The sequence below is a fragment of the Periplaneta americana genome, chromosome 5, assembly GCF_040183065.1.
Source record: "Periplaneta americana isolate PAMFEO1 chromosome 5, P.americana_PAMFEO1_priV1, whole genome shotgun sequence".
Taxonomy (NCBI): domain Eukaryota; kingdom Metazoa; phylum Arthropoda; class Insecta; order Blattodea; family Blattidae; genus Periplaneta; species Periplaneta americana.
Window position 1 is genome coordinate 97,719,795 of NC_091121.1, and position 144,179 is coordinate 97,863,973.

Genomic DNA, 144,179 nt, shown 5'->3' on the forward strand with positions numbered 1-144,179 from the left:
CTGTATTGAATGAAATGTGTTTGGTAATACCAGGGAAAGGATTTATATGTAAATACATATTTACTTATAAAGCTAATATAATTTATATTTTGCATTATCTTTATGTTTCACAATGTGTAGGGTTGAAAAATCCTACTTTTATTTTCCATATTTTTCCATATTTTAGAGTTTAGTACATATTTTCGTTAATTTCCATATATTTTCCATATTTCATATAAAACAGTCCATATTATATTAGGTTTAACAATAAAACAAAACAAAATTCCATTAACTTTTAAAAATACATTTCAACAATAGAGATTTAAACACATGTTCAGTAATCCCTTTAACATCAGAGTTATTTGAAAATTAGCAGTCCTATCAACAATGGGAAAGTAAGTTACAAAACTGTATTAATTTAATTTAAAATTTTTAACAGACTTCAGTTGTGCAGCTCAACAGTTAAATGCCAGTCAGAGTACACATAGGTTCAGTTTTGTAAATCATACTATAAAGACGGTAAATATGCCAAAAGTACGTCATTCAGTCAATTTAAAATCAAAACTAACAAGTTACATTTCAGAATTTAAAGAAGATGGTTTATCAACTGACAATAAAATATTATTTTGTAATTTGTGTCAGTGTGCAGTATCATCTACACAAAAGTTCCTGGTGCAACAACACATTACAACTAGTAAACATCAGGCCAACAAACAACTAAATTCCAAGCAGAGACAATTGTTTTTAACACAACCAACAACATCGAATGTAAGATCTGAGTTTAACATCGACCTGTGCCGTTCTCTCATCTCTGCTGATATTCCTCTCTACAAACTAAAGAATAAGGTCTTCAGGGAATTCCTTGAAAAATATACTCAACATACAATCCCGGATGAGTCAACACTTAGGAAGACGTATGCTCCATCCATCTACGATGAGACAATACAGAAGATAAGAGATGAAATTAAAGATAGTTCAATTTGGGTTTCCATTGATGAGACTCCCGACAAAGAAGGTAGACTTGTTGGTAATGTAGTTATCGGTTTGTTAAGTGAACAATATTCTGAACGAATTCTTTTACATTGTGATGTTCTAGAAAAGTGCAATAACAAAACTATAGTTAAACTGTTCAACGAAGCTATGGGTATCCTGTGGCCAAAGGGTATTATGTACGATAATGTGTTATTCTTTATTAGCGATGCTGCCCCTTATATGGTCAAAGCTGGACAAGCATTATCTGTTGTATATCCTAAATTGACTCATTTTACTTGTGTGGCGCATGCATTTCATCGTGTGGCAGAAGTGGTCAGAGACAATTTCCCTAAAGTAGATTTGTTGATTTCATCAGTGAAAAAAGTATTTCTCAAAGCTCCCAGTAGAGTTAACGTGTTGAAAGAAATGTACCCTGAAATTCCATTGCCACCAAAGCCAATTTTAACTAGATGGGGTACATGGCTAGAAGCAGTTGAATATTATGCCGAACATATAGACTCTATTAACAATGTTCTCCTTGCATTGGACTCTGAAGATGCAGTCTCAATTGATACTGCGAAAACAGTTACCTGTGACATAAGTGTGAAGAATGACTTAGCTCACATTCAGCATACATTTTCATGCATCATAAAAACGCTCAAAAGTCTCCAAAATAGGCACCTTTCACTATCTGAAAGTTTTCAAATTATAAATAGTACTGTGGAACAACTGAATCGTGGTAGAGGTAAAGTTGCAGATGCAGTAAGAGCTAAGGTGGACACTGTACTTTCAAAAAACCCTGGATATGAAGAACTACAAAAGGTTGTTGCTGTGATGAGTGGTGAATCAACAGTGAAGATTAACTTGGACTTATCCCCAGCAGACATTGTGAAATTGAATTATGTACCAGTTACTTCTTGTGACGTCGAACGCTCTTTTAGTCAGTATAAATCTATCCTCAGAGACAATAGAAGAAGATTCACTTTTCAGCACTTGAAAGAAATGTTTGTAACCTATTGTTATGGTAACAGACAATAAAAATTGTGTTTTGTTGAAACTACATTGGAAGATAAGGTACGTCCATTATATTTTTTGTTTAGTTTGATTAAAATGTACCAATATTTAACGTACATAGTCATTTTTTTATAATTTTAAGTCCATATTTAATTCCATATTTTGGTAAAAATCCATATTTAATTCCATATTTTGGTAAAAATAACTACATATATATTTACATATTTAATATATTTTTAGTCCATATAAATCCGTTCCCTGGGTAATACCAGCAATGGATACAATGGATACAATGGATACAACAAATAACGAGTTACCAACAAACGACTTTTTCGCGCGTCTCAGCTTTCATGGGCATAAGATACACCTACACGGTTCAATTTTCTATGCGTTTACCCATGAAATCTGGGGAGAATATTGAAAGTATCAAGTTGAAAACGAACGTTCAACTAATATGCTTGCATATTTTGTGTTATACATGGTGCGCCGTGTTGAACGTCAACCACGTCATCTTCACTACACACACACACACACACACACACACACACACACATATATATATATATATATATATATATATATATATATATATATATATATATATATTTATTTATTTATTTATTTATTTATGACCGCTAAACTTTACCATTGCCATTTATTTATTTATTAATAAGCGTAAATATTAAATATCAATCCAATATTTAGACCTACTTGATTCGCAAAATTGTGGTTGAACACTCCATAGACACTCGTATTTGCATCTTGCGATAATCTTCAATAAAGCTAATCGTAGGTACTTTTCGCCATTTTCAGCTTACTAGGTCCACCATCACCAAACAAAAGAATTTTCAGTTTATTCACGGCCACCTAAAATAATCAGCTGCTCGCTACATGGACATTGTTGAACGAATTATGCACAATACCCACCGCTGGTAGGTCAGCGAATAGGGATTATAAAGAATGGACACTGAGCGAATTTTCCTGTGTTTTGTTTCTCTGTGTGCCAGCGGCTAGTTCCACTTTCAAGCGCTAGAGGTAGTGTAATCGAGCATACGCTAAGATAATAATTGAGAATAGAATTAAGGCACAGGATCTGAACATAGCCTACCTTATTGCTTAATCCAGTAACGCTTTGCTTCAAATAAATTCAAGTTATCAGCTTTTCCTTATTTCTCAGTGACAAACTAGTTGTAACTTAATAATAATATTTTATATTTCAGATATCATAAATTATATTATAAAATAATATAATACATTATAAAATTAAGTATCGAATTCGTTTAATATTTGTATATAATATAATATAGGTATATGGTTTTACTTCTCGTAAGAGTTTTGTTTTTCCATTTTCAGCGCTATCAAATCATTACATATTTTAATTGTTGTTGGGGTCAACGTCTGAACTCTCATTATAAAGGAACTCTAGAGTCTAGACATTACAGTTAAAGAAGGATTTATTATTTTATGGATCCAATTTATTTTATTTGAGTACATAATGTACCTAGATGTATTAATTGTATGTGTTATATTTCCGCTGTGTCGACTGCTAGTTGGTGTGATGTCAGCGCCAACTCTAGGGAGAAAGCAGAATCTGACGTTCTAGCTGGCTTGAAGGTAATTGAAATCGGTCCGGCTACATCAAAGGTACCGACGCGAAGTGTCCATTCTTTATAATCCCTATTCGCTGGGTAGGTAGCTTTCAATTGCCGCATGCGCTCTCAATTTTAGTGGAAAAAAGCATGCACAATTGAATGCGTTTCGTTTACTCTTGAATGCTTAAAGTTGAAAGGAAAGTTGAACCGTGTACATGCACCTTTATGGTGTAAGAAACCCAAGAATAACACTTGTTCTTGATTACTGCGTGGAATCGTTTATAACTATGCTGTGTGTAGTAGTACCGGTAGTAGGCCTAGTAGTTTTTTTAATTAGTTATTTTTCGACGCTTTTTTAACTGCTATGGTTATAATTATAACGTTTGAATGAGATAAAGGTGATAATGCCAGCGAAATGAGTCCAGGGTCAAACGCCGAAAATTACCCAGCATCTGCTCTTATAGGGTTGAGGGAAACCTCCGGGAAAAGCGTCAGCCAGATAATTCGTCCCAATCATTATGATTCCAACCAGGATTTTAACCCGGGCCCGCTAGTTGCACGATCAGGCATGCTAACCGTTACTCCACAACGGTGGATTAGTAGCAAGAGGCCTATATATATGAAAAGTATTGGAAATGTTCAGAAGCAAATGTTGATTAATTGAGGAAGCTTATACGGTAATTAATACATTTTTAGTTTGGATAGTAAGCCAAACGGCAGGTTACAGAGAAACAACTTTAGAAAATTAATACGTCGAGAAACGGTCTGTAAATTTTCTCAAGGTTATCCACAAGCATGCACTTTCTATTCGAACTGGAATTAATGTCTAGTCGTCTAGATTGTACGAAAAATTATACAAATCAAGTAACACATGCTTGTGAGGCATTCTGTTGATATTTTAAACAGTTTCAATGGGTTAGAAATAAGTCTGTTATAATATTTAATCCAAATTCTACAGTAACTCAGTGGTTGTGAGGGTACAGTGGTAGTAGCATGTTACACACGTGAGTTGACACTGCTTCTTTGATTATAGTTATCGATGTTTGTGAACACTTCATATGTAATATCAAGAAAGCAGTGGTGTGAAAAGAAATATGGATTCTGTGTGTAGGGTGTCTGGTGTAATGAGTGCTGTTAATTGCATTACAATTCTTAAAATTTACAGTGATCCTTTGTGAAAGAGTATAAGAAGTTAAGAGAATCGTTTAAGCTTATGTATTGTAAGCAATAGTTTGTTCTGCTGTACAACGTTATGCCAAAAGTCGAGCCAGAATGCGAAGGTTTGGACGACCCACGATTTCGAATTACTATGACCCAACAAATGGCAGCATCATGTACCGGGGCCCTAATAACATCATTATTAAGTAAGTAGTATATGCATAATGTCATTATGGTTGCTATTATTCATTGTGTAACATTTTAAAATGCGGATGAGAACTGGCAACGATTTGTGTTAATGGTGGTAGATGAACAAATTAAGATTTTAAAATGGTTTGTTCGATTTTCAGTGACACCATTTGACGTTGTAAAAATTCGGCTACAAACTCAGCAGAAATCACTACTTTCAAACAAATGTTTCCTATACTGTAATGGACTTATGGATCACCTCTGCCCGTGTATAAATCCTAATGGACCAGCCCAGCCATCTCCCCAGGTGTCTCAATTTTGGTATCAGCGGAATGGTCACTTTACCGGGACCGTTGTAAGTTAAGGATTTTAGAAATATAAAATATAAATATGAAAAGAGATTTTGGCATTTATATGTCTGTAATGGTGTGGTCTTAATCTGATATCTATTAATATTGAGTGGTAGCCCTGTACCGGTAAAGCACGTGTTCGTTTAGAAGAATATATATTTAGGTATTTATTTACAATTGCATTACCAAATAAAGAAAGAATTTACTAATATGAACTACTTGGCTTCTAGTCGAGGGAAAGTAGCTGGATACAAGGTAGGTGTGGTGGGGGTAAAGGGAAAGAAAGGTATCCGTATTCTGAAATTTATCCCTGAATTTATCCCTGAATTTGTTCCGATGATTTCCCTTCCACACCTTCAGCTGTATCCTCTGTAATACCAACATAACTTTGGTGACATTCCGAAAGTTTCACGCTAGTGTTGTATATACGAATCTGTGATAGATTAGGTTAGGTTAGTTTAGGCTTTTATTATGCCTTGCATATACGCTAAACAAAGACTGGTGATTTTTTATTTTCTTATGTTGTCAGTAATAACGTAGTGCAATGGCAGGTTTTTGCTTCCGAAATCATCAGAACAAACTCAGCACTAGTTTCTCTGGTTTGGTTTCATTAGTCTTTGGTAACACAATTATAAAGAATTACCGATATTTAATACTACGTAAATATATATAATTCCATGTCATATTATTACACTGAAGTGCTATTTTCAACTCTACCTTCTTAAGTTTTAATGAAATTTGGTGAACACGTTACTTTATATATGAAATTAAGGTTCAGACCCAGAAACAAAATTTGAGAGAAAATTCAAGTGACCCAAATTTTGTTTCTGTTTCTGTATATAACAATATCTGGTGCCACTTTCCCTATCGCGCCTTATCATCACTCTCGCTACTACTGCTGCTGGTTCCCCGCACATATCCAATGACTGGCCACCCTCTTGAGAATATTATTAAATAAAATAAAGACTAGTAGGCCTAATGTGCATTCGACACATTCACACTTCGTAATATAAAGAGATACACATAGCCTAGGTTAAAATTAAGGCATAAGTAGAAATGTGCATTTGAAACATCCACAGTAAAATAACGACACAAATAGGGGGATTTTATTGGATACCCTACTAAAATAATACTTCATAAAATAAAATGAATTTAGTAATTTAGTAAATACAGTGTGTACAGATTAGTATATGAGGTTTCATTCTTTGCATAATGTGAAATCGGCAGAGTTCTTAGTGTGCACTCGAATATGTAATATTATGAACACTGGAGACCACAAATTCCACACGCACAGTTTCTGGATACCTGATGAAATACTTTCCTGGTGCAGATGTGATGATGAAAACCATGGATTGCCCCTCTCGTGTAGAGGTGGCGTAGATCATAGTTGGCTGCTTTCCATTCCTTGCTGGTCATGGCTGGAGTGTGGAAGAATTTTGGGTCTACTTCCGAGTTTTTCTGGAGTCGTTCGTCTAGGAACTTTATACTGGCTTGGGTTGGTGTTAAATTGTGGGTTAGCATCAGGTCTTCTATGAAAGATGTTCTGGCCAACTAGTATAAAAGTCTGGTTGGAGCAAACTTTGACATGCATAAAGTTCTTTTTGTGTATTTAGCCTTAACTCAGTCTAGAGTTTTGAGATTTTTGTGACTCAAGTATGGCCATATTATCTCAATGGCATATGATGCCACTGGAGTGACTTTCAGTTTGAACAGCGACATTGCGGTTCTGAGTGAGAGGGATTTAAAGTTTCCATTATGGCCTTTACCGCAGCAACTGTTCTGTCCTCGATATGTCTTGTGAATAACCTATGAGTTGAGTAACCTGTAATGTCACTCCTAAATACTTCTATGACTTGACTATTTCAAGTGTTCTGTTTCCGCAAGTAAATGTTTCTTTTAAAGATAGTTTTTCACCTTTGTGAAATTTCATTATCTTCGTTGTATTCTGGTTGATGTGCGTCTCATTCATCAGGGACCATTCTTTAGTTTATTAAGTGCCTCTTGTAGTGACACCCTGTTGCTTAATATGACTATGTCTGCATATAAGTACAGTTTTGTGTCTTCTGTTGTTACCTTCATGCATACTGTCTTCCTCCGACGAGTTTAGCGCTGGGACCTGAGGTATTCTTGCCATCGTTGCAGCGGGGGTTGCAGGTAGATTCTTTTGTTGCTACAGCCAAGCTGAGCCGAGCGGAGTGGGAAGTATTAATCGTCCAAAAATATGCAGTCTTCAGTTTGTAGTAGTGTGTGAATATTTCATATACATATTGTTTACCTAGGCCTATATGGTTTTGTTATTAATATATTAAATATATTGTTGCAATTTTTGCTCAGACATCTTCCTGATATTAGCTATGTTAATATTATATGAATTACTCGTATTAAATATTTCACCGTTACAAGTCATTTTTAAGGAAACATGCTGTGGAAAGGTTTTTGGTTTTATTCTATTGGAATTTTAGAATATGTGTGATTGGTATAGTGAAAAACAGATTGCTATAATGTCGTGCGAAAATCATTTGTTGGTGGTATCTTAAAATGCAAATCAAGTAATTTTACTTCTCAAGTGAGTTCAGCAGTACAGTATATTTAAATTGATTACTTTACAAATTTAATTCAATTCTACTAATCATTAAATTTTATAGTATGATTCTTCTTTTCATTTATATTATTGTAGTTGTATTATGATTTTTCTTTTTATTTATTTTATTGTATTTGTATTTCTGGTGGTGTGATGGCCTTAACTTCACCAGAATAAATAAATAAATAAATAAATAAAATTTTCTACAATACTTTCCTTCTCTGAACATGTAAGTACGAATGGTTGTATCTCTATCTCGCCAAAAATACGTTAGAAAACTAATAGGCATACTGTTCTCATAAATTGGGAGAATGTTTTCAGTATTCAGTACTTCCTTCCAGACTGCTGCTGTCACTGTTCCCTCCCACTCCAGTACCGCGCTAGATTAGTCAGAACCGCATTTCTCTCAGCACTAAACTCCTCAGAGGATGACAGGTCATGTTGAACAGGATCAGGCTCAGGGGCTTACCATGTAAAACGCCATTTGTTTGTATGATGTCTGCTGAGTCTAGGAAACTATCCCTGACGTTAATTATATTCCTTTCCATGAAGTTGATTATCAGGCTGAGAAAATGATCTTCTAATTCGAGAGCTGCTTCGAGTTTCGTAAAATAAATACACAATTAGTAATCGTTAGTTCGGAATTACTGAACCATGCCAATTGCACAAACAATGAGAAACTGGGATGTTGCATGTGGTGTGCAGTTCCTTTCTCTTTTCACCCCCACCCTTACAAACCAACAGACAATGGAAGACACCCCTGCCATTTCTCGTCATTCCATAGTGAACTTAAGTAGAATAATTTTCCCTCATCACACATCTCTTTTCATTAGCTCAAACGTTTAGCGCGTAGTTAGTTTACAGTTAGAATCTTCAATAGACAGGTTAACAGAAAAAAGTGAAATTTTACACGCATTTCTAACAAAAGCCATCATAACCAGTGAACATACAAAAATGGTTTATGATTACCTAAAAGAATATAAAACTAGCCTTCTTTCAATATATAAATACAACATAATATTCTTAAAAATGCTCATGAAAAATAAATAAAAATTTTCACTTACGATTTAAAAAAAAAGAGGCACAAGTACATAGTTAAAAAATTATATTTTAATGGATAGCTACAATTATGTAGATGTAAATACAGCCAAGCAACAACACACTCTAACCGTAGACATGGGAACTAGGTGTATACGTTAATGCTCTACCGATGCATGTTTAACATATATAAGTTTGATTTTAGAACTCTCAATATTTTTGGAATTAGGCTATTATTTTATAGGCCTACATTAAAAATGACAAGTTCTTAAATTATTCGTATGACACGTTTTCTTTTCTCACATTCTGCAGGTAGGAGACTTGTAAGTTCTTCCCATAAATTGTTGTTCAGTCACCTATTCGAAGACAGGTCTGATCCTCATAAGTGACACCAATAAGGCATTACTCATGAGGCAATTAAACAAGGAGATAATGGGGTAGGATGGTCATTTCCTTTCCCCCTCCATTGCATACGAGGAGGGACCCAAAAATAACTGGAATGTTTTTTTTTTTAATTTTTAATTTTTTATTTATTTATTTATTTTTTTTTTTTGCATTTTTATTGAACTCTACATTCACATTACTTTAGTCCCCTTCAAAGTGTTGTCCATGTGCATTAATGCACTTGTCCCAATGCTTTTGCCACTGCTGAAAACAGTGCTGGAACTCTTGAGGCAGGATACTGTTCAAAGCTGTTAGCGTGTTTTCTTTGACGTCATCCACATCACTGAATCGCTTTCCTTTCAAACATTTCTTCATCCGTGGAAACAAAAAAAAGTCCGACTGAGACAGATTAGGTGAGTAGTGTGGATGAGGCACAAGCACCATGTTGTTGTTTATCAAAACTTGTTGGACCATCAGAGCTGTGTGGGCTGGAGCATTGTCATGGTGAAGCAACCAGTTCCCATTTCTCCACATTTCAGGCCGTTTTCGTCGCACACTCCCTCGTAATCTTCGTAACACATCCAAATAGAAATGTTGGTTCACTGTTTGCCCTGGCGGAATTAACTCTTTGTGGACAATGCCATTCACATCAACAAAACAAATCAACATTGTTTTCACATTGGATCGCACTTGACGTGCTTTCTTGGGTCGTGGTGAATTTGGAGTTTTCCACTAGCTCGATGCTTGCTTTGATTCTGGCTCATTCCCATAACACCAAGACTCATTCCTATCACAATTCTTTTAAGAAAATTTGGATCGTTCTGCACTTCACTCTTCAAGTCACTGCAAACTGTCACGCAGTTTTCTCTTTGGTCATCTGTGAGCAAGCGAGGAACAAATTTTTCATACACCTGTCTCATGTGCAAATCTTCGGTTAAAATTCGCTGGACCATGCTCCATGACAGGTTCATTTGCTCAGAAACTTCGTCAATGGTCTTTCAACGATCTTCATCAATTGCACGTTTGATTTTGGCAATGTTTTCGTCATTTCTTACTGTCAAAGGATGCCTGGGACGTGGCATATCTTCAGTTGACATGTTGCCAGATTTGAAATGGGAAAACCACTCGTAGACCTGTGATTTCCCCAAAGCATCATCATTAAAGGCTTGCCGAAGCATCCCAGCAGTCTTGGCTACAGTTTTCCTTAACAGAAAACAAAATTTGACACACACTCTTTGTTCCTTGTGGTCGGCCATCTCACTAATTGCCAAACTGTTGAAACAGGAACCCAAACAGCACAGCACCACAAACAAACCACTTAACTCAGACTGACGCCAGCTCACTAACGGTCGCAGGAGACCCCAAACTAACAGTACAACTCGTAACTACAAAGCATGCGCGCGCAACAGTTCGGTTCCGGTTACTTTTGGGTCCACCCTCGTACATCGCTGACTGGTTACATATATTTCACTAATCAGACAACTGTTTTTCCTTTGACACATAGGCCTATCATCAAGTCAGATGTACTTCCTGATAATATATGTACATAGTTAGCCAGAATCTCAGAAATTAGCTTTGCAAATCAACTTGCATCAATACTGACTACCTAGGTAATATACCTGATGTCAGGGTATGCATAAGATGGTGATGGTCTTCTGGTGTGTAGAAATATAATCTTCACTTGGTCTGATTTTACTTCTTCTGTATGTAGCATATATTTCAATCCACCAGTTGCCCCTGTCACTAGAGGCCATAAATTCACTTATGTTGTCACAATCAAGGTTATCATTGAGGACATTATTTTCTTCTTTAAACTGTTAAGAATTTGAATAAATTTTAGTTCCCAATCTGTTTGCATTGATGGAAATGAAAACATGAAGCCCTTGAGTTCTTATATTGTATGAAATATACACTTATTTTAATTAAATTTTCAACATTTTCTTATGATTGACATATTGTCAACCTCTTCACACATTACGGGAAAGTAAGTGCCCTGGACATCTACTGTGGGAAAATGGTAGCCTGGCCAAAGCTTACAACTGTACATAATTACTGAATATTCAAAATTACATGATTTTACATTTTCTAGACGCCAGGTATATAGAGTCATAATTTGATCACTCTATGGTCTGGTCTATATAGATTAGCTCGTGCTGTTAAACATTCTGTTGTTGCAGGAAGACTGTCACAAAGATCTTTCCAAGGGCTGTAGCATAAAAATGTCATTCAGCATGCATTCCAAAATCTTTCTGATGATAGATAAAGTTCACGCAATTCTTTTATTTTTATATTGTGCTGCACAACCATCTGAAAAATTACAGTATGTGTTTAGGTTTGACTTGGAACTTTCTGGTCATGTATAGCATTAAATGTCTCTCATAAATTTGCACAGATGGAATATCATGATTTAGATTGTCTGATATGACTACTTATAGCTAATATGATTTGAAGTGGCAACTGGACATCTGAAATAGATGACAAAGAGATGAATTGTAGCATCTGCAAAATCAGACAACACACTATACTCAGAGAATTAAGAATTAAGAACACTGAACAACATGAAATTTTCCAAAACATAAAACATTGACATGTTCATGGTTTTATGTCCACTGAATGTGAAAATGTATTAAGTACTTTTCCTTGTACTACCTAAGATTTTACTATTATTATTATTATTATTATTATTATTATTATTATTACTACTACTACTACTACTACTACTACTACTACTACTACTACTACTACTACTACTACTACTACAATATCACATTTTTCTGCAATCACAGCACAGAAAGGGTAGGGCCTATTGTTTGACTGTGGGCAAGACTCTGGCTTGTAAGGATTTATTCACAAAGGACATCCAGCAGTGAACCTGCTGATATACAGGAAGGTCTTTTAACCATTAGGGAAATGCCAGACTGTAAACATAGATAAGTGTTAGCCTCGATGTCTCATAAATATGTTTTGTTGTGTGTGGAAAATTTACTACTATACCTCAAAGAGAAAATATTACTCCTTTGATTAAGAAAACAAACAATTGTATTTTGATTTTAAGTTGGGTGATGATGGTAATGATAAAAGTTTCGCACCTAATGTGTGTTGTGGTGGATGTTCACAAAATTTGAGAGGTTGATTAAATGGTGGGCTACTTGTTCTTCTATACCGTTTGGCTTCCAATGATATAGTCAGAACCGAAGGATCATGTCTTGGACTGTTATAAACAAACATTCCATAATCTATTCTGATTTCCCTTTAGCCAAAAGGCCTATTTAGTACAGTGATTTCCTTCTGATACCAACATCACCTTAAAAATGATCTCACTTGAGGAAGCCTCATACTCTTCCTCTGAGGCTGGAATTTCATTCCTGATTTTGATTTTGAATTTATAGAATCTAAAAACCCCTGTTTTATTTTACATTCAATGCTAAATGATCCTGAACAAAATCATCCACAGAACAAGAGTGGTAAGAACAGTAAGCCTCAGGCTGCAATGCAAGCCTTCGGGCCCTACCTCCATAAAAAGGAAAATGTATTTTGTATAACAGCTGATAAGCCTCAACGTACCAAATAAACACACACACAAAATCTAACTTTAGTCTTAATAACAGGGAGAAAGAAAATAACACCAATAGCAACTATGAAAACTATGACAAGCAGTAACCTGATACATTACAGAGTTGAAGAAAAAGATCTTCTTTATGAGAAATTAAGACCTTCTCCTATAAAAATCAATGACTGAGGTTTAATTAAAAGAACACAAGGTCTCTGAAAAGAATCCAAGTTTGATATCAATTGCCATTCTCGAGTTAAACATGTGCCTTATTCAGCACAGCTGGGAGTGGTGACGCCACGTCCACCAATCAACCTCATAGTTGGCCATGCAGCACTGTATATGAGCCGTTCAGAGCAGAAGTGGTGTAAGTCAATTTTTACTTACACCACTTTTGCTCTGAACGGCTCATATAAACTAGGTTAATGATTCCGTCGTTATTATACAAATTTAAATGACATGAATATATATTTTGCCTGTAAATGTATATACGAAGAACAGATAGATTGAGAGAGAGAAAAAAACAAAGAGAAAGTAGGAATTGTATTTTGTATATTATTTATTTGAGCCGTTCGGAGCAAAAGTAGTGTAAGCCAAAATTGACTTACACCACTTCTGCTCTGAACGGCTCATATAGCAGTAAGAGAAACACGTCTCAGCAACTAACATCATGCCTTGTTGTTGCTTTCTCGGTTGTAATAGTCACAGTGAGCTCGAGAGACCATGACACGAGAGAGAGAGAGAGAGAGAGAGAGAGAGAGAGAGAGACCAGGGCACAATAGTGAGAGAAAGGAAGAATATGAACGAAATTGAGACAAAGACCAAAATCAGAACGTCAGAAAGCGAGAGCGAGAGACTCGAAGACCAGGACAGGAGAGAAAGAGAGAAAAGCCGAGACATGAGAGAGAGAGAGAGACGACATATAGAGAAAGGAAGAATATGACAGGAATGAAAATGAGAGAGACAAATACCAAGACACGTCAGAGAGAGAGAAAGACCAGTATGCGATACACAGAGAGAGAGAGAGAAACTGAGAGATCAGGACACGACAAAAGGGACAGGGAGAAAAGACCAAGACACGACTGAAAGGGAGAGACCACTACATTAGAGAGAAAGAGAGAATATGTTATGAAATTGAGAGAGATACTAGAACACGTCAGAGAGAGAAAAAGGATATGACAGAAATAGGGAGAAAGACCAAAAAGACCAGACACGACTGAGAGAAAGACGAAGATGGGCAGAGAGAGAGAGAGAGAGAGAGAGAGACAGGCCAGGACATGACACACAGAGAGAGCAGAGAGAGAGAAAGATGAGCACACGTGGAGGGACAATATAATGGACACAATAATTATGATCCCTTTGATTGAGGTTCTGGCTGACATATATAATATCTATTATCAGGCAGTACATCTCATTTGACGATATGTGTCAGAAGAAGAACAATTGTTTGTAGCATCTGATGTCTGATTAGTGAAATATATAGCTAATCGGCGATGTATGCATTGGAGGGGAAAAGGAACTGGTCACCCTACCCCATTATCTCCTGACTTAGTTGCCTAATGAGTGATGCCTTATTGGTATTACTTTTGAGGTTCAAACCTGTCTTCGGACAGTTCACTAAACAACAATAATTATGAAGACTGTAAAAGACGAGGTATCATTGTCTTTTGAGGAGAACCCTTATGAGGTTAACATTCCAAAATGTATTTTGCCTATAGTTCAACCAGAATCAATTCAGGAATTGAGCCATCTTCAATGTTCTAGATTCGAAGAGCTTTAAATCATATTGTACGTAAAATAATAAAATATGATGTTCAGTCATAAATTTGTTTTAATTTTTCTGTCTGTCTGTCTGTCTGTCTCTCTCTCTCTCTCTAAATATATATATATATATATATATATATATATATATATATATATATATATAAGTATATTAAAGCTGTTGAAAGCAGAAGTTGTGTGAGTAATTTCTTTAACAGTCTGGGTGTACATGATAAAAAGTCCACCACTATGGAGTAACGGTTAGCATGTCTGACCATGAAAGAAATGAGCAGGCCAAGGTTCAAATCCTAGCTGGGACAAGTTACCTGATTGAGATTTTTTCTGGGATTTTCACTTAACCCATTGAGAACAAATTCTGGGTAACTTTCGGTACTGGATCCTGGACTCATATTGCTAGCATTATCACCCTCATCTCACTCAGACGTTAGATAACCACAGCTGTTGATAAAGTGTCGTAAAATATACCAAGTAATAAAATAATGTAGACCTAACATGATAAAAATATTTTTTCATATTTTATTGAAATAGTCTATTTTAATTGAACACGTTAATACTCAGTGGATAGTATGAAGGAGGTACAAATTGCTACTTTCTGCTATATTTTACAGAACTTTTACTTCAACACTTATTTACAATTTTTGACTTACACTCCTGCTTTCAGCTGTTCATTTATCCGTATTTATACTTTTTAACACCAGTATTGTGTTCCTCTTCATATTTTGATGTCTAGCTTTTGAACTGGTAGGGCTTAATTTTAGAAATATAAAAATCTATGCATTTATGCAATAACAATTGAATTATTAGCTACGACACGCCCTTACAATATGAACTCATACTGCACAGCAAGAGATTTGTGGTAGATGTGATGTCAGCAGTAAATTAGCTAATAACTTGCAACTCGACTCTTAGTCATTGCAGAAGAGTGCAGTTTTTTTTTCTTCTTTCCAATGCTTATAGCAGACAGGTAACTATAATCTAATATAACCCCAACATGTGATTTTTGGTCAGAGTGGGCCTTTAAGATTTCCACTTAGGATTTATTGGAACAGTTACTCAAATCCAACAAGGGATTGAACTACTCAAGAAGGATTTGTTAAAAAAATACACTAATTAAAACGTAGGCTAAATACTACATCCCTAAAACATAGAATCACTTCTACTTTCCATTAACTCAATTAGAATTTGAATATATTCATTGTATCTAACCTAAAATTAAATTAAATGAGTCATTCACAGATGAAATGAAACAAACAGTCCTAGAGATAATACAATACAGTATAGAACTACCAGGATGGGGGTAAAACCACGTATTTACTAAGTTACACATAAAATAAAAAATGAAAGCAGCTATAACCGAAGATTTTCGCATTATTCTGGGCAGTATGAGTTTTTGATAACTGTTGTTATTGCAATGAATTGTTAATGTGTGTAATTAAGAGTTGATCAAATAATATTACGTCTTGACATCAACAATTATTGTTCTTTGGATTGTATGTGTGCCAATTTTCTGTGTTAAAATATATAATGTAAACTTTTGTGGGCATGATTATAAATTAATTATATGTTCATTACTTACTTTCCAAAAGTACCTACGTAATAACAAAGTTATGTTTACATCTAGAGACAATTAATATTAGGTACCCTCCACAAAACTGGCTTGATTTATACACCAACGGATCCTTGATCTCCAGAGAACAAGGTGCCGGTGCAGGTGTTACGTGCTGTCTCTTCTCACTTTATAGATCTCTTGGAACAACAAGTTTTTATGGAGAAATCATTGCAATAAGTGAAAGTCTCAGAATCTTCTATGCCACATCAATAAATTTAAGAATGCAATTATATTGTCAGACTCCAAAGCAGCTATTCTATCAATAGTCTCTAAACACACACCTTCATCTCAAACAGCAGAAATAACTAAAATGCTCTCTCAATTAATATCACTCAATAAAAGAATTGTTGTTGTTGTTGTATTCTAATGCCAGGCGTTTGACAATAAAGTCATTTGACCTCTTGCACTCCAATATTTTTCAAAGATATTATCATGACCAGCCACTGAAGCACAGATTTTGAGGTGTTCCGAATCCATTTCTTGGTTTGAGTTGCACAATGGACAGTTAGGGGACTGATATATTCCAATTCTATGCAGGTGTTTGGCCAAACAATCATAGCCTGTTGCCAATCTAAATGCAGCTACAGACGATTTTCGTGGTAAATCGGGAATTAACTGTGGATTTTGATGCAGAGAGATAAAAGAATTTTATTCCAATGGATACCATCCCATTGTGGAATCCTGGGAAACGAGAGTGCGGATGCTTTAGCAAAGAAGGGCAGCACTGCTGCTTACAAACCTGTTACTAAATCTACGTATTACTCTCTGAAAAGATTTATTAAATCTACATATTTAGACTTCAACAAACAAAATTTTATAACACAATCTCAAGGGAAAAAATGGAACTCTCTGCATCATAATCCACAGTTAATTCTCGATTTACCACGAAAATCGTCTGTAGCTGCATTTAGATTGGCAACAGGCCATGATTGTTTGGCCAAACACCTGCATAGAATTGGAATGTATCATTCCCCTTACTGCTCATTGTGCAACTCAAACCAAGAAATGGATTCGGAACACCTCAAAATCTGTGCTTCAGTGGCTGAACATGATAATATCTTTGAAAAATATTGGAGTGCAAGAGGTCAAATGACTTTATTGTCAACCGCCTGGCATTAGAAAACAACAACATGTTTACATCTAAACTGTCTGGTGAAAACATCGAACTTATAGTTATTAGCATTAAGTCATTTTCGTAGCTCTACATATTGAAATTACTATGCGCATATAAATAGTTATTGTTTCATATTTTGAATTGCAGGATGCTTTTATGAAGATAACTCGTAATGAGGGGATATTTTCTTTGTGGAGTGGGTTGAGTCCCACATTAGTATTGGCTGTACCTGCTACGGTTGTTTACTTTGTAACATATGAGAATCTGCGTCTCTTCATCAAGGATAGACATGGTGGATTTCAACCCCACTGGGGTCCATTTATGGCTGGGTCAATAGCCCGCTTTTGGGCTGTAACTTTAGTTAGTCCTCTGGAACTAATACGTACAAAAATGCAATCCAAAAAAGTGAGTTACCAAGGTAAGTATTTTTTTTGATTAGAAACAGTTAAACATTATAAAAAATACATTTTCTGTGCTTTTAGACATTTCGAAAGCAACTTTTCATTGTTACTTCAGACTGCATATCTTACAAATTACAACCTATGTTAGTGTACTCACTATTCAGTGCCTGTGCACAAAACACCTCATACCGAATAATATTGCTACATAAATCAACTGTGTCCTGCAAGTCTCTTCAATCAAATGTTTGTTTGTTCAGAGATGCAGCAAGCATTGAAGAGTATGTTGCACTATCATGGCTTCCGTGGTCTGTTCAAAGGCCTTGGTTCTACACTTCTCAGAGATGTTCCATTTTCAGGTATGTATGACTTTATACTGTTCTTGTAGGTTGTTCCATTATTTACACTTTAATCATCATTTTCATTTCATCAATTTCATCTGCTACTATCATTCTGCTCTCCCCCTCCCCCTCTATCCCCCCAAGACCATTAGCTACATTTCTCCCTGTAGAGATAGCAAGCCCATGAAGGCTACCACTAACCTAAGTCAAAGGATAGCATGTCATAATTTGTATATGTTACTTCTATATGCTATTTACTTTTTAGCATGTCAGGAATAATCATGGACTTAATAAAAAGATTAAAGAACTATTCTTTGAATTTTGAATCCTGTACAGTGTAGTAATACTTAACCTTTTTAGTGTCGTGAGGTCGATCTTTCAGTCCATTGATGTTATGCATATAATATTGCCTATCAGTCGAATTTTGATAGACTGTAGGCTTTATATAGATTTTTTTCCAGTGCATAAGTGTTATATGAAACATGAGTAAAAGAATTCTTTTGTGTGTGTGAAATTTATGTAATTGCCATATTATTTGATGAAATACTATCAAAATATGTTATATTGTTTCCAGATGAGTGCTCTTTAATGTGTGACTTGTAAATATTTTTAAGATTCAGGTTTAGCATATACAAAATTATGATACATTTGAAACTAAAATTTTGAAAAATATTAGCCTCTGAAATTAAATTTAAATATGGAGGCCCCTAGCCAGGGTTAAGGTGAAGACCTCAACGACAGCGAAGGTGGAGATGAAGATCATCGGTACAGCGGACCTGGCGGAAGAGGCAATCCAAGATGGTATGTCTGTTCTCAGATTGAGCGGTACCTACTTGGGAATGGGCAGATGAGGCTCAAAGGTGCAGAGAAACCAGCTCATCTAGGGGAGGATACCCCAAAATCAAATCAGGGGTAGACTGGACTCTATAGCCGTAGTGAAGGCAACCAGTCTAGGGGACGGAAACCCCGAAATCAAATGACCTGGTCCTCCAGGTTGGGGGTTGAAACGTGAGGCTGACAACCTCACTTTTGTAAAAAAATTTTACCGTTGAGAAACCTAAAGAATGCAGCCGGATGGATTTACGGAAACGACCTGGCATTCAGGATGATCTAGTTAAAGCAGGAATTAAGAGATGGAGACGGAGAGCCCTAGAGAGGGAAGATTGGGCGGCAATTCTTAAGGAGGTCAAGGCTAAACTAAAAGGGCTGTATGACCACAGATGATGATGATGATGATGATGAAATTAAATTTACCGGTACTGTAAAATGAAAAGTATAAGAAGTGTCTACAAGTTTGTTCAGCAAGAAAATATTTCTTAGTTTTGTCCTCAGAATTGTAGTGAGTACGATTTGTTAAAGGAACACTTGCAATTTCAGGAAATTGTTTGTGGCATTTTATCACATTCTGTATAAATATGGCTGGCACTAAAAGGGATAATTTCGGTGATTTCTACTAAAAAAGGAGGACTATGTAATAAGAGAACTTGTGTTGCTTATTGCAATTATAATGCAAAAATTCACTTGTTCTGCATTGAGAATTGTTGAAGTGACTTTGTGGGAGAACTTTATTGAATTTAAATTTATAAAAATTGTTCTCTAATTAATTGTTTATTAATATTGTATAAACATACATGTTGGCTGCGAACTCCATATATTTGCATTACGTGATGATGATTATGGCAGGGATAGACAAAATTCCAGAATTTCCAGACACCAGCCCTTTTTTTTTTTTCTGGAGCTATCACATTTTCCCATACATGCAATGAAAAACCATTCGAGCTGAGATAAAGATACATATTTTACTAAAATGTATTGCACAGTGTTATAATTAAGTAATAAAACAGATTACACACTCGAACTTTTTCCTGGGACTACTTGTTGCACCTAACATATGTGTTAGTCATAGCAAAATAAAGGAAATCGAAGTCTTGAAAAAAAAACATTATAGCTCAATAAAGAAACTCGGGTGCCACATAAAAATTATAGATGCCATGGCAACCTGCCACCTAGGATTCATCTATCCCTGATCTATGGTATAATATTTAATTTAAATGCCAAGCATACTTATTGCATTTAATGATGAACATTATGAGAAGTATAATTTTTATTTACTTTATGTCAGTAAATTTAGTTACTTTTTTCTCTCTCTGTCCCACTAGGAATTTACTGGTTCCATTACGAAAAGATAAAAGGCTTATTTACAACAGGTGTGCCTTCATTTGGTGTAAGTTTTCTTGCTGGAGCTACTGCAGGTTCAGTAAGTACTCTCTATAATTTTTTATACTTAGTTCACAGATATTATATCCCAGTAAGTCAACCCATTATTATATCAGGATAAATATTATCATGTTATATATATAGATAGGGCCATTTAAAATTTGCCAGCACTTTGACTGGTGCTGGGAAGATCCACGCTGCCTGTTCCGTTACATGTGGGGTGATGACACAGTAGTTGGCTGGTGGGCAGCATAGTGTGTATTAAGAAAAGTAAATGCACAAGTTTTAAGATGTGATGTATAGGGACCGGATTTTTATGTAATATCAAGGTCTGAAATATGTACTTATTTATGTAAGAAAAATCATGAAAATATTTAATATCAATATCTGGCAGGTATAGGGTATGTAAGACTCTCCAGTTGTGATTTCATAGAGCACCCGAGTTTTTTACCGCATACTTGACACATTACTCTTTTTTCATCTGTAGTGAAAGCTTCGTCCATCACAATCCATGATTTTATTTTTGTCGTTAGGGTTGAAGATACAGGGGCCTTTTTAGATAGTTAAAAGCAATAGATAAACTCACTTGCACTTTATACTGTAAGTACTAAATCTAGAGAACTGAGTGAAATGAATGACACAACAGTACTGCAAGCACTGTTTCGTTTTACTGGATTAGGAGAAAATAAGAGAAGATGTGGGACACACGCATTTTAGCTGCTCCCTGTAAGAAACAAAGTACCTACTAAAACCTCAAACTATAGGCATTGACAAACTGTTGTTTGAAAAGTGACATTCTTGTCTCATACAGAAGAGTAGGATTATTCCAGCCGAGAACCATACTTTCCAATTGCTCGGAAAATCACATTTTTGTATAGGTCTACTAAATTTAAAGTAAAGAGGTCAAGCAATAATCTGAAAAGCTATTTATTTTAATCTTTCAACATATTTCCAGTTTGTTCCTTTACTTCAGCTTCTTTTCAAAAGTTGGCTACTTTATTGCGGCTAATGCCAGACCTGACACGGGTTTTCCCTGATAGGATTAGGAAGAGGGTGGGTAAGGTTGCAAATTGCATGGGAACAGCTTGTTAAGACGTTTGCAGAACAATTATAGTTCGAGGCAAATCATGTTGTCCTCATCCCACTCCACCACATGAAGGCAACGCTACTTTCTGAGTGATTTTTACAATACAAGGTAGTTGTATGAGAAAGGTTGCCTTTTGTTCACTCATATTTACAGTGGGTGGTATGGGGTGAGTGCCTCTATTACTTCCTGGAAGTAAGAATGTTGTGTTTCGTCCCGAAATATATCCTTTCTTGGGTAGGTAAAAAGGCTTTTTAAATCTGTGTATTTCAAATTGTAAACTTTCCCAGCAGAAGTTCCCCCCCCCCCTTTTAGAGAAGTAAAAATGAATAAAACCCCTAAATATGTAGATTTATGTAATATCAAGCCACAATATGTAATGTGGGGTAAATATGTAAAAATATGTAGTATCAAATTTTAATATATTAATGGTAATTACAAGATTTGCAAAGAATTGTTATTTATATACGGTTAGGTTGAAAGGAATATAATATGTAATTACATAAAAATCCGGTCTCTAGTGATGTATAGTGTTCTTTAATAAAGTAAATATGGTAAGTAATAATGTTGAAAATTAGGTAGATTTTACCTTTGGTCAAAGCAGTTGTTGAAAATTATTTCCACTTCTGAATGAAAACATCACATCAGCTAAGAAGATTTTCATACACCCTCTGCACCTCATTTTCTTTAATTTCACTTATCACTTGTCTGATTTAATTTTCCAGAGCTTCAAGAGCACGTGGCTTTTTTCTGTACATATTCTGCTTTTCAATATAGGAAAGGCAAGGATGCTGGCAGTCTGCTTAATATTGAAAGAGGGGGTTGGTTTTCTCAGTTGTATTCCTGACTTCTTGTTGGAAGCAGGTTATCACTATGGTGGGGTACACTGCTGAACAAAGAGTGTACTTTTCGAGAGTTCTCTCTTAAAAAAGAAATCGTATGAAAGAAGTGCACACAAATTTTGTCGTATCCCTGGTGCTACAGTACCTTCAAAACAATATATAACATATTTGCTTAAAGAGGATTGAAAATTTTTAACTTTATTCATATAAAGTTTTAGTAATTCATTACTTCACACCAGTTGATCTAACTACTTGTGTGAATGTCTATTGGTGGATGTTGCTATGTGTTCTCATGACAGTATGGTTGATTCATCTATTTTAATCATGACAGACTAAGTTTGGTTCCATATAAGTGTGTACATGAACTCACAGAATACAACGCATTGAGACACTGAAAATCTACATTCAGTTCATGAAGTATCTCTTCATGATTAAAAGGTGGGTATGTGATGTGGCATTAGTGCACACAGGATAATTGGCCCAAGGCCTATTTTCCTTTATGACGCAGTTAACTCAACATACTGCAGTCGAAAGTTTGAGGAAGAAAAACAGAGCCACAGCATAACTCATTTGGCTAAGGCGCTTATCTTCTGATCTGGAGTTGTGCTCGGGCGTGGGTTCGACCCCCAGTTGAGCTGATTACCTGGTTGGGTTTTTCCGAGGTTTCCCCCAACCATAAGGCGAATATCAGGTAACCTATGGCGAATCCTTAGCCTCATCTCGCCAAATACCAACTCGCTATCATCAGTTCCAGTGATGCTAAATAACCTAGTAGTTGATACAACGTCGTTAAATAACTAAGTTAAGAAAAACAGCAAGCCTACTTCCAGCAGGATAACGCCACTGCATATACAGCCCATTACTTATTACGCATGATCAATTAATTAGTCATTGTCTTTGGGCACCTTGTTCTCTTGATTTAAGTGTGAATGATTTTTATTTGCATAGAAATTTAAAGCAGAATGTATATAGAAATAATCCACGAACTCTTGAAGCTCTGGAAAATTAAATCAGACAAGTGATAAGCTACAGAAAATGAGCTGCAGGAGTTGTACGAAAATCTTCTACTCAGATGTGGTATTAGCATTCAGAGAAGTGTAAATAATTTTCAACAGCTTTGTTAATCAAAGGTAAGATCTACATGATTTTGAACATTATTACTTACATATTTACGTCATTGAAGTGTATATTACATCTGAAACACGTGCATTCACTTTCCTTCACTGTGCATTTATTTAATCTCATGAAGCTCTTGCTAATATTTGACACTTGAAACAAATTGTACATCTCGTTACTGGATCTTATTTGCCTTTCGTTATTTACCTAATGAGATCAATGAATCTTTACAAGATCTCTTTTTAAGAATAAAATTCTAATCATCTTTCGTAAATATCATATAGGAAATATGAAACATTGGAACATTTCATTAATCATAAATCCGCTAAAATAGTAGTTTTTCTTTCTAAATACATGCATTTTCAAGTGTGTAAATATCTGACAAAATATTAGTAAAATCTTAAATGATATATGAAGTTAGAATATTTTCAATGACATCATTCATAACAGCTATGTTTGCCATTTATTGCACTATAATGAAAACTTTGTATTCAAGCAGTGACTCGAAAATGTATTTGCTTCGTAAAAAATGCAGTTATAGGAATAGCCTACCTGCACTTGTACAGTAATTTTTTAATATTTATTGTTTCAGAGATTAATTTATTATGAGTGTAATAGATAACATGCCTATAATAAAGTCGACGATTTTTTGGGTTCTAATGTAAACAATGAAATTGTATTAATCCGTCATAACTACGGCCTAACATTTGAGCTCATAGATGTGAACACATATGCTTTTTGAGAATTTAGATTGTGCCAAAAAGAACCAGAAGTTTTGAAATTGTAATAAGAGTAAACTAAACTTTTATTATCTTAAAGTGAAAGCATAGTTTTGAATAAGTCTGGTTACATTAGCGTATACATTGCTTTGTGAATAATAATAAATAATAATAAAAAAGTTCTTTAATTCCGTGTGGAACATAGGACCTCAATGAAACCTCGCCACTGATCTCATTCTTTTGTTTCCCTTCAGGTCTTGCTAACAGTTCTCTTTTTCTATTTTCCGTCTTTATATAGTCCAGGCTCGACCCCTCCTCCTGTTCTTTTTCCCTGGAGGTTCCAATCTAGTGCCTCTTATGGTGTTCTGTTTAAGATGTGTCTTATCCACCTCCATTTTCTTTTCTTATGTTGGTCCTTAACGGGAATCTGGTTTGTAGCCTTCAAGAGAGCTTTGTTGGAAATAATATTGCCACATTCTTCCCTTTATGCTTCTCAGACACCGATTAATAAAGGTTTGGATGCTTTGGTTGATGCTCTGGGTCATTTTTCATGTCTTGCTACAATATAACAGGACTGATTTAACATTGAAATAAATTGAAGATTCATAGTTTTATCTTTTGCAGGATTTGTCTAGATTGCCGAGTTGGTCACAGTTGAGCAAAAGCTTCTTTGGCCTTGTTTATTCACCTCTTCACACTGAATGCCCCTCCATCTTTGTTGTTGATACTTTCCAAATAACACAACTCTTTGGCCCACTCTATATCAACACCATCAAGTGTCAGCTTCGAATCATTACAATCATTTGTTCAATGGCCTTGGTCTTTTTTTTTATTATTAATTTTAAGTCCTATTTCCTTAACTTCTACTTTCAGGTCCCTCAGTTTTATCTCTATGGCCTTAAAACTCTCTGCTAGCAGGCATGGGTCATCTGCAAAGTCTAGTTCTAACTGGTAATAAAGCCCCCCCCTGGATGCCTCAATGTCAGTTTGATGCCACTCGCAGCATGCTGTCAAATGTGTTAATGAACAGTATAGAGGATAAAAGGTACCCTTCCTTCACTTTCAACACTCCAGTGATTGGTTGGGATAACTTTCCTTTGTGTCACACTTGGCAAGTGTACTCATTGTCTTCGTAAGTCAAATAATTTTTGTGGGATGCCAAATGTTGCCATTGCAGCCCACACATTTTCTCTGTTAAGAGAGTCAAAGACTTTCTCAAAGTCAGTGAAGATCGTAATGGAGTGCTGCCTGGTATTTGAAAAATTGTTCAATTATGATCTTTAATGTATTGATCTAGTCCATGGTAGATCATCATCCGTGAAATCCTGCCTACTTCTGTTTGAGCCTGCTGTTAACAGGTCTTTTGATTCTATTCAGAATTATTCTAGAAAACACTTTTCTGCAAAGAGGCAGTAGCGTGATGCCTCTCCAGTTACTGCATTTTGCGAAATCTCCTTTCTTGAGGAGTTTAATGAGAATCTCTTTCTTCCATTCCTCATGTAGTAATTTCTCCTCCTCCCATATGATCTTCAGTAGTAGTTCTAGCTACTGTGATGTTAATTTTAAGGATGGAGCTGTTGAGTATTATGTTACAGGGTAAATCAGTTTTGGGAGGGCACTAATTGACGCAGTTAAAAATTGTGAAATAATAACAAGATGATTACTATTTCAGATTGCAGCAATTGCAACTAATCCATTTGATGTAGTGAAGACACATCAGCAAATTGAGCTGGGCGAAAAAGAAATCTACTCAGGTAACTGATGTTCTGCAAGAACTATTAATTTTGTCTCAGATATTAATGTAGCCACCTAATGATGTTCATTATGGAGGTTATTATTTTCATCATCATCATCATCATCATCTTCAGCTTTTTTTTTTAGGATACCATCTAGCTGATCCTCTTTATGGGCTATGCCCTGTACATTCCATGTAGCTAATTTTATAATATTCTCTTCTTTCCTTACATGGGTATATAACTGTAAATCGACATCTACATTTAAATACATTAGTCTTTGCAGATGACGAGTAATTTTAGCCTCTAGAGAAGATGACCTACAATGATCTGTACATAATTTTAAATCAATAGCAGATAGGTATTCAATGGAAATTTCTGTAGATAAATCTGAAGTTACAAACCAATACTACCAAGCAAAATTTGTATCAGTAATCAAGTATTAGAAAGAATAAATGAATTCAGTTATCTTGGTTATAAAATATCATTTATGGAAAACATATTTAACCAATATTGCTTTGCAGTGTCTACCACGATTAAATCTCTTGAAGATAATAGGTAATAAGAAATGGGTATCAGGTATCACGACAATGCTTCTGTTTTATAATGCTTATGTTGTTGTTGTTGTTATACGATCAAAATTGACCTATGGATGTGAAATATGGGGAGGAGCATCAGCAACTCATTTACAAAAAATTTCTATTCTTCAAAATTCAGCCTTAAGATTATGCCTAGGAGTGCCAAAAACCACATCAACTGTTACCCTAGAAATTGAATGTAATATTCAACCAATCAGACACTATGTATTAAAAAAGGATCTAAAATACATTTAAAATTGCAAGCCTCCTCCATAGTCAGATGTTCTTCAAACTGTCAGATAATATCCTGTGTAATTTCTAAAAAATTAGCAAAGAAGAAATACCAGTCTATATCACAGACACATTCATTGCTAAAACTCCAATTGTGAACGAAATTCCTCCATGGAAATGGGTGATTCCAGAACATAGCATACAAATTCCAGGAAATCATTCCAAAAATGATCCTCCATACATTCTTAAGTTAGATGCCATGGAACTAATCTGCAGCACATATAAGGATCACCTTCAGATTTATACAGATGGATCTGTAAACCCTGATGATGGGACATCAGGAGCAGGGTATTATATTCCAAAATATCAACGAAGTTACTTCATACCATGTTCATCCTCCTCCAGTCTTGATACTGAATTGCTAGCTATTGATGCTGCTCTTCAGTGTGTTACTCAAATTTCTGAAAAATCTATTTGCATACTTTCCAGCTCCAAGGGAGCTATATTTCATATAATCAAATATGTACCAAACCTGTACGCACATAGAATTATTCCAATTCAGAAACAACTTAGTAAACTAAAAGAACACCAAAAGGAAATAACATTTCAATGGATACCTAGTCATTGTGGTATACCTGGAAACGAGAAAGTCGATAATATTGCAAAACAGGCAACATATTTGCAACCAAGACCTCTTCAAGTGATATCTCTATCCAATGCCTTTGCTTCAGTAAGGTGGCCATTTCATAAACTTATGGATCTTCTGACAAAGGAGAAATTTTACAGTCCGTTCAAAAGAAACCAAATGACCTGAAAATGTACAAAAACTTGACATGTTGAAACATTTTTAACAAGAGCCAGAATAAGTCACATTGTCACACAGTTGTACCAACACCGATTTCACCTTTCTGATACTCCTACTTGTTTGTGGTGTAATAATCATGATCAAGATCTGGAACACATTCTTCTATACTGTCCATCCATAAACCACAAAAGAAGTAAATTAAAATCATCAGTACCAGTTGCAGAAAAGACAGCCCTGCAGTATATATTGACTACACTCCAACTCTGGCTACTAGCAATAGGCATTTATAATGAACATCGATAAAAATACCCTTCCTTTCTCATGAAAAACAAGAACTGAAAAGACTACAGTGGACTTTATGTTGTCAGCAAACAGCTTGGTACATTAAGAAGATTGATTAGTATTTTATAGAAAAACATTTTCTTTCTATGCTTGCGGAGATAGAGTGGAAGAGCAGTGCACAGCGCAACTGTCCATATGCAAGCATGGAAAGATAAAATGTATGCATTATATAATCCCATTCACTGTGATAAAACTATTCATATTTCAAAGAACGTTTTGTGAAAACTGCTAATTGCTTAATAAAGGATTGCTGTATATTTCAAGTCAGCTTCAACCACAAAGCTACAGTAATGTTTAAAAAAAGACACGAGAATATTGATATGATTGATAGTATAAATGATTTAAGAAATAGACTCTCTGCAAGTATATATTAACCATTTGGTGTGTTGTTAGTCTGCACTATTTAATGTATTGCTTTGCATGTCGTCACTAATCAACCTATATGCCCTTTTCTCGGTTCCTGATTTGGCGTGCCTACAGGCAAGAAGGGCAGGCCGAAATTACAATCAGTATTTGGCCCTGGACCAATTGTGACAGGTATAGTACACTTACATTGACAGACTCACTCTTTTTAAATTTTCTCATTCTTTAAATATCAGTAGAAAATCTGTTCTATAACAGTTCGTGCATAATGATACAGTTGTAGGTTGTAGAGTAGATACCTGTAATAAAATTTAAGGCATTTTTCCTTAATAAAGATGTTGGAGTGTTTATAATATAAGAATTTTTTAATGCGTTTTTGTGTTTCCCTTGTAGTATCGAGCTCAATCTGATAACAGGACTTGTTTTCATTGTGAGTTTTTTGAAGAACATTTATGGATTCTACAAACATTCCGATGTGTACTCAATTAACATATTATGCTTGATCATAATTAATGTAGACTAGTTAGTTACATTATTGCCTAACATGACTATTTAATGAATGCTTTGGAAAGTTTTATATAATATCATACAATTTAATATATTTAAAATTTTGATAATACACTGATATAGAGAAATGTTTAGGTACCATTTTTTTTTCAACATTGTGTGTATGGTTGTGAAACTTGGACTCTCACTTTGAGAGAGGAACATAGGTTAAGGGTGTTTGAGAATAAGGTGGTTAGGAAAATATTTGGGGCTAAGAGGGATGAAGTTACAGGAGAATGGAGAAAGTTACACAACACAGAACTGCATGCATTGTATTCTTCACCTGACATAATTAGGAACATTAAATCCAGACGTTTTAGATGGGCAGGGCATGTAGCACGTATAAGCAAATCCAGAAATGCATATAGAGTGTTAGTTGGGAGGCCGGAGGGAAAAAGACGTTTGGGGAGGCCGAAATGTAGACGGGAAGATAATATTAAACTGGATTTGAGAGAGGTATGATATGATGATAGAGACTGGATTTATCTTGCTCACGATAGGGACCAATGGCAGGCTTATGTGAGGGCAGCAATGAACCACCGGGTTCCTTAAAAGCCAGTAAGTAAGTGTATTAGATACACCATATTAATTTCGTTTTATTTTAACATATTTCAATTTACCATGTTGATCAACCCTTCTGCTCTTGTTTGCCTGTCCTCGAATTTCGACTTGTGTTCCCATACTAATATACACGTGATTTTGTGTTAAAGTTGTAAGGCTTACATATTATTCTCATTATGTCATGCTTTGTCTTTTTGTGTGTCGTATTTAAGTTATTGGGTGTTTTTTTTTTTTTTTATTTCTTATAGTTCCAGTTCGTAAATAAAAAATGTATATTACTTCTTTGTAATTACTTTAGAAGTTATCAGTGGTTGAAGCTGTCTTGTGTTGCAGTTTATGTTGTTACATATCTTTAATTTCCTCCGAGTGCCTACATGTACAGTTATGGAAAGTATGGAAAGAAAAATTGGCCGGCTTAGAAACATCTTCAGAGCAGTCATGCAGTACAGCTGTGCCGAAATTTTACGTCATACTTACTTTTTTCCCTTCCACACCTTTAAAATGAACCTAACCCTAATCTGTGTTTATCTGTTTCTAATTTAGATAATGATGTTACGTAGCTGTGCTTCCAAAATCTGCTATGTGTTTTTAAAAAGATTTTGCATGAGAAAGAAAAAAAGCATTGTCTCTTCTAATTCCCTTGATTTTCAAAGCTACTTCCGGTATAATTTCATAATTTTTCTTGTAATGATTGAAATTATTTGAAAAATGAAGGAAATTAAATTACTTTTTCTTACCCCTGAAAAATATTTTTAAAAAGACAGAGCTGATTTTGGAGGCGCAGCGATGATAACTCACGAAACTTCCAAATACATATAGAACTTAACAAAAAATAACTTTCCAGGTACCCGTGATTTTCACCATACATATATGTGGAAAGAATAGTGGCAAAGGCTTGTTGTCTTAGTGTGTGATAGCTTATTGGTATAATGATTGACTACCTACAGAACAACAAGCCACCGATGTAGCTCAGTTGGCTAAGGTGCTTGCCTGCTGATCCATAGTTGCACTTGGGTGTGGGTTCGATTCCTGCTTGAGCTGATTACCTGGTTGGGTTATTTCCTAGGTTTTTCCCAACTGTAAGGCGAATGTTTTTATGCTGATTGCAGAAATTAATTCCCTTTTTATTCATCATGTCAGTGCCTGACCAGATTGATCAATAACTCTCTTAATTTTGAAGTGTTGTAAAAATAACATATTTCATATACATCTTGATCACACAACTTTTAACATTATATCACTTCGGAATATAAAGTTTATATTGCTTTCACATGTTAAATACTAGGTTATGGTACCTTGTTGACTAGTTTCAGCTTGTGAGCTATCTTCAGAACTGGGTGGTCTTCACGCATTCTGATTGTGTTTCCTGTGGGGGTGTGTTTGTGTACTGTAATGTGGAGTCAAAAAGTGTGTATGTTGAGGATTTGGTGCGGATGTGTTTTTGTGTGTATGTACCGTAACCTAGTATTTAACATCTGAAAGCAATATAAACTTTACATTCCGAAATAACATTTTCCTTCAGAAATATTTGTTTTGATAAGTGGAAACTAATTGAGGTAAATTATATAAATAGCAGCTAAAAAGCGTGTATTTAAAAAAAAAAAAAAAAAACTTCCCTGATAGAAATAGATACACTGAGTCTTGGTCTCTTGAATGCGGCTTCTTGAAACCTATATTTCCACAGTATTCTCCCCCCCCCCCCTCCCATTCCTTGTGTTTAAAATCTTCTTAGTGTTGTCGCCTGCCTCTAACTACTATCATCTCCTGAGTTTTTCTGTTGATTTGTTGCAGCTATTGATGTGACTTGACAACTTAAAAACAATACATTATTAAGAAATTACAGTTTTATTTTATGTTTAACAGTTTTGATATTGGAAAATGGGCATTAAAATATACTTCATACTGCCACAATATTATTGTAATTATTACAGATCCTCCAAGAAAAAGCAGTACAATGATGAAGACATTGAAAAACATCTACAGCCGCAATGGGGTCAGTGGACTTTTCACCGGTTTAACACCACGGCTAGTCAAGGTGGCACCGGCCTGTGCAATCATGATCTCTACCTTTGAATATGGCAAATACTTTTTCCACAGGTATAACACTCATAATCGTCTCAAGACTACCCGACTGACGTAGACTCTTAATTCATATTTTAAATTTCATAGGACAATATAGATGTATTGCCAGTGAAAAGACATACAGTGTAATCATGGACAAAACCATTGCTTCATAGTGAGTTACTGTAGTTTGCTCAAGTGCAAAGAATATTCAACAGGAATTAAAGAAATTCATTTTAAATCTGGTTGCAGATTGAAGAATTTTTAGGTATGCATGTTTAAGCCATATTAATTAAAGTCACTGTTCCCCAGAAACTTGGTTGTTGAGACTGAATCACGTAAGTCAGTTCTGAAGATGCTGCAAAAACAACACAGAGGCATCTCATCTATCTTATGCTGTTAAAAACTTTTTTTTTTTTTTTTCAGTTTACAAATCTTACTTATTTGCAGTTGTGTTGTAGGGGAGGATTGATACACTTTTTTTAAAAAAAAAATAACATAATGTTCGCTTGATAGACTTTTTTTTATATGTTACAATTTCCTCTTATGCTTTGGACACAATATTTGAACAATTTCAGTACAATTAGATTAACAGTTTTCTAAAAAATTGCAAATATGTCATTATCTGTAAAGTACATCAAACCTTCTCATGCTAGGGAGTTAAGATACTCTTCATATTAAAGTCAATAAAAGCAAATAAGATACACATAAAATGATTTTAATAATACACAAGTCAAATATTACATCAGACAGTGTTACTATAAATTATTTGTTCTAGTAAACCCTTCCTTAAAGATTGTCGCTATAATTCTTTTATGTTTGAAAACCATTTCTGGTTCACTCAACACTTTTTCCACTTGATCTTTATCAACCATATATTCATCTTCTGTATCTTGCCAGCTTCAAAGTTTCTTATGAGAGATCACGAATCGCTGTACAAATATCTTACGACTTCACTCTTCACCTCTCATCCTCATCTTGTTGCATGCCTGACACACTTTTTTATCGAAATAAAACCACCACCCAGTCTCCTGCTGTAATTGGATGATGACTTACGTCCTCATTTAAAGATATTTCCTCACTCCAATCAGATTCTGATTCTGAAGGCAATTCAACTTTCTCTTTGCTCTAAGTTTCAATAACAGGTTTTGTTTTTGCTTCCTTTGAGGGTTTCTTAATGTTTTTGGTAAATACAGAGTAGACCAAAAGAAGTAAAATAATTTGTTTAGGCACTGAATCAAAGAGGAACTCAAATCTTAATCTTTACGTAGATTATTTTTCAGTAGTGCATATACTGTGGAATCCTGGCCATCAGGTCACTCAGATGTGTGCTCCTTGTATGATGACAGTTGATTTAATATACGTGTCAACATAATATGTCGAACATGGAGTAAGGCCGCAGAGGAAAAATACTTCAGGAGAAAGATTCGATCCAGTGCTGTGAATTGAGCCTCGGCATAGCTCAATGGTTAGAGTGCTCGGTGCGTAGAACCGAGGACCCAGGTTCGATTCCCTGCGCCGGAGCGAATTTTTCTCCATTAATGACCGTTGATCTGAGAAGCAATCCCTATTGAATGGTCAGATTCCAGCTTTAGCGAATCCAGAGTTAATGTTTCTTTTTTTGGAATGAAGGCTTCTGGAAATGTTTTTCAGACCAACTCACCTACATCATAGTTTGTCATGAGAGCTCCAAGGTGATTAACTATCCACTGCTGGCCAGCAACATTGTATGCATGTTGAAAGGGATAAGACCCTGTCAAGTTGAGGTATTGAAGACTGTGGCTGATGTGAGGAGGTATTGTTAATAATATGATCTCATTGTCTTTTGCAACTTAATGGGACTGAAGAGAGAAGTAGCTTTCATGATTATCCATTATTATTATTATTATTATCATCATCATCGTCAGTGTTTCATTTTCCTTTGAGCACATAACATGTTTTATAAAATGATGCAGAAACTCAACAATATTGTCTGCAGTTATCCAACTACTGTGTTTTGGATGTCCTATAGCAACTGTTCTTGCTGGTATACCTTTGATAATGTAATTCTTCACATTAACATGTGGAAACACCATAAACAGTGGAATTTTGTTTCTTATTGCATTAATTGCATTACATACAGTTACTAAAGTGCCCTTTCTTGTGAGGTTGCTTGACCAATCTGTTTATCTCCCATGCTAGGCGTCTGCACAGTAATCACGCCTGTTTCATCTATATTCCAGATTTTTTCTGGACCTAGTGGTTTTTATAAGATGTACTTGCACAAGATTCTCATGAAACTCCTTATACTTGCACTAGCTTGTCATGAAACAACAGTAGCATTAAAAGCACATGAGCGGGTAATACTGATTGCTTCTGGGAGCCTAATTGGTAAGTCTTGAGTTCTGGTTCATGAAACCATTGAAACAGTTATATTCTTCATTGAGATTGGTGTCCCAAAAAGATGGATATTTTTTGTCTTTTGCTTTGGCAAACTCAAATGCAAGTCAACCTTCCTCTTTGGCAAATACCTGGCTAACATTATATCCTGGTTGGAATGTTGCAGGTTTCATCTTATCTTTTAACTTTACCAAAGTCATTTTATCGATGTCAGATTTTGCAGCACTAGCTCGAAGATCACGTCCATCACACACCACTTCATTACTGCAGCTTCAATTCGTGTGGGTGACACACATTTCCTTTGTTTGGTACCTTCCTTTTATATAACAGCGGCATCCTTGAAAATCAATGAATGGTGATCATTGTTAATGCTCTTGCAAAACCATGCAAGTTATTATTATAATGTGGGTTTTAATTTCCTATATTTTAACCTGTAGCTAGGGAGACTTGATACATGTATCAAAACTCCCCTAATTTACTATATCAAACCTCCCCTTCAGACAATGATCTTATACATGATTAAATTCTAACCTAGAGTAATCACATTGCTTAATCTGACTGGTCATATCATACTGAAATAGTAATAAATGCAATCTACATATTTATTTATAGAAAACTGTAATATATTTTACGAATTAAAATAGATAGTGAGATTGAAAAAACTTACTTTGACCACCGCAAAACAAATAAATTGCCTTTGTTTCTAAAGTTATGGCAGCAGCAAGCTTCAAGCAGTTTCACAAGATGGCTGCCAAGCATCAGAAAATCAGAGATTATAATACCAAAGACTGTATATAAAACATACACTATCAATCCTCCCTTACATGTAAATTGAATTGAAGTAGGTCTACTGCTTAGATGAGTTTCTGTATATTCATGATTTTAAATTACTTCGACCTATGTCACCATGGTAGTAACATGGAAACTGGAAAACACATGAATGTCTTACAGTACACTTCGCTGATATCTCTGCCATTGTTACATAGTTAATTACTTGTGTATAACTAGACGAAAACAAAAGACACGTTTCACACTCATATAGAAAAATATTACTCCGACATTGAAGTACAAATACCTTCTTAGTGGATTCGTTATGTTCACAAGTTTCATGGTCGTACTTTGTCACTATGATAACATATACATCCACTTAACTTTTGCAGGACAGGATATTTGTATTTACTTGCAGTATATGTATAAATACTTAACTTTTCAAGACAGGATATTTTTGTTTACTTGCAGTTACAGGTAAAAAACATTTTTATGTAAAATGTTAAAGATTAAAATGGAAAATCTTCAAATATTTTCTTTTATATATTCATGATTCCATTTATTAAACATGAGTGTATGGAGAAATGAAGTGCATGATGGAGAGAGTATGGTGAAATGAAGTGTATGGATTGAAATTATAAAGCTGTACATATGCTCTTATTCATTTTTCATTGATAGATTGGCATTGTACGAATGAAACATACCTTATTGAATAGCATTGTACATTAACAATATTTCGAGAACAGAAACAGAGGAATAGTATGTAATGCAGAAACTATATTAATTGTTTAGATATGGATGTGTTATGATGTATTGCTCAGTTTAATCCTGCATGTTATGCATAAAAGTAATTTCTGTTCTGCAACATATTCGGAAGTGTAAAAGAGTACTTCACGTATATGTGGAGGAAAAGTTTGCTGTAGTTTCCTTTGTCATGTTGTGAGTATGATTCATGGCCATTGCTAGAGACAATATAAAACAAACTACTGTTATGTTATAATATTAATTTACATTATTACATTCTTGGAACAAAGTATATTCTTTCCCTGAGTAATGATTATGCAACTGAACAAAACTGCACTTGTTGTTTAGTCAACTGTCCTAAGATAGATCTGAATCTCACAAGTAATACCAACAAGGCACCACTTACGAGGCAACTAGGCCAGGAGATAATGGGGTAGGATGGCCAGTTTCTTTCCCCTTCCATTGTATGCATCGTCGATTAGCTACATATTATACTAGTCAGACTCCAGATGGATACAAACAATTGTTTTTCCTCTGACACATATCGTCAAGTGAGATGTACTGCCTGATAATAGTTGTACATATCAGCCAGAAACTCATAAGAAATGTAATTTAAATAGCAAAAAAGTATTGTTTTACTATCCCTCCCTTTTTTTCCTCCCCCCTCTTCTCTCTCTCTCTCTGTAAAGCCAATTAATTGAGGCCAATCAGAAGTTGTCTAAATCTACTTTTTTTTATGTAGGACGGATTTTGCATGTAATAATTTAACCTTAGACTTCCCAGTGTTGTGAGGTGAACAGGGATGTCTGGTAGTGATGTACCCTCCTTATTTTCAGAATTGTTGGAGTAAACTTCATTTTCCTCAGATACAAATTCCACTTTCCTTCAACAGTTCTTTGTAGCCTCTAGTGTCACTATAGAAATCATATCACGGGCTTGTTTTGTATCAATAAAATGTGGGTTTGCCAAATTTCTTTCCAAGTTGTTGATCCTCTGAACTAGGTTGGACCTGTAACACCTTTTCAAGCACTTCATTACTGCTATGGCTAATGGCTGCAGAACATAAGTGTAGTTCAAAGGAAAATAGAGCACCTTCACATTTTACATAATTAGCAGTTATTCCTGAGTTGCACAGTTATTCAAAGAATTGCTGTGTTCCTTTTCTTCTGTATCATTTTCATCTCCAACATGTTCTCAGTCATCCACGCCATTCAATTTGAATTGGGTTGATGCAAAGTTCTTAGTGTTTTTTCGCTGTGACAAAAGTTTTTATTTGAGGTGAATAGGAGACAGAAATTAATCATTAATATATTCTCCTACATTATCTGTGACTCTCTGCCAATGCTGGAATAATTTTTCAGTTCTACATCTGAAGAATTCTGCTTGTTTGGCGTTAAAGAAGTCGTCAAGCCAAGTTTGTAAAGCATTTTCGTTATCAAAGGAGTTCCCTTGAAGATTGTTGGACAGGGAATGGAAAAGGTGGAAATCTGAGGGCACAAGTTCGGGAGAATATGGGGGCTGCAGAATCACCTTCCAACCAAGCTCCTAGACAGCTGTTTTCATCATGTTAGCAGAGTGCGTGCATGCATTATCGTGTTGCAGCAGCACTTGATATAGTCTTCTCAGTCGTTTTTTCTTCAATTGTGGCCGCAAGGGGTCTGAGTTTTTGGCAATAAATGTGAGTAGTTATGGTTATACTCCTGGAAAACAATTCGTCGTATATGACACCTTCTTTATCCCACCAGATGCATAACATTCTTATGTGGATAGATACTAACTTTTGTTTGGGGTGTTGTGTATTGAAATGACAGAACCATTTTCTGCATTGCTTTCTCCGATGACATTCTCTCTGTGTATGGCACAAATGTTTCGAGCTGCTTCTGCTGCCTTTGCTTCTGTATTAAACAGAAGAATATGTCGGAAGTGTTTTTTCTCCCCCCCCCCCCCACACTTTACACTCCATCTTCGTTAGCACACAAATTGCACTAACTTTCTTCAAATCTGCAATATGCAAGGCGTATTTACAAGCACAACACTCTAAATAACAAATGATAAACAATCTTCTAACAATGCAGTATTGTGATGACGAACAAAAATGCTACGAACTTATCCATCAACCTTGTAGTCTAATAAAATGAAAAATAAAGATACATATAGTAATTAGGTATTCATTTTAAATACAAATGGATCCAGAATGTTGGAAGTGTCGATTTTGAAGAATATGATCTTAAAAATCCTTACCTGGTAAATCGTTAACATTTTTAAGCATATAGTCATCACATTTTTTTTTCTCTCTATAATCAAGGGTCAGAGCATGTGTATTCCTACCAATTGATACAGAGAAAAACAGTGAAACATTTTGATTTTTTCCCTCCGCTACACATCTCTTTTTTAAATGATAAAGTCTTCTCAGAAGGAAGCTGGAAAATATCTTGTTTTTATCAGAATTGTAAATTTTCTGTATCACGTATTTCTATGTGATTTCTTTAATTTTATTATTATGCCACAGGTTAGCATCATCCATAGCATTTGAACTGAAAGTTTCCTCAATCTCTTTCCTTTTCTATACAAAAGTTGCTATCATACATTGCAAAATCCGTACCTTTTTGCTACTACAAATTGCTTCATTCCTGCATTGATTTCTGGTGAAGATTAATTTAATTTGCGTGTGAGGACCCAAAGTCATACCCATGAATTATAACAAACCATCTAAGAAATACTTGATACTTTGGTCTTATAAAGCACAACTGCCAGCAAACAAGCTCACTGCATACTGTTTATCGATTTTACTACACTTTGTAGTTAGTAGCTTGTGGTGATGGTAACATTGTCAAGGTCAAGGAGGACGAATTCACTCTTCTTGTGACAGAAATGCAAGGTGATTCATTTGGGAAGACAAAATAAAACTGCTGTAACATGAGAACAGTTGCTATTAATTTTTCAGTGATCTGTAAATACATTCCAGAAGGATGGGAATTCTATCCACATTAGACCTTATTGTTCTCACCATTGTGTACACAATACAATTCACATCAGGAGGCTAATCTCCTCTAGTCATGTGTGATCTTACAACTCAGAGTAATTTTTCCAAAAGCTGAGAGAATTTTTGCTTTGAGGTCATCAATATCCATGGGTTGCTGTGCATAGACATCTTTCTTTACGAAACCTCAAGCAAAGAAATCAAGTAGTGTCAAATCTGGAGAATATGGAGGCCACATAATTGGCCCACCATAATCATACCAGATGATGTCAAATGTTACTTAGAAAATCACGAACTTCTTTTCTTCAATGAAATGGTGCATTATTCTGTTGGAACACCAGGTCCATGTGGTTTTCCCTGCCTCAGCTGTAGTACGAAAAGAAAATATGATCCACTTCTGCAGACTGCATAATGCCTAAACACTTTCATGCAATAGGGGTAGAGTTTTAGATAATGCTGACAAGTTGTGTATGGCATAGCCATCTCTGCACACAGACGTCTAAGACTTTTTCTGGGACTTGCTGTTATAGCAATGCTAACAACAGCTTCACTTTCGAAAACATGCCTATGTCTACCAGTGTGTGGCATGTTAACAGATCTAATTTCTTTAAACATATGGCACCATAACATTATTGATTTATGATTCAAAGTTCTCTGAACTAGTGGTGGGTTGTGATTTGCAGACCTGTGATTTTATCACTGTGATAGGTTTGTCACTGGTTCCGACTGTGACTATAGTTCCACAATCACAACTCTGAGAAATCGCCATCTCAGACCGATAAGTGGTTCATAACGATGGTGACTGATGTACATATATATGACAGCTCCAGTGTTCAGACTGCAAATCCGAATATTAACTTGAAGGACAACATATATCTGGGATCCAATTAATTATCGTCACACTCTAGAATAGAGGTAAACGTCGGCAACTCTTTGATAATGAAGCTACAATGTGCTTGCTATAGTCTGCCATAAATGACTCATCTTCGTAAACATTCTTGTGTGAATATATGTGCCCACACATCAGTATAATACACGTCTGAGTACTCAAAATGTGTTCTGTTTTTAGTATACTCGCCAAGTTAATCATATTTGTGTATTAATTCAATCCACAGAAGAGCGATAAACATAAACATCTGTCTGATCATGATGGGAAACATTGAAATGTTTTGATTAAATACAGTGCTTAATTTATAGTCTATATTGCTGAAGGGATTCATTACATGAATTTAACAATTTAACCCTCATCACTGATTTCTATAAAATCTCAATAATCGAATGTTATGAAATATGTGAAAGAGAAGACTGATCACATCACTGGTCATCAGTTAGAAGTAATGATCTGAGTCTCAAAACGAAGATCTGTGTTTGGTACATTATGGGCTGTACTATGCCTTTTGATTGTAATGTTGGTATTCATTCCAGTTTTGTTCTGATAATGCAGATCCCTTGCAAAGAATAGTTCTATTCCATAATTTTGTAAAATGACCACGAATTGAAGACATGAAGAACCCAGGCAACCTCGGACTTGCAGCAACAAGAAACTTCTACATTACAACTGATGATATTATCCTTGGAATGTGGTATATATTGCCATCATCTTTAATAAATGACTTTGTGAATGCCAAGATGTTACAACATTGGCAATCGCCAAGAATCATTTAAACATACATCACACTGTGACAAAATCGCTATTATCTGTCACAGCGATTTTTCCAGAGCTATCACAGTCTGGAGCTGTGACGGCAAAACATTGTCATACCTAGAGTGACAAGATTTACATCGATAAAAATGAGGACACAAAGCTTCAAAAAAGGAGGACATTGTTCGAAAAAAGAGGACAGAAAATATGTACTTAGATTTAGACTTAGGCCTATATTATACTATAAATTACGTCAATATCTATTTTATTACAAAATATTTACAGTACAGATTTAGACTTATATCATACTTAAAAGTATGTTAATACAAAATAATTATGATAAAACTTAATAATAATGATTTTACAGGTAGTTACGTATGAAAATCAAGGGAACTATCAGAAAATATATATTTAGATTTAGGCTCAGGTCTGTATTATACTTAAAATTATGTCAATATCTATTTTATTACAGCATTACATGTGATAAAAGTTAATAATATAAAATGGTTTTACAATTAACTACATAGTAAAGCCAAGGGAACTATAATTGTTATCAAAATACATAAAAAGGCCGCACAAAGTGTGAATTTAATATTATTTTGTAAACAAAGAGATTTATGATCGTTGGCAAAGAATATATTCCTTCGATGCTGCTGCCACCTACAGGCAAATTACTTGAAAAAGGCGTCAAATCAGATAATTTCAAAATATCAGGCATACAAGTTACAAAAAAGGAGGACATTTCTTGATTTTTTTTTAAAATCCGACCAGGTCCTGGACAAAGGCCTAAAAAGGAGGACATGTCCGGATAAAAGAGGACATCTGGTGACTAGTCATACCCCAACTCTATTCTGAACACATACTCATGGCGAGAACTAAGCTGAACTGATGTTACACTTTCAAATTCTTTCATTGCCTTGCAGTAAATGGCATTTTTATTCAGTCACTGCTAAGAGATAATCTGATCTCTTTTGTTGTAAAAAAGAATGATACAAAATTCTTGTGTTTTAACATCATATTGAAACTGAAGTAACTTCTGTATAACTCCATATAATATTTATAACGATTGTAACAATTTTATTTCATGTCTTCTCAAATTGATCAGATTGTAGTTCATTTTGACTCTTTCACGACTTATTTTATCATTGTACTGGGAGAAAAGTATGTTATGGCACTGTGAAGGTAATCATAATGGAGAGGTATGTCAGTACTGAAGGAAATATGACATTACATTAATGGACTTAATGCTGGGACTATAAATACTTTAATATTGTAAAGGGTATTATCATTATATAAATAATAAAATTGTTGTATGGACATTTCACTGTATTACAATTTTTTTTTCGTGAATTTTTTGTACTATATAGAACAAACAGGCAGATGAGATGGTGAATTAATATTGACGAAGAAATTTTCTTCTAAGAGGAATTACGAGTAATTATTATGTATTGAATTATTTCTACTTTTCACTGTCCAAGTTCATCCAGATTGGGTACTGTATGGAAGGTGAGAGCTCCCCACTGTTCCATCCTTTCATGCTGTTAAACAATTTGTTATACGCGAGTTACTGAAGCAAGGTCAAATATTTTTAAACGCTGATTTTCGTAAATAAAAAAAAATTGACTGGGGATTTAAGGAAATTCTAAATATTACATGAAACGTCTGTATTTGAAATGAAGTAATAAAATACAGTATGTAATTTTTAACACTATCATGTATTTTGTTTGATATTCTTGTATGTGCATAGTTCATATACCCATTATTTCCGTGACTATGTGAAAACCACTTACACTTCTGCTCCCATGGTACTATGAGTGATTTTTCCTTTTTGCACCTCGAATGTACACATTTCACATCAAAATACTATTACGAATTAAAAGCTAATTTATATAAATTTGTTGAAGATTAATTGCATATTTCTACTTAAACCATAGAATTTATAAATGAAGTCAAATGTGATGGTGGCAGTGGTGGTGGTGTGGCAGTGGCGGTGGTGGTGAGGCAGTGGTAATGGTGGCATGACGTTTACAGTGGTGGTGATGGTGCTCTGAATATTGATGTTCTGTCATTCTCCGTCTTCCTTCCCAATAATATTTTGTAAGTTGTGATAATTCACTTCCTTCCACTTCAGTAATTGCTTGACATTTTGAAAGATGTACAGTGAAACCTCAGTAAGACACCCTTCAAGGGACCGCATATTAGTGAGAGTGCGTCATTTTTTAATTTTTTTAAATTTTAACATGAAGGTATGAATTAGTATAAACATGATTTTGAAGAAATTTAAGAATTTAATACTGTAATTATGCAGGATAAAAGGTTATTTTATTTTCTAACCTTTCAGAAAATGTCAGAACAAATATACTGTCTTATCAGTTAAAGTGCCCCTTTATTAAAAAAGTCAAAAATTGTTTTCTGTCTTGCACTTGATCCAGTACTAAGAATAACTGCATTTTCTACACGATTTAAATCGAAAATGACATTAGTAATTTGACTGCTAGAAACATTAATGAATCTATGAATCACAGACACCGCTGCAAGGGCTTTGTTGCAAGGATGATTTGAAATGTCTACTGCTTCCACTTCCTCTTCGTCAAGTCTTCACTGACAATGCGATTTAAAACTGCCAGCAAGAAGGACAAGCTCTGAATAGAGTACAGGGGTCGCATTCCATTTTATTTTATTCACCAAACAAAGATTTCTACAAATCCTTGAATATTTGGATGCTAGAAGTCCAGGAAAATTTTCTCAGTATTCTTTAAAGTACGATATTTTAGAATTTTCAGCAGATGAAAGAGTGTCTTAAATGGGAATATGAGCTTATTAAGTAGTGGATTTTACATGGTTTTATATAGGGACCGAACAAAAAGAGAGTATAATGCAGGATAGCATAACAAACGAGCATATATTATGAGGGTTTCAGTGTAGTTTGTTCATAGTATAGTTGGATCACTGAGTATATACCTATTCTAAACAGGTGTCTAGCCATATAATCGTGTCCTGTTGCCAGTCTGACAGCTGCTGTTGCTTCCTTTCGTGGGTCATCTGGTATTAGGTTCTTATCCCAAAATCTACCCTTGCTCTTTGTCAACTCATAAGTTCTGATGTCATTGATTTGTTGTTTAATAATTAATTTAGCTAAATGAAATGACAGTACATGTTGTTTATTCTGTAGTATTGAGTTTTTTTCTTTAGCAAGTTCATCAAAATTTTCATTTACTCTAATACCACAATGTGCAGGATTCATTGTAAAACTATAACCTTTCAAAATTTTCCAGGAGTAACAGTTCTTTTGCATTCTGTCACCTTTTTATTTGTGATACGGTAATCAGCTGAAATGTCCTTTAAAGCAGATATAAAATCATCACAGAGAATAACAACATTCTAAAAGTGTGTTACATGCCATGTTAGTTGTTGTAGAGCTATATTATTTGCTTGTACTTCACCGTCCAAGTGTATAGATAATTACCAGCTGAAAAATAGACCAAGCATAGTTCACATGAAATTCCATCTCCTGGTGGGCTTTAATGAGGGATCCATCTGTATGAATATATATTCCATTGTGGTTGAGGATATCTGATATAGATCGTTTCTAAAGCTGTTGAGTTCATTTCTGCCGGGAGGGTTAGTCTCCTTTTGATGATGAATTTAACGAGATTCACAGCACATTGCACTTCATAGTAATCAAGAGGGTTTTGTGGAAGCAACATTTTCCATTATCAAAATTTAGGCTATATTTTTTCTTTAAATTTGAATTTTTGGATGAATCCTTCTTGTGTTTTTAAATTTCTTGCCTGGCATTTGTAGTTATTCCACAAGTTAGTAAGTTTATCTGTCATACTGTAGTGGTTTGTTACTGGTTAGAATTCGCATTGCTGCAATTGGTGTGGTTTTTATTCCTCTAGTAATTAGTCTAAGTGCTTGGTTTTGAACTTTTTCCAGTTTCTCACAATGGGAAATGTTTGCTGTCTGGAGCACTTCGCTTGCATAATAATGTAGATTTCACATATATTTTGTAAGTGATATTTAAGGTAGACCTAGATCATGTCTACTGTGTGCTACTTAATAATCTCTTCAAAATGATTATCCTTTTCATTGCTACTTCTCTGTGTAGGCTTGCCATGATAACTTTGTCAAAATATACCCCAAGATATTTTGGAGCTTCATTATGAGCAATATAATTTCCATTTATGGTAAGTTTAATATTAGGGATAATATGACGAAGTGAAAATATGTGGTAAAAGGTTTTATCTGTGTTGGTCATTCTTTTTTTTAATGTATGATAGTATATACTGCGACTATTCATCCCAAACAATTTTTCACAATGTGAATTGGTCCCAGGTTTGTACCAAATAAGTCCCAGATTTTGGAGAAACATTTTATATCACAAATTTTAAGAACATACACCTTTAAATATGCTATGCAAACGTACTGTAGTTTTACATTACTCGCAGTTTTTATCTTTGTTGGTGTGTATAATAATTATTACATTATTGACATTACTTTTCATGTTGTACATTGTGATACACAATTTCATTTGGAAGATGAATGAAAATTTCTTCTTCTTCTTCTTCTTCTTCTTCTTCTTCTTCTTCTTCTTGAGATAATAGGAGTTTTGTTACATGAATCTTGCTAAAAAAATGTTATCATATTTATATTTTTCTTCGCAGGTAAAGCATGGCTGGAAAAATAAGTCTACAATAAATGGCAGTTTGTTATGCAAAGATGGTGATATCAACTTGGTCTGTATGTGACTCTTCATACAGAAGTCATCAACACTGCAATGTAAAATTGATTGTAATTTGTCTTTTTCATGGAGAAATTATGAATATATTACAATATTATTACATTCGTAGTTTTTTTGGTGGGCAGACTGCCGTATTCAATATCTTGATTCTCTTTCTTTCTCTGTCTCTCTCTCTCTCTGTCTCCAATTGTGCTACAGCCCAGAAGGACTTTGAATTTAACTGGTGCTTCCAGTGATTCCTAACATCCGCTCCTCTCCTGATTATTTCATTCTCAGGTCTTTCTGCTTATTATTTCTTCTAAGATCTGTTTAGGATTCTTGATATACTTTTATATATATTTTCCATTTGTGAGGAGGCTTGTACTAGATGACCACATCTGATTTATAGAACTGATGTCTTTACATATTATAGTGATTCCTTCACAGTTATTAATTGCTTAAGATCTGAAAATTCTTCACAACAGTAGCACAACACTACTTTTACAACTACTTCATACAAAGAAATATTTGCTTTTCTACTCACATCCATACTTTTTATCGTATCCTTCAGTGCATTATATGACTTACTGTCATAGGCTGAGTTATGGGGAGGCACTGCCCCCCCCCCCCAAACTTGTCTGAGAAAGTATTGAATTCAAAGGATTTTTCTTGCTTTTGTTTATGGTTAAGTTTCTGTGCTTAAATTGACGAATTCATGTCTTCAGATCATGTGTCTGGACTATAATATACATTTTAAATTTCTGATTATATAAGAATTTCTATACCTCATTTGAGGAATGGAAGCACTGTAATGTTTCTTTTGTAACAGCCTGTATTCATATGTTAGAAGTCTGCAGGTGTTCAGGCCGCCACTTGGAGAAATATGAATAACATACTGCACAACAATGCAGAAAAAAGAAAAGTAATCCCTGTATAATGTGTAAACTTAAAGATGAGATTAAATAAAATAATTAGAGTTTATATTTCATATATCTTCAGGAAGGTAAGCTTCATATGAAAAGTTTCTGTTAGCACTGACGCTACCATGTTCAAGCTATAATGGGGTGAGGAGGTAAATGATGTCACCCATAACCCTGTTATATTGGGATTCCTTGGTTTTGCCCCCCCCCCCCCCATGAAACTGTTCTCTCTTTGCCTATGCTTACTGTGGTTTACTGCTGCCGTTCCTAATTTTTTTTTGTAAGAAATGCATTAAATTTACAGTGGAGTCCCCAAACATACTGATGTTTTGATAGTGCCAATAACATGTAAGTGCGACATTGTTAAAATTACAGAGCGAATCAAACAAAAGTAACATAATTATATTTCACAAAACTCGTCTGTCAGGCAGCACATCCAATACTACAGGCTTTCTTTTCTTTTAAAGAAATACTCATATGGAAAATGTGTTCGTAAATTTCAACTGTGTTTTCCAGAAGCTATTCAACAAATCAGAACAAAGTTAATAGCCACACTCAGGTGTGGGTTCGATTCCTGCTTGGGTGTCTGAACTTTTTCCCAACTGTAAGGCGAATGTTAGGTGAAATTTTTAATGTGTTTTTCTTTGTGACTTCCTCTATTGCCTGGGACCAAACAAGTTTTCTTACATTATACTGATAGTGATAATACAGGAGCCTTATAACTTAAGTGCCCCCTTTCCAGTCAGTTTACCGAGTTCATATGCACAGCATGTTCAAATTTTAAGGTCTCCTAAATTTTTTGTCACGATTGAGAGTAGATATAAACATACGATTGAGCTTAAAAGATGTGGGTTCTTTTTGTGAATGTGTGACACAAATGATAGCACCGTATAGCGTACAGAACTCGAGTTGCTGGAGCGAAAGTGAGAAGCTGTTTTCGATACTTTAAATGGCTATATTCTCGTTACAAGATCAGCGTCTTATAATCTGATTTCTCCACTTGTGTGGTGTGACATCCATTGATATTCATCGTCAGTTGAGTGAGACATGGTGTGACGGCTGCACTTGTTCCACTTATGCAATCCTGTTGTCAGTCCAATTGGTGCAATGGCCGAGACTCTTTCAGTTCAATATCACTTTACGTTCGGCCTTTTTTTAACTGTCTCATCTACAAAAGCACATTTTTCACGTCCATGACACCATCAGTGCATGTCTCACTCAACTGATGATGAATGTTAGTAGGTGTCACGCCACGCAAGTGGAGAAATGGTATGATAGCACATTGGTGTCATAATGAGAACGTCGCCATTTGAAGTATCGGAAACACCTTCCAACTGTTGCTGCAACCACTCGAGCTATGTGTGCTGCATGGCACTGACATCTGTGTCACACACTCACAAAGAGTGCCTGCGTCTTTTAAGCTCAAGTGCATGTTTCTATCTGTTCTCAGTCCTGAGAAAAGAATTAGGAGACCTTAGAACTTGAATGCACCTTGTATTTTCCCACTACTTTTGAAAGTTAAACTGTGTAAAAATTCAGATTTTGATTCTGTGTGAGCGAAATTAACTCCTTTATGTTATAAGCACTCCATGATATCATAAAACGGGGTGACTTGTTCTGTTTCGAAACATCAACTTACAAAACGTATCAAGTCTCCCAGCGTATAAAATGGGGTGACTAGATATGCTGGGGGGACTTCATACGTTTCGGTTCTGTAACAACAACTTACAAAACGTATCAAGTCCCCCCAGCATATCAAGTCATCCTGTTTTACGGTATCATTTTTTTTTTCTGGTGGATATATTGGGTGTTTTGTTTATGAAACAGGATGCACACAACTCGCGAGAACAAAGCAAGTAAAGCAACCACTCTGTGAAACCAACATAAAGCAAGACCATAAGGAATGACGCCACCATATTATTATCAGTGATATGCACTATCAAACATGCTGGTACTACTGATTATTGAATGTCGAGTCAATATTTCAGACTCAGTAGTGGTTGGTGGTCAAAATAATGAGTGTGCTACAATCTCTATATCGGACTACTGTATACACTTATATGCATTTATCTTAATTTGAGACTCGCCCAGTGACGAAATATGGAGTTCCTTCCTACTGCAGAACTTGTCAATTACCCTGGTGTTAAACGTTAAATCCCTCGATCCTGAACATTATACTCTTTTCTATTGAAAGTATTGCAAGAGCAGTGAGGCGATCCTGGGACATAGTGTTCCTTAAAAACGTTTTTATGCGTTTCAAGCAACAAAAACATCTTTCTGGCTCAGCAGTGGTCATTGGTGTTGTAACCAAAATATTTAACAACTTCGTTATTTCACAGAATGGATCCTGTGAATTGTTGGAGACTATGTTTTGTAACAATTGAACAGCCATCTATATTTCGGAAGTCGGATCTTCCGTATAGAACTCCAAGTTGTGTCTTTAACATTCTTTTGTTCAGTACAGTATAGCTGTTGACAGCAACTTCAAGTTCGCGTTCAGGAAAATTATGCAAAAAATTGTCAAAAAATTCACTGTTTAACAATTTTGTTGTGTCTAGGTAGCTTAAAGATTGGAAACGATGAGTAGTTTCCTGAATTATGCGGTTACATACCTCTTTGGCATCAATTTTCTGGGATTCAATTTTCCGTCGCTTGCTGACTTGCTGACTGGTAGATGGCAGCAGCAGTCGAACATTTGAATTACCAAATATATTGTACGTAGTTCCGAGTTCCTCCACAAACAAGCATTCTTTCCTTATGCTTTACTTTTGCAATCTCCAAGCTGTATTGTGCTGAAGCTGACTACAGCACTTCCCCGCGTAAAAATAGCCAATCAGAGCAGTTATTTCAGCTTCGCACATGCGCATTAACTGTCTACATTCTCATGTAAGTTTTGAGTAGCACAACGAACCCCCTGAGGCACCAAAGAGCGAAGACTAAACACTCTATAACGCATCATGAACATAACCACGGGAAATTGTCAAATGGCAAATCAAATACTATGGTATTGCAAACACTTTATTTGAGCAAAAATTATCATTGTGCTGTAGCACTGTAGCACATAAGGACGGGCCGCCCCTGTTCAGACTTCATTATTACAGAATCCACCTGAAAAGTATTACTTAAAAGCAGGATTTTCTTAAATCGGGTTTTCTCAAAAGTGGAAATTAATTACATTATTCTTATGGCAATTTGCTGAAACTTAACAGACTGTTCCTTAAAAACAGAAATGTTAAAACGGGGTTTTACTGTAGTAACATTTTTTTTTCAAACTTACATTATTTCTTAATTATTATCATCATCAGCGTCAAGGATTTGGACCATGTTGGTCATTCAAACTCCATTCAAAAACTGGTAATTCCATCATCATCTAAGGCATGCAATTTGTCTGCGTCCATTTAGGTTTCTACAACTCTAGCATGATATGTAGAGTCCATTCTAGATAAGTGATCTTTCCAACGCTGTCTGTAACTTTTAATCTCATTTAATTCATCAACACTTAAACATAATTTTTTTGTGTTACAATTTTAAAATTCAGTGAGCCTGTTATTATTCGGTTGAGAAGTTTTTGTCATCTAGTCTGCTGTAAAAAAATCTGAAAGTTAGAATTTATAAAAGTTATATTACCGGTTCTGTATGGTTGTGAAACTTGGACTCTCACTTTGAGAGAGGAACAGAGATTAAGGGTGTTTGAGAATAAGATTCTTAGGAAAATATTTGGGGCTAAGAGGGATGAAATTACAGGAGAATGGAGAAAGTTACACAATGTAGACCTGCACGCATTGTATTCTTCATCTGACATAATTAGGAACATTAAATCCATACGTCTGAGATGGGCAGGGCATGTAGCACATAAGGGCGAATCCAAAAATGCATATAGAGTGTTAGTTGGGAGGCCGTAGGGAATAAGACCTTTGGGGAGACTGAGATGTAGATGGGAAGATATTAAAATGGATTTGAGAGAGTGGGATATGATGGTAGGGACTGGATTACTCTTGCTCAGGATAGGATGACGGGCTTATGTGAGGGCGGCAATGAACCTCCGGGTTCCTTAAAAGTAAGTAAGTAAGATAGGTATAATACTTGTAGTTCTGTATCTAGGCGTATTGAGTTTCTTGAGTTTATTGAATCTTACATGGACTGCAAACACAACTGCAGTAAATTTAAAGGTAAGATATGTTGTGGATGCATTATCTAATGTAGAATCGAAATAACTTGTTTCATTATAACGTATTTTCCAAAATAAAATAAATTTTTTATTTATATTATGCTGAGATTTCACTGCATTACTCATTTCTCGAGTTTGATTAGGATTTGTATTTATAATGTGAAATTATTATTTTCTAAGTTCTGTTTAGCAGAAATTTTATAAGCCTGATTAATATTTAATATATGTAGCAGTATTGGAGTTTTTAGATTTAGTTTCTTCTCTCTCATAGTATCTCCCCTAGAGATCCAGTGATGGATTTTTCTTCCATTGAGTCCTTGAGATAGTTTTTCGTATAAATAACATCCTGGATATCCATCATAAATCCTTTTGCCAAATAGATTCCTGAAGACAAGCATCTTGTTCCACAGTACTCTCTTGACAGAAGGTTATTCTAATTCGTAGGAGTGTTTTCCATGGAGCAGTTCTTGCTTCCATCTTTGCCACTTAAATTTTGTCGTAACAAATTTATTACCCAGAGAGAGGTTAAGTGGATCTTGTCAACCAGTACGCAAATCTTAAGCATTTTTGAGAGCTCCCATTTTAGAAAAAATAATATTTAATATTATTATATTTATTGAAAACTCTTTCTGCCATATCAGAGTGCCTAAACGACAAAGATTATTGTTGTTGTTATTATTATTATTATTATTATTATTATTATTATTATTATTATTATTATTATTATTAAACCCCTGCAGTGGCCAAGTTGTCAGACCACCTGCCTGTCACGCAACCAGCCCAGGTTCGAGTTCCAGTCAGGTCTGAGATTTTTCAATGAAAAATCCATAGTGACACTTGTGGCAGACAAGATCGCAATTGGGGCTTTTCTCGGGGTTCTCTCGTTTTTCCCCATCTTAGGTATCTACATCATTCCATCACCATTTCGTCTCACCCCTAGCATTCCCTGATTGCTGACTGGTGACACATAGAGGGGACTGCGTAGGGACAAGAGGGGTTGCCTGCTCGAAACCTGGCTATGCAGCAAACCTTAGTGTAGTCAACCGGTGTGGGTTTGGGAATGCGCCTAGCTTGAGGATTAGTGCAATAGATCGTAAAAGGTCGCAGTGCTGGGCCATAGTGCCCCCTTCCCGTAAATTCCATCCCATTATTATTATTATTATTATTATTATTATTATTATTATTATTATTATTATTATTTGTTATTATTATTGACTACTGTTTAGCCAGTTTGCAATTATACAATATGTATTTGGGCAAGTACCATATTAACATTCTACATAGTCAAAATTGGTTTAAAGTATTTTACAATTTATTTTCTTGGGCATTTCAGTCCTCTCATATCATTAAATTAGTAATATAAAATTCATATTATAAGCCATGAATATAGATAAAGGTATCAGTTTTATTATAATGGTGTCAAGTCAACATTTTGGAACATTCTATCTCTATTTGATTAATATAAATGGGATAGATATGTAGCTGCTAATACAAACTATTGCCCAACAGATGTGGATGCTGTCATATTAGTGTGAACAATCCTCCCACATGACCTTTCCTGATCCCTTGAAGAGATGGATTGAGTTCCTGCTTTCTGTGAGTGCTAAGATTAATATTTTGAGCTGAAATTAAGGAGAGTGGTTGTGCTTTCATATGTATAGTGAAGTGGTGCATGCATATTACAATGGACTATCAGTAAATTTGCTTAACATACATCCTTAATGTACCCTTTGTTGGAAAATATTTTTGAAATGCATAGTAATATTTTAATGAATTGTAAAATTATACAATGAATATTGCCTTGTTAAATGACACTAAGTTTCTTCCCAGAGACTACCATTTGGAAAACATTTGTAGTAGACTATCGTTAGAGAGCTAAATTTTGTATTGTTTGCATATATTATTTAAACCTGTTTGTGTAATAACTTCAGTGTTGAACAACGTGAGAAAGTGAAATAGGCCTAAATATTTTTTCTAGGATGAGGAATTTCGATATGGTTACAAATCAAGAATATAGGCTATTTGAGAGCATAATGTGAGAAGAAGATAATATTTTAGGTTTCCAAATGTAAGGCCATCAAACTTTGAATTTATGAAAGATGATACATATATTATTTCTTTTTTAACAATATGTTGAAATATCATACAATTTCATATCAGACATTCACTCTGTTAGTTTGCTTTGTATTTGAAAGTTGTACACAGTATTCGTAGTTTTGTACTCTTTGAGAACTGCCATAAAATGGGGTAATACAGATCACTTTGAATAGTTTTTTAAATAACTTTCTCAGAATTAGGTTTAAATGAATTTAAAAATGGGTTATCTAGGTTAATAGTTTCTTTACTTTAACATTTTACTACATATTTTAAGCAATATCTATACTAATAATAAATCTGTAGCCAAAATTTTTCTGGTAATTTTCGATTTTCCAAAAATAATTGGTGTTAACATGTATAATTAACCATCCTGAAACCGAAAATCGCTTTTTTGAAATTTTTGTTTGTATGTCTGTCTGTCTGCCTGGATGTTTGTTATCTTTTTACGTGATAATGGCTGAACCGATTTATATGAAAATTGGAATATAAATTAAGTTCATTGTAACTTAGATTTTAGGCTATATGGCATTCAAAATACTTTATTTAAAAGGAGGGTTATAAAGGGGCTTGAATTAAATAAATCGAAATACCTTCCTTATTAATTTTCATGAAAAATGTTACATAACAAAAGTTTCTTTAAACATAATTTCCGATAAGTTTTATTCTATACAAAATTTTGATAGGACTGATATTTAATGAGATAAATGAGTTTTAAAATTACAATAACGCCATCTAAGGCGCTGTACTGAAATAAAAACAAATGACTTCGTCTATAGGGGCCTTGGACAACAACAATCGAAAGCTATTAAACATAGCCTACAGGGAATGTTTCTGTGTTTGTATGAAGTAATATCGGAAGTTAATTAATTGTTTAATTATTATTTCACCATTGGAAAGTATAGTTTCTCTAGATGGACATAATTCTACAATGTTATTACAGTAACTTCTGAAACATATAGCAAGTAATATAAAGTATACACATTAAAACTAAAAGATATGTCAATCTTCATTAAACTATGGTTGCATGTAATAACAATTAAGAAATATGTTAAGGGAATTGTCATTGCACCAAATGATTGCTCTCTGGACCAAAATTACCGCATTTTAATTATTTACATACAATTTAAATTAAGTAACATATTAAATTATTTATCCTTCTATCAAACACGAATGTTCCCTGGATCAAACGTCCTATTTTAATTATGTAATTACTTTATATTTATTTCTAACAGGTGCAGCAGACCGCACGGGTACGGCTAGTAATATTATATATCTAGACATGTAACTAAACTTGTTTTCATTTTGTTATTATTATTAACTGTATATTGTTCCTGTACTTCTGCTATCTAATACTGGTTGAGTGGAAGAGAAGGCGGCACCCCCCCCCCCCTTCCCTATTCGAACATACAAGAATAAAGTCGTGCCATGAATTAAAAAAAGGATAAAATGGGACTAAAGTTAATGAAAAGAGACAATTAACATCCTTTTATAGTTTTATTGAGACAATGGGACCCAAGTCTAAAAGGGATGTCTGGTCACCCTAATCTATAAAATTAGCAATTATTGTAGATTAACTTCCTTTTATATATTGGTTTTACTATCAAGTATTTGAGTTTTTCTGGGGAAAATGATACATTGCATAAATAGTTTAAAGAAGACAATATTTTAGAACAGATTTTTAGAACTCTATTTGGTATTTCATCATATCCATGTAAATTGTTCGTTTTCAGGTGTTTTTTTTACATATACATAATTTCTGCTGCAGTAGTGGGAATATATCTACGTGAAGGATTTTTGTAATACGCCTATTTACAACAGATTGTAAAATAAAAAACTGACTTTGTTCCAACATTTATTTATCTCAAAGAATATTAAAACCTTTATGTCTGTGTATATAATTAAAACTATTACTTACAAAATATATAATACAGACTTTACGAAATATTCTAATTTCAGTTATTTCATGAAAGCTTATCTTTATTTGTTCCTCAATTTTCTTAAACTTAACTATTAGGTCTGTTAATACACTGAAACAAATCAAGCTGATTAAATGAATCAGTATTAATATCAGTCACAATTTTTGTGATATTCAAGTTTGTCATAATTTCGCAATATTTATAATTGGACGTACCGTTTGATTTTAAAATGATGTGATTTGTGGATTCACAATGGATCTGTAGAGAACTAATTTTGTTTAAAAAGTTTTTTTTTTTTTTAATTTCCTACAAGGTTGATTTTCATGACTAATTATGTTTTAACAAATACTGATTGAAATAATTTTCAATTTGATGCTTAGCAATTAGCTTAAAGGAAAAAAGAAATATGTCAGTACAACGTAATACATTTTATAAGACAACTCATATATAAATAGTTCCTTGTTGAATTACTGATATTAAGTTGCCCTCTTACCTGATGTATAGCACTGTTCCCACTGATAGGAATGTTTCCGTGTAGCAGTATAATGAAGTTTTGTTCACCTAATATATAATGATACCCCTAAAAGGAACACTTGTTCCCAAAACATCAGATACACTGGTTTAATTTGTTGCATAAAAAGTCAATATTTCACTGTTGTGAAAATGAATCCACTTGCTTCTTACAGAAGTCCCTTCTGTTCAAAATAAGGAAGTAACTTTTCGTATGCTCTCCTCATTAAAGGATCAGCATAAACAATTGACAGAGGATTAACTCCATTTGTTACATGTGAGAAATCTTCGATTTTGTCAACATCCTTAGGGTCCACCAATACAAACCAGAGCTTAGAACAAGCTGTGATTACTGCAAACGGTTCTGTGGCTTCTAGCTGCTGTTTTAGCTGTGGTAATGTGATTAAGTCTGGGTCACAGTTCAAACTTCTGAGGCAATCACTGAGTTGAACATGATACTCTTCCACCAGAGTATCCATATGTTGAAAGAGAACATCTTCACGTAAACTTAAATAAAAAAAGAAGTTCAATTCAATTGCAGGAAAAGTGAAGCGGGAGAGTTGAAAATCCACAAATGTCACATCAACAGGTTTTCCAGTTGAGCTATATTTGAAGAGAAGATTATTCACCCAAACGTCTCCATGGTTCAGAACAGACATGCACTGCTTACTTGGTTTATTTAGTTCTATCATACGAGTTGTTGCTGTGTCGGCCACTTTCTGTATTTTATCAGCAAAATGTTGGTATCCTTGCCATTTTCTAACTTCAGAAATAAGGGCAGAGAACTGAGTCTGAAAGTAATCATCAACAGATTCACGCTGTGATTCAATATAATGACCTTCTTTGTAAACATCCATGCTTTTGGGATCATGCATAAATAACACTATAGATAATGCATGAAACTGAGCCAAAGTTTTTACAACCAATAAGGAATGAGTGAGATCGAGTCGACATCGCCTATCAGCCAACATAAATCCTTTTTCCTTTAGGTCTTCAAGAACTAAGGTATTTGATCTTGGGCAACTGAAATAATGTGGAGCAAACATCTTTCTAGGCTTATCAGGCATTTTTTCTCTCATTATTTGGTACATAGCAGGTAGAGTTACCTGATACATAGATAATTCTTTAATAAATGCATTGGACTTTACTGAAAATTCTAACTGAGATTCTCTTAATGGTTGACTTTTAATAATTAGTGACAATTTTTTAGCTTCAGTATTTCCCTTTCTGTCACTTTTTGTGAATTCCACAATAATATTATTAAGAAGGCTTAAATAGCCACCACCTTTTATGCCAGTGTCTTTTTCATATATTCTTGTTATGGAGATCTCTGCATTAGGTGACTGCCTTTGGATTACTGACTCTACAAAGTTTTCGTCAAGCCATGCAGGATTGGATCTGAGTTCCATGTTTCAACTGAAAATAAATGATATGAGTATATATTAAGCATGTCTTGTAGAAAGAGTGGGCTGCGATTTCAAGGGGGGCTAAGGTTAAACTACAAGGGCTGTAAAGCTGATGGAGGAGAAGAAGAAAACACATTAAGCATTATATGATACATTTTGAGATATAGCTGTGCTGCGTAAAAGAAGAATGCTGGCTCAACTTTGTCATACACACATAACAAAAGAAAAATATAAAATTTGTGCATTTAAAAGTTTCTCTGTCAGATAATATTGAACTAATTAGTTTCAAAACAGAAATTGCATACTTTTTTTTAATAAAATACATATAACTGTATTTATAAGAAAGCAATCAACAGAGATCAAGAATGGACAAACACCACCTTATAGAATGCCAAAAGCTGAATAAGAGCTTACAACAAAATAAGAACTTCTGTGATTTATATTGGGAAATAAGATATCAAATGAGTTAAAATATCCAAGTGATGGAGCCTTTGGAAACCAAACAACCATATTTATAAGAAACAGGACAAAAGTCCTATTAATCTGGTTCATGATAATGATGACGCAAATGCAGTTTTAAATGAAGCAGCTTGTCCTAAAGAAATCAGTAAACAAGTTAATACCAGTAATTTATTTTCCCTAACCTGTTAATCATTTCATTGTCTTGTAGTAATCGACAATTGCTGTTATGAACTTTTGTCTAAGTTTCCTATAAATTTGTTAAAAGCAGTGCATAGGAGGATAATTTGCTTTTCTTACAAATTATAATTTTTTTGTTAATCTAGATATTTGATAACTGATATTGTATTAAAACTGGTTATAGCAAAATCCTAAGACAGCACTTTAAATAATCACTTTTAAGAATAGGTCCAGTTTTTTGTGTCTGAAAATCTGGTAACCCTACTGATATCACACTACAACAGCAAATAGTGAGATAGTCATGAGTATACTCAAGAGGGTTAAAGCCTGTTTAAGGAACTCCATGACGAATCATCACCTGCGTAACATTAAGTATTTTAGCAATAGGAAAATACTTCTGGAGAGCTGTTCTCTGATGCTGCCTTTCTTGAGGTCATTGACACATTCGCAACAAAGAACTAATGGATGGAGTTGGTTTACAAGACTGTTTCGGTGAGTGTCAACAATGTTTTAAAAAAATTGTTATTTTAACATTGATATTGATTTCATTATTTAAATTTAAACTTTATTTAAAAGAGACCCATTTTATAAAATGCAAGAGTTTCTCCCTCTGTGTTTTCTCTGACACTGAGGTATTTAAAATATAGTGTTCCCATTTTTTGTATCTCGTGCCACATTTCTGCAATCAGCACACAATAAAACACAATTATAGATATTTACCATGACTAATACGCAGAAAATTAACCCTGAAGCACTCTTGAATTCAGACTTGATCAGTGGTATCAGGTTTTCCCCCTCTACCACTTGAAGGAGAATTGCTGGATAATTTTCAAGCTTTGAACCTCGGATTCATTTTGCCTTCATTAATTTCAACTTCATCTATCATCTTCAATAGTTTCAGGTCAACCAGGATATCCAGCAGACGTGGTGCCATGATTCGTCTACAGATGTCATTTGTCTGGAGGACCTCATAGATCCCAGGGAGGTGGTGCTTTCACAAAGGACTACAGCAGACCAGGGAGCTACCGGAGTTTCCTACATCCTTTTCTGTTAATCCATCCTTTCCTCTATATTCTGTCTCTAGCCTCTGCACAAACTCACGCTCCTTTTTCCTTACATCACTTGTTATTGATGAAACAGCATCTTCTATGATAGGTTTTATCTCGCTTAAACTAGATTTTATGTTTCTGCTTTCAAGTTTTCTTTCACCAATCCCACACATACTTAATAGGACCAAGGTTGCAATGATATGGTGGCAATTGCATACTGTATGACCGTGTCTGGAGGATGCAGTCAACTATATAATTAAACTCCAGTTTATTCTTTTTCACAATTTCCAACAGCTCTGCTTTTGTTACATCTTCATTGCAGGGGCGTATTTTGCGGACTACCGGGGCTACCGGCGGTAGCCCAAGGAAATTACAAAAGAAAAAGTTTATAATATAACTTAATGTAATAATTTTGTATTATTAGTTTTACCATAGTAATTAAAATTAAAGTAATTGTTAGATTTATATGCGCTCTCTGCTCTCGAAAAGAAACAAGTTGTCAAGGCAGCATTGCTGGAGAAACCGCTTGCTACGTGAGGTAGCCTGTGACCGTACCGCGCACGCTGTCCGCACAACTGCCCGTCCTCCCGCTCTCTTCTGTTTCCATCATGCAATGTAGGCCGCTCTCGTGATCGGTTTCTTCGCAGGCGCGAAGCAACAGTACGCTTAGCACGCTAGCTCATGAATGTAATTGTGTTCTTGCAGTGCAGTATTTTAAATTTGTGATTTGTTCGAATGTCTAAGAGTTATATTAATTGTGAATTATTAAGTTTTTAATTTCCCAATTAAGTGATATTGTGAAAAATATGGCAGAACAAGTTTCTGGAGAGGTTTGTGTTGAAAATGACTGTGTAATAGAAGGTTTATTAAAAGTGCCTTTTAACCGTCGTAACATACAACGAGGAAGTTGAAATTGTGAAAATGGAAAGACCAACTCCTGAGTTAAATTTGTCCATGGACGTAAAAGAAAAACAGCGTGAGTACACACGCCATTTCACTTCAACATCATATGGTAAGTGGAATTGGTTGTGTGGTAGTTCTAAACTGTCTAAACTATTTTGCTGGCCATGTTTGTTATTTAGCCGCGAAACTAATGTGTGGTCAAAAGAGGGTTTTCTAATATCAACTCCCTTCGAACGGCAGTCCTAAAACACGACAAATCAAAAGCTCATATTTGTAGTAGCATGAACTTTGCAAACTTTGGGTAGACAAGAATTGATTTACAGCTAGATAAGCAAAAAGCTCTACATATCAACCAACACAATGCTCCTGTGGAAAAAAAATCGGGAGATTTTACTGCGTCTTATTAACGCAGTCTGCTTTCTAGGAAAACAAGAATTGGCTTTTCGGGATCATAATGAGAGTGTGGAATCAGACAATAGAGGAAATTATATTGAATATTTAAGTTCCTTAAGTGAATTTGACCATTTACTGGCCAATCATCTTGAGAGTTCAACAGTATTTCGTGGTACTTCTCCCGCAATTCATAATGACTTAATATTTGATATAAGTGGGGTTATGATAAAGAACATAAAATCTGAAATAGAAGAAGCACCTTTTGCGGCCATTGTTGTTGATGATACAAATGTCTGCTCTAATCAGAGTCAATTGTCCACTGTTTTAAGATACGTCGATAGTACTGCCAATGTTCAAGAACGGTTTATAGGATTCACAAATGTCAGTTCGGGCAGAACTGCTGCTGCTTGGTTTCAGAATGTGGAAGGTGTTATAGCAGAATACAATGTCGGCAATAAGTTAATTGCACAGACATACGATGGCGCTTCAGTTATGGCGGGAAATATTAATGGCTTAAAAACAAAAGTTCAAGGAAAGTATCCTCAAGCACTATTTGTCCATTGTTACAGCCATGTTCTCAATTTAGTTTTGCAACAAACTACTTCATCCATTCCAGAATGCCGCATTTTTTTCAAAACACTGTCGGGTTTAGCTGCATTTTTCTCATCATCTCCTAAAACTCAAGAATTTATGAAAAAGAAACTCCCAAAAGTAGCACCAACTAGATGCAATTTTACATCTCGGCTTGTAAATACAGTAAAGGAATACAGAGAACAACTGACTGCTTTCTTTGAAAATATCATTTGTAATGACTCTGAAGAAAACTGGGTTGATGATGTAATTGTGCAGGCTCAAGGATATTTGTATTTTTTTCACACTGTTTCAGAATATATTTCTTCTTGAAGTCTATGCTAGAGTGTTCGCACATACAGATGTGCTCTACAATATTCTTCAGACAAAAAGTCTAGACATAGCGTACTGCTTGCTAGAGGTATAGAAGTTAAAAAATACTATATTCGAGTTCAGACGTAGTGGGTTTCCGTCCATATGGAGTAATATGGAAAATGAAAATTCTTCAGCCTATACAATGGAACTACCATTAAAGCGAAGAAAAGGAGATGATGAATTGAAATACAGGCAGCTATACTACAGCATACTAGATCGTATGCACATGGACATTACTGACAGATTTTCTGATTATGGAAAGCTTCAGTTCACATATCTCCTAGATTCTCAAAAATTTTCTGCTTATAGAGAAAACTTCCCGAATGAGGCACTAAACAAATTATTTCAGTCCTATAACAGTCACTTTGATTAAGTACGTTTGAAAAATGAATTAAGTGTAATATATTCAGCAGAAGTCTTTGATTTTTCGAACAAACCTATCCATGAAATATTATCTCCCATATATGAAAACCAGCTGAACCAAGTTATTCCTGAAGTCCTTAAATTGGCAACATTAATTGTGACAATACCAGCTACGTCAGCATCGGTAGAAAGAACATTTTCTGCGTTGAAGAGACTAAAATCCTACTGTAGATCAACTCATACACAAGAACGTTTATCCGGCTTGGCACTGATGTCCATTGAAAAGTAATTTCTACAGAAACTTCGCAAGTGGCCCAACTGTAATTTCAATGACGAAGTCATCAAAGTATTTTCGTCCCAATCAAGACGTCTGGAATTCATATATAAATAGGTAAGGGACTTTAAAGTATATTTTGTGTAATAATAGGGTCAGTGGTAGCCCAGGCCCTTAAACCAGTATACGCCACTGCTTCATTGATTGTATATCATTGAATTTCAGCCATTGTTGAATTTTTGCCTTCTTGTTTGCAGTACATGTGAAAGCAGGTCTGCCCATAGTAATTGTGGCCTCTCCCCCCGCAAACATTTGTCAAGGACCTCCCCCCCCCCACCAATATGTATATTCTATAATATACCTAATGCAGTACTAAGACAAGCTAAGGAAATTTTATTACAATGTCCTCACAAAGAAGGAAATAACACTTCAATAGTAGCCTACTTCTTAAAACTTGTCGAAAATATAATTTACTATTTTAATAAAATCAGTCTTCAATCAACATTGAATGGGAAGTGTTAGCAGAACTGTGTCGAATGCAGATGCTTACACGTCAGTAGAGGTTCATTCATCTTAAGTGGAACATACAGTCAAAAATAATATTTCAGTATGAATAATAAAGGAAAATAGTAAGAATTAAATAATTTAGAAAGTCGTGGAAGTGCTGTGAAGAAAGCAAGATGGTTGTGGACATATTATTATTATTATTATTATTGCAGTAGCGAAGCATCAGGGTAGGCAGGGTAAGTTGAGCTTTCCCAAACATTTTCTAAGAAGGGACAAGATCAATTTAGAATTTAGTTAATTAAAAACAGGATAGTTTCCGCTTTTCATTTACCTTTTAGCCTAGATCACTATTTCCGAGCCCGAGCTTACCAAAAAACTGTGTCACACTTCGCTATAGGTACTAATATTATGTAGCCTACAGTACCGACTCTTGGAGGTTCATTCATTCATTTATTTTATTCCATAGATCTTACATGAGCAATGAAGCTTTAAGATTGGAACATGTCAACATTTTACAATATTACAATTACAATTTTTACAAATTTTTATAGTATTACAATTTAGTAATTTTCTACAATTTTTACAATTTTGTACAATTTTTTTTACATTTTTTTTTTACATAGTTTCATAGTGTGATTCACATGATATTCGTAAAGGGATTGACACGCTACTCAGAGGCGTGGCCTTTCGTCTCTTCTTAGTATCTCAGACTGCTGATGTCAGAGAGAAGGGCGCAAGTTCAAGCCTCATCCCAGCGAGTTTCTTATTTCCTGAATAACGTTAAAATGGAATTTTACAGTCTTGGGACCGATGTTTCAGTTTGTTTAACAAAAAGTTTTAACTGATAAGACTAAGAGTTGGACAGAAATAAATTATTCCACATAATATATGATCTAGATCATATAATATATGATCTAGGATTATATCCACTTTTTTGTTAAACTGAAACATCTGTCCCAAGCAACGCTGTGCTCGTTGGTCCCAAGACTTGATTTTTTTATTTAGGTTATGTTTGGTTTCCTCAGGGTTTACGTATAATTCTTGGGTCCAAGGAGGGTTTTTTTTTTTTTAGTTTGGTTTAGCCAGAGTACTTTTAGTTTGTTTACGTAATTTTCGGTTTCATTGGCTTAAATTAGTTTTGATTTTGCCACAGCTTGACAGTTCCTGTCACCACCCTACACAATTTCAACCCTTATCAATAAGTTATAATGATGCGCCATGCACCCCAATATAACAAGTAAAAATACTTTTGTCTTGGAATTACTAAATTCGAATCAGAAATGAGTTCATAGCTTACGATGTGTGGTCCAGCTCAATAATTCGATACCGGTAATCGTAACATAGAATTATGTTTCCAAATGGTATTCACAATACAAAATTAAATATGTTTTCTAGAGATGGGTAAAAAATAACACAACAGTTATTTTGGAACTGTTCCGGTCTCGGAACTGTTGCAAAAATGAACAGTAGGTCGGAACCTCCTGTTCCGAAATAACAGTGTTCCGACTCCGAGCTGCTCACTTGCCCAGCTGTTGCGGGCTCGCAGTACCGCGTTGCACAGGGTATGTTCCGACTCTCTCGGAACTGTTGCAAAAATGAACAGTAGGTCGGGACCTCCTGTTCCGAAATAACAGTGTTCCGACTCCGAGCAGCTCACTTGCCCAGCTGTTGCGGGCTCGCAGTACCGCGTTGCACAAGGTATGTTCCGACTCCGAGATAACAGTCGGAACGTCGGAGCTTGTTCCGATGAACCGACAGCTGCAGTTACACTGTTCTCGTTGTGCTTTATGTTATACTTGGAACTTCGTTGGATGAAGTTGGTACTTGAAACTCTCACGTGGTTGGAGGGGGGCGCATGGAAATTGAAATCCTTGCGGTGGCGCGAACTTTAATATCAACATTTGTAAGACTGGCCAATCATCTGTAATGTTATAGTAAGTATTTAATAATCTGTAATATTCATTCCCGCTTTATGGTTTATTTCACCATTAGTTGACTAATTCTGTTTTATAAACATTCTACAAAGTCATAAAGTACGCATACTATTATTAATTCATTGATCAGCTGATTCTATACAAAGGTTAAAGTCGTAAATGGTAATGAGTGGCTTAGTTACAATGTCTGTATGTCGTTTGTTGAGGTTAAGTCTGACAAGCACAAGTTTTTGTGCTATCTTCTCTGTTATCAAAGAACGACAAAAATGTTGTAGCATTATTTGTTGGAAACTACCCATATAAGTACTGATTTGGAGAGCGAGGTTTAATGCGAAGTTTAAATTACACTTTGGTAAAGATGCGATTCCAACATTTTACTAACCCACTGCTGGGTTTCCAGGTTTCAGTACTGCCAATATATATCTTTTTTATTTATGAAATTGTAATATTTATTATTATTATTATTATTATTATTATTATTATTATTATAACTGCATTAAGAAAAGTAAAAATAAAAATTAATGATTTGTTTTTTTTATGTAATAGAGAGAAGAGAAATTACATACCATATGTTTTAAATGTTATGTTATTTTTTTTAGTTGGCTACCATGTCTTTATAACTTTATGTACGAAAACAAAGTGTTGTATTCTGTCCTTGTAGTCAACAGCTGTTTAATTACTAACATTAAGCTTTTGAGTTCTGTCCGCATGCACAGCAATTTTCCAAAATCGATTCGAATGTGCATTGCAGTGCCATCTATAGATAAGAATGTGTACTATGTCATGCCTATGAGTGCTCCAGTGTGAGAACACTTCTGTATGCTGATGACACAGTTATATATAGTGTTAAATTCAGTCCTCAATATGCTGTCTCCGCAGTTCAAAACCATGTACTTCTATTAGAAGAATGGCTTAAAGAATGGCGTATTTCTTTAAATCCTGAAAAATGTCAGTCAATAATTTTCTCAAAGTGTTTAAAAAGACCTCGTGACAAAATAAAAATATGCAATCAAGAAATTCAATACAGTGACCATGTAAAATATCTTGGTATTACTCTTGATAACAAATTGTTATGGCACAAGCACATAAAATCTGTAACAACTAAGAGCTCTCTTAGAATATCTCATCTTTACCCCCTGTTCAAATCTCCTGTCCTCAGTCTAAGAAGAAAAGTTATGCTATACAAAATGCTGATTTTACCGATTCTAACTTACGTTGCCCCGGCTTGGTGTTATATTCCAAAAACAGTGTTTCAACCTCTTCAAATTGTTCAAAATAAAGTGCTCCGAATAATACATAATTCAGACTGGTACACAACAAATGCACAAATACACTTTGATTTGGACATGACATTTCTGAAAGACTCATTACGTGAACAAGTTAAGAAGTTTTATAACAGTGCAAATTCAAGTGAAAATCCATTCATCAAGCGTCTTGGTCAATACAATGCAAATTTCTACAAGAAACACAGAACACCAAAATCCTTTTTAAGTGAATAACATGCACTTTTCCACAACCTCTGACTTCCTTAAACCTACACTAATGTCTCTGTGCCCAATTGTTTTGACAGCTGGACATGAACAATATTTGTGCATCGTTATTTGAATTTACACTAAAATACGAAAAGGCAGAAAACATATTTGTTTTGGAACTTTATCAATAAATTGCTGAATGTGAAAAAAAAAAAAAAAAAAAAAATCCAGTGTGAGCAGCATGGTTAAAGAGGGAGGGTACTGTACCGTTCGTTTGAACGACTCAACGACTCCGACTCATCACCACTGGTGACTGTTATTTCGGAACTGTTATTTGGAACATAGTATTTTTTCGGAACCGGAACAGTCGGAACTGTTCCGGGAAAAGAACAACTTCGCCCATCACTAATGTTTTCTACTACGCTTATATTGGCTACACTTCTGCAATCAGCTGATTTGCAGCTGATTATCATACCAACTGACAACCGAGGACGTCAAGTGACATCTCGGAAGTAATTTTGAATACAGTAATGTTTTGATCTGAGAGAAGAGTTAGTTAAATTAAACGTAAGTGTATGAGAAATCTTATTATGGTGTTAATATTTTTATTTTAATCAAGCCAAATAAGTCAGTGAGTAACAAAAACATAAAACCCGTATTCACTTGGCGACACAAATACAGGTGTTACAAGCGTATTCCGATGGTAAGCTATAGTAAGCCACTGTAGTAATATAATCAGTGAATAATTTTATTTTCCTGGACCAAAAATACGATATAAATGGAGTAAAAATTACGATTTTTACCGTGAACCAAATTTGTTGTAAAACTACTTAAGTACGTATTACTGTGGTTCACTATAATATCTTCCGAAAATTTAATTACGATAATTATTGAATTGCCATCTACTGGCTAGTTAGTATACTGTCTGTTTATAGGCAAGGCCAACTACATACCATTTTTATTGGTTATTTTACGACGCTTTATCAACTTAGGTTATCTAGCGTCTGAATGAGATGAAGGTAATAATGCCAGCGAAATGAGGCCAGGATCCAGCTCCGAAAGTTACGTACCTAGCATATTTTGCTCTTAATGGGTTGAGGAAAAAACCTCAGCCAGGATTTGAACCCGAGCCCGCTCGTTCCACGGTCTAACATGCTAGCCGTTACGTACTCCACAGCAGTGGACACTACAATCATATTACGAGTACCTATAATAGTTGGTCTTGCTATACCCTGCTGAGTCCTGAGAATGTAGTAGGCCTATTCTATGCCATACTTCAGTGGTTCCGAAACTTTTTTGATCGCAGATTCTTTTCGACTCGAAAAAAAGATTCACAGATCCTCAAATTAATTTAATTTAATCGCTAGATTAATATAGATATAAATTTAATATGCCTCCATATTTATATCCTGTACGTATTTATCGACAATATATCTACAACTACGTACATTACCATGCATAGCCATGGGTTCATAAACATACAGTAGTATTTATAAACTGCGTGTATTTTTTCTTCAGTAATTACATGCATAATAAATAAAAAAAACCCTTCAAATTACTAATGTGAAGAATGGTGTTGTTTCTTCGTCTCACAAATTTCTTTCAAGTTGAGGGAGATAGAAGAAAGTTGAATTCTCTTATCTAATGTGGCATTCAGGCGATGACGGAATTTTGATTTTGTTGCTACATATCGTGAAAATTCTACTTCGCACAGATATTTTGTTAGAAATGGGAGGAGTTTCGCCACTGCATATTTAGAAATTTTCGAATATTCCTGAAGTAGACTACACCAGAATACGATGACAGGAAGATAGCTAAATCTCTGTTTCATCATATTTTCTGGTTTTTGGTTGATTCACCCGTTTTTAAATTAGCAGCACTGGAGTGTGATACATGACAAAGTAGGTTTTTTCCGGGGTTTTCCCTCAACCCAATACGAGCAAATGCGGGTAACTTTCGGTGCTGGACCCCGGACTCATTTCACCGGCATTATCACCTTCATTTCATTCAGACGCTAAATAACCTAGATGTTGATACAGCGTCGTAAAATAACCCAATAAAATAAATACATGACAAAGTGATAGACTAGTTTCTGGATTTGTAGAACTATCATTTTTATTGTTTTTTTTTTTTTTTTTTTTTTTTTAGCCACCGATCCATTGAGACGACACTGTAGGCTATAGTAGACTGTGGTTGTCCAATTGTAACTCGTAAGCGTAAGCAACCCGCATTGCATATTCTTTAAGGTCATTTTTCCTATTTTATATGGAAAGTTATTGACCTTAGCAGAGCATGCTTGACGTGCATATCTCCAGGTACTATAGGCGTTTGGATACCCATGCTGTATAATATGAAAATTAAAATTATTCGTAATATTACATTAATATTATTATGTTCGGAATCAAAGACACGTGGTTATTAACACACAGTTTAACACGAACACCTGCTATTACTGAATGAATAAAAACTGACTTCACAATAAAAGCACAGTCTATACTGTGATAAAAGTAGCAGAAGCAAACGCGTGCACAACAATGGACGAAATTCGTTTCTTTTAAAAAATATGTCAGAATTTATTGCTGACTAAATAACATTGTCAATCAAATTTATTTTACAGTTAAGACATTGTCACCGAGCACATTTACAAAAAACTTATTCTTACACTGTTGGTGTAAAAAACTATAAACAGTCACACACATCAAGCAGATAACAATTAACTATACTTGTTTTTTTTTAAAGATAGGACATGACAGTTAAGCTGCCGAGCTTGGAACTACAGTGCTATGTTGCGAATATGGACTACCACGCTGCCAGCTGATGGAAGCTAGCAATTGACGTTAAGATGGCTGACGTTAAAACATTCATTGACAATTGACGCGAAGGTAAAAGAACAATACAAAAATCGACAGAGAATCAAAGACGAAACGTACCAATGCTATAACATTGTGTGCACAATAAATATCGCCAAGAGAGCTATTAAACACTCGCCACGTGGGAACGGTAAGTTTGGCAACTCAACCATTCAGCGTATTCCGAATCTCACCGGACCGGTGGACAACAATGATGTCACGCTGCAGCGAAATAGAAACAAAACTGCTGGAAGGATCGATGGCTATCATGGCGACTGTATAAGTTGTTGTCTGTGCTATGCTAGCAAAATTTTGCTAAATTTCCGTACTGCCATCTCGTTCAAAGAAAAGAGACCATAAACAATTTATTTCTTGAACCGGTAGTAATAACTGGTCCGTTGACATGTTCGCTCATAACCCATTAACATATTGTTTTTACGTTGTGCTCATTACAAACAATACAGCAGAACTAAAGCAGAACACAACAGTGCACGATGTCATTCGTCTGCTAATTCCCGCCCTATACAAGAACCAATCAGATTCACTGATGGCAGCTGATGGAGACTGCCACCACCTTTGCAAGCTGATGGTACCGGTGCGACACTGGTGGAGCATCAATGACGCCATCGGTGAAATTCGGAACACCGTGATGCCATCAGATTGGTCAGTGCTGAGATTCGGAATACGCTCATTGTTACCATAGCAACAGACCTACCAAGCTATGTGACATTCAGTTGTTTTTCCGATTGCAACGCCCCTGTCATGTCCCATCTTTCAAAAAAACAAGTATAATAACTCGCCACCCTCACCAAGCAGACAAACATGTTAAATAGAATTGGCTATCGTAACTAAAAAAAGAAAGTCGTGTTTTTTACAACAGTTTGAAGGCCAGCACACACAAGGGTGAAATCTGGTCATCTACCCTTGCTGATATACTAACTTTCACAAGTACAATCGCGTGGAGAAAAATGGTAGTATTATGTTATTTATTTCAAAATATATATTATCAACCACGGATCCCGGATAAGTGTTGGCGGACTTTGCGAACCACTGCCATACTTGATATATGATTATGATATAAGATGTATATGTGCAGAGACACGAAGTATAGTATAATATAGGATATCTGCATTTGTGCCCAAACAGTAACCTACAGAATTTTTTCAGCATTTTTCTCATGTCAGTGACTTTTTTAAAGTGCAGAATTTATTATATTGAACTTCAAAAATAAAACAACATTTTGTCTCAGGACTCAGGAGGTTATGAGTAGGATAGATCTGGATCAGAAAGAAGTAATGTACCAGTAACTGACTAAACATAATGATAATTTTGTTGGTTAATGAATCACAACTGATCTTGCTATGCATCAACACAGTACTGACATCTGATTTGTGTTCCGTTATTTCATGAAGAAATGCTACTGAAAGATGGTGTGGTATAACTTTAAACATTCTATCTGGAAAAATAAATAAGCGAATTTTCTTAGGTCGAGGATCAGTGACAGGTTAGGTTTCGATTGTTTTGTCCTGTATTTAATGTATTGTTACCTCTTTCATTAGTGCAGTTTTCGTTTTTATGATAGCATTTGTTCTAAATTTGATACAGTAAGCCACATATCCACGTAGCGAAGCTACCACATGCGTCCTCCTCTCAGGGCAGCCTCGCTTGTTGTTTGCCTCACTGTATTATTCTTCTGGTAGCGACAAAAGAACACAAAGCAGAGAGAGTCAGTTTAGGCTTTTTGTATGACTTGCACATTATATGCCTTTTTAGTATACAGATACACAAATAGAGGTGGAAAATCAAGTGTTATTCATTATAAATGAAAACTTTAGGTACTCTTTTATATCTACATGCTTTGACCGATATTTGACTTAACCTTCAACCAGGACAAGCAAAAAAAAATTGTTAGTGGTACATTAAAATATGGACAAACCATCCTCTTCTCTGGATTCATCCCCTTATTTCCTAGCCTACTTAAAAACAGTAATATTTGGTTATGAGATAAGCTACTATCGATAAAGGTGTTTTTTTGTTTGTTTGTTTTTCGTTACGAGAAAATGGTAAAAGAAAATCTGAGATCTTCTAATCAACATGTAATTTGATTTTTTTTAGGACACACAATACGATTATGAAATTGATTCTTCTGTTCCCCCCCCCCTCTTTTAACCCCTAGGAAGGTGTGTAGGGATCAAAGAGTAGAAAATCGAATGTCCCCCCCATAAATGAAATTTTATATTTTATAAATTATATTAAATTTATTGCCGTTACATGAACAATAGAAATGCTAGCAGTTGACTGTAATGAAAGATTAATTGGGACTGCATAATATTTTTGTTATATTTTCCATAGAAATAATGAAATAACAAATCGAATTTTATTTTGAAAACTCACTTGTGGAGCCATAACTAACAATTTCTCGGACCATAGTTTAAGAATTGCTGTTATAGTACAGTATAATAATTAATTGATGACATTTGGTTGCTATGTGTAATATTTTCATATCTGTTTCCATGTTATTGTACTTATGGTTAGTGTGATGGTTTGTTCTGCATAATTTGATTTATTTTATGAATGTTGTATTGCTTTAATATGTTCGTTTTATCCTGTTAGAAATGATCTGCCTGTTTGTCCTATATACAACTTGGAACAGTTATTGCATTAATTGATTTTGTATACACTTGTTAGATCGTATTAATTTGTTTATTTCTGTCCTTGTTTAGAGTTTTTGTATTGTGTTCGTGTTTTGTAGGCTATTGTAGCCTATATTCTTTTCTTTCTGTATTTGTGTATTGTTACTGATTTGCTTATTATGTTTCAGTTTGCTGTTTTTAACTGTTGAGTTAATTAGCTGTATATGGATTATATTCATTTTCTTGGGCTATATATTTTATAATGTTTAGTTCATCATTGCGATCGTTATGTTCCATTGGTAGGTGTATTTATTTGTCTGTGTCCCATTGATCGGAATGCTGTGTTTTGTATGAGGTGATATCTATATTGTTATTATTCATTGGTTTTTGTGTATTTTGAATTTATGATTAGGCTATTATCACTTCATCAGCTTTTGTTATTGTAATATCTAAAAAATTAATTGATCGACTGTTTTCTGTTTCAAATACATAGGCCTACTTTAATTTGTATGTATTTTGTTTATGGACTGATAGAATTTTTCTTTTGTTCTATTCCTGTTGCTGCTACTGCTGCATATTGGCAGATGACTTTTGAGTGACTAACTTACCGTAGATACCTACTTGTAGTAAATGGTGCATAACAAACTCATAAAATATAGGAACGACCTTGCTTTAAATACAATTTTAGTATAAATTATCTCAGCACTGTTTGATGTTTGACAGTATAGCTATGGGCACCCGATTTCTCGAATCACTTCTGAGGACGTCAGAAAAAGCTGCAAATATTGCAAGAGTGATACGACAGGATGAACATCTCTTCAAATTATTAGTTCAAGAGAAGAAAGGTTCGGAGAAGAATCCGAGATTTGTACAAGACTTCAAAACATTGGCTGATGTTTTAATACAAGAGACTATAAAGCATGACATAGGAAAACAGGTAAGCTTACTCCAAAATTAAGATCATTTTGTAAGAGATAAATAAATATGGCATGCGTGCCATAATAAGGCGATTATGAACGATATTCGTTATAGTAACAACCTGTTTATAATGCTAGAATGGCATAAACTAAATTTATCACATGTAATGCTCATAACCAGAACAATAATGGTATTACTGTTTTCGTTTACATTGAGAATGAATATTATTATACAGTATTATCAGATAAACAGTATGGAAGCAACATAGACACAGAAATAACACTTAAGTTTACAAAACAGTGTTGTTACATTCTGGTACCACAGTCTAGTATATACAGTCACGAAGTGCAATATGTAGTAAATATGCATCCATAGATAGTTACTAACCACTAGGATCGCTACTATCGCCTCATTACAGACAATGCGAAATAGTACCTGCACAGCCTATTGTTCCTAGTACCTTCATAAACTCAAGCTTCGTGACTGTATATACTAGACTGTGCTGATACTGTGGAATTACCTATTGTCCTCCTTTTGAATAAAATGTCCTTTTTTCGTCATTTTGTCCTCCAGAGATATTTTCACATCTAATCCCCCTGATCGTGGATGCTGGAGGTATATATTTGTATAGAAATATTAAAATCAATTTTGTTGCAGCATCACTTCGTGTGATGAGAAAATAAAAGAATTGTTGACCGTGTTGGGGACTGTTACAGTTTCCTGCCATCTCTGGTCACATTCTCGGCGAAGAGAGCAACACCTTCAGCAACACACTAGGAGACACAATCACAGTGGAAGTGCAGGCCAGCCAGGCAGCCACTGCTGCCCTCCTCAGCACGGTTTGTAGAAGTGTAATTTCATACTTTTATTAACACACTTCGTATGCATGCTGAATGCTGAATGTTAATCTAATATTAGAGGCGTTTAACTGAATGATTAAAACAATGGTTTTCACGCCAGACATTGGTTTCGAATTGGAAATTTTTTTTGGTCAGTTTATTTTCTTTAGCACATTGAAGTCTCTGTGACTGTGATTCTGATTACAATAGGTGTTGGAAAGCTCTTGTTCTGATGATGTCATTCACTGTAAATGCATATTTAAATCATTTTGAAAATATGATTATCCATTGTAAGATTTCACATACCAGGAAAACAACTATACATTTTTTTTTTCGAAAGAATTAAGTACATACCGTTATTGTAAATGCCTTTGACATATTACATATAGGGGTACCACTACTGTCAATGAAGTTTGTAATTTAATAAGAATATGATAATAGATAGTCTACTGTATATAAGCCAAAATTGGACTACCCGCCTAACATGCATTCCTTGTAAATATGTGATTTACACACGGTTCTGTTATTTATTATTATTATATTATTATTATTATTATTTACTTACTTACTTACTTACAAATGGCTTTTAAGGAACCCGAAGGTTCATTGCCGCCCTCACATAAACCTGCCATCGGTCCCTATCCTGAGCAAGATTAATCCAGTCTCCATCATCATATCCCACCTCCTTCAAATCCATTTTAATATTATCCTCCCATCTACGTCTCGGCCTCCCCAAACATCTTTTTCCCTCCGGTCTCCCAACTAACATTCTATATGCATTTCTGGATTCGCCCATACGTGCTACATGCCCTGCCCATCTCAAACGTCTGGATTTAATGTTCCTAGTTATGTCAGGTGAAGAATACAATGCTTGCAGTTCTGTGTTGTGTAACTTTCTCCTTTCTCCTGTAACTTCATCCCTCTTAGCCCCAAATATTTTCCTAAACACCTTATTCTCAAACACCCTTAACCTAAGTTCCTCTCTCAGAGTGAGAGTCCAAGTTTCACAACCGTACAGAACAACCGGTAATATAACTGTTTTATAAATTCTAACTTTCAGATTTTTTGACAGCAGACTAGATGATAAAAGCTTCTCAACCGAATAATAACACGCATTTCCCATATTTATTCTGCGTTTAATTTCCTCCCGAGTGTCATTTATATTTGTTACTGTTGTTCCAAGATATTTGAATTTTTCCACCCCTTCGAAGGATAAATCTCCAATTTTTATATTTCCATTTCGTACAATATTCTGGTCACGAGACATAATCATATACTTTGTCTTTTCGGGATTTACTTCCAAACCGATCGCTTTACTTGCTTCAAGTAAAATTTCCATGTTTTCCCTAATCGTTTGTGGATTTTCTCCTAACATATTCACGTCATTCGCATAGACAAGAAGCTGATGTAACCCTGCCTGTTATCCTGAACTTTCCTAATGGCATATTATTATTATTATTATTATTATTATTATTATTATTATTATTATTATTATTATTTTATGGACTGAAGCTATCTCTGTGGATTTCTGTTGAATTTACGAAATTCATTCTATCTGTAAAATTACATGAAGTCTGTTACAGCAAGACTGTTATTTGAATGAGTAGTGTCTACTTTCCGTGCTGGAAACTGAGATTCAAGTTCGAGTAAACCTAAGTAGAATTTGTAGCAGATAAAGGTGTTATTGAAGCAGTTTCTCTGGAGATACTGTTGCACCTGCCATAATTTTCATAATTTCTGTCACTAGTGCAGAAATCAGTAGGAAACTATTGCACTATACCTTCTTCCCTGGAGATCAACTCAATAAAATATGTACAGTGAACATTCCATGAAGTAAATAGTCTTAGGAAGGCCTGGTAGATAATGTTAATGCATGAGTCTTCAGGTTTGATATGTACAGTAACTTGAGATGGTACTAGTATGCATGCAGATTCAGAATTCTGGAAGATAGATTGTGCGAGATTTTTGGAATTATTAGATGTTAAAATATGCAACTTGTCAGAAATATATTTGACCCATCATCAGGGAAAACAAGAAAAGGGGAACATACCAAGGACAGAGTCAGCAGATGTTTTTTTTTCTGTTGCAGAGCCAATAAGTTGCTCTGGAACGTTGGATATTTCTGCATTTATGACAGTAAAGGAAAAAAAACCTCGCATTATGTAGAATACATACTTAACTACAGACAATTTTTAAATTTCAAATATCAGTTTGTTAATAATAAAATTATATGGTACATTTTTGGGTAGGTTCTATGTGGTGATATTCAAGCAGCAAATGTATTGGCAGCAGAAGTCCATAAAGACATTAGTGTTGAAGAATTGGATTTGGAAGACAGTCTCCCATTGTTAGATTTACCTCTGGAGCAATATGGAATGTGGATTGATCCAATTGGTAAGATATTCTTACAGTAATTATACAGTTAACATTTTCATCTTGTACTTCCATTTCTTGATTCATTATCATACTCCATTGTCACCATCAGACTTCATGAACTGAACTCATTGGCTCACTCTGCCCTAATATTTATAAGAATTTTGAACAAGCAAACTAGACATTCACAAGTAGTGGGACTTGCTGACCAAGATGTAAGACCACTTCTTACATTACCATTTGCACACGTAACTATAATGCAATACAGATTATACAGCTTTTGTAACAATATTTGGTCAGAATATTTAAGCTATGTTTCTATTAGATTAGTGGAAAATGTCGTCACTATTTTAATTCATTATAATGAAATGTGATTGACAAAACTTGTATTAAAAGAAAAATTTGATATTTTTCATATATGCAGTGTAGGTGATGCTCAATCTGTAAATGGAAACTTTAAAATGTTTTTTCCTGTACAGTACATGAAATATGATTATGATTTTTCCTTTTCAGACTCAACTGCAGAGTACATCAGTGGAGAGGAATTAAAGTCTTCTCAAGGAGATATTTACCAGAGTGGACTACAATGTGTGACAGTGTTGATTGGAGTATTTGATAGAATATCAGGTCAACCCATTCTAGGAGTTGTGAACCAACCATTTCATATTCAGCATGACTCCAAGTAAGGTCAACAAATATTCTGTCAGTGAAATTATTGTTATATAGGTGTTGTTGGCAGTTAAAATGATGATAATGACAGAGAGGACACTGGCATCATTAGCCATTAATTGCACTCTTCAACACACATTCTTGCATCTGACCTAATATACAGTAAAACCTCCCTAAAACGAAATGCGATCATTCCAGAATTTTTTTTCCCTTTTCACAGGTTTTTGTTTTACAAAGGGTTCAGTTTTGGCAAAACTAAGAATAGACTACTGCAATATGCTCACTGTAGAAAGAACACAGTGAAGAAATAAAAGTTACTACTGTACATTCAAAGTGAATTTTATTTTCATAATTATTAACTTACGTAATTGAAGCCTCTCTCTCTCTCCCTCTCTCTGCGCCCTAGTTTCTTGGCCCCCACATTTCTTTCAAAGTGCATTGCCGCGACTTTTTTTGAAGGGAACGTTGTAGGATTTCCTTCGCGTCCTGCATCAATTCAGAGTGTAAATTGCGCCCTGATCCATCGGTTGTGTAACTGAAGTTGTGTTTGATGAAAAATAGATTAACTTTACATTACACAAATTAATCTTAGGATGGCAGGTAACATTGTCTATAAACAGTATGACCTAACAACCTTGACGTTTCATTGCTTCATTAAAATTATGAAGCCACTCTTCCATGATAGAACTGGTCATCTAGGTTTTTTTTATTAAATCGCACAATTTTACTTGTTGGCAATGTTATTTAACACAGTATTGGCATATCAACACAAAACTCAGAATAAATAAACGGAAATGTGAAACTAAATTGACACTACACTACAATTATTCACAGTTTTATTCTACTGGCACTGTCCTTTATCACTGTAGTGGCTTGTTAGCACATAACTGAAAATAAATAAAATAAAATGCAAGAGGATTTGAAGACATAAGGGTACAGGTCAGTAACCTGCCCCAGTTCTTGACAATAAGCACAGAATAGTGACATGGTTAGAAAAGCTTCACCTCCACCCCCTGACAAGGAATAGCGAAAGTCTTCCAGATCATTGCATGTACAGTCACACAAAAAAATTATGCCATGCTTCGTACAGTATTATCGCAAAATTAAAAGTGGTTTGAAAGAATTTAGCAACAGTTACGCTTAAAATTATCCGTTTTAGTCAGGTTTTTTACCTAAATGGTGCCCAAATATTATTCCGTTTTTGCATTAGGCAGTTTTCTGTTTTAAAATATTATTTTATGTAGGAAATCATTCCGTTCCCAAATTTATTTTTTGTTTGTGCAGGTTTCCTTTTTATAGAGGGTACATTTTAGCAAGGTTTTACTGTACATTAATTTCTGTATATTTTTGTGCCCTATGGGGGAGCGTGTAACCCCTAGAGGACGCGTCTTTAAGTGAATTTGATGGCATATTGCTTATGACAATCCTTGTCGTTCATACCCCATGACTCCAATAATATCCTAAATCCTAATATTGAACGTATAATGACGCTCATATTAGAACAACAGTGTAATATATTGAACATACATTTGGTGTCTGGAAAAGGAGTTTTCACTGTTTTTATTTATCTATGGGCCTAGGAATTAAATTGAATAATGATCAATAACAAATACATAAAATGTAAATTAGACTGTTATAGCATCTAGAGGATATTTGTGAACCTTGATCTACCAATCAATAACAAGGATTCAACATGTATTTTTAATAATTCTGAAGACAAAAATGTCACGACAAATACAGAGTTATTATTTACAGCTTTTCTTGTCCAGCACAGTCTGTGTCTAGCCTGGAGTGACCATGCTGCACATTTATTCAAGAAAATGTTTCCGAATTTGAAAATACCAGTAGCCTATAAATATGATTGTACCAGAACAAAAACTGAAACAATAATTAGGAGTTTAGCTAGAACAATAGAAGAAAAAGTTACTGAAATAATGAAATCTCAACCATTCTCAATTGCGACAGTTGTGTCATACTTCGATATGGAAACTGGTCAACAATCAACAATCATTCTGACTATTCAGGAACCACGTGACTATACAGGGGAAATAATTTATAAACTTCGGATGGTGAACTGAATAAGAGGAAAATTCCATGGGGTAGTTGTGTTGATTTTGTATGTGAAAATACGACTGGTGTTTCCAAAGATGTGAGTTCATTTGTTTGTAAAGAAAATCCAAACATTCAGGTGCAAGATTGCGCCTGTCATTTTGTGCACTTAACTGCTCAAAAGGGCAGTATTGCCTAGAAATGTCATTATTGAGCAGCGGCAGCCTCTGAAAATTTTCTGTGAAACAAGACAAACTCATAATTTCAGAGAGTTAAGGAACAGTTTGAAAACCTATCTACCAAGCTATCTTTTTTTTTTTGTCAGTTCTGTTCTTCCACTTTTCAATATTCTAAATGTATTCTTGCAACACATCATCAACTTTATTTCAATTAAATAGTTTTTCACTGATATAATTCATCATCATCATCATCATCCTTCACGAATTAGGCCTCTGTAGACCTGTTTCGGCCCCATCTAGCAGTCTTCTTAACGGTCTTCCTGGTCGACGATGTCCTCTAGGTTTATATTGCATCATAATTTTTGGGATTCTTGAATTTTCCATTCTTCTTACATGATCTAGCCAATTGAATTTGTATCTGGTGATTTTTTCTTCTACTGACTCTACTTCTAATTGTTCTAAAATTTCTTCATTCCTTTTTCGGTCTAAAAGAGTATATCCTGCTGTTCTCCTGAAAAATTTCATTTCCGTTGCTTTGATTCTGTTCATGTCTTTTTTCTTTAATGTCCAAATCTCGCTTCCGTATAGAAGGGTGGGTAATGCTAGTGTATTATATATTTTTATTCTTGTAGATTTTTGTACTAATTTAGCTTTTAATGTATTGTTTATTATTCCTAGAATTTGTGTAAATTTGGTAATTTTCTTGTTCACATCTTTTTCATTTTGATAAGATATTTCACAACCCAGATAATTGAAATTTTGCACTTGTTCGAGGCATTGGTTATTGTGTATTATCTTACTTCTCACTGGGTCTTGTCCTAAAAATGCCATTACTTTTGATTTTTGTGCTGAAATTTCCATCCCAAAATCTTTTAATATTTCATTTAATGTATACAATCCTCTTTGTAAATTATCCTCTGAATTGGAAATTATGACTTGATCATCGGCATAGAGTAAGGTATTTAATGTTAGAGCACTGGTTATTTTGATTCCTGATGTGTAGATTTGGTTCCATTTTAAAATAATTTCATTTATATAAATATTAAATAAAGTTGGTGATAGTGGACAACCTTGTCGAACTCCATTATTAACTAATTTTCTTTCGGATATACAGTTATTTATTTTGACACTTATTTTGCTGTCCGTGTAGATTTCTATTATATTTTGGAATAGCAAATTTGGAATATTTTTTTCTTGTAATATGTCGAATAAAAGGTCTCTTCGGACTTTATTAAAAGCTTTCACAAAATCAATAAAAGCTATATGGGTTTCTAAATTAAATTCTCTTCTTTTTTCCAACAATAGTTTGATACTAAATAATGGATCTACACATGATCTTCCTTTTCTAAAGCCATTTTGACACTCCAGAAGGAAAGTTTCAGCATGTTTTTTTAATTTTTCATTTAAAATCCTACTAAATATCTTATAACATGTGTTGAGGATACTAATCCCTCTATAGTTTTCAACATTCTGTTTATCTCCTGTTTTATATATGGGAATAATTACACTATTTTTCCATTCTTCCGGTAAAGTGGCAGTCAGATATATTCTGTTGATGATATAATTACCCTTTGCAAAAGCATTCTCAGTTCCAGAATCTGAAAAAAAAAAAAAAAAAAAATGTTTGGTATGTTTGAATCTATAATAGTCGTATATAATCGAAGTTTTCCTGTGCAAATCCTCCTTCCACCTTTGTTCCATTACTGTTTTACTCTTCTTGAAAGTTGGCTTCTTCGAAATTATTGGATGGGATACATTCCAACCAAGAGCAATGCTGGTGATGACAATGATGCCGACAAAAGACGTTATTAATGATGATTTCGTATGCTTACTTCATTGACCTTATTGTCTTTATTCCAAATGATCCAACATGGCACCATTTATAAGGCAACTAGGCTAGGAGATAATGGAGTAGTGTGCCCAGTTCCTTTCCCCCTCCATTGTATACATCACCAATTAGCTACCGGTACATATTACACTAATTAGACTTTAGATGTATACAAACAATAATTGTTCTTCCTGACATATATCGTCAAGTGAGATGTACTGCCTGATAATGGATGAACATATAAGCCAGACTCGCAATCAGAGGAATGGTCATAGTTATTGTTTCGTTGTTGATGATGACGGGTTTTAACTTTTTACTTACATTACTATTATCATCACCACTGTAACCATTATTAATATTTTAATTTTATAATTTAAAGTGGCATTACTGGTTGGTTGTCTGTAGCTGGCTAAGCTTTACATCCACGTTTTTATTTTTTCAGATGGACTGGGAAGTGCCAATGGGGTGTTAGTTTCAGAGACATATCGAAATTCTCATCATCATTACACAAACCATTAGAACATGGTAAAGAAAAGGTGAGTTTGAAGTTTTGAAATCCAAAATTTCAATGAGTTAAACGTTTTTACATTCTCAACATCTAACATTCCACAAGAAATGAATAAAGCGGTAGAAGATTTAGTCCTGTGGTTTGAGGAAAATGTAAAGACTGTAAATGCACAACAATTAGAAAACAGTATTATGTTCTATTTGCTAAATCTAACTCCTGTATGAGTAAGACTCGTGTTCGGAGAGAAAATTGAGCATATAGTACATAGCTTAATAAATTATTACAAAGACAGAAAGGTAATATATTTAAAATGAAAATAACCCAAACATTGTATTTAGTAAGAATTTAGTATCAGTAACAAGTCAAAGTTTTGTAGATTAACTTGATAATAAAATATAGTAAACTGAGAATGAAATAAATTATAATCGTGTATCTCCAAATCACAAGATATATATTCTTTTAATTATGGTTTATTTAACGACTCTTGCAACTGCCGAGGTTATATCAGCATCGCTGTTGTGTCGGAATTTTGTTCCGCGTAAGTTCTTTTACATGCCAGTAAATCTACTGACATGAGCCTGTCGCATTTAAGCACACTTAAATGCCATTGGACTGGCCCGGGATCGAACCTGCAATCTCGGGCACAGAAGGCCAGCACTATACCGACTATGCTACCCAGGCCGACCACAAGATATTGTTTAATATATATATAAATATATATATATATATATATATATATATATATATATATATATATATACAGTGAAACTTGTCTAAAGCGGCCATCTGAAGTTACCTTGTAAAATGGCTGTTTTATCAGGTGGCCGCTGGATTAAGGTTTTGGTTTTTTTATGAATCAGCATGAAAATACTGAATTTCACTGACTTTTTAGGACTGTACGCATACAACAGTCATGCATATTAATGTCAGCCTCTTCCATTCTTGCAACTAGCCTTTTCAAAACTCGCTTGCAATACCTCAATTTAAATGACTGGATAATACCTTGATCAAGGGACTGGAGGTGTGATGTATTTAGGGGAAGAAACACCAATTTCACGGATCATATTGCGATTTTGTCGTTTAATCTTAGAATTGAAATCGCATAGCTAATTCTCAAACAATGATGATGTCATCCAAGCTTTATTGTTGGCAGTCCACTTCACCTCCAATAAGCCCATGTCAACATTTTTCAAACATCTCGGTTTTAATGATTTAACTATCATTAAGAGTGGTTCTTTTTCTCCTGCAGCATTAAAACAAAAGAGCAGAGTTATTCTGTCTTTTGCCAAATTCCCCCCGTTACAATCTTTTTTCTTAAAACTTAAGTTTTGTTAGATAGGGCCCTGAAGAAAAACCTGTTTCGTCAACATTGTAAATGTCTCTGAGTTGATATTCCGCAAGAATTGAAGGAGTCTATTTTTTCCATTCTTCAATAACATTGGTTGCAATGTCACCTCCTTCACCAGACACAGAACGAAATGCAATGTTATGCCGTTTTCTAAAGCACTCTAACCACCCATTACTAGCAACAAAATTCCTTACACTGAGTTCTTTGGCAATTTCAAGAGCTTTCTCTTGAATCATAAGCCCACTTACAACAATACACTTGAACCATTCGCAAACGAAATCATTCACATTACTAAACACAGATTCTCTCTTCCTCCCATTCTTCTAATATTTCATCTTTATTCTTAATTATACCGTTTATTTATGTCCTTCCACATTTGAATATTTCTGCAATTTTTCTCGCAGATATTCCCTTCTCACTTTCTTCAATAATTTTTCGTCTCACCTTTAAACTTAACACCACTCTAAATTTACTGTTAGACATGATTTCTCTCTCAAACTAACTTCACATTTCCTCTGAATTAAGTGAATGAGAAAAAGGAAAATTCGTAAAAGCTGATCCATATAGAGAAAGATAGAATGAGGAAAATAAAATTTAAAAAAATTCGAATGGTTAACTACCTAAAACATACTGTGACATTTTCGATAGAAAATGTCCGTGTTTCAATCCTTAAAAACGAGTAAGAATTTATAGCTGTGCAGGGTCGGAGTGGAAAGTGACAAAAGAGTCATAAAACAGTAACCAACTAACCCCAAAAATATGGAGGGTGTACTGTTGTACACTTAGTTATTGCTTCCTGTCCTCTAACCATCGAAAAAATAGGTCAGACAGTATCCGTGAAAAGATTTTTTGTTGGACAGTGACCGTTATATTCAGGTTCCAATCCAAATAGACCCCGGCAGCTGGCCAGCGCATGAGGTGGCCGCTAAATAAAGACAGAATTTGTATTGATCTTATGGAAAATCCAATTGGTTCCAGAGAAAATTGGCCTTTTGGCCAGGTGGCCGTTTAAATGAAGTGACTGTAAAGGCAGGTTTCACTGTGTGTGTGTGTGTGTGTGTGTGTGTGTGTGTGTGTGTGTGTGCGTGTGCGTGCGCGTGTGCGTGCGCGTGCGCGTGCGCGTGCGCGTTTTTTTTTTAATTATACTGTATGCTCCGTTACATAGTAACACTACATACAATTCTTTAACTACTTTAAACTCTTTGAATTACAATTTGGATTAGGATTACGTATTAACTATTTGGATTACAATTATCATTACAATTCCTCTAGTTATAATAAGAACCAATATTGTCATTTTGCCTTAAAGTTTGTCAAAGTCGATTCTGGTAACAAATGTTATAAATTATTTCAAGTAGACCTTGACGAGGTCACAGTTACTTATCGGCCACTGACCTCCTTTTAGTCTAGTGTTTAGTTTTAATGCATCCCTTTCACTGTTGAGTAAGGAACACTCATATATCAAATGATCCACTGTCTGTTCTTGTTGACCGCACTTGCACCTTGCACTTTCAGCAATCTTGAATCTGCAATAGTAATCCCTAGTCTTACCGTGACCGGATAGGATGGCTGTTATTTGGCCGTTAAGTGGGATCCTCTGTGTGTGTGTGTGTGTGTTTTTTTATACTAATTTCAATTACGTATTCTAAATCTCTCTTTCATTTTTAATTTGAATTCATACATGTTATAAACCTTGTATTCCCTACCTTAGTGCCAAGTAACATCCCTCTCTTCAATTGGTCAATGGTAGGTTTACTTTTTGATACTCAGGCTCTTTATCAAAATTAACATACAATTTTTTAAAACAATTATCAATACCGGTACCTTCTTTTGAAATTAAAAAAATCATCACCCAAATTTTTACATTCCCTGCACATTATACAATTTCCTTTATACCACTCAGAAGGTCTTAACTAAAGATATGCCATATGCTAATTTTAACTAAAATCTTTTATTTATAAATGTAAATTTAAGGTTATCTTGTAAGATTTTATATTGTAATTGATACTGTGCTTAATAATTACAATTTATTTTTACAACAATATTCATCTTTCATCGTCAAATTCTATCAAGAATTAGGCCTTCTGGCCTGTTCTGCCTCGGGTGAGCTGATCTTTCCATCGCTTTTTCAGTCTTCCAAGGTCTCTCTTCCTGTTAGGTTATTCATCTTTAATTCTTTATATTATTGCTATTAATTTCCGGATCCTCGTCATCCTTAATTAAGGCCGCATGATTTATTTTTCTTTAAATCTCTCTCTCTAATTTATATATATTTCAAAATCATATTATACATTTTTGGTCCATGAGGTTCTGACTGATATGTATATCTATTATCAGGCAGTACATCTCACTTGAGGGTGTGTGCAAGAGGAAGAACAATTGTTTGTATGCATCTGAAGTCTGATTAGTGAAATATGTAGCTAATAGGCGATATATGCATTGGAGGGGGAAAGGAACTGACCACCCTATTCCATTATCTCGTGGCCTAGTTGTCTCATGGGTGATGCCTTATTGGTGTTACTTATTAAGTTCAAACCTGTCTTCAGACAGTTGACTAAACGACAATAAAATTAAGGCCGTATTTTTTGCCAGCAGTTGTGATGCATTTTTCCTCTTCTTGTAAGGTTTATTTTATTTTATTTTCTTGTGGAAGAAAGTTAAAATATTAAAATATTCCAATTGCATTTAGTTTTTGAGATCGCAATACAGTCGTGGCTGGTGGTCAAAATAATGAGTGTGCTACAATCTTTATATCGGCCTACTGTATACACTTATATGCATTTATCTTAATTTGAGACTCTCCTAGTGACGAAATATAGAGTTCTTTCCTACTGCAGAACTTGTCAATTACCCTGGTGTTAAACATTAAATCCCTCCATCCTGGACATCATACTCTTTTCTATTGACAGTATTGCAAGAGCAGTGAGGCAATCCTGGGACATAGTGTTCCTTAAAAACGTTTTTATGTGTTTCAAGCAAGAAAAACATCTTTCTGGCTCAGCAGTGGTCATTGGTATTGTAACCAAAATATTTAACAACTTCGTTACTTCACAGAATGGATCCCGTGAATTGTTGGAGGTTATGTTTTGTAACAATTGAACAGCCATCTATATTTCGGAAGTCGAATCTTCCGTATAGAACTCCAAGTTGTGTCTTTAACATTCTTTTGTTCAGTACAGTATAGCTGTTGACAGCAACTTCAAATTCGCGTTCAGGAAAATTATGCAAAAAATTGTCAAAAAATTCGCTGTTTAACAATTTTGTTGCGTCTAGGTAGCTCAAAGATTGGAAATGAGTAGTTTCCTGAATTATACGGTTACATACCTCCTTGGCATCAATTTTCTGGGATTCAATTTTCCGTCTCTTGCCGATTGATTCAGGAGGTACCTCAAAAAACTGTTAGATGGCAGCAGCAGTCGAACATTTGAATTACCAAATACATTGTACATAGTTCCGAGTTCCTCCACAAACAAGCATTCTTTCCTTACGCTTTACTTTTGCAATCTCCAAGCTGTGTTGTGCTGAAGCTGACTACAGCACTTCCCCGCGTAAAAATAGCCAATCAGAGCAGTTATTTCAGCTTCGCACATGCGCATTAACTGTCTACATTCTCATGTAAGTTTTGAGTAGCACAACGAACCCCCTGAGGCACCAAAGAGCGAAGAGTGAAGACTAAACACTCTATAACACGTCATGAACATAACAACGGGAAATTGTCAAATGACAGATCAAATACTATGGTATTGCAAATACTTTATTTGAGCAAAAAATATCATTGTGCTGTAGCACTGTAGCACATAAGGACGGGCCGCCCCTGTCGCAATGACTTCATGTTGTCCCAAATGTCGAGCTTCATTGCTAATACGTATGAAACCTTTAACATCAATCATACCTAGACAGACAGAACTGTGGGTAGAAGATGGAAAAAGTAGAGAAGTCTAGCCTGTTCCCCCCCTCCCCCCACCCCATCTCTGTCAAATACTCTGTCAGTTAACCTCTACTGTCCCAACTGGGTCCTCATCTTCGAAGTCTAGTTATCATATACAGCTAACAATGACTGTACCACATGTAACAGAAAAAAATTGACATAGGATGAGCTAAGGGAACAAACTTGTGCTTTTCCCTTTTAACACTGAGTGTAATTGATTGATTATTAATGAACTGTGATTAATTGTTGGAAATTGCTTCTTTTACTTGTGTTTGTACAAGCATGAGTATTTAGAAATTTTCTAGAAAATTACAAAGACGTTGTAATATTGAGTTATTTAATGATTGATTGTGATGGCGTAGTTGTTATAATTTTCTATAATAGAGAGAGACTGAAATTAAGAGAGTTAAGTTCTATTGCAGGTGGTAGTACTAAGTGGCAGTGAAGGATCAAGTCTCAAGTCTCAGCTTCACGCAGCTGGCTATATGGTGGCAGAAGCAGCTGGAGCTGGTTACAAACAATTATGTGTTGCTCGTGGAGACGCTGACATGTATGTTCTATCAAAGGGCTCAACATTCAGGTGGGATACATGTGGGCCACACGCAATCTTACGTGCTCTTGGTGGTGGAATTGTAAGCTACCAGAAAGTGTTGAAAGAGGATGGGGAACTGGAAAAGTCAGAACTGAGCTACAGCGACAATGTTGTAACTGAAGGTCTCAGCCCTTTGACTCTGCATTGTAACCAAGAAGGCCTTATAGCTTACAAAGATAGAAACATGCTAATAGAGTTGTTGCATGTTTTAAAAGAGTCATAACTACTGAAAGTGGAAGAATATGCCATGTTGCTCAGTTATCCAACCTTGCGACTATTCAGTTCATTGATTTCCAAATATGGCTTTGCTTCAGTAGGGAAGTTGAATCTCTTTGGTTAACTTAGGAATACCTTATTCATTTAATTTGTTTGACAAATGGAAAAAGAGTTTATTATTGATATATATGACGGATGCAATTCGTATAAAAAAAATTGAGATTAACCAAATATTAAAACTGTGCGAAATTATAGAGATACTAGTATGCAAGGTTTGGAAACCATTGTTTTAATTTTAATGTTCATCAAATTTACTGTCTGCTGAATGATGCACTGGAAGAAATGGTGAATGAGAGAAAAGAGTTCGGGGCAGAAGAAGATATCAGATGATAGACGACATTAAGATATATGGATCATATGTGGAGGGAGACAAAGAGGTAGGCAGATAATACGAAAGATTGGAGAATGCTGGGCTTGCAGTGAAAGACCTGCCTTTGGGCAGAAAGCTATGAATGAATGAATGAATGAACTACTGTATGACTAAATTTTGAGAAATTTTATTTGCATCAATACTTGACATCATTGTACAAGAATGGTTTACATAACTTTACCGGAAATGCCACTGCAAATTTTAGTAAGGCATGGCATCAGTTAAGTAACGGAAAAATTCTGTCTTTAGTGAGGGATATTTAGTTATTGCAAAGGTAGAGATGGGCGAAGAAGATGTATATATATATATATATATATATATATATATTCTGTAACTATTGCAAGTAGGGTCGTGATTTTTGTCCACATCGATACAAAATCTAATAAAGAATCATTTATCCCTCTGGTGTATTTCAATAGTGTGAACTGTTATAATGTAAATGTAATTTTAAAACCACTAATTTCAAGCCACTGAACGATGCAGGCAGATTGCAACATCGTAGCCAAAGAGGGAAGTATGATTAGTTCATCTAAGACAGAGATGTGGAACTCGTATTATAAACAGAGCAGTCAGTATGAGTACCTACGTACAACAGCAACTGAAGCAGGAGAAGCTAAGCTTTCTGAGAAAGGCTGTTTTTGATCCCTGACTTAGGGAGACGAACCTGAGTTCGTTGACTTCTTACATCTGTATTACAAGAAGAGGAGTTGTTAGCAATGATTTTGCCGGACTGCTGAAACTCCCAACTTAATTTTCTGATTAACCGTGCATTTAATCACAAAACGTAATATAGGTTTTCTATTAATTTAAGTGTATCCTATCGTCACTTTCAATCTGAAGGATAATTTCACTCTGTATATGGTTTCCATCACGATTATGATACAGCTTTAATGTTACATAAATGTCAATGCCACTGTCGTGGATTCGAATCTCTCCCAGGATCTTTGATATTTATTCGTTTATTATGTATTCTTAAGTGGAGGTCTGATTATATGTATTCCATATCACGTGAGTCGCACCAGATATTCGTTTAATGATGTCATAAATACAAAGCCCATATTTGGACCTAGGATAAACCTCACGAAGAGAATGCAAAAATATGAGTTTTAGACATCAAATACAGAAAAAAATGAATTTATACAGTGTATTTTTCAGAACATTAAGTAAGAAGATTACATGTGTTCAATTTATTCAGAAAAGTATGTTTGCTATATTATTTCTGAACAAATAATTTAGGAAGTAATGCTTTGTACTTTCCGAAGACAAATTACAGAAATTAATTAAGATTATCTTCTTTGGTTGGAACAAAATGAAGTAATAATAATAATAATAATAATAATAATGATAATTCTTTATTGCTCATAGACTTGTAAATACAAATACCTACAATATGCGGCAAAACAGACGACACTGAAATGTTATTTAATTGTGTTGGTACAGTACCTATGTATACCATCATGTGCCACACGTTGTTCATAATTAGGCTCCGTATTCCAGCTACTTATAAACTGGACTGAGGTTGCCTCATTTGAAGTATATGTGACATCACAGCGCAGGTATAAGTACGTTCATATACAAAATAGTTACACATCCTCTGCTCTTCTTCTACAAGTCAAAATCGGGACCTTATCGATCACTGCTCTTACAACTTATATTATTTAAATAACTACATCTTTGTGGCTGATTGAAGGTTCATTGCAAAGGTAAAATGCCTTAGGCAAGACGCTCAAGCATGTAATATTGCAAGACATAGTTGAGGATATTTGAACTAATATTTTCACTGTCAGTATAGACAAAATTACATGTAAAATAAACGTAAAAGTGACAAAAACAGTGTACTGAAAGACACTGCAATACCAAAAGGTACAGAAAGTGTTGAACGTAATCCAAAATAACCAGTACCATCACAATCTGAAAATTATGAAGATATTAACTCGACGTTTAACATGGATTTGTGTGGCTTACCATGATGTTCAGTGCCAACATCCCAATTAGTAAATTAAATAATCTACATTTTACGGAATTTCTATGAAAGTACAAAGAAAATTAGTGGGTTTTCAGTGATGAGCGACATATGTAATGTCCTAATGGAACACGAAAGATTATCAAACAATAGGAGTATCTTGTACTACATCATACACCAATAAAGACATGTCCTATTGAAAGAATTTCTTGCAGTATACAATTATTTCAAGTGACATTTGCATATGTTCAAGTTTCGTAACTTACGAATGCACGTCCTATTATTCACTGACGAAAATGAATATCTAACTAGTACAGCTTCAGAATGCCTGGAGTTTACTGTACTCCACAAACACGCAGCGACGACCTGATTGTTGCATTACCTGTGTTCGGCATACTATATACCCAAAGTGTCTTTAACTTCAGTCTTTAGGTAGCTGGAATATGAAGCCTATTCATAATGTTTCTGAAGATTATTGAACATATTGATGAACAAAGGTTGCTGTAAGGACACAAAAAATATCGTTATCTTCTTGTGTAATTCGGGAATATTTGTAGGCGAGTCATTTGATAGGGTTGCCAGATATATGGCTTTAGCTCTTTTTATTCTGCAAGTCTTGAACAGTACGCTAAATGTTCTGTTTTCAAATTCCAAATCCCGCAGGCAGGATCTATGTTGCAGTGTTGTTGGTGGCGTCATAGTAGTATGTATGACAGTAGCAGAAAAATTGGTGTATTTTATAGACTACGAGTAAACTTGTGTACAAAAACAAAAAAATATTGTATTTGCGATAAAGTTGTTGATAAGCTTTTCCCCATTTATGGTGATTATTTTCAGTAATGGCTACAAAATGAAAGGATGAAACGAATAGAGAATATTGCAAATGTAATAAAAATGAACTTTTTGTATAATTCAACAATGATGAAAACTGTAGTCAATTTTATAAGAAGATTTTGTTATACAAATAAATAGTTAAATACGGCATATTCAAGTGGGAAATACAGGTTAAATATAGGAATATATAAAATGAAAGAGTAAGTTCACAATATAATTACATGACGTAATAAATAATTACAATATGTAATGCATAAATCATAAGATTAATTGTATTAATTAATATGTAATACATTGGTTGGGTCACTGACTGAGAAGAAACTGCCTACTGAAGGATGCACTGGAAGGAATGGTGAAAGGGAGAAAAGTTCGGAGCAGAAGAAAATATCAGATGGTAGGCGACATTAAGATAAATGGATCATATGTGGAGACTAAAAGGAAAGCAGAAAATAGGAAAGACTGGAGAAAGCTGAGTTTGCAGTGGAAGATCTGGATTTGAGCAGAAAACTATGAATGAATGAATTCTCTTCTTATACACTCAATGCTTTTTCCTAAGAAACCAAATGTGGATGAAAGGTGTTCCTTATTTCCCATCTCAAAATCTGGCAACCCTAATCTGGGACCATGAGATCCTTGGAGCAGGAAGGGTACGAGAATGGAGTTCCACGAGAAATTAGGCGATCTCCAAAATGTCGTTGCAGAAGGGCAAGTGACTCCCCCGTGGTGTGGGCTGTAGCTCCATCTTGCTGCACCCATTGTCGTTGGATTTCTGGTGCGAGAAAAACAGCGCAAATTCCGCATGAATGAGGTAATAATGAGGTCTCTGTAGAGTACCTGATTTACTGTTTTTGGATTCTGTGCAGCATCCTCGATGAAATAAGGGCCCAATATTCCATGACCAGACACGGCGCACCAAATCGTAACACCCGCTCTGTGCAGTGGTTCCTTTATAACAACATCAGACCGTTCAAACGCTAAAAAACGAATTGTTTGTCAGTTGATGTAGCCATCAAGGTGAATATGGCTTTCATCTGAAAACTAGTTGTTGTAGAAGAAATCTGGATCCTGATATGTCATGGACAACACTGTGCTGCAATACTGTAATCGGACTCGTTCATCCCTTTCTGTTAGACACTGAGCAACTTGAATGTGGTATGCAAATCCACCCTTGGGCGGCCTGTTGTCCCCTTTTGTTGACATAAGACATCCTGTATGACAGAACTTGTCAACGACAGCTAACATTGTTCTGTTATTTGGTGCCTCCTTATTAAATCACTTCTCGCACTGTTCTTTAACATGAAGCAAAGTTAGCCCATTCTAACATCCTATTCCGTACGACCAGAAATAATGTTCCATAATAAACACCTTCTCCTCTGTTGTGAGAACCATAATTGCAGAAATCAACACAACACTGAATTCACAATATGTCAAACTTTTAGCACAGTCTAGTATATACAGTCACGAAGCTCAATACGTAGGAAATATGCATCCATAGATAGTTGCTAACCACTAAGATCACTACTATTGCCTCATAACAGACAATGCAAAATATAAGCTTTACCAGAAAGATTAGATTTGCACAATGCAAAATAGTACTGGCACAGTCTATTGTTCCTAGTACCCTCAACAACTCAAGCTTCGTGAGTGTATATACTAGACTGTGCTATTAGGTATATAGCCTACAATAAATAAATAGTACTTCGTTGTTGCTAGGGAAACGTGGACAGCAAATGAGCAATAATTTCAGTGTCTTTTGTTTTGCCACATACCATATTAAGCATTGTGAGTGCATTCTATACAGAGTCCTTGGATACCCAGAGTACTGCAATTCTTTATGTCGGAAATGCCGACAAATCAACCATTGTTATTCGACCACGTGCTATTTTCGTATACAGAGAATGAATGTAGCCAAATCAGGGTCAAATATTTTTAATTTTAAGGGCCACGGACATTGGCCTAAATTTTCCATTTTTCTTTAAAAAAAATAACATGCTTTAAAGAATTTTTTTCCAAAGTTTCAGGTAGCTACGCTGTTTGGAACTGGTCATAAATGGGCCATTTTTAAATATCTACCCTTTAAATGCTTCATGCATGAGAACTTTAAAATGTCATTTTCCACACTTCATTTTTTTTAAGATTATATATTACAAAAAATGCTAAAGCTTTCACAGAAATTTTCCTAGAGGGCTGATTTTTTGTGCATGCTCATGAAAGCATGACAATTAATTTTGTGCATCCATTTTGCTCTATTACTTTCCTCAGAAATTATTAAATTGAGGTGTGTGAGTACTAAAATGCTTAGAATTTTATAAACTGTTTGAAGTAATATTTTTTTAAATAAAAATTAATAACAGCACTAAACTGCAAATGCCTAGTTTTACTTAACATACAATATTAGATTGAAATAAGAAAACCAGACTTAAATGTGTAAATTTGGAAAACTTTTAGGCTTTTTTGGAACCATACTTTTTTTTCTTCCAAAAATAATTCCTGAAATTTCCAAACAAATGGGACAAAATTTTTTCCTAGTTGTTTTACATATAGAAAAGAAGAGGAAAATTAATTTTCACATTTTTAACTTCCTTATTTCCTAAAATTCAATTTTCACCTGCCTCCCCCCAGGGAATAACAATGGCGGCTGATTAGCTGATTGCACTACTCTCGATATCCATGGACTCTGATTCTATCATACATGAATTAATACCGGTACCAATTCAAATTACCGGTACTTCTCTAATACTAATACTTACAATTAAATACACTTTTTTAAAATACGCTTAGAACTACAGAATAATCGATGCAATATTTAGAACTAGAAATACTACTGCAGTATAAATAATACAATGTTAGAAATATGTATAGCACTACAAAATAATTAATACAATGTTTAAAAAAATATGAGTACAACTGCAAACAATAATAGGCCATATGAAAGAAAGTAAAATCAATGCAATAACTCTTCTAGTCTGTATGGGCATTTTTCTATCATGTATTTTTTTATTTTCAGATTAAAAGTATTATTCTGTACATTCCTTAGATATTTAGGTAATTTGTTATATAGGTTTATTCCTACGATATGAGGGCTTTCTCTGTTGCCACTTTTTGTTTATGCCCTTTCTATTATAGTTTCTGTATCCTCTTGTACTATATGAATAGAGTTGTATATTTACTGACGTGAGTATAACTTTTTCTTTTTGACTAGTGTTATTACTTCATAAGCTTAAATACCTATTACTGTCAGTATACTGTTATTTTTAAATATCTGTTTCCAGGATTCACTAATTTTTAGGTGATACAGTAGAACCTCTATTATCCATGGTAATGAAGGGGTGAGTTGAACAATTAATTGAAAAAATCGGATAATCCTTACCATAGAAGACTTTCATAAATTAAGTGTTGCATAATGCAGTTTCGTAATTTTCTCCGTGGTCATGCGTTTTAACACATTAGTTAGTGGATCAGAAGTTTTAAGTATAATAGCTCTGTTGGAAAGAGTGGGTGAAGAAAGAATAATGCTGAAACTGATCAGGAAGAGAAAAAGGAATTGCCTGTGTCACTGACTGAGAAGACACTGTCTACTGAAGGATTCACTGGAAAGAATGGTGAACAGGAGAAAATTTCGGGGCAGAAGATGATATCAAATAATAGACAGCATTAAGATATATGGATCATATGCGGAGACTAAGAAGAAGGCAGAAAATAGGAAAGATTGGAGAATGCTGGGTTTGCAGTGACACTATGAATGAATGAATGTCAATGACGGGTTTTTAAGAGTCAAGGAAACTTAGAATGTAGGCTTTCAAGGAAACTTCCTATGTTGGATTTCCGTGGAAAGATAGGAAAAGTATAGGTCTCATGTTATAGATTTAAGTAATTTATACACTTTATCCTTGTTTTTTATTAAATCTCGCACAATTAACTCTAATCTCGTATTCCGATGTGAGATGAACCACAGTTCCTCTTTTCCAAAACCACCCAATTATATGCACTTCTCTTCCATACTTAGCACAACATGTATTCTTTTGGCACTTCTGGAAGACGTTTTGCAGAGAAATTAAACAGGTCACTCGAACAGTAGATCATAATGTGTAAGGGCAAAGGCTTGTAATATCACTCTCTATAAAAAAATACTTACTAATGTACTGTGCACTACTCAATATTTTTTCTGCAAAAAAAAAATAGGCGAGAATGACAGATGGGTAATCCAACAGTCGGTTAATGGGGTGACGGATAATCGGGATTCTACTGTATATGCATCTAATACATTTTTTTTGCAATAAAAGTAGCCTATTTAATTTTGTTATACCACATTCCCCCAAATTTATATTCCATACTCCAGGTACTTGTATATTATTCGATAATATGTTGATTTTAAAGCTTCAGTACTGAGATAGTGTGCAAAGTATTTCAATAAATATATATATATATATATATATATATATATATATATATATATTACTGATTTCTTGTACATAATATTCATGTGACAAGTGTTTATCAAGATATATTCTCAAGAAGTTGTGTTTATATTAACTTGCTCCATGTTCATATTATTAATAGTTATATTAATTCTAGTCTCTTGTTATTATGCATTGTACCAGACTGCGGATCTTTAGATAAAAACCTATTTTTGTGATGATAATGTATACAGCCCTTCCAGCAAAAACGTGAACCTAACTTCCCTGACCAAAATATTATATAAAGCCCTGAGAGATTTTCCTTGGGAATTATAAATTATAATAATGAATCTGGCATTATAAACTTTCACATTAGCAGTACAGCATATAGAAATTTAAGGAACTTTTCATAAATACAATTGGACATTGTTAGTATAAAGTTGAGGCTTAAATATTATTTTCAGAGGAAGCATATATCTATAGCTCTCTTTCATAGACATCCACAAATACCCTAAAAGATTATCTTTAGTTATCTTCAGTTATCACTAGATAAGAGGAAATTTATCTCTTTCCTTAGAGATTGGGTGTGCATCTTGTGTTTTACTTGTACGTGTCCTCTTTCATTTTAAGCGGTAGAATTGGGCCATGCTGATAACTACATTACCAAGTCATCCTAATTGTGATTATACTGTATTATATTATTGACTAAGACTCTGAACAAGCATGTTCAAAAAGAAATAGTCTCAATGACTCATGAAAGATTAATAATAATAGTAATGTTCATAAAAGAGAATATATAAATTCGTAGTTTATTAAGTGAACATGTTACATAAGTTGACCGGTAACAATGTATACTTGAAGTTAACAGTAAGACTAATCTGTAGGTAAGTAGTTCTTCCTAGCATTTAGAATCTCATATGTACCATATATAGTATACTACTATTTAAAAATGGAAGAGAATAAATTATGTAGATAAGAATAATTTATTATTGTTGGTATTCCATAATATCTGTCTGTTGTTTACATTGTTGGAATGTTCTAAGCAATTTATTCTCATAATAATATGAAATAAAATATGAAAATATTTACTCGAAGATAATGTAAAATCTGTTATATGACTGGTTATTGCTGTTACGTGTCAAGAATTTCACAGAACTGTAATTTAAACGATATTCTCTGTACAAAAGTTCATATTGAAGGTCTTTGGTATTCAGTTGTGCCCCAAAAATAAAAATGTTTTAAGTATTTGTAAGATTATATTGTAAGTAATATACAATACTTCATATAAATTTTCTAATTTTATGAACCATGTATTCCTGACTTGAGCATCCATTATGGTATACCTCTTAAAAACTGGTCCGGCATGGGACTACTTCATGGCAGTAGGGGTGGTATATCCAAATTTACATGGGACATATTAAAAACTTTTGGTATTCAGCGCCACACTGTAGAAGAAATTATCATAGGCATCATCATAGATTCTGTGAGCATTTTGAATTATCACCTTTATTTTAAATTCTGATATTTTAATTTGATATATATTTTATTTGTTTTATATACAGGGGAGACTGTTGTACCTTTAAACACTTTTCACATTTTATTTTTTTTTTAATTTTGGGAAATGAAATTTTTTAAATGAAAAAAAAAAAACTTGAAATAATTATTGAAGATTCCTTTACAACTTCCTGTATGTATTTTCCGGTTTTACATATCTATTAAGGTTGGAAAAAATAAAATCAATGGATATGTAATGTGTTCATAGGTACAGCAGGTACATGTATCTTGGAACACATGGAATATAGGTGGGAATATAGTTGTAAGAATTGACAATCAGATTTAAAATATATTTGCAATCATAAACCAGAGCAGGATTCTCTGATTGAGATTTTATTTACTGGAGAAACAATAACTGCTTCAACAGCTTTCTTCAAGGCATCTGGATCTATTGGGGGCCTCTTAACTCCAGACTTACTCTTGAAATAAAAGAAAGACAAAAACTAATAGTATCATGTACCTTGGAACATGTTCCATGGTACAAGAGGGTGCACATTTAAACAAATGTGGCTCTCAAAACTAGAGATTCGAATAAATCATGGCAATTAAAATATGTTATTACCGTACTCACCAGTTGATAGGGATCATGGAAATTAAAATATGTTATTACTCACCAGTTGATAGGGAACACACTTGATAGATAGTAACAAATAGAATCTGGTTTTGTGTTCGAAAATATATATCAATGAACGAAATTATTTTGAACAATGAAAAAAATTATTTTGTCCACAGAACTCACACTTTGCAGTAAATCAAACCGAAACTATGACCAGAGCTACTTAGCAGCTTTCTCTACAGTCTACTTCAGTTTGAGTCCTCTAGGTAGCAGCAAAAATTAAAAAAAAAAACAAAAAAACAAAAAATGTTCAAAGGCACACTATGCTAAAGGTACAACAGTCTCCCCTAAAAATATGTTACTGTATATCATTGTTGTAATAATATGTAGTGTATTTGATTAATGTTTTATGAGCATGATTCAAAATGTTCAGTTTTAATAGAAGTTTGCTACCATTATCATTTTTCAAAATGTATATCATTTACAAACACTTAGAAATTTCTGTCTTCTAGAATTCAGAATTCTTGTGGTCTGCCAGTGTTATTGGTGTGATGTTTTCCAAATAAAAGAAAATGTTTCACAACTTTAATAGCTATCGGTACAAACTCTTAAGAAAACCTCTATAATTTCAGACATAGTGGTGAATAGGGGGCGGATTTCTATGACCTAAAAAATAGGATATGTGAATGCATTTATGACCTAAAACATAAAAATATGACCAATAAAATTCGAAATATGACTTTATCAGTAATACACGTATGTTAGTTTTTTTTTAATTCTCATCATTATACATTGATTAAAATACGTCTAACCAGTTGAATGTTATATTTAAACAAGTTACTTCAAAAGTCCTCTGTCTTTAGACTAGCATGTTGGAAAGATATTAAAAAAACAAGGAGTGACCGAGATGGAGGAGAAAGTTACGAACACTTGAAAATTGTAAGAAAATCCTGTTTTGTTGTGTACAGCATGTTTTTGCTCACAGGGGCGAACAATAGAAGCCTATCTGCCACTTGAAACCCCACATTCCACAATCAGAGCTAGCCTCAAAACTATTATAGTATTACATTTCTCCGATAATATAGATATTTTACAGTGATCCTGAAAAACTTTCATAGTATTACATTTTACCACGGCTCGTTACAGTTTGAATGAATGCAGCAAAATATAACATGTATTACATATCTTGTTATTTACTGTGTCTTTTGGTAGTTTTTTTATTCTTTGAAAAATTTAAGAGTGTTAAAATTAAATTCATACTAGAAATCTTTTCGTGCGAGCGTGACGAACCTATAATCTGTAATAGATTGTACAGGGAATAAATAAATACAATATATCGGTAATACAATACAATGACGCGAAGTTTTACTAAATACCATGCTATAAACCTAAAAAATGCCAAAATCCAAAAATATAACGTTAATATGCAGTTTCGTACTAAATATGCTACAAAATTAAAAAACGGTCTAAATATGCATTTATATGCCCAATAAAAACCCTTCCATTTTCTTAGAATGCTTGGACTCAAGTTTAAATCAGTCTGAAAACCGAAACAATCCCATAGGAAAAAATATGACATGTCACAGAAATCCGTCCCTTAATGATGAATGAGACCAGTAACAGTTTGTTGAGAATATACAAGTATAATGTAATCATTATAGTTCCATTTTATGTTTATTTTGTTCATCAATGATATACGTCACTTTAATATAAAAAATACTCTGTTTAAATTGTAAAGTTATTGTTGATATACCAACTATTTTTTTTATGTATTATCTTCTAAACAGCAAGGTTAATTAATATGGGTCTTTACAAAAAGATGTAATAATTTAAATTATGTAGTTATAAATTATGTACAAAGAAACTGCCACTGTTTTCCTTGTTCAGTGGTTCTGAGGAGTTATACCTGTTTTTTTTTTTTTAAGATGGGACATGACAGGAACATTGCGATCGGAAAAAAGAACTGAATGTCACTAGCATGGTAGGTCTGTTGCTATGGTAACAACGGTTAAGTTGCCAAACTTACCGTTCCCACATGGTGAGTGCTTAATAGCTCTCTTGGTGGCATTTATTGTGCACACAATGTTGGCATTGGTACGTTTCGTCTTTTATTCTGTGTCGTTTTTTCTATCGTTTTCTTACCTTCGTGTCAATTGTCAATGAATGTTTTAATTTCAGCCATCTTAACGTCAATTGCTAGCTTCCATCAGCTGGTAGCGCGGTAATCCATATTGGCAACATAGCATTGTAGTTCCAAGCTCGGTGCTTAACTGTCATGTTCCATCTTTAAAAAAAACAGGTATAGTTACTTTCATGTAGCAATATTTTCATTGCAGACAACTATAGAACTTTATCATAATTTCTGCAATGTCGTTTATGATGATAATTATGCGAATTGTTTATATAGTGCATACATTTTATATTCCTCTGCTCGCAGAAGTAGAGTGGAAATGGCACTACACAGTGCAGCTGCACACAACTTCACATGCTTTGCAACAAGTGAAGTACAGAAAACATACTTAACTTTTTCAAAGACGATATTGAAAGTGTTCCCCATCTGCTGTGAGGCAAACGTAGTAGCATCTAAACACACTTTGTTTCACACATTGCAGCTGAGCTTCCAAAAATGTTGTCTGGTTCTTGTATGTTATTCTGCAATTCATCCAACACTAATCCCGTTGTTTGAATTTATTCACTATTGAACCAACTGTAAACCTGTCAGGTGGATCAACCCCAGGAAAACGTTCTTGATTTCTCTTTGACACTATGTATGTGATTCATATTTTAAAAAGTTACAACAAATGAAAATTCTTTGTTCTGTATTAAATCTCTAAACCCATGACTCAAGGAACAGACACAAACAGAGAAATGAAAGTCAACACTGCACACAACATGCTTACTGCACTGAAATTCAACTCAATACTGCACACAGTAACAAGACAACCGTGTATCAGCAACTATGTGTGTTCTTGAATAGCATGTGCGCAACTAGGCATTGCTGTGATACAGGTCCCGTAAGTATAGCATGTGCGCAACTAGGCATTGCTGTGATACAGGTCCTGTAAGTATAGCATGTGCGCAACTAGGCATTGCTGTGATACAGGTCCCGTAAGTATAGCATGTGCGCAACTAGACATTGCTGTGATACAGGTCCCGTAAGTGAGCAGAGGAAGATAAAATGTATGCACTGTATAAATAGTGGATTCGTATTAATTGTCTCGCCTTTCAGAATTAGGCTTTTGGGTATTTCGCCATGTCCTAGAACTTGACATTTCCAACTTTTCGGAACTACATATCGTCGGCTTAGAGTGTAAACCTGCTAACCACCAAAGAGAAAATTTTACAAGGGAAGCAAAAAAGCAAGTTTAAATTAACTCTGAAACTTTAGGACCAAATCCAAAGTACTGGTGGCATTTGTACCTGTACTTTGGATTTGGTCCTAAAGTTTCAGAGTTAATTTAAGCTCAGTTTTTGCTTCCCTTGTAGAATTTTCTTTTGGAGGTTAGCACGTTTACATTCTAAGCTGACGATATACCCTAAGTTCCATCTCCAGAGCAGATAGGTAAGACTAGAGGGTCAGTCGTCTGAATTAACCTGACGTAACAAGGCCATTAGAGTAGGCACCCCCTCTGGTCTTACCTATCTGCCCTGATGATAGAACTTGTATGTAGTAGTTCCGAAGCATTGTAAATGTCAAATTCCAGTACACGGTGGTGAAATACCTAAAAACCTGATTCCAATCAGGCTCACAGCCACTGTGAAAGTCAAAAAACGTATATTATACAAATCTGGCTTTCAGGTAGTAGCTCCCTGTAAAGCAGGTTTGAATAATTTTTCCTTGAAATTATTCAAACCTGCTTTACAGGGAACTACTACCTGAAAGCCAGATTTGTATAATACATTCATTACTGAAGGTACGTTAACAGAAAGCCACAATTTAAGCCACACAGCATTTGTGTGCACTCATAGTTGAGTTCTGGCGTCTTGTCAGCTCACTTGAGTCGTGTGGATACAAAGGAAAAATTGTAACGGTGTCGTGTATAGATCATGGGCAGTGGCGGCTCGTGCGTATTGAATTAAGGGGGGCTGCATACAAAAATAAACCAAGCAACTTACTTTATTTAAAGATTAGTTCCACGCGCCTTATCTTGTAAGTTGTGTTTAAATGAGACAGGCTTATGTCAGTAGATTTACTGGTATTTAAAAGAATCCTGCGGACAAAATTCCGGCACACCGGCGACGCTGATATAACCCCTGCAGTTGCGAGTGCTGTTAAATAAACCATAATTTAATTTTTTATATGCAGATTTCAACCTTAGAAATATCTAACTGGCGATGTTGTAGTTGGTTGTATAATATATATATACATGAGACATCAATAAATGAAAAAAATAACTGAGCCAGAAATTGAATTCAGGATCTTCAAGAGTATGCACCAGGGCGCTTGACTCATTTATTGTGATGTTGTTAGACGTTTCAGATTCCATTATGGTTTGAAAACATTCTAGCAATGGCTTCTTCTTCTCATGAACAACATTTACTGTTCTTATTTTAAACCCATCTTGTTGCCCCAGCTGATGGAATTGTCTTTGAAACACATTAATCTAATACAGACTGTGTGGAGATCGAGAGAAGAAAGCAGGGGTACTGGATAAATGAGCAAAAAATATGCGAGCCTTTGTATTTTGTTTAGCGGCTCTTTCCATTATGAGATTCAACTGATGGGCACTTAATTTCACATTCTCCTGAATTGTTAAGGTACTGAACTGAATAGACTGTAAATATTGTACAGAATTAAACATTGTTGCACTTGTTATACTCACAACATTAAAGAAAATTTATTTAAAACTGCGCGCTACTGACAAACTGCTGCAAATTCTGCAGCTCCTGGAAACTCTGGATTCAAGACAAGGAGTAGCAGGGAGGAGGGGTAAGACTAACGCGCAAAGCATCCGAGACGAGACTGGCAGCTCCAGGGGAGGAAGTGGCTTCACTCTATTGTCCTTGTGTCTGGTTTCGCTCTGGCAGCATCAGGGGAGGAAGTGACTTCACTAACGATTGCGTGCATGTCATTGAGAGCGAAACTTTTTTAAAAATTCGAGCCGCTAAATAGAGACTGTATAATAAATGTTTTTCACAACATAAAACGAGACAAGAGCCACAAATGTCTGGGGGTGCTGAGCTCCGCAGCCCCTCTTCGAAAGCCGCCTCTGATCCTGGGGTAGCTCAGTCGGAAGAGCATTCGCACGCTAAGCGAAGGGTCCCGGGATCGATACCCGGCCCCGGAACAATTTTTCCTTGAAATTATTAAAAAACCGTATATGTTTGGCCGTTATCAATATGAGATCAGTTACGGTATGTGTAAATCCAATGTTGTGCTGACACCACACCATGAGAGTTTAATAAATAAATATTGTTGCAATAGAATTAAAACTGTTGCATCTTTTTGGAAAGACTGTATTGATAAATTCTGTGCTAATGTTTCATTGTTATGAGTAGTACACTGTTTATTTATTGAGTTTTATTTCAGATATCAGAAATTATAAGTGAATAAAGCAAATTTTAATCTCTGATTCACTTTTGTAAACAGTAACATTGAAATAAATTTTATTTATTCATATACGTAGACTATGATGTTTCATATTAGTGACATGTCTCAGTTTTGGAAAAGACTTGCAGAATAAGCTAAACAAAGGCAAGATTATGTATATTAACGATTTTTTCTGTTGCTAATATTATGTTTCAGCTCAGCAGCAGAAATGCTTGTTGTGAGTAGGGTTGCCAACTGTTTTTGAAGAAAATACGGGAGACTAAGCGATCTACAATATTTCACATAGAAAATAGACCAATTATTCAATTCAGTTAGCGGTACTAAAAACAACTTCATTCTACATTTAGGCAATTAGGCTTAAATTAAGAGTATTTTGAAATGTTTTGTCTCATGTAATAGTTTCAAACAAATGGTAAAAATTCCCTACATGAGTAGTTGAAGTTGACTGTGATTTGCAGTTCTGATTTGATTAGATGTGTCGTGCTCATATTTCGAACATCTATTTACTTACTGTTCATAAGAGAAAATACTCTCTGCATGAGCTCTGCTGCCTGGTATGCTTATAACACAACACATAGTTTTTTTTTTTTTTAATTTGTAAAACTAACATTGCTTAATTTTAAACTAGTGAGCCCTGAAACTCAAGAGATTGCACATTTCAGTGAATCTCTGGAACAACAGAATTCATCTTATCAATCACCTTTAATCACAGAAAAATTAAATGTTTCAAATAGATTTTTACATTATGTAAAAATAAGGGAGGAAAATTCTCAAAGAGAAGGAAAATACGGGAGTCGGAAGACTGTTAAAAAATACAGGAGATCCCGGAAAATACGGAAGGGTTGGCATCTCTAGTTGCGAGTTATAATAAATTAATGTGACTTGACTTGTGTGCAAGTTTAAGGAAGAATTGTGACGTATGTGTATACTAATATGAGGGATGATCTCATCTGGGATAAGGATGTTAAGGCTGCTCCAGATGCACCATTTTCAACACATTTTTGACTGTACAGTTCTAGACGTTGCAGACAAAACATTATATGTGGATAGCAAAACTACAATTTTATTAGAGCTGCGCAGAGACAGAACACGGAGGCAAAAGATTAGAAAAGAGCATCGTCTTATGATCACTGTGCAGGCGTCATAATTGCGTATGGACTCTAGTACAGTCTTAACTCTGTTTTCCAGTTCAGTTGTGTTTTCACAGCATTAACTGTTCAGAATGATATATCTTCGACTACGCTATTTACTATAACAACTTACTTGCACTATCAATATTTCCTACTATTCATACCTTCATTACTGTGATGCCTTGATATTAATCTAAATCAGTACCACTAGACAGCTTTTCTTGATCTTTTACTAGTTCACTAATTACTCATTAACTCTTAAAATACTATTCACTAGTTATTTTTTTTTTTTACCTTAATAAAACAAGTCGTTATCTCTACCACTTTCACTGACCACTCCTCTTCGTAGCTTGCACTTTCTTCACTCGCTTGTCTTCCTTATAGCTATCAAATCTCGTTTCTCCTATCACATTTTTCACTACTTTTCGTTATCCCTAACAACTCACTTAATGTTTAACTTAATTCCTCGAATTTTTTAACCACCATGCTTCTAAAATCTTCAATATCCTCAAGAGACACTACATTTGAGTCTTGTAAATTACTTCTTTCAATCCCACCCTTATTACTGTCACTTCCTCTCCCATTTTCACTTGTCGACTCATGAATTAACTTTTACCATCACTCATCTTCTTTCCTTTTCCCATGCTAATAGCTCTTCTAGTCTATGGTCATTTTTCTACTAACGAAGATATTTTGTGCGGGTTTACAGCTTTCGCGTGTCTAGAGCAGTATGCTACAATTTTGAGATTATTTTCAATTCAAGTAAGTTTTTTTTTCTGCCATGTGTCGTGTGTAGCAGGATCGAAGATTATTAGATAGAAATAAGGGATCAAGGGACCTCAATTTTCACCCCTGCTAAAGTTATGTTACTGTATTGGTTTTTTCATTTCTTGTTAAAGTGAATATTGTGATTTACGTACAGTAAAACTTCTCCAGGTGACCACCCCTTTAAACCGACCACCCCTCATAAAGACACTTTTTTCAGTAACGAATATATATCCCCGTAAGACCAATGCATTTTTACCCCCTATAAAATGACCACTCCTTTCCCCAATCGACGACCATGATTTTGGTTAGTAAAATGACAGTTCATCCCTTCTAAGACGACCATAGGCGGAGAGAGAACCGTTTCCTTGGGGGGGGGGGGGGGGCAAAGCAAAACCATAGAATTCCGATATAACGAGATTATGGGGGACATCATTTATCTCCTCCCCTATTATAGCTTGATCTTGGTACAGTATATCGGAATATGATCATTTAATAAAGGTATTGTAAAATAAAGTAAAATTGTAACAAAATACACAGACAATTTTACTTTTTTTTTTCCTCTTGTAAGGAAGAGGGACCCGAAGGCTTGCACTGCAGCCTGAGGCTTATTGTGCTTACTACTTCTATTCTGTGAATGATTGGGTAGCCGAACGGCCGTGCTCTTGTACAAGTATAGCACACCACACCGTGAACTTAACCTGGCCTATTGTATGGATGATGATATGTGAATTAATGATGGCAAAATGAGTCCGAGGTCCAACATCGAAAATTACCCTGCAATTCTGCTTCAATTGGTTGAGGAAAAACTCCAACCAAGTAACTTGTCCAAACTGCTCGTTTCATGGCCAGACATGCTAACCATTACTCCACAGCAGTGGATCAATTTTACATTTACTTGATCTGTTTATTTAAAAGAGCAAGATATCATATGAAATGTGAATTTTAATTATTTTATTTAATCTCGTCTTTAAGTTTAACTGGGATCACTTTTCTTTTTTCTGCATTATTGTGCAATATGTTATTCATATTGCTTCAAGTGGCTGCTTGAACACCTGCAGAGTTCGAACACATCAGTGCAGGCTGTTACAAAAAAAAAAAAAAACATTATAGGGCTTCCATTCCTCAGATGAGGTATAGAAATTCTTATACATTCAGAAATTTAAAATAAATATTATAGTCCAGACACATGGTCTGAAGACAATAATTCGTCAATTTAAGCACAGAAGCTAAATAATAAAAAAAAAAAAAAAAAACTTTTGAATTTAATAATATCCAACGTTAATAGAAAAAAAAAGTATTCGGCCAAGTTTGGGGGACAGTGACCCCCCATGCCCCCCCCCATAACTCCGCCTATGAAGACGACCATAATGCTTGCAAAATTCTCAGCACTGTAATATTACATACTATATATTCCTGCTTAAAATTACATTTTCATAGCTGTATTGTAAAGTTCATTGTCAGCCACTGTTATATAGTACCTAACAGCACAGTATTTCGGTAGTAGTAAGCTAGCCCCATGGCTGTGTGTAGTGTATTAAAAGGTTTACTCCCTGTTCACTGACCAGTGCTTTATAAGGAGATTATGACGTTGTAAGAGTGTATTTCTGTTCTAACGGAAAATGATAAAGAAAAATCCTAGTGGCAATTAGCGAGTCAATTTAATTGTGGCAAAAGCCAAATTCAGAGCATTCTTGGTAATCGCGGTCGGTACACGAAGGAATGGGAAGAATAAAGACATCAAAAAAAGACAATGGCAGCTACTCCAAAATGTTAATAACGTAGCTTTTGAATGGTGCTAAAGGGCTACCTATAACCTGACCATTTCTCCAAGAAAGAGCGCGGAAATTTGCTTCTGATCTCAGCATCAATAATTTCAGTGACAGTAACGAAAGGCTGGACAGATTTCGTGTGCAATACAACATTGTTTTTCGGGCGGTTTGTGGAGAAAGTGCTGAAGTTAATGAAGACTCTGTTCCCAAGTGGAAATTAGGAGTTCTGCCGATTACTAGTGGCTATTGTGATCATGACATTTTCAATATGGACGAAACAGGACTCTTTTTCAAAGTTTTTTCCGATAAAACACTCACAGTAAATGGATAAACAAAGATTGACAATCGGTCTTTGTGCGAATCTATTTGGAAAAAAAAGAAGAACCGAAAGTTATTCACTCAGCAAATCACCGATGGTGCTTCAAAATCACTAACTACAGTATTTTAATAGGATTTAATAAAATATAATTATTGTCCATTTTTATATAGGCTACAGTATAATGTTTCTTATTGAATTAATGCAGCCCATGTATTTGAGACAGTCATGCCTGTATCGACTTGATTGTACAGCATTTTATTTTGAACCCTCTTTAAGAAGACCACCCCTTCAGACGACCGCTTTTATGAAAAAATGTCAGTGGTCGGCTTAAAGGGGTTTACTATATATTTATTTTAAAGATTTCAGTTGGTAAGTAGTACACCCTTGTGCAAATTAACGTAAACAAGAAGGTAAATTTAGTTTTATAAGTAATTAAGTGCAAATAACTCCAATTCTACACCGCATTATTGATATCCATTGTTGAGATATTTAATCAAAAGGACTTGTGTAGTTAATTGTAGTTATTGCTTTTATTGGTTACTTGAAATTTAGCAATTTGCTAGTGTTTCTAGCTGTTATAACATTTTGTACAGTATAGCAAGTATATTCAATAATTATTCTTAATGGATATTACACCTAAGAAGAGATGTAAGAATTTAGTAGTATGACTCAGAGAGATAGCAGCTGAATGTAATGTAAGTTTGGGTGCTGTTAATATAATTAGGAGGAAAAATGAGATTGGGTCCATTTCACATCAAAGGAAAGGACGATGTGGCCGAAAACGAAAAAAAAAACAGGAAAGATGATGCCCATCTACTCAGAACCAGCAAAATAATTAATCCTAAAAAGAACAGTTTTGATTTACAAAAAGATTTGGAGGCTGCAAGGGAGAAAATCGATGCTTCAACATTGCTTCTAGAACCTGGAAGGAATGCTCGAAGACCGGTCAGAAAACAGCCGTTAACATATCCTATGAATAAAAAGAGATTGGCATGGACTAGAAAATATCAGAATTGGACACAAAAAGAGTGAAGAAGTGTCCTATTTTCTGATGAAAGTCATTTTGAATGTCTCACATGTAAAGAGAAGCGGTGAAGACAAACTCAAGCCGAAGCACATCAAACAGACAGTGAAGTTTCCACAAAAGATGATGTTTTGGAACTATTTTATATTTAGAGGCACTAAATGTTTGATTCCTAATGATGGAATGATGAACAGCAACAAGTACATCCCAATTTGAGAGACGAGCTGCCCCAGAACTGAACATAGAAAAGCCTGTTTTCCAGCAAGACTTTGCCCCTTGTCATAAGAGAATTCATGGCGAAAAATGGTTTTCAGTGTTTGGACTGGCCTAGAAATTCACCGGATCTCAACCCTATAGAGAATCTTTGGGAGATTGTGAAGAACGGATTAAGAAAATTGACTGCATCGCCATAGAAAACATGATTTGTGCTGTGATAAAAGGTGATTTCTTGACCCAGAAATAAGTGAAATATGTAAGAAACTAATTGACTGCCCAGACGATTGAAAATAGTAATTAATACTAAGGATGAGCACATTAAATACTAAAAACATTGATCAATAAAAAGTAATATTGTCATTTTGTAAAATAATTTCAAAAAATAAAATATCTTTGTTCATATTAATTTGCACATGACTGTAGGCTATATCAAGTCAGTTTCCAACGGACGTATTTTTGTGTTAAAAGAATGGGTAAAATCATAATAGATATCTATTTAGGACATTATATTTTCTGTATGTACTACATAAATACATTTCACAGAACAACAAAGTAGGATAATACACTCCATGTAGCATAGTTCACTGACTTGTTTTGTTGAAGTTACGGACACTAGACTACGCGCACGGCGGAAAATGGGACAAATGGGGTTAAGTGAAAGGCGTGCATGGAATTGGAATACGTACCAATTTGTGTGAGATATTATAATATATAAACATATTGAATTTCCTCGGTTATGTTAAGAATGAACGAAATGGCGTGACCAGTTTTAGCATAAAGAATGAAGTAATTGATTTAATTTAGAATGTTTTTTTATGTAGCTCTGTCATCATGCATACTGTAGGTATAGATTTTAAGAAACATTGTCATGACGCAAATATTTATACCTCGATATCGTTTAGTGGACGAGGCACCAGGGAAACCTCATTATGTTTACGTTGTGGAAGTATTGGATGGAGGTAAACATCACCGAGTTGAAAAGAGATACAGTGCATTCCACTGCTTACACAGAGAGGTACGGTGGTAACAAATAGAGATAATGTTTAGAAAACGATTATATGTATGAGTCATAAAAATGTATGACGTTATTAGACTCAATCTTATCAAAGTCGGCATTAATAAGTAACTGATGAAAGTTATTACACAGCCTACCATATGACGTGGACCACGCTAGAACCAAATGACTCATGCATGGATAATCTTCATCTCAGTCTTGCGTGTTAGAAATAAGTGAGTTTCTTCCAGGTGAAGAAACAATGTTTTGTTTTTGTTATATAAGTTTGTGAAAGTTATTACATTCCTCTTAGTAGTACTAGATCATATTCTTTGTTTTAATATTAGGCCTGTTTAAGTTTAAAAGTTTCGTTGTACCTTAGGTTATCAGATATTCGGTGTACCAGATATTCTAATGCCACTTATGTCATCTTCTCGTTACCAGCTGAGAAAATGCTACAGTACCCCTTTATTTCCACCAAAAAGAGTACGTAGTTCTCAACCTAAAGTTCTGGAAAGGAGAAGACAGAGCCTAGAACAGTATTTGCAAGCAATGCTGAGATTTGGACCAAGTCGAGCACAAGTACTTGCTTTTCTTGGTGTGAAGAAATTGAGGAGTGGACTTGAGTAAGTACTTAGCTATAAATGAAAGTTTTATTTACGAGTATTTGAATGTTAGATCCATTTTATGTTTCCTTAAGTTTTACTACGTTTACCATTACTTTTTGCTACTCTGTCACACTGACAGTTAACTCACACCTACCAATAACATATTGCAATAGATAAGCTCACCATACGTCCCATATAAAATAGGGCAGTCCCTTTTTTGGTCTAGGTGCCCGGCGTCCCCGTAATTTTTGTCGAGACGCGCAAAAGTCTCGTATTTTAACTAATAATGTAAAAATCAGTTTTTCTAACTGATGTTTACTTCATAAATTAATGTTGAAATTATTGTTTTGATTTGTATAAATGTTTGCAAATAGACCTATTTTATTTTAAAATCAGCTAACATGAACTTATGAAGGGTACTGTTAGACAAAAAGATAAGTTCAAAGTAGGCTACTGTCAAGTGAGTCCTAAATGGGTCATTCCATGAGGAATGGGACATTTCATCAAAATTTTAAAATTATGAAACGAGATGGAAATGTTATTGTAACCATTGCCTACACCGTATAGTCTACTTTCTATTTACAAGGATATTTTGGTGGGAAACTGTTTTCCTTATGAAATGTAGCTTCAAGATATGATCATGAATTGCTGTTTTTTTTGCATGTGAATTTCAGTGATTTTCTTATCTTGTATTATATAGTGGACTTTATGTTGTCAGCAAACAGCTGGATACATTAAGAAGATTGATTGATTATCTTGTATCATGTTATAAATAAACTCTTTTAATATTTCGCTTCTCTAAAGCTCTGAGTTGTGTAATATAATTGGTAACTTTATATAAGACGGGCATTATATATATTTTTAAATATCGGTACTAGAAATTGTATGATTTTTTTCATTGCGTTTCATTTTATAATGTGTTAAGCTTAGTGATGTATATTTCGATATCTTCTTAGCATAAATTGTACTTCAAAATAATTTTTCTACTAAGTAACCCTAATTCTGACCAAGTAATGTGAGTGACAGAGAATTGTAAAATGTGAGTGACACAAATACGGCAGATTTTTCATAATTTAAACATATCCTGCATGAATTTTATTGGGCGCGCTTCCGTACAGAGGCAGTGGCATTTCCTCTAAGGTTAGAGCCCAGTTTAGGTGTGTGTGTATTAATCGAAAAAATGCCATAAACATGCGTCCTATTCTCAATATTTTCTAGCCCCTAATTTTCGATTAATACACACACACCTAAACTGAGCTCTAACCTTAGAGGAAATGCCACTGACCCTGTATGAAAGTGTGCCCGAGCAAAGTTTGCTGTTATTGTGTATCCGTACTGTAGCCTTCCTTGTCTTGTAATGTGACAGTACAGTTAACACTTTTTTCCTTTTTAATAAATTATGACTTTCTACTGAACAATGAAATACTTTATCAAATGAAAATATACAATTAAAATCAGGAACTGTATAATTAAGAATGTGTAATGACAGTTGTTACATTGTAATGTGAGTGACAGTGGAGTGACCCAAATAAATTGACATGAATAAGCATTATGTACAAACATGGTTACTTTTCGACATAATCACAGCGAAGATTGAGGCATTTGTCATATCTGTGGACGAGCTTTCCAATCCTCTCTTCATAGAATGGTGCCGCCAGTGAGTTGAGATAGACCTTAACGTTGTTTTGAAGCTCCTCATTAGTCTGGAACCTCTGTCTTCCTAGCCACTTTTTCTGTTCAGGGAAGAGGTGGAAGTCACTCGGCACTAAGTTGAGGCTATACGCTGGGCGTTCAAACACTTCCCATCGAAATTGCTGAAGAAACTGTTGAGTTACAGCATCATTGTGAAGGCGGGCGTTGTCATGAATCAGAAGAACTCCAGAAGCAGCATGTCTTTTCTTTTGTTTTGAATGGCTCTCCACAGTTGTTGTAAAGTCTGACAATACACAGCTGCATTGATCATAGTTCCCGGTTCCATAAACTCAACAAGCAACACATCTTTTTGGTCCCAAAACACAGTAACCATAACCTTCCTGTTGTTGAAGGTTTGTTTGATCTTTTTCGATTTGTTTGGCGAGTTTGAGTGCTTTCATTGTTGTGACTGTTGTTTTGTTTCGTGGATGACATATTGAATTCAGGTCTCATTTCCAGTCACAGTTGATTTAAAAAATCTTCACCTTTAGTCCCATAATGGGTGAGGAATGTCAGCGCTGATGCCATTCGGCAACCTTTGTAGTCATCACACAGCATCATTGGAACCTATCGAGCGTACAGTTTTTTGCAGTGTAGGTGTTCTGTTACGATCGTGTAAACAGATGATCTTGAAACTTCAGGAAATTCCACACGCAACTCATTTATGGTAAACCTCCGTTTTTCTCGAACCACTTGGTCAACTCGTTGAACAGTGTTTTCTGTTGCAATAGACTTACGTCCTTGTCCCCCCTTCATCATGGACATCAGTTTGGCCTTCTTTAAATATCCTACACTATTCACGCACAGCACATCACTCACAAAGTTTTCACCATATACTCTGCTCATTCTTCAATGAATTTCCACTGCATTATTCCCTTGTGCTTGAAGAAACCGAATTACACTATGCAATTCTCACTTGGTGGGAGGATCAATTGTAGCAGCCATGTTTACATGCCTGCAGTTCAGCTCAAAATGGCGTAATGGCGTTGGAAGTGGCAGAGGTTATAATGGGGGAGATATGCAGTCATCCTCCGTGCATCCCCACCTCCTACCACTTGATTGACTGTTTACTGGCACGATCGGAGTTGGAAAAAAAAACAGCCCTTGTATGACTTTTGGCAAAATTAACAAAGATGGATGGTACATATCTTGTGAAACCAATGAATGGAAGACCAGGCTAACATCAGTGCCTGTTACAATAATTGTAAACATTAAGTCAAGTGATCTTTTGTTGTCAACCATGGCATTTTGCTGTCGAAGTCTAAGATAAGAAAATTATGAAACTATGTCATCAACTCATGAGTCTTAATTTTAGAATAGCAGTAAGTGTTTCCTGAATAACAAACAATCAGTTCATACCAGCGCATTAAAACTGTCATTGAAGTACAAAAACTCTATTAATACATGTATCAAGATAATTTTTAAGAAATGTAATATAGCCTACTTATAGTTCCTAGAATTTTTGGCTCTTTATCAGGTGGAAAGTAATGTGTCCCAATTAACAGATTCAATCCATCAGCCATAGGACTCCCAGTTCATACATATACTTTCACTAATGAATAGGTCGTGCCTGAGTATTATTTCAGGTATTGTTTAAGAGCTATTAAGAGACACTAACACGAATCTTCTTCTTCTTCTTCTTCTTCTTCTTCTTCTTCTTCTTCAAGGTTAGACTAAAAAGCCTGTTCTGACTCAAAGCATATCCTCCCATTTAGCCATAGAATGGCTGACAGTACGTCATCCTCTAGGTTTATATTGTAATATTTGTTTGGCCAGTCTTCCTGAGTCCAGCTGATCTGTAGGCTATGCTGGTAGCCTACCATTGTAAGTTATTGTTTGTTATTTTGTCAACTAAGTCAAATATTTTCAATTCTTCTCTGACTATGATGTTGCGGATGTGGTCTCTCAATTCTGATATTCGTCTTTGGAATCGCATTTCTGCAGCTTCTATTCTTCTTTTACCAGATCTATTTAGTATGTAGCTTTCACTTCCATATGTTAAAAGTGGAACTGCCAGTACCTTATAAAATCTCATCACTGTGTTTCTTCTAGTTTTATTGCATTCAATAGTTTCACGCATTTGCTGAAATTTTGCAAGTTTATTTTCTAAATCTTTCTCTTTCCCAAATATCACAAGTAGTTAAAACAACTCGCTTGTTCTGTTATGTGATTATTTATTACTATTTTGGATCTGACTAGTTGTATGCCTTCAAAAGGCCATAATTTTAGATTTTTGTATTGAAATTTCCAAGTTCTAGAATTTCTTGTAGCTGGACCACTGCTCGTTGAAGATCATGTTCCGAAGTTGAGAGGATGGCTTAAGCTTCAGCAAATAAAACTGTATTTAAAACTGTTTGTCTTAATCTAAAATTTATACTGAATTGTCTTTGCCATTGACTTATAGCTGCCATTGACTTGTAGCAGCGTCAGTGTAAATATTAAAAAGAATTAGAGGTACTGGACATCCCGGATGTACTCCTTGATTTATTATTTCACTTTTTCCATTCGAATTTCTCATGCATATAGTTGTATCGTCATATATTCCCTGTATAACTTTTATTATATGTCTGGATCAGGGATGCTCACTGTTGACTCGATTGAGTCACAGACAACATCCCTCCTTTTCTCCTACCCTTTCACAGTGCAGCCAATGCAGTTGTTTGTAGCGAACAGAAGGAGAACATCATAAACATTCAGTGCCAGATTCATTATGGCAAGTCGATCTTGGCACAGTTTCCATAATGAGTGGGAAGTGCAATATTTTTGTGTACAGGAAGGAGTGTATGGGATCCGATGCCTAATATGTAAGGCACTAATTAAATCATTCTTCAGTTTCAACATTAAAAGGCATTTTAGACTGCATGATCGTGATTATTGAAGTTATGTTTTGTCTGGTAAGTGTAGTCATGTTATCCGTAGTAATTTATTATCTCTGAACATTATTAATATTATTGTAATTTATCAGTTTGCTATGATAGTATACTTCGGAATACTGTTGTTTTTGCTACTGCTATTGTTAATGTTAGGTCGTAAATCGAACACTGATGACTTAGTGGTGGTGATAATCGCTATAAATGTATTTGTAATACGATAATAATAATAATAATAATAATAATAATAATAATAATAATAATAATAATAGGGCCTAATAGTCTTTAGGAGAAGCGAGGACAGCGAAGCTAGAAGAGCTGAAATCTGAGAATGCTGACATCTGTTCTGATACAGTACTGATAGAAAACATTGCCAGAACTAGTTATCATATATCGGAGTTAATTGCCAAACATATGAAACCGTTGTCTGAGGGCGAGTTTGTTAAGAAGTGTCTCATTGTTGCAGCGAAATAAATTTGCCCCTCTCGATGTATTGCCACAAGGAGAGTAAAAGAAATGGGGGGGGGGGGGAGATATTGAAAACCAACTACAAGATAAATTGAAAACATTGTCATCTTGTTTGTCTTCTCTGTCTTTCCTTATCAACATATGAACCTAACATCAACAAACTTATAAATATGAAAAAGTGGCGTCCATGTTTCAGTGAGTGTCAGAAAGATTAATTTATTTTGTAAACAGATTTAACTTATACAGTTTGAAAAAGTTAATTACGAAAGAGAAAAAAAAAACAGTTCATTTTCGTTATGTAGGCTTACCTTGTTATCTAACTGGGACACCATCTGTTTGAGTTTGAAAGATTAAAACTATTATTTGTAGCCTTGAAGTTATTTATACTTAAGTTCCTTAAAAGAAAAATTGTGCATGTTAAACCTATAGCCAAAGTTCCGCCACTGATAGCTACGTCATCTCGTTCAAGTAGTAAGCGGTTGCTTTGCTGCATATAAAAGGGGTTGAGGACACCAAATATTTCAAATACTTCCCCTACCATTTGCTTATGAGCATGCCTGGTCTAGATAACCTTTATCTTTCATAACTATCCATAATTTATGTATAAAAACTTTATCAAAGGCTTTAAAATAACGAATAGAATATGGGTTTTCAAGTTGAATTCTATTTGTTTCTGAATGACCTGTTTTAAAATAAATACACAATCAGAGCAGGATCTTCACTTCCTAAAACCATGTTGTACTTCGCTTAATAATGCTTCCAAAATTGCTCCTATTCTTCTTGCAATTATTTTTGCATAAAGAGACTTTTCATTCATTTAGAGTTCTGCCCAAGGGCAGGTCTTTCACTGCAAACCTAGCTTTCTCCAGTCTTTTCTATTTTCTGCCTTCCTCTTTGTCTCCTCATGTGATCCATATAGGCCTATCTAAATGTCGTCTATCACTTGATATCTTCTTCTGCCCGAACTCTTCTCCCATTCACCATTCCTTCCAATGGATCTTCAGTACACAGTTTTAAGGAGGCTTATCCCTCTATAATTGTTGCAATCAGTTCTGTTCCCTTTTTTGAAAATAGAGCAAATGTGTGTTTCTTTTCATGTTTCTGGTATGTTGCATGTTAACCAGCATATAATATATTTATTTTATTCCATATCGAGCATATTTCAGAAGTTCATTAGTTTTATTAATGTCATTAAATTTACGATCACTGCTAAATATAGTGTAAAATGGGGGAGCGGGATATTACTCACAATAGACTCATTTATGTAAACATATTTCCGACTGGCAGGTTATGGATTTATTATTATGAATAACATTTATAAAGGTTTGCTTTTTTTGGTATCTTACATTGGTGTTTAAATCTAATATTTCGATAATGGTTTTGAAAGTAATTCCTTTAATTGGACATAAAATATTAATGGTACCACTAAATGACTAAACGACAGCTCCATTTGCTCCATCGATTCATTTGTAATAAAAGCATAGAGTTGCTCAGACTTTAGTTTTTCATGGGAAGGAGCATGCTGTGAAATACCAAACAGACTGGCACCAATTTCTTTATGAAAGGAAAATCGTTTTCATGGATTGAAGTTTGAAAAGCTGAATATAATAGTAGTAGTGGTAGTAGTAGTAGTAATAACAATAACAACAGTAATAATATATATATATATATATATATGATATGCGTAAATCACTTTGTGATTTAAGATGGCGCTTATTCCGTCAGATCCCGGCCAACTAGTCACTCATAATGCGTGCACCTCAGCACATGTGTGGACTTCGGTCCTACGTTCATAGACATCTATGACGTAGTGCAGAGGGCGGCCACTAGAGGGAACCCAAGAGTTGGAGCTTAGCTTAATCTGAGACGATTCTGTCCGGCGCCGGGGTGGTATCCGGTGTGGCTTAGTGGATAAAGCATCAGCACGTAGAGCTGAAAACCCAGGTTCAAATCCCGGCGCCGGAGAGAATTTTTCTCCGTTCCATTACTCTTACTTCGAACAGTAATAATATATTAATTAATATAAATAATACTAAGAATATTAATGACCTCTTCCACAATGAAAGCGGGATTAATAAACTGCAAACTAAATCTAAAATAGTAGCTCAATTTAATGGGATGAAATGATGGGAACAAGAATATTTTTTTCATAGAATGCATTTTATTATGAATTGGTACGATTAAAAGTTCTGTATAAGGGAATCAGTGTTATCACAATTGAATGAATATGCACATTTATTTGTACATGCCAATAAAAAATGTTTGTACGAGTATAAGCAGAAATTGTCATTAAAGAATTTTATTCTTCCGGTTTTTCTTAATTACAGCTTCAAAATTTAAGTGGTGATGCAAAACTTTCCATATATTAGATCGCCTCATTTCTATCATCCTATTTATCAGTTAGTAAATATATAAAGTATTCAGTTTCGTCTTTATCAGCTTATTGAATGATGTCAGAAATTATAAAACATTAATTAATTCTTCCCCCCCCCCCCCACTTACCACTACATCTCCTGAACTGTATATGCCTCCATACAAATGAACTGTGCAAGAGTTCAACAATCCTTTGTGATAGCATGACCCTTGATTCAAAGTCTGAAAGATAGTACTAACATAAAGAGCAGGATGTGTTCATTAACTAGTGTAGTAGATTCATTTCATTCGAGGCAGTGATCATAGAATGTCGAATTGTTTGTTCAAGTGAATGGTGATGCGATGTAGTGTGACATAGTGCACAGCTCTGAATGCTGACATAGACCTATACTGTATGTAACTCCAAATTCGCAACAGAATCTTTTCGCATTTAAAGTATACACAACGTAACTCTTTTATTATATTGTAATATTTGATAAGAATTATATTTGAAAAATGCTTGATTCCTTCCGAGGAAATTAATTTAGTTTGACTTACCAAATGATAGGCTATATTTAGTGTCTTCAGTTCAGTTTTATGTATTAGATGCGAGGCAGTGACTTATATGATTAGTCCTTTGTGCGTTTTTACATAGTGTTCTGAAAATTGTGTAATTTTCACTTTAGAATAGAGTTACAGTAGTTATAGACTTCTTTTACGTTGTATATTTTCCAAATTAAAATGTACCGGTATGTGTAATATATAAAATTATAAATATACATTATTTTATGTATGTATGTATGTATGTATGTATGCATGTATGTATGTATGCATGCATGCATGTATGTATGTATGTATGTATGTATGTATGTATGTATAATCATTGCATGAATGACTGCCGATTTCAAGAGAGGCGTTGGCGCTGCATCATGCGATATGATCCATATCCTAGACAGTGTGTATGCTTTAGTTCGCCTAATGGCCACCAGCAGTCATTCGTGCAATGAGTAATATGTGTATGTATGCATGCATGCATGTATGTATGTATATATGTAAGTAAGTTTATTGTCATCAAAATTTTGTACAATTTGTATATCATTCGTTAATGGTGGTCCTGTTACATTTCTGATTATTTTATGTAGTTTCTTTTTAAACATTGTTGACTTAAAACTGACTGGTCTCTTGTTTTACATTGATAACACAGTCAACAAAATGAAACATATTTTTTGTTAAAAGATAAAGAAAGGGTGATTCTCATTGCATTTTTCGTGCTCATTTCAGATCTGTTTTCAAAATGTTTATATCACCCAGGGTTTTTGAGTAATTATATGAAATGCACTTCAGACTTTCCTAGTATTGATACCTTGTAACAGGTTACCTAAAATCATATTTATTTACCTAAAATGTGTGTGAAGTAGATTTTAGGCTATACTTTGCTTGAGAAACATCTCTTTTGAGTATCCAGCAGTAGTCTGACAGAATATTTGGGCTCAATTTCAGAAAAATCCTGATGAAAATGCTCCCTGTGTTCGCCACTCACTACCCAAAGGTTTTGAGGAAAGAAAAAAATGTTTATTTATTTATTTATATATTTATTTATTTAATCTGGTAGAGATAAGGCCATCAGGCCTTCTCTTCCCCTCTACCAGAGAATTGTAACTACAATATTTAGAATACAATTACAATTAATATTAAAATCCAAAAATTTATTTTGAGAGATATAACACCCCATCGCTGACAAGTTCTCTGTAATCTTCTGATCTCTGGTTCCTAGAAAGTAACAGTCTGTTGAATGATTGTTAGGTTCCCAACATATCATTGGAAGTGGAAAAGGCTGATGGGATCCTTTTAGCTAATCAGTTAGGCTAATAGAATTACATGGAACACAACAGATTTCAGGGGCCTAGTTCCTGTCCTTGTCTATTTTGCAATCAAAAGAACTTGTAAGCTCTTTTAACTAGTGTAGTAAAATTCACCTATGTGCTTTCAAAGTTAATTAACCACAAACGTAACACAGCATTTCGAGGTATGTTTCACTTTATAAGATACTTTTACCACACTTAAAATTAGGACAAAGAAAACATGGGTTATGAAACTGGTTTCATGATTGTTAGTTCCAACTCAACTGAGAATTAATACTAACCCTCGCAGTCTTATGAGGAATAAAATTCATTTTTATGAATTCTGACTTCACAGGCAACAGTGATCTAAAGTTATAGGTCAATTGTTACAGCAATAAAATAAAATATTTGAAATATTTTCTTTCCATTAGCATGTTAAGAACTGTATATAGCAATAAAAATAAATCAATTTTTCTAAAATTACAAAAAAAATGATGGGTAGTAGAAAAATTCTGACTTCATTTTTGGAATCAGCAGATGCCATTACATAAGAAACAGCAGAAATTGTACATTTAACAAAATCATTGTTGACCAGTGATTAATTATCAGCTATAATTTACATAATAAGCGCAATTTAAACACAGATAAATACTTGTAGGCCTAGAACAATTTCTTAATTCTGTCTCTCACAGTTAGGGTTACCAACTTTTTTTGAAGAAAATGCGGGAGACTAAGGAATCGACAAACTTTTACATAGAAAATTGACAAATTATTTGGTTCAGTTACTAAAAAACAACTTTATTCTACACTTCGGTAGCTAGGTTTAAATTAAGAGTATTTTGAGACAGATTTTGTCTCGCATAATAGTTGAATTAGACTACAGTTTGCAGCTCTGATTTGATTAGATGTGTTGTGCTCCTGTTTCGAACATCTGCCGAATTAGGTATTATTCATGAGATAAAACATCCTCTTTGTATGAGCGTTACTAGTTGGTAAATTTAGAACATAACTCGCCAGTTTTTTCGAATGTATAACATTAACATGGTTTGATTTTAAGCAGGTGAACACTAAAATCTATTTCTGGCAAGTATTCTATTCTAAAAAGACTGAACATTTTAATGCCTGCCTTGAACAACAAAATTTATCATACAAATCATCATTCACGGCAAAATTTTATATCCTGCAAAAATAATGGAGAAAAACGCTCAAAGAGAAGAATAATATGGTGACCAGGAGTCTGTTAGAATTTAGGGACAAATACAGGAGATCCCGGGAAATACAAATGCACACAATCTCTATGTGATGTGGGTCTCTGGCATTTCGTCAGCCCATGCGAATTGTGTGGATATAAAGGGAATAATTGAGACAGTGTCGAGTGGAGTTCCTGGGTAGCTCATTTGGTAGAGTGCTGGTACATTCAACCAGAGGTCCCGGGATCGATACCTGGCCCTGGAATAATTTTTCCCATGAAATTATTCAAATCTGCTTTACAGGGAGCTTTACCTGAAAAACTAGATTTGCATAATATATACATTACTGTAACAGCACATTAACAGAAAACCACAATTCCAAGTCACACAGAGATTATGAGCACTCGATGTGAGTCTCTGGCATTTCGTCAGCCCATGCGAGTTGTGTGGATGTAAAGGGAAAAATTGAGATGGTGTCAAGTGGAGTTCCTGGGTAGCTCAGTTGGTAGAGTGCTGGTATGTTCAACCAGAGGTGCCGGGATCGATATCCGGCACTGAAACAATTTTTCTTTTGAAATTATTCATTTCTATCACTATTACTGTTTTCCAGATTATTTACAGCTAATTTTTACGTGTATTTATTTACATTTAGTTTTTACAGTTATTACTGTACAGTAAAATTTCTATTAACTTCCTGTTATACTCCACTCACTGGTATGTGCTTGATTCCTGATGTCTTCATTTTTTGACAGCTTCTTACCGTAGGGACAATTGTTTGAATGCAGGTAGATCGAATGAAATTTTAGTAGATAAAGTATTAAATGCTTGAGTTTCTTCCACATTGCTATTGTATTACAGTAATGTCTTGTGCTGAATAACTTCTGTAATTTAAGAGTTGTTAAAGAACTGTCTTCTGCTGCCATAGCAATTCACATAGTAACTACCACACTGTCTCTGCCTCCACTTTCATCTCCTCCTCCTACCCATTTTTAGTTAACTATTTTTTTTTTGCAGTTTTTGAACCTGGAGTTCTTATATTCACGTGGTCTCTGTCATATTTTATCAAGAAGTTACTTTGAACCACATTGAAATGTTTCGTGTTTCTGAGCAACTTCTTAAATTCTGTTTGCGTCATGTATAGATTTTGGAATCCATAATCATAAATAGTGAAAATAAATCTAATCTTAAAAGCTATTCATATATATCTAAATTGCAAGTATGCCATATAATAAATTAATAGCTTTAAAGTCAAGGACCTTGTATAGAATTTGATAAACTTCATTGGAAGGTATCTGGCATAATGGACATTCTCAAACTCGTATGTTAAACTTGGCATATAGTTCAAGCTTTCAGATAAAATCGATATGACGTAAACAGTATTGCTATAAAATAGTCTTCGTAACAGTGCAACAGCATGTGTTGAACCATCGAATATTGCTCCTGTAAATTGATATTCTTTATACTCTGTGTAACAGTATTTCTTAAATTATATTTTAATTAAATATTTGTTTTAACTTAAATTGCAGTAAGTATTACACGGATACATCAAGTGAATCTGGTAACTTTCGTTACTGGTATTTGTTGTAAACTTATAGTATGAAATACTTTCAAGATTTTTCCTATGTATACTTGTGCAAGATGTGTGGTTAATTTTGTCCATTCCAGATTATATCCTTTGTATTAAAATTAATTGTTGATTTTCCTGCCCAAAACATACTACTTTCTTCAGTTTAAGCAGATTCTGTTTTTTTTTTTCATAATAAGTTAATTGTATCTTGTGAATTTTGCACACTGATAAATAGACTACGGAACTTTATGCACTAAAAAGCTGAAAATATGCATGCAACTATGCAATTTTTAAACTGTTGAAATATGCGCTAAAAATTTAAATATATACAGTAAAATATTTATTTTAGAGTTTAATAATATGATATAAATGAAAATAATTTAAATTAATAAGTGTTAAGATCCCATGTTGCACAGAAGACTATTTTTCCATCAGTAGAAAAACCTTTGTATTCAGAAATCCATTTCTTCAGTAAATATTTTCTGCTACTTTTTTCTTTTGGCAGGTCAGCAGTTAAACTGTAAGTAGAGCCATCCTGTAGGCCTACTGGTTCTTTGCTTGATTGTACAGCAAAACTTGTTGAAATGAAATTTTACACTGCATGAGACTTCATTGTCGCAGATGTTTAAATATATTCAGTTTTGTTTCTATGAAATCAGAGTGCACTAGCAGCATTGTTTTCACTGCAGTTTCATGACCTCAACAATACGTGACTTTATTGCCGTAGGTGTCTAAATACTGTACATTAATTTTTGGCTATACAAAACCAGAGTAAAAGGTGGTAAAAGTCTGAATGACATCTAGGCAACATATTTTTGCCCTGATTAGTGAAAAATTACATTTATGCCAGCACCAGCTAGCCTCATGTTAAAAGTGGAAAGTGACCCAACTTCTGCACTAGGGACAAGTATCCATTGTCACTGCAACAATTTCATATCCTTAATAGTAATCCAATAATTTTATTTCTGACATAATTTTTATATTTCTTGGAAATTATTCTTATTTTTATCAGAGAGAAATTTTCAGATTAGACAATAAATCGACCAAAACGGGGAAAGATGTTAATATATGGATTTAAATATGCAAAATAAAGTTGACTTCATTTTAATGTAAAAACCATGATCGGCAAAGATCCACTTTCACGTTTTCAATATTCCAAATCATTAAAAACATGCAATTGCATGAAGTTCTGCGGTCTACTGATAAATAACACTGAACAACAAATTTAAACTTTGTTTCTGTCCTTTAGATGAAACTGTGTAATTTTAACTAAATGAGATGTGCTGAATTCATTTCTGAAAACCAAAATTTTCTAATACATACCATTACTATGGTACACACACTTCATTTATTTACACAAATTTGTTTCACTAGCACATAAAGCAACCTTTGTTTGGCCAAAATTCACAAATTAAAATGTCTTTTTTTGATTTTTTACGTTTGTAAACAGCTTCTGCAATCTCTCTGATGAGTGACCAGCAATATTCAGCCAGCATACTCGAATTCCACCTTCCACTGAAGTGCTTTTCGAAGGTAGATATTTCTTTATGAAAACTCTCCCCTTGTTCATCGCTTACAGCACCAATTTTTTTTTTTTTTTCTGGAGAGAAGTCCAGGTGGCTGTCGAGAAACTGTACTTTCAGTGACATGTTGCATCCATAAGGTGAAAGTAGTGCAGCATTTCACTAACATGAAATAACTTTTTATTTTGGAGAAACAGTACGTGCTGGACAAAAACTAACTGCAGATTTGTTTCTGCGACCACAAAATACTTTGAATACACATATTTTTATAAAAAGCACAAATTTCATGTTACACAGTGTAATCAGAAACACAATGATTCTTTCTTCAACATTTCTTTTGAAGTATGAACTTAGTGCTGAACCAGTAAAAAACGGAAGTTTGCATTTTCTTAATTTCCATTGCCAGGATGACCACCGTGTATATACAGCTTCCTTCGACACTGTCAGAAAGTTGTGCAAATTAAAAGAAGATTAGTTACTAAAATATAGCTACGGTTTAAGTGTAAAAGCACTAAGTTCAGCCTCTTTTGAAAGGCAGAATGTCAAACTAGTGCATTGTGTATTTGATAAAAATGCCTTTCAGGGATTAAAAATAACATTTCATTAAGACAGTAGTTCATTACTACTCAGGGACTGCAAAGTTTATGAAGATATAATCTTAAACTGGTGGAGTGTTGCAAATGTTAAGACCACAGATAATGGTAAGAGGCTCAATAGTACCGCTATCCTTATGTTACCACTTATTTGTCAAAATGATGATAGTGTGCAATACTTGAAAAGACTCTGTAATTGGTTGCATATGTGGAAAAGTCTACACATAAAGAATGGGCTCACAAATGAGACAATATCTGTTAACAACTGATGGTCTTGTAAAAGTAATTAACTATTGTCTTAATAAACTCAATTTTCAGCTTGCCAGGAGGAAAATGTGAAATGGTTGTACTTTGAGGGTAGGTTTGTCCAGAATAGGCAACTAGCTGGAGGTCAATACAATGTATTACTTCGGAAAACATATTATGTCTCTTTCACGTGTTAAATTTTATGTTACCTTGCTAACATATTTCGGCCTGCTATTGGCCATCATCAGAACTGGTTGTTGCTGGACTTGGTGCCTTTTGTTTTGTTTCCTGTGGGGGTGTGTTTGTGTAGTGTAATGCGGAGTCAAAGAGTGTGTGTGTTGAGGATTTCATTTGGATGTATTTTTGTGTGTTTTTATATTTCGTATTGTTCTAGTGTGTTTAGTTTCTGGCTTTTTGGTTGGATGTGTAGAATTTCCGTGTCTGTGTTGATGTCTCTGTATGTGTGGTTAGCATTTGTGATGTGTTCTGCATATGTGGAAGTGTTTTGTAATTTTGTTATGGCTGTGATATGTTCTTTGTAACGTGTTTGAAATGATCTGCCTGTCTGTCCTATGTAGAAGTTGTTGCAGGTGTTACATTTGAATTTGTATACGCCTGTGTGGTTGTATTTGTTTGTGTTGTTTGTGTGTTGAGATGTTTTTGTATAGTATTATTTCTGTATGCGATGTTGTAATTTAATTTCTTGAATAAGTTGCAATCTTGTGTGTGTTTTGTTTTGGTATGTTAGTGTAATGTATTTTTTGTGTTCTTGTGTTTGTGTTGTATTATATTTTTTGTGATTATGTTTTGTCTTTCGTATTAAGTTGTCTATTATGCACCAAGACCAGCAACAACCAGTTCTGATGATGGTCAATAGCAGGCTGAAACATGTTAACAAGATAACATAAAATTTAACACGTGAAAGACACATAATATGTTTTCCAAAGTGATATAGTGTTAAAAGTTGTGTAATGAAAATAAAATCAGTGTAGTTTGGGGATAGTGAAATTGCACAGATCCAGGAAATAAATGAAGACACAGTACCTCTTCCTTAGCACATAATGAATTCGAGGGAATTGAAGTAAGTAACGAGGATATCTGTCAGTGCAATGAAAATCTCTCTGTTCTAGTTTATTTAACTGGATATTGCTGATATACCAGTTTTAATGTTCCAATTGTAAGGATATTATTGTAACACAATATTAAAAAATGTAATAAAATTGTACATTGACAATATGTTGTGTGTTGCTGAAAAAGAGCGTCATAATCTGTTGTGAGTAGATCTCGGATTTTTATGTGCCAAAAATCAGGAAAATTTATATTTTTTATGTGTTAAAATCGGGAAAATATGTGACAAAATAGGAAAAATATTAATTGTTTCAATTATTTTATATGACTATAAACAATATGCAGTACTCATCAGTATAAGCAACCGGCGTAGCTCTGTCGGCTAAGGCACTTGCCTACCGATTCGGAGTTGCGTTCGGGCGCAGGTTCGATTTCTGCTTGGGCTGATTACGTGGTTGGGTTTTTTCCGAGGTTTTCCCCAACCGTAAGGCAAATGTCAGGTAATCTATGACGAATCCTCGGCCTCATCTCGCCAAATACCATCCCGCGATCACCAATCCCATCGACACTAAATAACCTCATAGTTGATACAGCTTCGTTAAATAACCAAGTAAAAAAACTCATCTGTATAAATTATGCTCTCCATCGCAAATGACTGATGATTATTGTGGAACACTGCCTTGTACTAGGAAAAAGAGTGCTTCACATCACAAGAAGTCAGCCTGATAATTTATAATAAGGCATGACACTCACACTCACACTCACATCAATATCCAATATTCTTTTCTTGCTGGCCGTCCAACACACACAAAATCTTACACAAATTGTGAAACCTACTATTTTTTTCAAACACATTTCTGTATTTTTCTTGTAATACATATGCTGCAGATCCACAAAGACTTAAGTTTTTTCTCGACATCACGAACATGCTGAACTGTTTCTGACAGAAGAATCCCTCCAATTTTGAAAGAACAGAATAGGTACTTCTGAAATATTTATGGTAAGATTTATGATGAGACATGGTCATTGAGAAACAACATGCACTCTCTAGAGACATAGGAAACGAAAACAGAGACAGCTGATGTTTATAAAATTGTAATTACTTCTTGAATAAGCATTATGATAACTTTGAAGGCACTCCTAAATGATACATCATTGTTTATGTGCGTTAGTTACAGTACAATTTTTAGTGGTGACAGCTCTTATCACTTATGGTGAGAAAGCAGACTGCAGTTCCACAGGTTCACAGATAGGCAATTCCGAGAAACAGTTGCCAGCTGGCACATCTAAGCAACTGCACTGAATATTCGAGTGGATGATTAATCTTAAATGGGGCTTTTGTCGAAAATTATTTCATGAAAACTTAATTTTTATGTGAATATTTGAAAATGTGTATTTACATTTAAAAATTTCAAAATATGTGTTTTTATGTGAAATAAAGTTTAAAATATATGCTCAGGTGACCTTGTCCAAAATACGATTACGAGTTTCTGTTACCTAAGAATCCTAGCTCTAGTTATGAGTATTATGACATTGTGGTTCATTTATATACAAGACTAACAGTATAATTTTTTTATTTTTCTATTTTAGCAAGCATTATGATAAGAACATCTATATTAATGTAACTGTTATATAATTTTCTTCACAGATGTATGGATTTTGCTGCTGAAAGTAAAGTTATGGACCATCAGCCAATATATAATTACAAAAAGGACCCTTACATACAAGCAAAAGAAAATAACCATTTACCAGATGTGGTGACTCAAGGAGTTTTAATGGGACTGTATGGAAATACTCAGTGATTGGTGATTGCTGATCTGAAAGTGTTGTTTACAAGAAGTCATTTGCAAGAAACTTTTCAAAATGGCTCGTTTAAGAGTTCTTCAAGCCTTCATTTTCATATGTGTGTGGGTGCTATATGCATCAACTTACCTAGTCCGAAAACCACTTGGAGCAATAAAGGTCGGAATGAAAGAAGAGCTAGGGTTTAGTCAGATTCAACTTGGTTGGCTTGACACAGCAATGTTGCTGCCATATTCTGTAGCACAGATGGTATTAGGAACGGCTGCCGACCGCATGGGACCTCGGCGCACTGTAACTATTTGCTTAGGAATTGCTGGACTCAGTATGTTTTCTTTTGGATCATGGAACAATTTTGGAGTTCTTTTAGTGTTAATATTTATTAATGGTGCTGCTCAGGGTCCAGTGTGGCCGGCTTGCTGTAAATGTATATCAGCATGGTTTTCTGATCTTCAACTTAACTCTGTGTTTGGATTTATAAATACAGCAGCATTTGGTGGAAGCATTATTGCATCAGGTTTGGCAGCATATTTATATAGTGAATATGGTTGGCGTTTTGTACACTGTCCATTGTCTGTTGTTGTATTGATTTTGGCTATAGTAGCATGGCTAATACTAAAAATGCCGAAGGACTATCACATTGTCATCCCAGGAAAAGAGCCAATAGAAGATAAGACTGTCACATCCAACAAGGAAAAGAACTCGTTCTTTGCATTGTGGCGTTTGCCTATGGTGTTAGAGTTGGCAGTGGCTATGTTGTGTAACAAGGTAGTGCGCTATTTTATATACCTTTGGTTTCCTGTTTATTTAATGAAGGAATTGGAATATTCTGCTGCTAATACTGGTTTACTAGTATCTCTGTTTGATGTGGGTGGCATAGCTGGTAGTATATTCTTAGGAATGGCAGCTGATCGGTATAACTCTCTTGTACTCACTTTATTTGCAACAGTTGCTGGAACAGCTGGATTCTTACTTTTTAATTTTACTGCATCCTGGGGAATGACCTACAATTCAATTATGCTTAGTATAGGTGGTTTTTGTGTATGTGGATTAGATGCTCTTCTAGGCGGCTCAGTAGCAGTAAAGATAGGTGAGAAAGACGGTAGTAATGTTGGTGCTGCAGTTGCTGGCCTTATAAATGGCTTTGGCAGCATGGGTGCTGTAATTCAAGGGCCATTGATTGGATTCATGTCAGACATGTACGGTTGGAACTCTGTATTCCTCCTAGTTGTTGGTTTACTGTCACTCAGTTCCTTTTTAATTCTAAAAGCTATTTATATAGAGAGAAGGCAGACAATAATGAACAGCATGATGCATGTAGAAAACGGTATTACTGTTCACTAGAACTAGCTGTATTTTGTATTGTCTTACTGTATTACTACAGTAGAGCATCAATTATCCAAATACCAATCAATCGAAACATCGGTTAACCGAAAGTGTTCCATTCAGCAAATTTAAATTTGCGCGTGCCGTGTAGAAGTTCTGCTAGCGCTGTTTGCGAGATTTGGCTGCAAAAAACCGGGTTTCAGCTCTGAAGCAAAAAAAAAATTGGACTTCTTTTCCTAAACTGTAGCCCTACTTTATTGGCTATTTTGAACTTGTCATACTAGGCTAGTCAGCTCTCTGTTTTATTTGTAAGATGTGTGATACAAAATATATATGTACAGTTTTGTGTTTAATATCAGTGTTTCTTTGTTTCATAATGCTCCTATGACACCGATACCATTTGTTTTCGTAAATGATTGGTTATCTGAAAAATCAGTTATCCGAACACCCCCCCCCCCCCAATTGTTTCGGATAATCGATGCTCTACTGTATATTGACTTAAAATAAAATACAATTTCACAAGATGACATTTTAGCGATTTTGAAAAGAATGTATGTGTTGTAAATAAGTGAATACTAAGTGTGATTTTTAATTATTATTTGAAAGTATTGCATTTAATTAATGTAATTAGTTTTTAGAAAGTTTCTCTACTTTTGTTGCTGGACCTTCCAGGACTTATACATTTAAAAATATTTGTATGAAAAATTTGTCTTCCTCTTCGACTGAAATACATATTGATGAAACTTGGTATGTGCTATTTTCTTTAACTCTGTTTAGGCCCAGTTTCTTCAACCTTTCTTAAATTATATTCCATTTTAACTGTAAACTTAACAGTGAAACATTTCTTCAACTACTGTTAATACTAAAAGTCTGTTAAAACCCATGTTAATTTAACTTCCCAATTTCACGTGGTTAAATCATTTAACACTTTGTTAGCTTACAAGGGAACATCACTCAATGTTAAGACAACTTCCAAACAATTTACACACCATTCGAAAGAGCATCTTGAAATATGTTGAAATCTTTAATATTACATTCTGCAATGCACATATGAACGAGCTAGAGAGAGTTAAAGAGGTGGGAGTGGGAATCTCCGCCATCCAATGGGAATCTATTATGTTTGACCTGGTGGTCACGAGGATTGAATACGTATGTTGTGTTGTCTGAAGCAGTGAAGGGAGCGAGCTGTGACAGCAAGCAGTGCACTTCCTAAACGTAAAAAGAAGAGATTACATACATTAAAAAAAATAAGGAAGCAAGTCTATGTTAAGCAAAGGTCTAAACAATTTATACATAATTTTTGGAAATATAATTCTGGGACATATTAAAACAGTTAATTTTACATAGCCTACTGCTATTATATTGTGAGTGCGTGAGTGAGTGAGTGATCGGAGAGGGGAGGGGGAATTTTAAACACATTACAATGAATGCATATGAAATTCTAGAAACAAACATCAAATCAAACATGTCTTCATCCCTGTCTCTTTATAGTGCTCCTGGAATCAACATCACCAAGCCAAGATGTCCAGTAGGGTATGTTCAAAGCTGATAATTTAATTGTGCGATGGTCGAAATCTGAAAAAATGACAGGAGAACTTTTCAATGCATTTATTGATTGGCACTTTTGCCTCACATTAATAAGTCGAACTGCTTGTTACTTGAATCCTGGGTCCTCACAGAGATAAGAATTTAGTACGTGAAATATTGTCATCTAATAATTTTGAACCTGAAAAGATTAAGAATGCATATTCGTGCAAAACCCACCTCCGAACTGCAACCATTAGACAGGCATTTTTTTCGAATGTTCAGAAGAATGAACCGACATATATGTGATTTTGTAGTGTCAACATTGATATGAACTTGCAACAATATAACACTATTCTCAAACGCATGTCACTGATCTACAAACAAGAATGTTCTCTGTGCTTTTGTTTCATTCATAAATATGGTTGGAATTTGACAGGTTTAATTAGCATGAACGAAACATTTAAGAACAACACTGGCCATTGTATTAGAAGGGCAATTTGTACATGTGAATTTCATATGGAAGAAAGTGAGTGTCATCAACACTGCTTGCCATCGCCATTCGCTCCCTATGCTGCTGGAGACAACACAACATATGCATTCAATCCTCATGCCCACCAGGTCAAACTTAATACTGTAGACTCCAATTGGATGGTGGAGTCCCCCACCTCCGTCTCTTTAACTCTCTTTAGTTGGTTCATGTATGCATTGCAGAAAGTAATATTAGACAGTTCATCATATTTCAGGATGCCCTTTCGAATGGTGTATATATTGTTTGGAACTTTTTTTAACATTGAGTGATGTTCCCTTATTAGAAGTATCCAGTATGGGTGGTGTATTTGACGCTGAACTTTTATATTTCGATTATTTTAGAAAACTATATTAAAAACACATAAACATAGCAGATGATTTCAGTGATTTGATAGAACAGAAGTTTATAGTTAAGAGTCAAGGTAGGAATGCACTTTTAACAAAGTCACAGTATTTTTAATATGACATGTAAGTATATATACAGAATGTTCAGAAAATGATTGCCCATAAAGTCAATGTGGGAGAAGAGACCAAAAGTTAGTGTATGACAAAGGTCCCTTTGTCCGACATCACTTTTCCAAGGGTCTACAGTGTCAAAGTGAGATTAGGCACTCCCTTGGGTTCAACAACCACACTTACAAGTTCACTACATGACATTGCTACATTTTTCCTATCTGCCTGAACCACTGTATGGGCCACTCAAACATTTGTGTTTGTTGTACCTGGTACAGCATTGTTGGCATGGAGTGATATAATTTGGTAGAGAAGGCTGACATGCATCTCGTGTATGGCAGAGCTCAGTCATGTGGGTGATGGGCTCAATGTGTTTACAGGAGATTATTTTCTCTCAGACAATGTCCTGACTATCATGCAGTCAGTTCTTTAGTTTGACAACTTCGAGAAACTGGTGCATTCAAGGTAAAAGGTCCAAATACAATACAATAGGAGTACGTGGTTCTCTTAGCTTATTAGCTCATCACATATTACTTTAGCATGCATTATTCCGTGTGAATACTGTTATTTTAGAGGTTACAAATGTTTGTCCCATTTTTAGACTAATGTACAGTTCGCAGTCAGAAGAATGGGATGACTCTTGGTCATTAGAAATGTAAAGCTCTATTGCGCTGTTCACACATGTAAATGAACTGCAGTTGAAGACATTGATGTGATGTTTATTTATTGAAAAACATCCATTTACAATGAAAATTATTTTTTATTTTACTTTTTAATTGTTTTATTTTAAATGTTTAATGACATTTTGTTAATAAACTTCGTTATGCCTGTCTTGTAAAAATATTATTGCCCATTACCTGTGGGCTGTTAATAGCCGAGACCTGATCTGTATAAATAAAAATAATATTTGTTTCACTTAGAAACCCGAGGCACATCAAATATAAATAAATATAAACCGAAAAAAAGGCCTGTATCAGAGACTAGTATCTCGTTCACCAACCACCTGTGTCAACAATCACCCACATTCTGCACAGTATGGAGTCCACAAGATTATGAAACAGGACTCCAATCACTCTAGCTGCTCTCGATAGATACACAATAACCTACACGTATCAGAGCAATGATTGTTGAGGATGTTGTTGCGTGTCTGTCATATTCAAGAGTAATGCCAAGACACACTGTTTTATTTACAGGCTTTAGTATTGTTTGAGAGAGGAGAAGTTTGTTATTTACTAGAGTTCGGGCATATAATGTAAGAGATGTCGCCACATAAATCTAGCTTTGCGAAACATATGATGGGGAAATTTGTATTGTAAAAATTTAAGATTGTTGAAGACTCGAACCATTAACTAATACTATTTACTCGTTTTTTAGACTGTGCCATAACAATCTATGCTAATAGTACCAGATCAGCATAATATATAGTTTTCCTGTTCATAAGCACTTCGATTGATTTTCTATTTGAAGAATGGAAATGCCAAACATTCTAAGTGACGAAAATATGTTTTTACAGAGAGACTAAAAACTGTTTGAAGGGCTCAGTGCCAAAGGTGACTAATTCACAATATTAGAAAAATTGAGATAATCGTTCTAGAAAAAGAGAATTTACACTACTGTGTGTGGTAAAAATGACTAATCAACATCTGTTACGGAATGCTAACGACATCGTACAGTTACATTTAGAACTTCTTGAAAAGCTGATTTAATGATTGGTAAACTTGACTAAGCCACATCGCAATCTGTGAGCCACAAACGGCAGATGTGGACCTATAATTTGGGCATTCATGTTGATTTCTCCAATAAAGGCTTCATGTACAGATACGGAAATAAAATTTGGAGCTCCCTTGTTGTATAAGTTGCGCTTACAACATACTGCGCATGTGCAGTAAACAAGAGCCCCTGTATATGTTCTACTTGTGGACAATCGTGCGAAATTGTTGCCTACATACAGGTGGACTCCCATCAACACTTGCTCCAAATTTTTATTCTGTTTCTATGCATGTGGGGAGAAAATGTGGAAACGCAGGATCCACAGAAAATAGGACCATTCCTCATAAAACACATCGAAGAGAAGCTTCCTAATAATATAACACGTATTTTGATACTCTGCAGTGATGCATGCAGCAGACAGAATAGAAATATAAAAGTATCTTTATTTTTGCCTTACATTCTACAGAACTTGCCAAGTCTTCAGACTATTAATAAAAAATTCTACATCACATACTGTAGTTTCATTTTTTTACATGGTTATTTTTTCTCTTTTTGTCATTTTGAAAATAATGCTGGAAATACAAAACAAAACTAATAATTTCGAGGAAAAATTGTTCCGGGGCCGGGTATCGAACCCGGGACCTTTGGTTAAATGTACCAACGCTCTAGCAACTGAGCTACCCAGGAACTCTACCAGACACCGATCCAAACAAAACAAAACTAAAACACAATTGAACAGTTAAACAAAAACCGCTGCAGAACTAGGTGTAAAAAGTTTGGACATATTCTGAAAGGAAATCTAGCATTACTACCAAATCATTTTTCTTATCAGCAGACAAATTAGGTGTCTGTTTCAGATTAAGCCCAATTTTTCTAATGTCTTCTACTGTCATGTTTCTTTTTAAAACACTGCAATAAGTTCAACCTCTAGTTCACAGAACATCAGTTAGTAGGCAACTTTCGATGGGTCTGCTTCATTCACAGTTTTTTTGCTTTAAGAGACTTTCCTTTCTGATGTCCAGAAACATCTCTTATTTGTCACGCCCAAAATATAAGTTTCTTGAGCTTTATTCATTTTATGTAATTCATAAAAATTTAAGACGCACTCATATGTCAATGTTTTGCCATCATACTAGCATTTGCATCCAACCTCAAAGATATCAGTGATTGGATGGTGATATGCATCAACTGGCTAAGTGCCACTTTTTTTTAATTGAGGTTTTGATGCCACCTGTCATTCTGGAGGATAAACTAAGTGCATGCACACTTTCGTCGCCCTTCCTTGAAATATACCCTTATTATTAAAGAAAAATGTACACAAATCTGAGATTGCTATTTAAGCATCAAACAGCTATGCACCTAAATCTTTGTAAATGCTGAATGTAGTTCTACATCATGCAGCTAAGCGGTATGTGTCTGGTGCTTACGTAGTTGATGTATCTCTCACATATGTTCAATTGTGGAGTTCGTCACTTGGATAAGGTTGTCTGGAAGATCGTCAATACTTTGTTAATATTATAAGTATTGAAGTGTAGTCACAGGAGTACAAATTTCTAAACTAATAATGAAAAGCAGAGCACAAAATATTATAGACATGTTAATTAAGAATCTCCTTGGAACTGAAGAAGAAACTTCCAGCTCAATACAAGTATGTAATAGTGCATTACTTATAAATTGACAAAATTTTCCATTGCGTGAGGCACAGGCCCTACTTTGTTTACTAGGAGGGCAGAGTAGGATTAGAAATATGAACTGTGACCTGCGTCACCTTATCGCAATCGTTAATGTGATCAGTGGCGCGTCAGATATCGTAATACTGTAGAATTGTTTATTTCACTTCGACAGATTAATTTAGCAGCTTTAATAATGGATCTCTTTATTGTTTCTACATCACTGAACTATCACGGGCGAGTTCTTAAGAAATTTCATAACTAGCCAGTAATAGTCGATCATGTCTACATTTATTCTCTTGAATAGTCTGGCATTTCTTAATTTTACCTAAGAGATTTATACGTTGTGGAACTAAAGATAATTTATTACAAAAAAATTCATATTTAGTATTCTAAACTTTATATTCATACATTTTCTTCGAAAGTAGTACGTACAAATATCATTTCATTTCTCACACCTTTTAATTTAGCATGTTCTTTATGCCATGAGGAGTAACATAATGTAGTTGTTTAGGCTATTATTAAATTTATTAATGCTCAGAAGGACTTCAGAATGTAATATACAATGTATGTTCTCTTAAAAAAAACTCATATCAGGGTGAGTCTACTGTCAAAATAATTTCAGTTTGATAGTTGTTTTCAGTACGGTCACAGCTTTGGGCCTGGATTCTCACTGTAAATTGTACCATTTCTTCCCTCTGCACATACTTCTCTCCCCTTTCTGAATTGATTTTCCCATTGGCGCATAATCGATTTACTGAAACTAGCACATGCAGAGACAAGAATGGACAACTTCGTATTTCTAGGAATTTCAAAACGGCCACATCTTAACAGTGAACACACATTGTACCATATTTTTACATGATTATAATATGCACTTTTTCTTTTATACAAAATGTCGCCTTGAAAACTGGAGTGCGTATTATTTTCCACTCAAACACTCAGACTCTAACAAATTAAAATTAATGGTCTTATGTATGTTACAAGATATGGTGTGAAGTAACTGACAGAAACAGTCACTGCAAGTTCGTGTTTTCTCATCTTTTACGAACTTCTCACTCCTAATTTCTTGTCCATTTTTTTGACAACAGTCACTAATAAGAATAATATTTTTAACTACCACAATAACTTACATATACTTTTTTTCTTTTACTGTGAGATTTTATGAATACAACTCTCAACAATTGCGTGTTTTTAATTAAACCAAATGAATTTACCAATAATAATTGAAGATTTAAGATTCTAAATGTGCTAAGCACCAATTTTTCAGTTTTCATTTTATTCACTCTAAAGGAGGAACATCCATATGAGAATATCATACAAATTGTCTGTGTCGTAGCTCAGCTGTAAGTGGCACATTTGTGCGCCAAAAGATAGTGTTGTAGGTATCTCAACATGTATTTTGCAGTGTGTTTTTCATCAATATCTCAGAAAGTTGTTTTTGGCACTTAGCACATTTAGAATATTAGGTCCTCAATAATTATTCACGAAAGAGTAGCATGACGTTAGTCATTGTCAGTTAATGTTCTGATACTGCAAATGAGGCGTGTAGTTGCAAAATCAGATACATCACTTTTTTTTTTTTTTTTTCATAATATTCTACAACCCATGTATTGTGAGTCCCTATCACCACGGCATGGCGCGTCCTCAGGTTGCAGATCGAGGAGACGGCCTCGAGATATGGAGGGTAGCTGCGAATATATTGAATAAGCAGTCGCGGACAGCCGATGAGGGGTGGTCCTCCAGCTTGGGGGTTGGGCGAAGGGCTAACAACTCATCACTGTAAAAAACAGCTTGTTACGAATCCTTCAAATAAGCCTCGGAATGGGACTGATTTTCTGGCACGACCATAGCAAAGGAATAAGGTTTTGAGATTTGGTACTTGGAATGTTACAAGTCTATATAGAACAGGAGGGGTAACATTAGTAGCAAAAGATATAGAATAGACTTTGTGGGAGTACAGGAGGTTAGGTTAGATGGGAATGGCATAACACAAATAGGAGATTATTTGTTGTATTATGGGGAAGGAAACGATAATCACCAATTAGGAACAGGATTCTTTATTCATAAAAGAATAAAATCAGCAGTAAAAAAGGTAGAATTTATCAGTGATAGGTTATCATATTTAGTACTTAAGGGTAGATGGTGCGATATCGTAGTCATAAATGCTCATGCCCCTACAGATGAGAAAGACGACCATATAAAGGATAGTTTCTATGAGGAATTGGAACAGACTTTTAATCAGTTACCTAGATATCACATGAAAATTTTATTGGGGCATTTCAATGCTAAAGTAGGACGGGAGGATATTTTTAAACCGACTATTGGAAAAAAGAGTCTACATGTAAGTAGTACTGACAATGGAGTTAGATTAGTCAACTTTGCCACATTAAGTTGAGGAAGAGTTAGATGTTAATAGCATGTGGGAAAATATCCGAGATAATATCAAAATTGCAGCTGAACAGAGCATAGGTTATTATGAAACTAAGAAAAAGAAACCGTGGTTTGATGAAGATTGTTGCAAGGCAGTAGAAAGAAGGAAACGGGCAAAATTGAAGTTCTTACAGGATCCAGTTGAGGCGAATAGAGATAATTATTTCAATAAAAGACGGGAAGCAAATCGTACGCTTAGGAATAAAAAGAGAGATTACTTGAAGGAAAAATTGAATGAGGTAGAAACAAATAGTAAAAATAAAAATATTAGATATTTATATAAGGGCATAAAGGAATTCAAGAATGGATATCAGGCAAGGGTAAACGTGATCAAGGATGAGAATGGTGACTTGTTTGCAGACTCTCATTCAATCCTGAACAGATGGAAAAACTATTTTGGGCAACTACTAAATATACATAGGCCAAATAGGAATGATCGGGATGAAATTGAAATACAAACTGCTGAGCCATATATACCCGAACCCACACTTTCTGAAGTCGAAATTGCGATAGAAAATCTGAGAAATTATAAGTCTTCAGGTATCGATCAAATTCCAGCAGAATTAATACAAGAGGGTGGAAGCGCATTATCTAACGAAATTTATAAGCTTGTACTTGCTATTTGGGAAAAGGAAATTGTACCCGATCAATGGAAGGAGTCCATAATCGTACCTATCTTTAAGAAGGGGGACAAGACTAACTGTAGTAACTTTCGAGGAATATCACTTTTGTTGACGTCGTACAAAATTTTGTCCAATATTCTTTTGAGAAGGTTAACTCCATATGTAGATGAAATTATCGGGGATCACCAGTGTGGTTTTAGGCGTAACAGATCAACTATTGACCAGATATTTTGTATTCGACAGATAATGGAGAAAAAATGGGAATATAAGGGTAGGGGAGACTGTTGTACCTTTAGTATAGTGTACCTTTGAACATTTTTTGTTTTTTAATTTTTGCTGCTACCTAGAGGACTCAAAATGAAGTAGATTGTAGGGAAAGTCGCTAAGTAGCTCTGGTCGTACTTTCAGTTTGATTTACTGCAAAGTGTGAGTTCCGTAGACAAAATAATTTTTTTAGTACCAAAAGTAAACATTTCGTTCATTGATGTATGTTTTCTAACACAAAACCAGATTGCATTTGTTAATATCTTTCAAGTACGTTGTGTTCCCTATCATCTGGTGAGTAATAACATATTTTAATTTCCATGACTTATTGGACACTCTAGTTTTCGGAGCCATATTTGTTTAAACGTGCACCCTCTTGTACCTTTGAACACAAAACATCTTGTACCATGGAACATGTTTCAAATTAAAAGATACTATCGGTTTTTGTTTTTCTTTTATTTTAAGGTCATGTCACGAAGTAAGTCTGGAATTAAAGAGGTCCCCAATTGATCCGGATATCTTGAAGAAAGCTGTTGAAGCAGTTATTGCTCCTCCAGGAAATAAAATCTCAATCAGAGAAGCCTGCTCTGGTTTATTATTGCAAATACATTTCAAATATGATTGTCAGTTATTACAGCTATATTCGCACCTATATTCCATGTGTTTTAACTTACAAGAGGGTATGTTCCAAGGTACATGATCCTGTTGTACCTTTGAACACATTACATATCTCTTCATTTTATTTTTTCCATCCTTAATAGATATGTAAAACAGGAAAATACATACAGGAAGTTGTAAAGGAATCTTCAATAATTATTTCAAGCATTTTTTCTTTTAAAAAATTTCATTTCCAAAAATTAAAAAAAAATAAAATGTGAAAAGTGTTTAAAGGTACAACAGTCTCCCCTACAGTGCATCAGTTATTCATAGATTTCAAAAAGGCATATGACTCGGTTAAGAGAGAAGTTTTATATGATATTCTTATGGAATTTGGTATTCCCAAAAAACTAGTTCGATTAATTAAAATGTGTCGCAGTGAAACGTACAGCAGAGTTCGTATAGGTCAGTTTCTGTCAGATGCGTTTCCAATTCACTGTGGGCTGAAGCAAGGAGATGCACTATCTCCTTTACTTTTTAACTTTGCTCTAGATTACGCCATTAGGAAAGTCCAAGATAACAGAGAGGGTTTGGAATTGAACGGGTTACATCAGCTTCTTGTCTATGCGGATGACATGAATATGTTAGGCAGTGGCGTGTGGTGATAAATAATCCTGGTGGTGCACAAATATTTATTATGATTATCATAGTATTATTATTATTACACCCTATTATTATCATTATTATTATTATTATTATTATTATTATTATCATTATCATTATTTGTACTAACTACTCCATAACTATTAACATAATATATTATATAGGTATAGATTTACATAATTTCGTTAGTCAAGAAATTGCACTTAAATAGTTTCCTATGTAGGTCCATTAATAGCAAAGTAAAATGTTCAATTTCTATTGCAGCACACCGTAAATAATATTGTTTTAGCTATATTGCGTTTTATAACAAAGTTCACACGTTCACAAACGTTCGATACGTCTGTCGTCTTATCAGCCTTAACTGCTAAAAAGTCAACAGCATTCTTTATTTCTTTGAAATCTCATCATAGCATACATCAAAATGGCTTGAAGGACTTCGTTCTGTATAATGTTTGATGTGTCCTTAAACACTGTTCCTCTTTTCAAATTTTCCTTAAGAGTGCGTCTAATTCAGAACTGAAATTGATGAGGTCAAGAAAAATACTAGTGTTTAAAGATGAGTCTCCGTCATCGTAAAGCCAACTCAAAAGCTCCACAAAACCGCACGCACATATCTGTTCTTGGTAACTTTATCATTGTGAAGTAGTCCACACCTGTGGAGTAACGGTCAGCGCGTCTGGCCGTGAAACCAGGTGGCCCGGGTTCGAATCCCGGTCGGGACAAGTTACCTGGTTGAGGTTTTTTCCGGGGTTTTCCCTCAACCCAATAGAGCAAATGCTGGGTAACTTTCAGTGCTGGACCCTGGACTCATTTCACCGGCATGATCACCTTCATTTCATTCAGACGCTAAATAATCTAGATGTTGATACAGCGTCGTAAAATAACCCAATAAATCATTGCGAAGTTCAACAATCCAATATTAAATCTAATTATGTCTTATGTTTGTTTGATCCAATACTGCTACTTTAACATTACTGTTGATGTGTGCGGCTGAAGAATCGTGTTTTTTAATTCTTTCATTCGTGTGATTCAAATAAATCATACCTGCAGAACGATAATCAAAATTATTTAGTTACTACGCACAGTCCTAAATTCAAACAGAAAAATAAATAAAATTCATAAAACGTACTTGTTTTTGTCAATAAATTATCGCCGTCGAACAATTGGCAAGCAAAACAAAATACAGCGTCTTTTATATTGTAGCCGCATATTGCTTTTTCGTAAGTCCGAATGTTCAATTTTCTTTTCTCTTCTCTATTACTATGCTTCGCCACTTATAATTTTAATTCATGTGTAGGTGTACCCATCTTCTTTATTTTGATCTTTTCGTGTAAAATCTTACAGAAAATTGCATATTTAAAAGATTTTTGTCACTATTCATTGCAATATGTATGATAGAACGGGCCAACAGCTACTGCAGAGTCGACCTGGTTGGCGAGTTGGTATAGCGCTGGCCTTCTATGCCCAAGGTTGTGGGTTCGATCCCAGGCCAGGTCGATGGCATTTAAGTGTGCTTACATGCGACAGGCTCATGTCCGTAGATTTACTGGCATGTAAAAGAACTCCTGCGGGACAAAATTCCGGCACATCCGGCGACGCTGATATAACCTCTGCAGTTGCGAGCGTCGTTAAATAATACATAACTGAACTGCTACTGCAGACAGCTTGAGAACACATCTGAAAGTGCTCCTAACCCCTCTTATGCACATTGTATTGCCTCCCTACCATGCTCCAAAGCCTGCCAGTGAAACAGTACTACTGCGCATGCTCCAATGGAACAGTGTGCCGCAAGTGTCGAGCGGTAAACATAAGTCCCAGGCGTCAACAAGACCAGTACACGTGCAGTGTTATTTTTACGTAGTACCGTATTATAATAAAAATTATGTCGCTCACATAGTCTACTGCAGCTCATTGATGTACATTTAAAAACATGTGTTATTTGAAGAGGTGGTGCACTGCTCCTGTGCTCCTTAAGAGAAATCGCCACTGATGTTAGGAGAAAATCCACAAATGGTTAGGGAAAACACGGAAATTTTACTTGAAGCAAGTAAAGCGATAGGTTTGGAAGTAAATCCCGAAAAGACAAAGTATATGATTATGTCTCGTGACGAGAATATTGTACGAAATGGAAATATAAAAATTGGAAATTTATCTTTTGAAGAAGTGGAGAAATTCAAATATCTGGGAGCAACAGTAACAAATATAAATGATACTCGGGAAGAAATTAAACGCAGAATAAATATGGGAAATGCCTGTTATTATTCGGTTGAGAAAATTTTATCATCCAGTCTGCTGTCAAAAAATCTGAAAGTTAGAATTTATAAAACAGTTATATTACCGGTTGTTCTTTATGGTTGTGAAACTTGGACTCTCACTTTGAGAGAGGAACATAGGTTAAGGGTGTTTGAGAATAAGGTGCTTAGGAAAATATTTGGGGCTAAGAGGGATGAAGTTACAGAAGAATGGAGAAAGTTACACAACACAGAACTGCACGCATTGTATTCTTCACCTGACATAATTAGGAACATTAAATCCAGACGTTTGAGATGGGCAGGGCATGTAGCACGTATGGGCGAGTCCAGAAATGCATATAGAGTGTTAGTTGGGAGGCCGGAGGGAAAAAGACCTTTAGGGAGGCCGAGACGTTGATGGGAAGATAATATTAAAATGGATTTGAGGGAGGTGAGATATGATGATAGAGATTGGATTAATCTTGCTCAGGATAGGGACCAATGGCGGGCTTATGTGAGGGCGGCAATGAACCTCCGGGTTCCTTAAAAGCCAGTAAGTAAGTAAGTAATATTCTACAACTGCTGTAGCACTGTTATGCTCCAAAGCCAGATACATCACATGGCTTTGTATGATGAAAGAATAGTATTTGTTGCAAATCCTTTGTTCTTTGCAAACGTTTTTCCTTCATACTGAAAAATTATGTTTTAGTGATGTATCTGATTTTGCAACTAAACGCCTCAAATGAGGATGAATGTGACGTATAGTAGCTAGAGGTAAGGGAGTGCCTTTATAATATAATTTTAATCTTGAGTGGTTTTTAGCACAGGTACGTATTTTATATTCGCCAGTTTTTTTTCTAGATTTTAGGATTAAAAAATTGGGGAGCGTATTATATTCGATGGCGTATGTAAATACGATATTTTTGCATTCTTAGGTCCTACATTTTCACGGCAAACCTAATTTCGAGCAAAAACGTATAAATGAAGTTTCGTATCTCTCGGGGTTTGAAATACGATCGTAAAAGTGTGAAAAATGTATAACTGAAATAACTGAACATGGAAAGTACAGGAATTTTGCTGGGACTTCAGTAAAAAAAAACGTATTAAGTGTGAAAAACGTAACTATAAATGAGAAACGTATGAATGAAGTTTTACTATATCAACAAAATTATAAAACTTGGTAAACAATAAACAAAAATTAATACTCTATGAGGGAAAACCATTATTACGCACGGGTGTAGTCGTAAATAAAATAGTACCAGGGCACATTGCGAAAAGTTCACTTATTATTATTATTATTATTATTATTATTATTATTATTATTATTATTTATAGGGTAAATCTCTACAAGACGCTTTTCAAGGACCCATGTGTAAACCGCGTATTTACAGGGACTGCGTATTAGGCGGGTATTCTAATTTTGACTTATGTAGGCTACAGCATCCACGTATTATCATTTTGTTACTGAATTACAATTTTCATGAACAGTACTACAGTAATGCCTCATTATGTAATACGTCAAAGACATTTACAGTATCGGTATCTACTTAATTCTTTCGGGGGTGGGGAGAGGAAAAAGTATTTTAAGTTTTCCTGGTATGTGAACCCTTACATACAATGAATAATCATATTTTCAAGACGATTTAAATATTAATTTCCATCAGAACAAGAACTTTTCGTTTTAACACGAATTGTAATCACTCCTCAGAATCACAGTCACAGAGACTTCAATGCACCAATGGAAATAAATTGACCAGCAAAATTTTCCAGAATTACGGCCGGCTAAGGAAAGTTGTTTAAGAAAGAGAGAGTAGAAAAAGTGTGTAGAATATTATCTGTCGATGACTGTAACTTATGTAGGCTTAACCGCGCAGATAAAGGCCGAATAAAAGGGTGGGGTATTGTATGTAAGCTTTTAAGTGCGCAGGTAAATTCTGTAGGCCTATATAGTTTTTAAGGGTTCTCAGCAGATTGTATGGCGACATTTGTATTTCAATTCAAATTACAGTTGAACTTTCTCAATCCATCTTTTTATATATTTGTATTTTTTATAAATTTTCATTATGTGAAATATTATCTACTGCAAATTTTAGTTCCTTGTAAACAAATTTCTTGTAAGACATTTTAATGTCATTTTAAATGTTACTGTTTAACATTCTTTGTCTTTGGCAACCTCACCAAGTTGAGGAGGATGGATTTATTTATTATTATTATTATTATTATTATTATTATTATTATTATTATTATTATTATTATTATTATTATTATCACTATTGTTACTATTCCTTAATACTTTAGTAGTAGTGCCGCTGCTATTTACTATTAATCTATACTTATAAAATATGAGTGCAAAGTTCAGTAAGAAGCGAGGCAATTATTGTTTTAAAAAGAAACAATAAAGAGCAGGCGCTCCCAGGTTGCAGAAAAAAGTACCGGTTCCCAGGGTGGCGCCCGTAATTACAATGCATTTTCAGTAAACTTTGCAAAATCAGTAAGCAAAAAAAAAAAAAAAAAAAAAAAAAAAAATGTTTAAGAAAAAACACAACACAAAAATAGAAATCGAATTAGTCATTATTCTAATGATGATATAAAATATAAGACATTTAGTGAAAACGCGATTCCGTTCGAACTTACTAAAATACTCTCATGAACAAAAGAAAACCGCAGCGTCGATGACGTCATTTATCCTGGCTGCAATACAGGTGGTTCTTGTGGAACGTGAGATAGTAAAATCACAGTCTAGTATATACAGTCAATACGTACTAAATATGCATCCATAGATAGTTGCTAACCACTAGGATCGCTAATATCGCCTCATTACAGACAATGCGAAATAGTACCAGCACAGTCTATTGTTCCTAACACCCTCACAACTCAAGCTTCGCGACTGTATATGCTAGACTGTGATAAAATTATGGTTTGGGTGGCATAAAACGTTAGTTTGAATCTGACAGTGAAATGATTTTCAAATCGTAGTAACAGATAGGGGAGGTAAAAGATCTTGGTGTAAATGTTTACGTTATCGTAGAATTAATTTCGATGCAGAGTGTGTTTGTTGCGTGTATCATAATGTGAAAAAACTGTGAATACTAGGCCTATTTTTGCGTGCCTCGGAACCCTTCTTTTACTAAGTTAATTTCGGATGAAGAAATTTTAAATTTTACCCGCTACATTTTCAGTTTGATGACAAAGAGCAAAGTGATAAACCAGAAAATAAAACCTGACGTTACGTGGCATACAAACAGTTCGTAAGCTGGATAAATTCATAGACAGCAATAGGACATATAAAAAGTAGACTCCGTAATTCCATCGTGCGTCGTGAATGCTATTAGGCACTTTTCTACCGAATGGAAATTATGTTAACTAAATAAACGTCAGTGTATAAAAAGAAGATACCGGTACATAAGCAGACTATATTAACTTATGATCTATATATTTTAGCCATCTTGCTTATGATTTACCGTAGGCCTACTGTTGATTTCGGAAACTTAATTAGGCCTACTCTTCAAGTCCCTCTCGGATGGACGCGGTGTAGGTGAGATATTTTGCTGCAGAAACAAGTCCAGCTGTTCGTCATCTTCAGGTAGGCCTGATCCAGTCTTTGAAGTTGTTGATAATGTGCTTCATTATTCTTTTTCAGCTGCCATCGCTTGAAAAATATTGTTGCTTCGTAACCCATGTAGCCTACCTGACTAGTGGCGGTTATTCAAGAGAAGTAGGTGAAGGACCTCCACAAGTATCAACATTTCTGAGTGATTCGTTTTTCTGTTTGTTCCTGAATGTCATATGAACAACAAGATAGAGAATCTTTGAAATATTTTCAGTAGAAATATTTTTTATTTTAATTTTTATTTTAAAGTCATTTTTTTTAAATTTTATTTGACCAGAAATATAAAAAAAATAAATAAACTTTGAGTGTTAAACCAATAGTTATAGATAGGTTTGTTCTCAAGTAAGAAATACAGAGTGATCCGTTTGGGTATGGATAAAATAAAAACACCGTAAAACATTTACTACTGAACTTTATTTGTTGAACCTGTGTGCATACAACACTGAAAGATGGGAGATTCCTCAGAGCTCAATATGATCCCCATTGCGCACCCTGCACAACTTATAATGGTGATGCAATTCAGCTCATGACCATTGTAACATAAGAGGGGTGATTTGTTGAAAAGCTTGAGTAATTTTTACCCTCAGATCATCAATGTTCAGGGGTTTCTGTGAATAGACAATGTCTTTAACAAAATCCTACACGAAGAAGTCAGGAGGGGTTAGATCTGGGGAGTTTGGGGACCAAGCCAAGAGATAGTTGCTTTTCGTACAGGATTTCGCCTGCGACCTCCTGCATGTTTTTTTTTTTTAACACAGAATCTGTTTCTACAAATATTCGATACCACATATGGAATCATATTTAGGTACATTACGCACACCATACTCACGTCGAAATTCTCTTTGAACTCTTTTAACACTCTCAAATTTAGCATACCAAAGAACACATTGTGCCTGCTGTTGATTTGTAGTAGCCATTTTAATCGTCTACGATTTTCATTTGTCCTTTCATATTATGCATTGTTAATTGTCATATAATGAAACTCCCATTTTTTAATCATAATATAACCAGCAAGAAATTTTTCCTGCTATCATAATAGCTTTATAATAATAAATTAATATTATCCATACCCAAACGGATCAGACTACAATTGCACACAACATTTCACTGCAATATCTTAAAAAACTGTTTGAAACCATTTGAGTAAACAAAAGTTACAAGTGCCATTTTGTATTTCTATTAACCCGTAACGGTAATAGTTTTACTAAATCTGAAAATAGTATACAATTGCAAAAATTTTGTATATTGATCATATAAAATTTCTAGATTACAGAATTATTCATTGTTGAGAAACAAAATACTGAATTTCACCAATTTTTCATTACTTACAGGTATACTGCCCTCAATATGTTTCAAATGCATTCAATAATAATACATTTATAAGTATGAAAACCATACAAGAGAATTATCAGCGCGAAATAATTTAATTGTTTCCCTTCAGATTTCATTCCTGTGCCACTGTGTACTGGTGTGAACATAATATTTTGCTAGCTTTAAGTAATTTAGAAAGTTTTATCGAGAATGACTTTTTTCAATATTGAATAAGCTTTAGAGTGACCTTTGAGCCATGCTTTTTTTGCTTTCTCTTCTTCAGTAAGTGAATCATGTTCACAGCACATAACTTTTTCATCTTCCATCCACTCATGTTCGTTTTTGATATGGTCAGCGGTGACGTGAATTTAGCAATTAGTAAGGAAGGAATCATTTCCATTATAGGTCACTGCTACCCACTATATGATTAGAGTCAGGTGGGCTAATTGTAAATGAATTATTTATATTTAGGATATGAAGAGCCCTCTTGTACATTCGTACTGATTTAAGGAAATAAATATCACTGTATTGAATTCTCTCAAGTTAAAGTACAGTATTTGTAGTGTTTCCATTCATCATCATATCCCTCACGTATTAGACCCTACAGGATTTTCTGTTACGGTCTCATGCCAGCGCTTTCGTGGTCTTCCCAATTTCCTCTTTCCTCTTGGTACATAAGTAAGAATCTGTTTAGGCCATCTAGTGCGATCCATCCTTTCGACATGTTTTTTCCACTGAAGTCGATATTGTTGAACAAAATTAACTATAGGATCCATTTTGAGTTCCTGCAATATGTCCACATTTTTACGGTGTTCCAGCAAAGAGCATCCCGCTGTTCGTCGCATGAACCTCATTTCAGCTGTCGTCAGCCTTTGCTCATCAGCTTTTCTGATTGTCCATGCCTCGCTACCGTAAGTGAGGACCGGTCGAGCTAGTGTTTTATATACCTTTAGCCTTGTATGTTTCTGAACACGGGAGGATTTGAAGACGGCATTAATGA

General features: G+C 34.8%; 3 protein-coding genes and 1 long non-coding RNA gene across 13 annotated transcripts; 3 read left to right on the plus strand and 1 right to left on the minus strand.

The window, feature by feature from the left end:
• The first annotated feature begins 4,434 nt into the window (after window positions 1–4,434).
• LOC138700032 (mitochondrial glutathione transporter SLC25A40-like) lies at window positions 4,435–44,606 on the plus strand. Of its 4 annotated transcripts, none has more exons than XM_069826323.1 (9): window positions 4,435–4,921; window positions 5,066–5,259; window positions 17,460–17,730; window positions 17,971–18,069; window positions 20,211–20,308; window positions 25,702–25,783; window positions 28,199–28,255; window positions 31,120–31,285; window positions 44,430–44,606. In XM_069826323.1, exons 1-9 carry the CDS (start codon window positions 4,810–4,812, stop codon window positions 44,431–44,433), a joined length of 1,083 nt encoding a protein of 360 aa, XP_069682424.1. In that variant the 5' UTR covers window positions 4,435–4,809; the 3' UTR covers window positions 44,434–44,606. The 4 variants fall into 4 exon arrangements, with proteins under 4 accessions (XP_069682424.1, XP_069682423.1, XP_069682426.1 ...); XM_069826322.1 differs by lacking the exon at window positions 44,430–44,606 and adding an exon at window positions 36,502–41,473; XM_069826325.1 differs by lacking the exons at window positions 28,199–28,255; window positions 44,430–44,606 and adding an exon at window positions 36,502–41,473.
• An 8,899-nt stretch (window positions 44,607–53,505) lies between these two features.
• Window positions 53,506–62,282, minus strand: LOC138700033 (uncharacterized). Of its 2 annotated transcripts, none has more exons than XR_011332146.1 (2): window positions 61,873–62,282; window positions 53,506–55,512 (listed from the first exon to the last, which is right to left on the minus strand). It is a non-coding gene; the product is annotated as an uncharacterized lncRNA (long non-coding RNA). The 2 variants fall into 2 exon arrangements; XR_011332147.1 differs by lacking the exon at window positions 61,873–62,282 and adding an exon at window positions 60,907–61,127.
• Window positions 62,283–64,425: 2,143 nt separating this feature from the next.
• Window positions 64,426–94,951, plus strand: Ipp (inositol polyphosphate 1-phosphatase). Of its 4 annotated transcripts, XR_011332148.1 has the most exons (8): window positions 64,426–64,548; window positions 70,187–70,400; window positions 71,098–71,232; window positions 73,470–73,614; window positions 74,107–74,275; window positions 78,761–78,854; window positions 84,525–93,418; window positions 94,821–94,951. XR_011332148.1 is itself a non-coding variant. In XM_069826332.1 (7 exons), the coding sequence occupies exons 2-7, from the start codon at window positions 70,194–70,196 to the stop codon at window positions 84,915–84,917; spliced, it is 1,131 nt and encodes a 376-aa protein (XP_069682433.1). In that variant the 5' UTR covers window positions 64,426–64,548; window positions 70,187–70,193; the 3' UTR covers window positions 84,918–90,264. The 4 variants fall into 4 exon arrangements, 3 of the variants coding, with proteins under 3 accessions (XP_069682433.1, XP_069682432.1, XP_069682431.1); XM_069826332.1 differs by lacking the exon at window positions 94,821–94,951 and having other exon boundaries at window positions 71,098–71,220; window positions 84,525–90,264; XM_069826331.1 differs by lacking the exon at window positions 94,821–94,951 and having other exon boundaries at window positions 64,431–64,548; window positions 70,192–70,400; window positions 84,525–90,264.
• Window positions 94,952–106,021: 11,070 nt separating this feature from the next.
• Window positions 106,022–126,307, plus strand: LOC138700034 (sorting nexin-24-like). 3 transcript variants are annotated; one of them, XM_069826329.1, is made up of 4 exons: window positions 106,022–106,207; window positions 106,324–106,436; window positions 106,860–107,041; window positions 124,082–124,379. In XM_069826329.1, coding segments are annotated over exons 1-4 (450 nt in total). In that variant the 5' UTR covers window positions 106,022–106,206; the 3' UTR covers window positions 124,236–124,379. The 3 variants fall into 3 exon arrangements, with proteins under 3 accessions (XP_069682430.1, XP_069682429.1, XP_069682428.1); XM_069826328.1 differs by having other exon boundaries at window positions 106,022–106,436; XM_069826327.1 differs by lacking the exons at window positions 106,022–106,207; window positions 106,324–106,436; window positions 106,860–107,041 and adding an exon at window positions 114,680–114,818 and having other exon boundaries at window positions 124,082–126,307.
• The last annotated feature ends 17,872 nt before the right edge of the window (window positions 126,308–144,179 follow it).

Coding starts and splice junctions, on each gene's coding strand:
- Ipp (XM_069826331.1), top strand. CDS start 70,194: ATGGGCACCCGATTTCTCGAATCACTTCTGAGGACGTCAGAAAAAGCT. Junction 70,401..71,097: donor AGCATGACATAGGAAAACAG/GTAAGCTTACTC, acceptor GGACTGTTACAG/TTTCCTGCCATCTCTGGTCA. Junction 73,615..74,106: donor AATGTGGATTGATCCAATTG/GTAAGATATTCT, acceptor TTTCCTTTTCAG/ACTCAACTGCAGAGTACATC.
- LOC138700032 (XM_069826322.1), top strand. CDS start 4,810: ATGCCAAAAGTCGAGCCAGAATGCGAAGGTTTGGACGACCCACGATTT. Junction 20,309..25,701: donor CTGGAGCTACTGCAGGTTCA/GTAAGTACTCTC, acceptor TTACTATTTCAG/ATTGCAGCAATTGCAACTAA. Junction 31,286..36,501: donor GGCAAATACTTTTTCCACAG/GTATAACACTCA, acceptor ATAATTTTTCAG/TTCTACATCTGAAGAATTCT.
- LOC138700034 (XM_069826327.1), top strand. CDS start 124,297: ATGGCTCGTTTAAGAGTTCTTCAAGCCTTCATTTTCATATGTGTGTGG.